Here is a 138,933-nt window from a genome sequence, read left to right on the forward strand (position 1 = left end):
CCATTAGAAAGCACCCTGTGTTGGACTTCCTGAGCAACTCTCCCTTACATATATTTTGAGTTCTGGTAGCAGTTTCCACTTGGTTCCACCTCTGGGGAAGTCATGTGTCTTGCTTTACAGACACGTTCTATTTATGGGGATTCCTCTCTTTGAAGATACTTCCAGTCCAGGTCTAGTTTAAAAATGAAAAACTCTTCTAAGAAGGGGAGAGCAAAAGCCTGGTTGGCTGCTGTGGGAGTAGATGGGCCTTTGCCCTGATTCAACGGGCTCATTTTATGTTCTCATGCATAAAAACAGACATTTGCACATTTCCTGTAAATCTCTGCCCTCTTTTGTCCTCTTTTCGGGTGATGTCTAAGTGGCCCACCTAGCATCATTTAGCTGTTACATCAGGTTGTGGGGCTCCACTAAGGATTAAGCCCAGGAATACATGAGAGCCAGTGTGGTGTAGTGGTTAAGAGCAGTGGACTCGTAATCTGGTGAACCAGGTTCGATTCCCCGCTCCTCCACATGCAGCTGCTGGGTGACCTTGGGCTAGTCACACTTCTCTGAAGTCTTTCAGCCTCACTCACCTCACAGAGTGTTTGTTGTGGGGGAGGAAGGGAAAAGGAGATTGTTAGCCACTTTGAGACTCCTTAGGGTAATGATAAAGTGGGATATCAAATCCAAACTCTTTTTCTTCTTCTTCTTCTTCTCTGGTGGGTTCCATTACTAGAGCCACATTCATGTAAGGCACCATGATGCCACTTCAAACAGCTTCAAAGAATCCTGAAAAGTGTAATTTGTTAAGGCCGATGAGTGTTATTAGGAGCCGTCATGGAACTACAATTCCCAGAGTTCCCTGAGAAAAGGGACTGACTGTTAAACCGCCCTGTGGATTGTGGCTCTGTAGGGGAACGTGGACCTCCTTACAACTCTTAGCACCCTAAACAAACTACATTTCCCAGGGTTCTTTGGGGGAAGTCATGACTTTTTAAAATGGCATCATAGTGATTTAAATGTATGGTGTGAATGTGGCCTCAGTGTCCTAGGATAGAGGTGTTCCTCTTAGTTTGCCTAGTGGTACAAACCTTACTGTAGTTACCGCATTGTTAAGTCCCATTACTGGCACAATTGAACTTCTTACTTATTTCATTTATTAATCGCTTATCCTGAAGGGATTTAACAATAAAAACAGCAACAATAAACACATGTAAAAAATACCATTTCAATCCGAGGCAGATAAAAACTGTGAACAAAATCCCACTTGAAAGGCTTGCTGTTAAAGGCTTAGCATTTTAAACACTGGAAGGAGATGGCAAAGTCTTCTCCGGTGCAACTTTAAATGAAATGTAGCTTGCAGTGCTGCCACGAGTTATTTAAAGGTGGAGTCGCTCCCATTGGGTTTATGCATGAGTAGATAGGCACAGCATTGCAGCCTTGGCATTCAAAAATTGCATTACACATCTTTAAACTCCATGTCCCTGGTTGTTACTGAAGCTCTGCTCTTGCTGAATGGATGGGTGCGAAGGAGGACACGTTCTTTCAAGATTACTCAGCGCCAAGATGTCTGAGCTTGTAGAACAAGTTCCCTCTCAGTGATGGGAAAGTGGCAATATGTGGTGGAGCTTATGCTCTCCTTAGGAGAATTCACCGTCTGCTGCAAGCTGCGTATTATACAAATAAGGTCAGTGGGACTGGGTCGCATTCAAGACCTCCTCGTTCTCCACCACCATGCCCAAATAATAGAGATTTTATGCCACACTTTTCCACCAGCAAACCAACACTAATGAAACAGAAGCCGCTCTCCAAAAATGAACCAATCAGATTTGTGATTTGAGGACTCAGTAAATGATCGGACTGCTCCTCCCATTTCATCCAATCTTACTGGAATAACTGAACATCCTGTGTTAGGGATGATTCTCATTTCCTTTTTTAAAAAAAAATAATAATAATTGTTAGCAGCCATTGTTAACCTCTGCATTATGAGGCTGAGATATTTTAAACCCATGCTATTCTGAATGGCAGAAGTACAGTATATCCCACCTTTCTTTCAAGTAGTTTAAGGTGGCATACAAGGTAGCTTTCTTCCTCCTCATTTTATCCACACAACAACCCTGTGAGGTGGATTAGGCTGAGAGACAGTGACTGGCCCAAGGTCACCCAGTGAGTTTTCAGGGCTGAGCAAGGATTTGAAGCTTGGTCTCCCAGGTATCAATTAATGTCGTCACCTATAATTTGAACTTATATAACACATACATGGCACATTCCACAGGGGTAGCTATATTAGTCTGTTACAACCATCTTTTGTCACTTTATCCTCTTGCACAATGGGTCTTGCTAGATAAGCCAAAAGGAACACCCACAGACTAACGCCTCAGCCACTGAATCACTGTGGCATCCTGAGTAATTGGTTTTGAAGTTGACTCAGTTTAACCCTCTGTAAAATGGGTGTTATTTTTGACTATGACTATGATTATTTAAAAGTATATACAGTGCTTAGAGAAAAAGGTGCCGGAACTAACCACTAACACCTTCCTTGTTCTCTTATACAGTGGTACCTCAGGTTAAGTACTTAATTCGTTCCAGAGGTCCGTTCTTAACCTGAAATTGTTCTTAACCTGAAGCACCACTTTAGCTAATGGGGCCTCCTGCTGCCACCACGCCGCTGGAACACGATTTCTGTTCTCATCCTGAAGCAAAGTTCTTAACCTGAAGCACTATTTCTGGGTTAGCGGAGTCTGTAACCTGAAGCGTATGTAACCTGAGGTACCACTGTAATGGCAATGGTGCCCATCTGGGAGGTGCCAGAATTGAGTTTGTGCAAGTTCCAGCTGAAAAAAAAGCCCTGAGTATATTCCTCCTCCCAAGAGAGCCCAGGTTGGCAAACACACAGAAAAGAAGACAATGAAATATTGTTAAAGCAATTCCAATACAGATTCAGATTGGGAATGATCTCTAGTTAAAAGATTTGTTGGAGGAGGGAGGTCTTCAGTGGGCATCTAAAAGACAACAGAGGTGGTGTCTGTCTAATGCAGGGGTCAGCAACCTTTTTCAGCCATGGGCCGGTCCACTGTACCTCAGACCATGTGGTGGGCCGGACTATATTGTGGGGAGGGGTGAACGAATTCCTATGCCCCACAAATAACCCAGAGATGCATTTTATATAAAAGGACACATTCTACTCATGTAAACACATGCTGATTCCTGGACCGTCCGTGGGCCGGATTGAGAAGGCGATTGGGCTGCATCCGGCCCACAGGCCTTAGGTTGCCTACCCCGGTCTAATATTTAAGGAAAAGGTAGATGTCCTGTTTTCTAAATTCTGCAGCACTGACTTCCCGATAAGATGGTATCTGCAGAAAGCCCTCACCTGCAGAGCACAGTGATTGGCAGCGTTTACAATGGGTAAGATACTCTTGGCATCCGTCTGTCTCGGAAAACAATAAAGAAGTGTGTCAAAGTGTCGGAGAGTTGCAGTGCCTGCTGTGGCTATAGAGACCGATACAGGAGTGACATGTTTTGCTGTAGGTGAGGCAGATTAAAGCATCGGGTTTTGTTACTGCAGATGCACCATGGAGTTTCTTCTCTCTGCGCTCGCCCCCCCCCCCCAGTGCTCATTCCTCCTCTGGTCACTGCTGTGGAACCACGACTTGATGTCTGGTACCCAGGCATTGCGGTGGACTGCAAGGATGGGCAAGCATTTTGGTGAGGCAGCGATGGCTTGCCTCTCCCAAAGGGTATGGGAGAATGTGATGCTAAGATATCACAAAGAAAGTGATGGCTAACTTACCCGATTTCCCCCAGGAAAGTTCAATCCAGATATTAAAACATTGATGGTGGTGGTTGGGGCTGCGGGCTGCCATTAGGGTGCCAACATTGTCATGCGAGGTTACAGGGAACCAGGCAGAGGGCCCTCCCACCAAATATCAAGGAAAGAAACAACTATCTGACTTTTAGAAGACATCTGAAGGCAGCCCTGTTTAGGGAAGTTGTTAATGTTTGATGTTTTATCGTGCTTTCAATATTCTGTTGGGAGCCGCCCTGAGTGGCTGGGGCCAGATGGATGGGGTATAAATAATAAATTAATAATAATTATTGTTATTAGTAGTGGTAATAGTACCCAAAACATGCATTCAGGAGGAGTACCAATCTCACAATAAACACCCATCTGGAAGCACCTTAAATTACAATGTAATGCACACACATGCTAGGTTGCCTCTTGATCAATTGACATCTATTCCATTCTCTGCCTACACATTTAAAGCACCTTTACCCCCTCCCCCAGATAATCTTGGGAGCTTTAGTTTGTTAAGGTTGCTGGGAATTGTAGCTCTGTGAAGGGTGGGGTAAACTATACTTCCCAGGATTCTTTTGAGGGTTAATGTGGTTTAAATGAATGGTATGTATGCAGGGAGCCATTCCTTTTCTTTTTTTAGAAGCATCAAAGAGCTCCTCTTTTTTAAAAAAATGGCAAGAAAGATTCTAGACATACTATTGCTCTCTTACACACACTTATCATAATTCAAGTGGCAATTTCCAGTGCTAAAGGGCTAGCAACTCAGGAAGTCTATACCCCCCCATTTTCTTCATTTAACCTTCTTTTGGTATGATTATGTCATCTATAAATTATGCAATCTGAATTGGTGCTGAAGACAAGCCAAAAATTCCTGTAATACAGAGCTCACAGTGAAACTGCTTATGAGATAAATTAGTCATAATGTACATTTCAGATAAGGCGGCATATTCGCGAACGTATGAGTAACTGCCAATGCAAACATACTATTGTCTGATTATGAAGACCGTATACTTCCTCTGTAGACCTTTAAAAATAAAAATCTAATCCTAGCTATTCCTCTATCAGAGTGATATAGATTGTCCTGTCCTTCTGCAAACATATAAAAAGTAAAATAAAAAGTAAAAACGCAGGGGCCTAGAGCAGCATGGAGTCGGCTGCAAACTTTTTGTTTATTTTTAAGAGGCATTTTGTTTCTGACTATTTCTCTGTACCCATAGAGCAATGACAAACCTAGACAGCATCTTTAAAAGCAGAGACATCACCTTGCCAACAAAGGTCCGTATAGTAAAAGCTATGGTTTTCCCAGTAGTGATGTATGGAAGTGAGAGCTGGACCATAAAGAAGGCTGATCGCCGAAGAATTGATGCTTTTGAATTATGGTACTGGAGGAGACTCTTGAGAGTCCCATGGACTGCAAGAAGATCAAACCTCTCCATTCTTAAGGAAATCAGCCCTGAGTGCTCACTGGAAGGACAGATCCTGAAGCTGAGGCTCCAATACTTTGGCCACCTCATGAGAAGAGGAGACTCCCTGGAAAAGACCCTGATGTTGGGAAAGATGGAGGGCACAAGGAGAAGGGGTCGACATAGGACGAGATGGTTGGACAGAATACATCCAGAATTTCCTGGACATAGCCAGGATTCATCCTTCAAGAATGGTGACCAGGCGGAATTTCTGTAAAGCGGCAAAAATGTCTGGGAAAACCCAGGAATATGGCAGCCAGCTCATATCGGAATTGTGGATATTTGGGTAAAAAAAGCTTGTCAGCTTTTGTGTTCAAATTTTCACTTTTTGAAATATAGCCGTACCTTGGATCTCAAACGCCTTGGTTCCCGAACAAATCGGCTCCTAAACGATCAAAACCTGGAAGTGAGTGTTCTGGTTTTCAAACGATTTTGGGAAGCCAAATGTCCGGTGTGGCATCCGCGGCATCCAATTGGCTACAGGAGCTTCCTGCAGCCAATCAGAAGCCGCGCTTTGGTTTCCAAACGTTTTGGAAGTCAAATGGACTTCCGGAACTGATTCTGTTCGACTTCCAAGGTATGACTATATGGCAACCCTACTGTAGCTTATGCAAGCCAGCCTGGCCAGGCTAGTGATGAGCAAAGGTGTTAATATGACAAAAGGGGTTAATGACCCATCTAAGAGGAATCCTTGGGCCTGGACAGACAGAGGTTGCCAAGGTGATGGAGTTTGTGTGAGAGGTGACAAGAAAAGAGTGGTTTTTGAGCAACATGTGCTGGGAAGAAAAAAAAAAAACCATAGAGATCCATCTTGGGCAGGCTGGCTGAAGGCAGCCTGGAAGTGATGCATTGGACCCCAGTGCTGCACTGCTGTGGGGAACAAGCCACTTTTGAGATGACCATGCTGTAAGATCTGGACTCTCTTGATCTAAATTCAGGTGTAAATATGTGAATAAATCACATTTCTGAAAGCTAAGACACATCTTCAGTTCTCCAAAGGAGCAGAGACCCTGGTTGAAGGCCAAGACCCCTGGAATCCCATGTGGCAGAGACTGGGGTGGTCTGTAACAATATAGTCTGATCCCAAAGTAAATTCCTGCAGGAGGCAGTGGAAGACAGGAGTGCCTGGCGTGCTGTGGTCCATGGGGTCAAGAAGAGTCGGACACGACTAAACAACAACAAAATAATTCTAATGAGTTTTAAAATGGATTTACACACAAGTAAATGTGCATTTGACCAAAGTTTTAAACATCCATTTCAGTGGAAGTGTCAAGTATGTGCTTTTCAATCCCATTTGAGTAAACAGCAGAATCTGAAATAGCAAAAGCTCCCTCTCCTTACCTGTTTTGTACCTCTAGAGCCAACACAGCAACAAGCGTCAGTACCAAACAGATCATTTAAAATATTCTGTGTATTTAGCTACGCATGAAGAAGTCATATGGCGTTCTTTCTGATTCAATGGCTGGCTGAATCACTAGGAAAATAACGTTCTCTTATCTGCTCCTTGCGTGTACGCTGAGATTTGTATTTGCTTTTCCTGACTTAAGATACACGGCAGGAGGAGGGGTTACTTCCCTTCTACACCCTTTGTCACCACACACAATAGAAAGCAAGCAGGATTTCTTGCAACCTGCAGTATTAAAGGGGGCAGTTAACTCTAGTCCTGCTGTGTAGATGCATTGTTATGACTTACAAGTCCTGAGCAAACAGCGAGAGAAAATACACAAGGCCCTCCTATTATGGAGGAAGCAGTGGCGAAGACCAATTTGGCCTGTTATAAAAGGTGGCTGATATATAAACAGAAACACTATGTGGCTGGTTTCTAACATGGCTGTTTAAGAAAGGTTGTGTGTGCTACGTAGTAACTCACATTTCTGAAAAGGCAAAATGGAAATTGTGGGTTCATGTGACCACTCAGATACTGTACACACACACACACACACACACACACACACCGCTCTTGCAACATTTCTAAGAGTTTCTCCTCTGCACCTTACAATTTTTCACACTTCAGCTGCCTCTCTGCACTTCTAAACCCATTTAACTCAATGGGACTTCAAAGGGAAAAACACATAGGGTCATCCTGTTTATTACGTATAAAACCACGCTCATTACATTTCCCAACGTGGAACTTCCAGAGCACCTGAACTACGGTACATACAGTGGAACTACATACCTCTACTTACAGACATAATTTGTTCCAGAAGTCCGTCCGCTGGTCGAAACAGGACGCTAGAAGAGGCATTTTGTGTGTTTGCACATTTGGCAGTAGCATGCTTCTGCGCATGTGCAGATGGCAGAAGCTGCTTCCGCGCATGTGCGAATTGCGGCAAACCCGGTGTTTACTTCCGGGTTTGCAGCGGACGCAACTTGGAACATCTGTGAGACGAGGCGTATGTAAGTCGAAGTTCCACTGTATTACATTTTAATGTAGGGGCACTTCCTGTCTGTTCCCCAAGAAAACAGCTACCATTGCTTTATGTTAATTGGTATGGTTTTATACCAGTGCATTGCAGGGAGCAAATAAAAGTTCATGGCATCAAGCCCTGCAAAGAGAAGGCTCATGAAACCAGAGGTCATCTCCTGCAACTCACACTCGCTTTCAGAGACTGGGCTTCCCACCCACCAGTTCTCTACAGATTGGCCTCCGCAACTGAAACTGCAGCATGTGCCAAAAGCTGAGTAAACATGCAGAAGGACTTGAGACTTGAAAGAAGCGAATCATTCCAAGTTATTCAGACAAGAGAGTCATATATTTCCCTACAATCTGATTCCATTCTCCCAGAGGCTCTGAATATAGGGGCAGCCAGACCATCAATTGGACAGTACTAATGAGTAATGAGAGGAGGTACAGATTATTAGGCAACAGATATGGAGAAGGGGGGTGGAGCCATGGCTGAGATGCTAGAGCTGTGTGATCCATTGGGCAGGAATGGGAGGATAGGATCCAGTTAGTGGGCTTTTCTCTTTTCCACGCCACGTGGGCTGTGGGAGGGGCTTCCCAATGGCTTCAAGTTACAAGAAAGGAGATTCCGACTAAACATCTGGAAGAACTTTCTGACAGACTTTCCCAAAAAGCGGTTGACTCTCCTCCCTTGGAGGTTTCTAAGCTGAGGTTGGGTGGCCGTCTGTCATGGATCCTTTACTTGAGATTCCTGCATTGGAGGAGGTTAGACTAGATGACCCTTGGTATCCCTTCTATGATTCTTTTCCAATTCTTTACTTTCTTCCCTGCCAAAATGAATTTGCTGTCTGTTGCAACCAGTAGGGCTGCCCAGCTGCCCTACAGCCCTGATCTTTGGCCCCTGGATTAGGCCCTTTCTCTCTGTGCTGTCCCAGGGGCTGCGCACCCCACCCCAGATGTTCTCAGGCTTTTTCAGTGGTGTTCCAAACATATATGATTTAAATGTGGGGTGCCTCGGAATGTGATCCCCGTGTAAACAGGGAGTTGCATGTATACAATATATGTACAGATTGAACAGAATAGTAGTAACCCAGAAAAGGGCATTCTCGGTGGAAGCCCCTAAATTTTGGGGCTTCCCAACTCAAAGAGGTGTGTCTGACACCTTCATTATATTATTTTGGTTGCATGCTGTAGACACACCTCTTTGTTGCTGTAATTGGCTTCAAACTGGTGGGAATGTAGAGAAATAAAATTTTTTGGGGAAATTATATATAATAAATTGAAGAAAATATTTTAAATGACATTTGTAAAAAAAAAACCCAGAAGCATTTCTGTTAGGGATAATAGGACAAGACCTGCAAAGGAAAACAAAGAATTTATTTATGTATGCTACAACACTGGCAAGAGTCTTGATAGCACAAGGATGAGGAAACCCCAAGAAAAGAACAGTGGCAAGAGAAATTGATGAACTATGCAGAACTGGCTAAACTGACATACAAACTGTGGGATGAGGACAACTGTGACTTCAAAGAAGAATGGGAACTTTTTTACAAATTACTTAAAAAGACAACAAAATGAATTGGACTCCTTGGCAGGTTTTGAATAAACATACACAAATTTGTTGATTGTTAACACAGTAGACAGACAATATAAGGATTTGTACAATTTCACAGTTTCCAGAGAATAATATGTCTTGAGAAATCAGAGAGAGGAGCTGAGGGAAGTATCGGGGGGAGGGTTCAGTGGGGAGTTGGGGGGAAGGGGGGAAATAACGAAGATGATATGTTTTGAAATTTTGTTATGCTGAAATTCTTAATTTAAAATATTTTCACAAACAAACTGCTTTCAATCCTAGTGGTGTAGTGATAAAACCACTAGCACATTCGCAAAGTTAAGCAGGGTCTGGTATGGTTTCGAATTGGATGGGGAACCACACGTTAAGATACCTACATTACGGGGCTTGGACTGGATGACCCTTGGGGTCACTTCTGAGTCTATGAGAAAACAGCAACTGGTTCCCAAGAGGGAGAGCAAAAATATAGCTGGAGGGCATGGAATTGGCATTCCCTGTTGCCCCCACTTGCCTTCTGCCACATATGGTGGCTAGTCTTGTTCTGATACAAGCGGCTGGAAGTCATAATGGTACATGCCTTTCATGAGTTTGACACCGCATTTTGATTTCCTTCCTCCTCCGGCCCCTTCCCCTGTTTAACACTTCTGTTTCCTGCCTGCATTGCTGTCGCACTTACGACTTCCTTTCGAGGAGGTTTGAATGCATTTCCTCCTCTAGGTTTCAGTTTGTCTGAAGTTGATTTTACATGCTTATCAGTCAGAAAACTAGGTTAAAGATTGTATTAGGTGTATAATGGAAGAAGAAAAATAGGGGATGATTTAGTTGGGGGTGGGCAGCTGGCATGTAAAAGTGAAGCCGAACCTCCTCTCAGTTTTCCCTTCTTCCTACTTCATGAAGACATCATCCAGCAGCTGCTGTTCATTAAAAGATACCTTCTTGTTGGCATTTTACAAAACAACAACATGGATAACATGAAAATACAGAGTTGGTTTATGTTGATGCAATCCAAGTCTTCTTGCCTATTTATGGCAGCGTAACTGCACTGTCTAGTTAAGTGTGGTGTATGGTGATGGATGGCAGGAAACTGGAAACCCGTAAATGATGATACAGTAGAAGCTCAGAGATGCAAACTGACCAGTCAGTCATAGCCTCATTTCCTCAGAGGACTGAAAGCAAAGGAAGCCATGAGGAGTCATTCTTCAGCTGGTCTGTTCAGAGCTTGTCTCCTGGGGATAGGAAATAAAGGACTGTGTGGGTAATACGGCTCGGGAAACATGAGAGGGAAACCAAGAATTTCTGATCCACAAACAACAGTTGCCGTTGCTAAAACATTTGAGGCTGCAATGTTGGGCTGAAAACAAAATCAGTGCTGGATCCAAGATTTGGGGACATCTAAATTCAGAATTCCAGTAGGAGGAATCTGTCCTTCTTGGGTACTCTAGGCCAGGAATATTTGACCTTTGCAGACCCAGGACCCACTTTTAACCCAAGCATGCATTTGGGGAACTATTCTTTCTTTTACCATAGATCTGCATGGCGGCAGTGCTCCTGTTGCAACCCATTAGTAGGTCTCTTGAAGACCAGTGCTCTAGGCAAACTGGAAATGATAGCATGGTTACTGCAGTGGGCTCTTTGCTGGTCTTGGGCCCTGGAAAATGCCCAGCCAAACCACCCTCTGGAAACAGTCCCAGTGGACCTGATGTCAACACATTCAGTGTTTGCTGCCACTTGGGTCCCCAGCTGCCAGTCACCCCTCTCACCACTCACTTATGTGTAGGCTTACCCAGCAGTGGCCTGTCATGGGCTGGGAGCCTACAGAACCTAAATCAGCACATGCAAATTATTTGCAAATCTATGGGAAACATAACTATGCATGAATGCAAGTTAATGCATGAAGGGGTTAAGACCACAGAGCTGTGTTCCTAGACTCGATTAGGTCACAACCCTCACTTCCAGTGCTATGTAGCCAACCAGGTAGGAGGTGTCTGAGCTTGCTCCAAGCAGTCAAGCTCAGACTGCATGTGTGAAACTACAGTTTGTATTTTGTACTCAATAGTATTGTACCTGTGCTCTCCTTAATAAACTACAGCTCCCAGAACTATAATGTTGCAATCCACTGAATGAAATGGGAATTGCTTCTGAGTAGCACCATACTTCCTTGGGAGTAAATAAGCCCTACTGAAGTCAGCAAGATTTGCTTCTAAGCCAGCATGGATAAGATCAGGCTGCACATTGTGTCCTCAGCATGTGTTGGCAAACTTAAAAGAATAGGGATTGTTTTAAGGGGCCCAAAATGAAAGAGGATTTAGGGCAGCGAGGAAAGAATTACTAGTGCATGATGCCCCTAGCACAATATTTATAGAGGTCAGGGCAAATTATTCAGCCTCACAGTCTGAGGCAAGGGTCTCCATTTCCACATCTTCCGCCACCTGGGAAGACTTGGAAACATTTCCAAAGAAAATTGGTGCTTTTAAGTTCCAGCTCCCAAGTCCTGTTTCTCTGGTAAAGAGTCTGGATAGCAATCACTGCACACTTGTCTAATCCCCCTTGCAGCCTCCGTTATAACAGAATTTAATAAAAACGGCAGGAAGCTGAGTGCTTCATGCTGGCTGGATTGTGTCGGGGTGCTTCCATGAGGGCTTAATTTGTAAATGGGTCATGGAGATACCACAAGTGGGATGTTGGCAAAAGGATTCTGGGTTGCTGGTTGTTGTTTTTTTCAGTACAATATTTTATTGGTTTTTTCCATATTACATCACAATATAAATAAACCAAAGCCATCACCACATCCTCCCCATCCCCCCCATATATCTATCAATCAAACCTAATATTATTTTGTCCCTCCCCCTGTTTCCCTCCTCCTCCACTCGATTTCCTCTATAATCATAGAATCATAGAATAGAATCATAGAATCATAGAGTTGGAAGAGACCACAAGGGCCATCGAGTCCAACCCCCTGCCAAGCAGGAAACACCATCAGAGCACTCCTGACATATGGTTGTCAAGCCTCTGCTTAAAGACCTCCAAAGAAGGAGACTCCACCACACTCCTTGGCAGCAAATTCCACTGTCGAACAGCTCTTACTGTCAGGAAGTTCTTCCTAATGTTTAGGTGGAATCTTCTTTCTTGTAGTTTGGATCCATTGTTCTGTGTCTGCTTCTCTGGAGCAGCAGAAAACAACCTTTCTCCCTCCTCTATGTGACATCCTTTTATATATTTGAACATGGCTATCATATCACCCCTTAACCTCCTCTTCTCCAGGCTAAACATGCCCAGCTCCCTTAGCCGTTCCTCATAAGGCATCGTTTCCAGGCCTTTGACCATTTTGGCTATTTGACCATTTTGGCCTTTGACCTATATTCTGAGATTACATTAATCTTTGCATTTTACAATCTTCTCAAATCTTCTATATATTCTTATTATCTTTCCTTACTAATTTACGGTACTTTCCCTCAGATAATTTACATTTTAATCTAGGCATATTAGCATATCTTTTTTTAAGCAGTATTCTACCATATATTCATCAAAACATTTCCACTCCTTTTTTAATTTTTGATTCAATTGGTTTCTTACAATAGCTGTTAGTTTTGCCAGAGTTGAGTATTCATTTAGTTTACAAATCCATTCCTCCCTTAAGGGTAGAGTTTGTGACTTCCACTTAGCAGCAATCACTACTCTAGCTGCTGTACTTGCATATAAGAAGATTCTTGCCTCCCTCATGGTATCTCTTTCCCTATCAATCCAAGGAGATATATCTCTGGTTTTTTTATTATTGATATTTTCAACATCTTCTTTAATTCTTCATGTATTACTGTCCAGAATTTCTTAATTTCCTCACACCTCCACCACATATGTATTGTTGTTCCTATTACTTTACCACATCTCCAACAAAGGCTGGGTTTCAATTTATATATCTTTGACAGGGTTGCTGTTGTTTTAAACCTCCTGGTTTTCCGCTAGAAGGAATAAATCTGGCTTAAATGGTGGGGAAACATGGGCTCTGGCATTTTGATGCCAAAAATGTCAGGTAGATGTAATTTTCCATTGAAGAGACTTTCTTGCATTCAGGAGCATTATTTTTTTAATGACATCATTCATCTGCAATATTAATGTTATTATTGATCATCATCTTTGTCAAGCTGATGGTGAGGCCGAACTCCACGTAGCCTAAGCACAAGTGAGTTGCACAAGCTGTTTTCCGAAGCGCTTCTTAAATTAATTTTTTAAAATAAAATAAAATAGGAAGTTTGGAGGTTTGAAACAGAAGAGAAGTAGCAGGAAAATGAGCAAAGGTGCTGAGAAATGAGTAATGGAAAGTACCATGGCTGGTGTTATAACTGCAAAGGACTTCCCACCGCCCTCGCTCTCAACTCTAGAAACTTGCCAGTGACACAAGCATTGGCTACAGCTGCCGCTCCTAGCTTCTTGGGGTATCTGCCAGTGCTCTGATGCCATTTGTTCAGCTAAAGCCTGGGGGGATTAGACAGGCCCATTTGCAGGTCTGGGACAGGGTGTTCGTTTTCCAGGTCAAATTCAGGCATCATGACAATACTGCAGGATCCGCCTCTGGGACACAGCAAAGGAAAGAATCCTACTGCCTGTGCATCTGCTACTGCAGCTGCCTTGCGTAGCTAGGCAGCCATGCATAGGCTGTCACATCTGAACGAGACCAACATTCTTGAGCCTTCAGTTTGCTCGTAGTTGCTACAACTTGATATTTCTGATCTGTAATCCACATGCTGCCCTGACCCCGCTGTTTCCACCCCTCCCATCACGTTATCGTTGGATAGAAAGGAGAAGAACATGTTATGTGTGGTCATACAAGCTAAAATGGCTAGGTGTACTGTTTTGCTTGAACAACATTGTGCCAGACCATTCTGTTTCAACTTAGGAAGACATACTGTACAGTGGTACCTCGGGTTAAGTACTTAATTCGTTCTGGAGGTCCATACTTAACCTGAAACTGTTCTTAACCTGAAGCACCACTTTAGCTAATGGGGCCTCCTGCTGCTGCCGCGCCGCCGGAGCACAATTCCTGTTCTCATCCTGAAGCAAAGTTCTTAACCCGAGGTAATATTTCTGAGTTAGCGGAGTCTGTAACCTGAAGCGTATGTAACCTGAAGTGTATGTAACCCGAGGTACCACTGTACAAGGAATTGCTGATGACGCTGCAATTCCTTCTTTTATGTGGGCACTTACGCCTCTGCACTATAAAGTGGTATATCTGCACTATATCTGCACTATAAAGTGGTATAATAGTGGTTTACATGTAAACAGTCATGGCTTCCCCCAAAGAATCATGGGAACTGTAGTTTGCTGAGGGCACACTGTTAAGAGTTGGTGGAGACCCCTATTCCCCTCATAGAGCTATAGTCACCTGAGTGGATTAATAATCAATCCATCTTCCCAGAGAACTCTGAGGGTTGTAGCACTGTGAGGGGAAGAGAGGTCTCCCAATGACTCTCAGCACCCTTAACAAACTACAGCTCCCAGGATTCTCTGGGAGAAGCAGTGGCTGTTAAAACGGTATGATACTGCTTTAAATGTACAGTGTAGATGGAGCTTCAGCCAAGTGATGAATGAATTTAACAGCATATGTGGCAAGACTGGGTTACTGTATCCAGGAGATAAGATGATGACTTATGACTTCCTCAGACCATATATTTCACTGCTGCTGACTACTACACTATAGAAAATATACAAATTCCACACCCTGTCTTGGTGGCAACCTTTGGGGTGGAAGCAAAAGATCAAGAGCAAATTGTTCACCACGCCAAGGCCTCATATTCATGAGTGGTTACAGCTCCTATTGGTATAGTACCGGTACTAATGCATAGTTAACTCGCTAGAGAGTAAGCCTAACTCCCCAGTCATATTATCAGCAGTAGCTGCAACTGCTGTGATGCAGGCTGAGCCTTTTGTATCAGTCGTGCTGAAGAGATAATGCCACACGCATCATCAAATATTACTTGCGTTATACTGTCTCTGGTTTTAATGACCTGGCAGGCAACTGGGGGTGGAGAAGATATGCACCAATGTTATCTGAGTGTTGTAACACTTTGCCAAACACCCTGGAATGGACATGGAATCCAGGCTGATTCCATGCAGGTTTATTTAGATGCACTTATAATATTAGGGAAGGGACGTGGGTGGCGCTGTGGGTTAAACCACAGAGCCTAGGACCTGCCGATCAGAAAGTCGGCGGTTTGAATCCCCGCGATGGGGTGAGCTCCCATTGCTCGGTCCCTGCTCCTGCCAACCTAGCAGTTCGAAAGCACATCAAAGTGCAAGTAGATAAATAGGTACCACTCCGGCGGGAAGGTAAACGGTGCTCTGGTTCGCCAGAAGTGGCTTAGTCATGCTGGCCACATGACCCGGAAGCTGTACACCGGCTCCCTCGGCCAATAAAGCGAGATGAGCGCTGCAACCCCAGTTGGCCACGACTGGACTTAATGGTCAGGGGTCCCTTTACCTTTATAATATTAGGGAGCTGCCTTATACCTAGACCGGGCAACTGGTCTATTTAGTTCAGTGCAATCTTTGTTCTGGCAGTGACTGAGTTTCAGACAGAAATCTTCCCTGGCCCTGTTTGGAGTTGGCAGGGAGTGAACCTGGGTCATTTGCATACAGATCATGTGCTGTACCACTGAGCTATGGCACTTCCTTAAAATTGGTTCTCTCCCAAATACCTGTCCATAACATTTTAGCCTGAAGTAAACAAAACTCCTATCTACTAACCATCCCTCTGCTTATCAACAGTGATGCTTATTTTGCAGTTGCCCAGGAATCTCTTACATACTTTCCATCTGTGTCCCTGCTAAATCATGTTCTCTGTTTTGCCTTTTGGGAAATCCTTAAAAAAAATAATGTTAAGGTAAACTTGCTTCCATTTCACAGTGCTAGTGAACTGACCGTGTCATGTTTTAACACATCTGTTTCCAAAAAAAAAAAAGGTGCAGGACAGGCTTTTGCAGGGGTTACCCCCTTGTTGTTGGACTACAAGTCCCATCTGCCCCAGCAAGCATGACTCATGGTCTAGCATGATGGGAATTGTAGTTCAGAAAAATCTGGAGGTTACCATGTTCGCTTCCCCAGGGCTATAGCAGAGCATATGATTGTCAGCTTTTCAGCATCTACTTACAGTTGTGCCTTTAAAGAGCTGATTGAGCTTGAGCAGGTGATAACGTCTATTTCACTATGCCTTGCAAAGTGTTTATTGGCTGCAGATCAAGCTGCTCCTGAAAGTAATAGTAGCAAAGGCTTGGTTGAACAGCTGGCAGCCCTAGAGTCTTCTTCAGACATTTGTAATAAGTGCTATGAGGTTGGGGGTGGGGAGGCTGTATGTCTGAACCACCTTCTAATTCTTGGATCCAGCATGGATTCAGTTCCTGGAATAGTCAGGCCAGCTTCCTGGTGAGGTAATGGTCCTCTATGTATGGGCCACTAAGGTAACAAAGGAAGTGACTCTGTGCCAGACTAAAAATGGGTGAGGGCCCCTCCCTCAACTCACTGGTAGTTAGAAAGACAAAGGCCAGAGTGGAGAGTTATGTGAGTGAGAAGGTAAAGCAAAAGCTGCAGTCTGGGAAGGCAGAGATACAGAGCCTTGCCTGATGAATCCAAGGCTGTGGCAAGACCTTGTGAATGCCAAATGATCACTGGGTGGGGTTAAGAAGACAGGCAATGCAAGCTCAATTTACTTGCATTTCTGTGCCCTCTACCTAATCTTCCAGCATCCCTTGTAAAAGAAAGCAGAAAGAAACTGTTTCTGTTTTGATCTCCTCACTGCGTCATCTTGTATCCCTGAGCTTCCTCATCTCTGATTTTTCCTAACCTTGTTATTCAGAGTCTTCTCTGTGTTTGACTGCTCCTTCCTTATCCTGTATTCCCTAGCCAAGCCAAGCCAAGCCAAAAATAATCCCACATCCCCTGATTCCAGTGGTGTAGCGTGGGGGGTGCAGGGGGGGCCGGCCGCACCGGGCGCAACATCTGGGGGTTAAGGTTAGGGGGCGCAAATTACTTGCCTTGCCCCGGGTGCTGACAACCCACGCTACGCCACTGCCTGATTCATCTATGATGCTAACCATCTGAAAGCATTTGAGCAATCAGTTATATATCCCCACAGGTTTGCTAGATCCTGCCTAGATCTTTAAAAGTTCTGAGCAACAGTAGGGGCTGCAGCTGTAGCTTTTCCTGTTCTGTATCTTTAAAAAAGTAGTCTCTCACCCCAATTCCCCACATTGTCTATGGTGAGGACCGAGGGCTGCAGTTTTGCTACAAAGAAGATAGGAAAGAGCACATGCGCTGGTGGAGACCCAGAACATATTCAGAGCAGAAGTGATGACATCATTGGCTGGAGCAGCAGAATAATTGACAGGCTCTCCTCTCTCGGGTGAGTGAACGAAGTAATAAAGAGCCTTTCAAGTTTGTTTGAGGCTGATTAGCATAGAGGAAGTCAGAAAAGAATTGAGCAGAAACTGGATACTTTTCTCATTTTCTTTGATAGGGTTTCCCTGCTTCGTTTTTTTATTGCAGTTTGAATGGTAGCACTTCTTTGCGAGATGGTCGGCGTTTCTAATTTAAAAGCCTCAGGTTGTGTTTCAGAAGGCTGGAGATCCTTTGTTAAAGCTCAGTGCGTTTTGCAAGTTTGAAACTATGCAGTCGGAAGTGGGCGCCACCACTGAATTCAATGGAGCTTACTCCCAGAAAAACTATGCATGGGATTGCAATCTTGCTAATCCTGATGAATTGCGTATTATCTTATGTACTGCATGTGTATGAAAAGGATCAACCCAATGGTCTGGATCTTTGGAATCTCCTTGTGGATGCAGCCATGGACTCTCTTTGTGGGTGTGGCTATGGGGGCTGTGATGCTAAGCTTTTGCACTTCAAAATTTATATAGGAAACAGGCCTTTAGTGCTGTGGCTCCTACCCTTTGGAATTCAGCTCCCTAAATATTAGACAGGCGCCATCTCTGTTGTCTTTTTGGTGCCTGCTAAAGTCCTTCCTCTTCCAACAAGCCTTGTATGCTGAGATCTTTTCCAGTCTGCATATGTATTGGAATTGTTTTAGAATACTTTAAAGACATTTTAAATAGTTCTATCGCTTGTTTGCCACTCTGGTCTTCTTTGAGAAGAAGGGTAGAATATTAATTTAATAAATAAACAACATTCACCACTATCATCATCATCATTATCTGTTATTTATATTCCGCCCATCTGGCTGGGTTTCCCCAGCCACTGTGGGCAGCTCCCAACAGAATATTATTAATAAAAAAGTGATAAAACATCAAATATTAAATACTTCCCTAAAGAGGGATGCCTTCATATGTCTTCTAAAAGTCAGATAGTTGTTTATTTCCTTGACATCTTATGGGAAGGGGTTCCACAGAGTGGGTGCCACTACCAAGAAGGCACTGAAAACAGCCGTATCCTCTTCCTCTACCTATGCCCAAGATTTCTGGGCATCCAGAACACAGCAACACAGTCTCCCCCCCAAAAAAACTTATTCCCTTAGAAGGTGCATGCCTGAGTACTGCATTCTGTGGTGCATATGGGCTTCAAGAAAGAAAGCACACTCCCAGTTTCCTCGCAGACGAAATCCCATGGGTAAGGAATTTGTTTTGAAATCTAGAATACTCCTGAAATAATTCTCTCTTCAATCTTACGAAATTCTCCATTTCACCCAGAACCAAACTGAGACACTTCCAGTCGAGCATGAGAGTTTCCACTGCTTATCTCTGCATTCTTACAAGCGTTAAATTCTTCAGTGTGCTGCACCCTCGTTCAGATAATAGTAACCTTGACCAGATACCTCTCTCAAATCAGATGTCCCGGCTCAGTTTTCCTAACATTGTTAGGCTGCCATGGAAACATGAATACACACTTTCTCAAGTTTGCATCGCACTTCACTGAGATGAGCAGCACTTGCAGACTGAGGGTTAAGTCTTAATATTCCCTTTCTTAATGTCTTACGGCTGAAAGTAAGCAGATTCCATAGACCTCCTGAATAGATTGCCTCCTCCTAAACTTCCATTTCGAATGGCATTCAGCCCCACATTTAGACTCCCAGTTGTGAGAAAGGATGGAGAGCTGAAGATGCAATGCAACATAAATTGAAAGGCAGCTGTAAAATCATCCCTTGGACCTGAGGTGGAAGCCACAGAATTGACTGGAATAGATGTTGACTATTCACTGAGCCAGTATTATGCAATGATTAGAGCAGGCTTCCCCAACCTCCAGATGTTTTGAGACTACAATTCCCATCATCCCTGACCACTGGTCCTGCTAGCTAAGGATCATGGGAGTTGTAGGCTAAAAACATCTGGAGGGCCGAGGTTGAGGAAGTCTGGATTAGAGCAAGGATGTAGAAACTGTGGCTCCTCATATCTTGTTGGACTCCATCTCCTATAAGCCCTGGCTAACACAGATAGTGGTCAGGGATGGTGGAAGCTGTAGTCCAGCGGTTCTCAACCTGTGGGTCCCCAGATGTTGTTGGACTACAACTCCCATCATCCCAGAGCTCTGGCCTTGGAGCTCTAGCTAGGGGTGATGGGAGTTGTAGTCCAAGAACATCTGGGGACCCGCAGGTTGAGAAAGGCTGCTGCAGTCTAACAAGACTGGCCATGTTTGCTGGGAGTTGTAGTTCAACAACGTCTTGGAAGGCAAAAAGTTATCCAACCCCTGTTCTAATCTGTACTCAGCTATGATGCTTTCATTGAGATTCCTGCATTTCAGGGAGTTGGAGTAGATTGCTCTTGGGGTCCCTTCCAACTCTACAATTCTATGAAGCTCACTGAGTGTCCTCGGGTCAATTGCTGCCTCTCAGCCAAAGCTACTCCACAGAGCTGCTCTCAGGATAAAATGAAGTAGGACTATCTGTAGGAAGGGGAAGATAAAAAATGGCTTTTTATAGACATAAAATACCCTATGGTTTCTACATTCAGGAGGCTGGGGAAGCTAAGCTGAGCAACTTCTCTCCTCCATTCCAGACAAGCACAATTCTATATAATTTTTTAATTAAATGTTAATTTACATTTCAAAATATTCATTTAAACAACCTTAAATCAATGACTTCACTTCTTCTCTTTCTGTGGTTCAACTTGCATACCAAACATCCCTGCACATCTTACATGAACTAAACCATTCAGTAAACCATTGTTACATTCACCAAAACTTATTTACACTGTTGAACTTATCTTAATGCTACCAGTGTTTTTAAGTGAACACAATTTTCACCCATATATTCAGTAAACATTTTCCAGTCTTCTTTAAACATGTTGGGTTGAAATAAACATAGGAAATATTTACATAATTAGAGCAGTTAAAATTATCCTTGCCCATTTTCACACAGTTGGTTTTTGTGCAATTGACCATACAGGCGCAAGTGACATTAAAAGAAGCCACGTATGGGGTCAACAAATCAATGGCAAGATGCACGTATTCCATCCTGACAAGCACAATTCTCATTGTCATTGGCTTATCCTGCAGCCCCTCTATGCATGTTCACACTGAAGTAAGTCCCAAGGAGCTCAGGAGAGTTTACTCCCACTTAAATGTGCGTAGGGTTGCAGCTTTAGTTGATTTGCTAACCATTGTTTTATTTTGCTACATTTAATAATCCTTGACTGCTCTAACATCACTGGCTACAACAGTATGCAAATCATAGAATCATTGAGTTGCAGAGTTCTAAGGGACCCCATTAGGGGCGCAGGTGGCACTGTGGTCTAAACCGCTGAGTCTAGGGCTTGCAGATCAGAAGGTCAGCGGTTTGAATCCCCGTGACAGGGGTGAGCTCCCGTTGCTCAGTCCCTGCTCCTGCCAACCTAGCAGTTCGAAAGCATGTCAACGTGCAAGTAGATAAATAGGTACCGCTTCGGCGGAAAGGTAAACGGCATTTCCGTGCGCTGCTCTGATTTGCCAGAAGCAGCTTAGTCATGCTGGCCACATGACCTGGAAGCTGTATGCCGGCTGCCTCGGCCAATAAAGTGAGATGAGCGCCGCAACCCCAGAGTCATCCGTGACTGGGCCTAACAGTCAGGGGTCCCTTTATCTTTACCTAAGGGACCCCATTATGGCTAAAATTCCTATGCACATTTAACGGGAAGTAAGCCCCATTGAACGGTGCTTCAACATGCATAGGATTTGGTCTTCATCGTGTGACATTCCTGGGGGTTCCAACAACTCCTCTTAATCTGACATCGTCTCAGGTGGGCAGTAGGTAAGAGAAATTAAATGGGTATCTAAATGTTCCAGTTCTGCCCTTGGGGCTAAACCTAGAGGAAACGATATCCCAATGAATTACTAACTGCCGCTGCCACCACTTACTGAATTAAGAAAGCAGTTGGATTCTAAAGTGATGAGGAAAGAAAGTTCTAAATGGGGTACCAGATGACCAGTTCCCAAACTCTGGTTTCCCAGTTTTCATAAAGGTTTAGCATATACCTATTCATTACCTTGGCTAATAAGACCATGGAATGAGCTATCCTTTTATAAGCATGCAGAATGTGGTTGTTTTTGTGTGTGCACCATGTATATGAATATATACACTATACTCAAATGGAATTACACTTTTGTTGACTGTAGAAATTGTTGGTTGATTTTGTTTGACATAATTAACTCAATTTCCTCTCCAGTTAATGAACGAAGGTGGTTTGTTTTTTTAAGTTTCACTGAAATCATAGCCATCAAAGTTGAAGTATATGTATGCTTAAGCAGATAGGAAAATACTGCACCCACAGAAACACCCATGAACACAGAACAATAAATGTCATCACATTTGTAAAATTTATTGTTCTGCAAAAATAAATAACTAATGGGATCGGATACGGGTGGCTGGCATTGGTATCCCGTGGTTTATATAGTGAGTTTCAGAGTTGGATGTGTGAAAAAAAGAGAGATGAAGTTTCTTAAGAAGAGGGATTACACTTGTATACTGCAAGAAAAATATACTTTAAGAAAAAGACAGGAAAGTGAAGGGAACATATTATTTGCTGAATAATGTACAGTAAGTGGGAAGTGGACCGTATGCAAGCTAAACAGTGATGTGTATGAGATAGCAGCCATAGAACTGTCAGAGCTGTACGTAAACCTGTTATAAATATGCTCTCCCACACACACCTTTATTTATTTAAGCTCTCATTCTTTGCTCCTGAATGCATCCTTATCAACAAACAGGGAGGAAGGAAAGACACTGTGTGTGAACGAAAAAAAAGTGAAAGAGAAGTGTAGTAAAAGCCTACCTTTGAACCTGAAAGTCAGATACATTGAGAACAATGTGCAATGCAAGTCCACTGATGCTTCAGGGCCTCTTTTTCAATGAAGGCATCAGCTCCTGGGTGGCCTGGAAATATCACTGCTCTAAAACACGTGCTTGAGGAAAGAAAGCCTTCTATAATTTTTGTATCTTAGATATGTGTGGTGGGTCAAATGAGTGTCCAAATGGCCTCCTCAAGCCTGTCCATTCTCCGTTTTTTGCATGGCCTGAAGGCAAACGAGGCCATCACCTAGCTGAAGGTTAGCAGGTCTGGGTGGGTGGCTGCCTGTGAACCATGTTTATGTCCCCTTTGGTTCCATGATGGAAGACGGGCAGGGTATAAATGCAAGAAAATAAATAACATTAAAATGCTGGACCATCAATGTGATTTTCCAATGCATTGCAAGTAGTGCGAGGACCAAAGTTTTCTTACCATGGTAGAAGTTTCCACCTGGAAGCTGAACTGAAGAACTGGTATTGCAAGACAGAACACTAATGTGTTGGTAATTAATATGTGTAAGCTGAAGTAGATACTGGCATTTGCTATCAAATGAGAGCAACTGCTGTATATGAGATTATCCAGATTAAGGGCCTGAGCCAACCTGCAAATAATTGAAAAATTGTAGGCCCAGTTAAAAGGTTGCGCTGACCCGCAAAGCTCTTGCGCCTCTCCTCTCTTGTGCATGGAGTCTGGTTTCAGGCCTGGATTTGGCACTGAAACAGCCTTGATTGCCATGACTGATTACCGTTATCAGAAGAAGACAGGAGTGTGAATGTGTGTGTGACCCTCTTGGTTCTCCTTGACCTCTCATTGGCTTTTGACACTATTGACTATGGTGGTTCTTCAGAACAGCTCAAGGAGATGGGCATGGGACCTATTGTACTACGGTGGTTTTGTTCCTACCTGCAGGGTCATCACCAGAAAGAAATACCAGGACAGGGGTCAGCAAACTTTTTCAGCAGGGGGCCAGTCCACTGTCCCTCAGGCTATATTTTTTTGGGGGGGGAGAACAAATTCCTACAAGGAGGCAGTTGCTCAGCCCCATGGCTTTTGAATAGTCCCACAAGGGTCTATTCAGTGTCCTAGGCTGTTCAACATCTGTATGAAGCCATTGGGAGCTGTCTTCTGGGGATTTGGAGCTCAGTTGGTTAGAGTGTGGCACTGATAATGCCAAGGTCGCAGGTTTGATCCCTGTAAAGGATAGCTGCATATTCCTGCATTGAAGGGGTTCAACTATGATGCTCCAGGTCCCTTCCAATTCTATGATTCTGTGGTATGCTGATGACACAATTTAGGAGAGACTGTTAAGATATTGGAACAGTATCTGGAAGCAGCGATAGATGGGGGCTAATAAACTAAGACTGCATCCTGGTCATATGGAAGTGCTGTGGGTGGGCATTTTCCAGGTCTGGGAATCAGAGGGGTTAAACTTCCACTGAACACGGGTTGGCGGGTGTGGCGCTGACGCGGGTGGCACTGTGGGTTAAACCACAGAGCCTAGGACTTGCCGATCAGAAGGTCGGCAGTTTGAATCCCCACGACGGGGTGAGCTCCTGTTGTTTGGTCCCAGCTCCTGCCAACCTAGCAGTTTGAAAGCATGTCAAAGTGCAAGTAGGTAAATAGGTACCACTCTAGCGGGAAGGTAAACAGCATTTCCGTGCACTGCTGTGGTTCCCCAGAAGCGGCTTAGTCATGCTGGCCGCATGACCCTGAAGCTGTACGCTGGCTCCCTCAGCCAATAAAGCAAGATGAGCGCCGCAACCCCAGAGTCGGTCACAACTGGACCTAATGGTCAGGGGTCCTGTTACCTTTACTTCCACTGAAGGATCAGATTCATAGTCTGGGAATACTCCTGGATTCCAGCTTCTCACTGGAGTCTCTAGTGACACCTGTACCTGGAGGTGCTTGTGCACATCTTAGGCTAGTTTGCCAGCTATTCCTGGATCAGGGTAACCTGACCACAGTTGTCCATGCTCTGGTGGTGACCTCCTGCCTAGACTACTGCAATGTGTTTAAGTCCATTGATTTCAATAGGCATCCTCTGAGCATGACTAACTTTGGATAACTCGTTATAAAATTGACCCATGAAAAAAATAATGCTGATCAGGGAAAGCTAGTATTTACAAAGAGGGTGGATGAAAAGAGCATTTTCTTTTTCTAAGAATCGTGGATGATAAAAATCCTTTCGCAAATCAGGGACAGCCTTCATAACGAGTATATTTTTTTGCCGTAATACAGGTTCTTGCAAAGTCTAGCAGAAATAATTGGATTTTCTCAGCTCTTGCCAACACTAAAATAGTTACATGAGATGAAATTGCTGCTGGTTTGTATCTGAGATATCTGAAAATATTCCTAATGCTCTTTTAACTTGGGCTAAATTTAACTTGATCCGGGAGTCTATTTGATCAGAAGACTGGAATGCTGAATATGCTCTAAGCTAAAATAGGTATGAATCTCAAGGAATAAGAAGGGGGGGGGGGATCCCATAAACTTAATAGTGCTTCAGAACTCCGTTCTTCTCCTGCTTCCTTTGGAAAGAGGTTTGTCTTAACAGGGGTTTCTGCATCATGGCAAAGGCCTTCAACAACAACAACAGGAGCAGGTTGCCTATTTTATCACATCTGAAAAGCCACAAGAAAGAGGACCATTCTCACCACATCATCCTCAAACATATCCTTCTCATATGCTATCATAAATGTTTGACTTAGCATGTGGTTAGGCCAATTTTTTTAGCATGAAAAAGGAATCTGGAGAGGAAGAATTGTCTCCCATTCCAGGCAGTTTTTCATAAAAGTACTAGAAAATGCTGATGGGCTGATAAAGGCTTGTTAAGCTTTATAATGGGTTCCTTTCCTTTCCACCTCCCTTTAATAGCTTCATGGCGTCTTGAAAACCCAGAGTTCAGCTCCGAAACCAATATGAATGCGCAGCTTCAGTGCTAAAACATGCAAAACGGTAATAATTAAGAGGGTGCCTCTGAGCATGCGTAGAAAGCTTTTCCCTCTCTCATTTGGGTTGCCAACTTTCTCCAGCAAGGCTCTTGTAAATTTAGGAGCTAGTTTGGACATTATTCAGCAAGTTCAAAAGCTGAGAGAACAGCAGCAGGACAAACCAATGTGGGAAGAACATTTTGAAAGGATAGGATATTTTCATATGCAAAGAGTTTCAGTGACTCTATTTTTTTTTAAAGAATATTTATTGGATTTTCCAATTTTTTAAACAAACAAACAAAAACAGAACAAACAAAAACATTAAAAAAGACAAGTTCATAAATCATACTTTTAAATAACAAATTTCTCAGACCTCCTCATACTTCTCCTTGTATCCCAATTAAGATTATTTGTTCAGCAAATCTTTCATTTAAAGCATTACAGCTTATAACATTACCTTATTTTTCAAACCCTTATTTTCCCATCTATGTTCCTTTATATCATTACAGCTAAAAACCACTCAATTTCGATCCAACACCATTTAACTTTCCTTAATTTTACAGTATTTCTGTAAATAGTCCTTAAATTTTTTCCAATCTTCTTCAGCTGACTCTTCTCCCTGGTCACGGATTCTGCTCGTCAATTCTGCCAGTCCCATACAGTCAATCAGTTTCATCTGCCATTCTTCCAGAGTGGGTAGATCTTGCGTCTTCCAATACTTTGCGATAAGTATTCTTGCTGCTGTTGTAGCGTACATAAAAAAAGTTCTGTCCTTCTTTGGCACCACTTGGCCAGACATACCCAAGAGAAAGGCCTCTGGTTTCTTCAAGAAAGTATATTTAAATACCCTTTTCAATTCATTATATATCATTTCCCAGAAAGCCTTAATCCTGGGGCACGTCCACCAAAGGTGAAAGAATGTACCTTCATTTTCCTTACATTTCCAACATTTGTTGTCGGGCAAATGATAGATTTTTGCAAGCTTGACTGGGGTCATGTACCAGAGTTTCAGTGACTCTAAGCCAAAAAATGTATAGGGATCTTGCATTGTTTTATTCTTTGTTTTAATTTTTCTGCTACCCTTCAGCCAAAGAAGGTTCCCAGAGCAGCTCACAAAAGAAGGTCTGTGCCCTCATACTTGATCAAAACATGTTTGTTTATCTCTTTGAATTCACTTGGAGATGATAACTAATCCAAATGACATATGACTGAATTTTTCTTCCCCCTCAGACTAGCTATGCATGCGCTAGCAGCTCAAAACACATTGAGGTCATCCCCCACCCGCTGCATTTGAAGTTGCCTTCTTGCATTGCTGTACACACCAGAGAGGAGGTCAGGGAGGTTGCCAACTTATGTGCATGGCTTGATTTGTTTCGCCATGCTGAATTCCAGTACACTGAAGCTGTCATTGGCGCATGTGCTGTCATATGTGGCTGTGCAATGCCCTTTCCTTCGCTTCAGCTTAACCATGGCTTACGTTTTCTAGTTGGATGGGAGCTACCGTATTTTTTGCTCTATAGGACACACCGGACCACAAGACACACCTAGTTTTTAGAGGGGGAAATCAAGGGAAAAAAATATTATGTGTGCAGCCTGTCCACTTCTCCCAGAGCTTCTCGGGGCTGCCGTGGGAAGCCCAGGTTCCCCCCCCCCCAGCCCCAAAGAGCAAAGAAGCCAAAACAGCAAGCGCGATCCATCCCGCTCGCTGTCTTGGCTTCCTCTTTAGCCACGTGCAACCTCTCCAGCTGGGAGAGGCTGCACGCAGCTAAAGAAGCCAAGACAGACAGTGTCAGTCCCTTCTCCCTCCTGGGGAAAAGCCCGCAAGAGCCGCGCGGAGCTTGTGTGCAGCTCTTGGGGGCTTTTCCTGCCTGCCTCCCCCCTGCATTTGCTCCATAAGATGCACACACATTTCCCCTTACTTTTTAGGAGGGAAAAAGTGCGTCTTATGGAGCGAAAAATACGGTAGTTTGAGGGAAACTGTGTCAAACAGGAGCATTTCTCAAGAGCCTACTGGATACAGATGGGCTGCAGCTAGCATCCCACGTTGTTGTTGTTGTTGTTGTTTAGTCATTTAGTCGTGTCCGACTCTTCGTGACCACATGGACGCCAGGCACTCCTGTCTTCTTGTCTTCCCACGTACATGGCAGCAAACACCAACATTAGGAGCATGCTGGAACTGCAGTAAGCTGTAGTACAGGGGTCAGCAAACTTTTTCAGCAGGGGGCCGGTCCACTGTCCCTCAGACCTTGTGGGGGGCCGGACTATATTTTTTTGGGGGGGGGGAATGAACAAATTCCTATGCCCCACAAATAACCCAGAGATGCATTTTAAATCAAAGCACTCATTCTACTCATATAAAAACACACTGATTCCTGGAGCGTCTACGGGCTGGATTTAGAAGACGATTGGGCCAGATTCGGCCCCTGGGCCGTAGTTTGCCTACCCACCTGTGATTTGCAGGCTGTCTTGGTGGTTTCCCTTAAGGAATTAACTCCTGTCCAAGTGCAAATTGCCTGCTTAACATGAACACCCCAGAAATCCAAACCAACTGGCCTCTTCCAATTTTTCTTAAGTGCCGAGAAGCCAACTGCACTAGTTGTGGACAACCTGTTTATTAAGCATTCATCCTTATTGGTTTACAGCAAAGGTTTTAAACATTTTTGGGTTCGTGGCTCCCTTGACCCAACTACATTATTTCTGCGGCACCCCCGTGGGACTTAGGAGCCCAGTTATGTCACCCCTTTCCTGCAGAGCTGGCAACCCCTCACCCCTTTTCGAACACCCTCCCTTGTGGCGTGTTCCCTTAGCCTCTGCTCTTCTCCCCTATCCTTGGGAGTCCTCTGGCAGCTGCAGCTGCCGCCCTTGTCTCTGAGCTGCCCCCCCCCCGGCCCAAAGAGAGATGCCTCCACACACTGTCCCACAGGGGCCTGGGAAGCACCCCCTGGCCAGCCCCCAGACACACCATTCTCCTGGGGAGCTTGTAGCCAGGGCTGCTGCAACAAACAGCTGTGCAAGCCTTTGGAAGGCAGAGACGAGAGGGTATTACAGGAGGGAGGTAAGGAAAGAGAGACAGAGGCCAGTGTTACACCCCTGACCATCATTCAAGGCACCCCAGGGTGCCACGGCACACTAGTTGAAAGGGGAGATTAGATGGTGCTGGCTATTTAATGAGGATTTATTCTGATTTCATGAGGTTAGATGAAGTATCAAAGCAGGTTTTATCCCACACTCAACCGTGCAATTTCCCTTTCCTTATCACTGTAAAGGTAAAGAGACCCCTCACCATTAGGTCCAGTCGTGGCCGACTCTGGGGTTGCGGTGCTCATCTCACTTTATTGGCTGAGGGAGCTGGCGTACAGCTTCTGGGTCATGTGACCAGCATGGCTAAGCCGCTTCTGGTGAACCAGAGCAGTGCACAGAAACACCGTTTACCTTCCTGCCGGAGCGGTACCTATTTTCTACTTGCACTTTGACGTGCTTTCGAACTGCTAGGTTGGCAGGAGCAGGGACCGAGCAATCCCCATTGCGGGGATTTGAACCGCTGACCTTCTGATCGGCAAGTCCTAGGCTCTGTGGTTTAACCCACAGCGCAACCCGCGTCCCTCCTTATCACTGTAGCTTACCTCTGTTCCAAACTCAGTTCCAGAGAGGGGCTATTGCCAGTGGAACCAGACCCAGCCTGTCATAGGGAAGGCAAGCTTTAAAACACTGGTTGTTGATTTTTTGGCCACTGTGACTTTCACTGGGTTACTAGGTCACAATACTGAGCTAGATCAAATTTGGAACAGGTGTAGGTCCCCCCCCCCCCGCTCCATCCCACACTCACCATGCCCTTTGCGTAGCCGCAGAATGCCCCTTTCCCCAGATTTAGCCTGGCCTTGCCTGAGCCGGCTTCAGCTCAGCCCTGACTGAGCCAGGATAGAGGGCCTACCCTTGTGTATCTGTGGCTGAACCAGAGACCTGCTTATTCCAAACCCCTCCTCATCCCAGCGGATTTTGGGAATGGGAGGACTCCTATTGCATGACCGAACCCTTGTCTGTTGATCGTTATTGTGTAAACTGAAGTAGATGGTAATATTCGCTTCCTAATGAAAGCAACTGTGAATGAGATCAGCCGGGCAAGGGGCTCAGCCAATTTAAGAAATGATTTTTTAAAAAACAGTTGCCCCAATTAAACAGCTGCTCTGACCTTTAAAGGTCTTGCACTTTTCTCAACACGTAAAATCACACCTCAAACAGACTAGTAAGGCTGCAATTCTAACCCTGCTTTGCTTGGAAGTAAGCCCTGCTGAATTCAAGAGGACGTGCCGGGTAGCCATGGTTAGAATTCAACCATTAGAGATAAATCCCAAATGTTTGTTATGCCTTTTGTTTTATTTCTCAGCCTTGAGGGTGTTCTTCACCTTCCCAGGTCCATTATTTTTTGTATTTATAATTCAGATTGAGAAACAGTTCTTCGTGTAATGTGCAGAACGGCATGGTAATCAGTCTTTCCCAAGCTTCCCATTTATGGAGACTAACAAGCAGAATTCTGAAAGTACAAAACATTGCCAGGGCTTTTCAGTCTTGTACATATACATATTTTTCCCTTCTCGAGGTAAAAATAGTTTGATTGTGATTGTTTGCTTTACCTTTTGAATAAACTGACTCTAAGGAAGGGCATTTGCTAGAATACCAAACAATGACATGGAGCTGAATTCATTTTGTTTAATCTCAACTTTTCTATGAATGCTTTTGCAGTTGGTTGGTTAGTTTGCTTGTTGCATTTATATGCCACCGTTTCCTCCAAGGAGCCCATGGCTCTCCCCTTCCTCATTTAATTCACACAACACTCTATGAACGACTGGCCCAAGGTCACCCAGTGAGCTTTGTGGCCGAGTGAGAATTTGAACCCTGGTGAATTTGAACCCTGGTCACCCAGGTCCTAGTCGAACACACTGGCTCACATTCATTGTCAAAGACAAAATCCAGGTTCATGATGAATTTGGCATATTGGTTCACCTATTTGGTTGGCAGTGAATGAACAGATGAATGAGAAAGCTCAGTTAACCTTTGATAAATATGTTTCTGAAAACTACCTTTTCCTAACTAGTTAAGGAACCTTCTAGTTAAGGTTCTTTAACCGTCCTGAGACCTCCAGGTATAGGGCAGTATATTAATAATAATAAAAAAATAAAAAATATGAATTTTCATAGAATTGTAGAGTTGCAAGGGACCCCAAGGGTCATCTAGTCCAACCCCTTGCAATGCAATTCTAATGTATGCAATGTCAATCTAAACATGAAAAAAATAAGTTAATATTTATAATGAGTAATAATTGTGGTAGTGGACAAACATAATACTTTTGAATCACATGCCAGCCAATGTTGTCCCCGACAGAGCCAAGTTACCAGTCTAGTATGAATCAGGCAAACCATTTCCTGTTGTCTACGGTACACAAAGGCACCTCAAAACTTCCTTTGACTTACCTTACTCACAGCAGAATCCAAGGCTTGTTTACTCTGAAGTAAGACACACCAAGTCTGTGCACACTATACCTTTAAAGCACATTCAAAGCACATTTCCCCCCTCAAAGAATTCTGGGTACTGTAGTCTGTTAAGGGTTGCTGGGAATTTTAACTATATGAGGAGTAAACTGCAGTGCCCACAATTCTTTGAGGCAGGGAAATGTGCTTTAAAGGCCTATTGCACCCTACTTTTCACCACATATAGGTCTCAAAGCGGCTTACAAAAACGAGAAACAAAGGTAAATGAGGCTTACTCCCAAATGAGTGGGTACCCTTAATTAAAATTGGATGGGCTACTGGCAGCCATCCAATGAATGCATAGCCTTTACGATGAAACATTATGCCATCATTCATTGTGCACCACATATCTGGATTCATATGCTGAAAGTAATAATTATTTCACTAATAATAGTAAATAAAGATTAGCATAACAGAAGAACTGATTGGCCCGAGAATAGGCTTGTTCCCACTTTCTGACAGGGCTACTGTACCTCTGACATCCGCGACAGAAACAAATTAATTGCTAGCTTTTTCTGATATTGAGGTGTGGGGCTGCTTTGTAGCATTTATGCCTGTCACGCACACTGCAGATTTGATACTGAGGCTATGTACACATTACTCTAGCTCCAGTGTGCTCCCATGGCGGGTATTTGAAGCCAGGAACATGCGACACTACCCACAATCCAAATCTGTTCTATAGTTTCTTCAGAGAGATACTGCTGGTCTGATGTATTTCTTCTCAAACCAGCTTCCACCCAATCGAAAACATAAACTGCAGTTAAGCTGAGGTGTGTCCATTTAGGAAAGCTATTGCACATGTGCAGATCACAGGACATGTTCAGAGGATGGCTTCATTGGCATTTGGGAGGTGGTCACAGGCACAGGGAACAGTAGTAGTAGTAGTAGTAGTAGTAGTAATTAATTAATTAACAATAATAATTTTTATTTGTACCCCGCCCTCCCTGGCCAGAGCCGGGCTCAGGGCAGCTAACATCATATAAATAACACAGTATACATAAAAACAGGCATCAATTAATTAAAATACATCTTAAAATTAATTCAGACAAATTAAAATCACTGGTCATATAAGGACCTATGAATAGGCTGGGAGGCCTCCTTCATGCTTGTTCTTATACAAAGGAAAATAGGTCAGACTGCACCCTGGCCAAAGGCCAGGCAGAGCAGCTCCGTCTTGCAGGCCCTGTGGAAAGATGTCAAATCCTGCAGGGCCCTAGTCTCTTGTGGGAGAGCGTTCCACCAGGGCGGGGCCACAGCTGAAAAGGCCCTGGCTCTGGTCGAGGCCAAACAATTAATGTGCTTCTGGTAAAGACATTCTCCCCCACTCTGGTGTGTACAGCAATATGCAAATGCCACGTGAAACACAGCGTGGGGGAGGGGGGGGACAACCTTGCTCAGGTTTTAAGTTGCTAATGTGATGTTGGGCTGCTTTGTAGCAAATCTGCTATATCAGAAACAATGTATTTTTAAAAAATTAATTAAAAGCTGTGCGCTCATAGATAAAGAAAAACCTGCATGCTTACCCACAACAAACTTCAGTTTCCTGGCTTGGAGTGAAACAGGCATTTGTTAAAAATTCTTTTTGACTGCCCTTATGTGCAAAACTTACTTTTTAAAAAATAAAAAAATTAAAGATACATGCTCAAATAAACAAATACCTGTGCGCATGCTGACAACAAACCACAGGTTTCTGGAACTTATGGTGAACAGGGAAGTACTAATTGAGGAAAGGGAACAACACACAGTATTAGTACATCGCAGCAAGCACTGGCCACTACAGTGGTACCTCTGGATGCAAACGAGATCTGTTCCGGAGCCCCGTTCGCATCCTGAGCAGAACGCAACCCATGTCTGCACGTGTGCAGGTCGCAATTTGCAGCATCTGCACATTCGTGTGACGTCATTCTGAGCATCTGCGCATGTGCGAGCGGTGAAACCCAGAAGTAACCCGTTCCATTACTTCTGGGTCGCCGCAGGACACAACCTGAAAACGTTCAACCTTAAGCGACTTTAACCCGAGGTATGACTGTATTGTGATGGGGGGACATCAAGATGGATTACAGAGGTATAAAACTGAAAGCGTTCCTGCGCATAGGTAACCACTTCAATAGTTACTCTCAGTTTTAGGAAAGAGGTGTTAAACGTTAAATCTTAATGGCTCAAAATATGAGGCAGCGTATATAAAGGGTATACAAAGTTTGGCAAACTGGGACTGTGTTGAGGAATTCTTTAAAAAAGAGATAGGGAACTTGCGTCCTCCAGATGTTATCTGCGCTGGGTGGCCCAGGCAATGCTCAGGGATGCTGAGAGTTTGGGTTGCATCCAGTTAGGTTTTGCTCAGAATAAACCCACGAAAATTAATTAGCCTAAGTTAGCCATAGCTATCAATTTCGGTGGGTCTGCTCAATCCAGTGTTGGATACAATCCTTGGAATCCAATAATGTCTTGAGAGACACCCCTGTTTTAAGAACACTGGTCCATCATAGTTAGCCAAATGTGAGCTGTCTTACCTGGGATTTTCTGCTCACTAAACAGCAGTAGTTGTCCAGGCCAAGAACAAAAAGGAATACATGCATGCTTGACACTGAATAACAGTACCGGCAGGCTTGTTTCCAGCATACCAGAGCATAATTCAACAATAGCTGTCTAACTTTTCAAAAATATTATCCCTGTCATCCTGCCAAGGCCATTGTATGGGTTATTTGTGAACCTTTCAGCCAACTTACCCAGGGGCTGTAACTACATAGATATTTGACTTTTCACAAACCTTTCCGTTTTGCTAATGAATCAGTGCGTCTTGTTCATTCTGGTTCTTCGCCTTCCCTACCACTCTCTGCCCACCCCCTCCATTCTTCCATCTCTTGTCAAGTTCCATTCCCCCTTCCTTGGGTCACGCCAGATTTCAGCCAAATAATCCATGTTGATGAACACTCATTAACTATAGCCTGCTTGAAAAGGGCCTCATTACAGGGCTGTTTCAAGTTACACCAAAATCCTTGTGCAAACAATGCTCTTGAATGGAGCATTTAGTGCTTAACTCTTTCAAGCTAGGATTTGGAATGTCCTAATATTAAGTGTCAAATGACAATGCATTTTGCACAATGCCAATGTGGGGTGTTGGATGAGGATGTTTTGCATTGTGGACCGGTGAGTATAAAAGGATGATGGGAATACTTTAGGCAGGATTTTGTGTCACAACTAGTGTCCCTCCAGAAGTGATTGGTTCAGTATATAATTCCTGGAGACTTAGTCCGAAATATTTATGAATGGTACAGGAGCAGATTGATTTCTTCCAGTCTAAACACACATACTGTATATTGGGATATGTGACTACTAACATGTTTGGTGTTGAGAAACAGCTTATAGGACCAAGGGAGGGCTTAACTGGGAATCAGGTCCCTGGTTCCAAAACAAAGAGACATACAATGGTTTGGCCCTGGATCAGTTTATTATCTGTACTCTGGACAAGACAAGTGTCCTGACCTGACCACAGAGTAGCAGAAATTTCCAGCCCAAGAGGTTTGGCTCCATTATAACCAGGAGCTAAGGTACAACTTTAATATTGATAACTCACAACTCACACCTTTAACTTGTGCACATCCAGTTTTACATGCTTGGCAATAAATAAATCAATAGGGGGCAGAAAGAGGACAGGTGTCTGGGGGGGGGGGAGACTTTGGCGATCTCATCCACCACTGACCCCAATGTGTTTGACTATGTACTGTATATGTGATTTTTTTGCTTTATACACTAGCCCCAGAAAGTAACCCCAGCGTAAGTTGAGAGTCGCCTGTATAGTTTTGTTTGCACAAAGGAATCTTGATAATTACTTATACATGCACGCAAAGAACAAAACCTTGGCTGCAGTTACTTCCTGAATTATCATCCTGTGAGTCTGGGTGTTGTGCCATTGAGATTCCCAGAGGACCATGTTTAATGAAATGCTTACATTGCTTGTTGAACTGAGAGCTTTCTTTGATGGTTTCTTCCTGGGAGGAAACATCCTCGGAGATCCTAGTGGCCATTAAGGCCAATTGAGGAAGGTGAGTCATAGCAGCAGTCTTCAGGACGTAGCTGTTTATCCAATCTGAGGTGGACTATGAGGTTCAGGTAAGAGGCCTAGGCCAACATGTTGAAGACAAGTAAACCAGCAGGTCCATCTGTCCTGCCAACTTGCCATGTCTATGCCTGCCCTGGTTTTCCGATTCTTAGTGCCTTGAGATAAGCAATTTGGGATTTACTTACATTTTCTGAGCTACAAAGCAGAAAACGCAAATACAATGTTACCTTTTATTTTCATGAGCACCATGGGTATGCAAACTAAGGCCCAGGGGCCGCATCCGGCCCAATCGCCTTCTAAATCTGGCCTGCAGACGGTCCGGGAATCAGCGTGTTTTTACATGAGTAGAATGTGTCCTTTTATTTCAAATACATCTCTGGGTTATTTGAGGGGCCTGCCTGGTGTTTTTACATGAGTAGAATGTGTCCTTTTATTTCAAATGCATCTCTGGGTTATTTGAGGGCCTGCCTGGTGTTTTTACATGAGTAGAATGTGTGCTTTTATTTAAAATGCATGTCTGGATTATTTGTGGGGCATAGGAATTCGTTCCACCCCCCAAAAAAATATATATAGTCAGGCCCCCCCACAAGGTCTGAGGGACAGTGGACCGGCCCCCTGCTGAAAAAGTTTGCTGACTCCTGAACATAGCTGTCAACTTTTCACTTTTCTTGCGAGGAATCCTATTCGGAATAAGGGAATTTCCCTTAAAAAAAGGGAAACGTTGACAGCTATGCCCCTGAAGCACTTTAGTTAAATGTTGGTTTTCCTTTTCAATGTGGACAGTGGGAAGATTCAAATACTTAAAACCATGCAAACTATTCAAACCAAGTATAAACAGAATGCACTTTGTTGATGCAAATATTGCTTGTGGATGTAAATATATCTATTTTCATTTAATGAGGGATGTATACAGCATGTAACATTTTCTCTTGCAATGTGTTTTCTCCATGGGTCCCTGATATATGAATTTCTATTGCTGCCTAATAACCTCCAGTGACTATAAGACTTGTTCACACTTCCACTTGTTACATGCTTAGAAAACATGGGTCCAAGGGGCTTTCCAACGGTGCTTTCTAGACACAGTTTTCTAGCACTTTCCCCCTTGCCCTGCTCCTTTCAAGGAGGAAATCTCCCTCTTTAAGTGCTAAATCGGAGCAGACGTCAATCCAGAGAAAACCGAATTGTTGTTTCTGCTAATTGAAATCAATAGATTAAAATATATGGATGACCAGCCTTAGATATTACCCATGTTCCAGTGGTGGGCTAATATAAACCTGTTGACATTTCACCTTTTCAACGTAAGTCATGTCTTGTATTAGACTTTGCAATCTTAATGTGCATTCTCATGAAACTCAAGAGACATAGAAGTTTGTATTTCTAACTCAGTCTGCAAGCTTTGTGAGCTACACAAAATAGTTGAGACTTACTTAGCTTGTTGGCTATAACACAGTCAACTGGGATTTGCCATACCCACTTGTTTTATGGAGAAAAATGCAATTGTGCTGATTCATTAGAGGGGGGAACTCAGAAGCCACAAAAGAGTAATATAATTTATTGCAGGGCTGGAAGAACCAGTTGTTGTCCAGATGTTTCTGCCAACAACTCCCATCATCCCTAACAATGGACCAATTCTGCTGGGGCTGCTGCTATCAGATTGAATCAAAAAAACATCTGAAGGGTTGAGGTTCCACACCTTGTGTTTATTAGGACCAACAGTAACACCACAAAGTAGTGAGGAAGCTTTTGAATTCATGGCTTTTATCTTTTCAAAGGACGAGTGGTCACTCCTTCTCTGTCCCAGTAGGCTAGCCAAGAAAAGAAAAGAAACTGCTTTGCATCTAAAGTGGTTTAACAGAATGTGCAGGACCAATCTTCCACATGTCCATGCAGGAGTATTTGTGTCCAGTGGGAGGCCTTACTCACTTAGGTGTGTTTAGGATTGCAGCTTTACCTGCCTAACTCTTCCCACATTCCAGCTTGTTGCCAACTTCAAAGGTTTCACTTTGCCATCATGCCTTGAAGCCTCTTTTGCTCTCCATCTCCCTTTGCTGTTTTCACTGAGCGTTGTAGTACAAAGCATTACAGGAGCTGAAAAGCTTGCTGCTTACTCTTGTGATGTTTTAGTTGGTCCTATAACTTTGACTGGTGCTGTTCATATACAAAATTAGTAAAAGTAGTGCAACGCTTTTTAGAATTTTCTTGCACGTGTGAGCAAAGGCTGTTACCTTCGGGCAATTTTTTTTTTAGTGGTGCGAGGGTCCTGTGATGCTGAGGTGTTTCTCTCCCTGGGCTCCCCATGAGGCGGAGGAGTTACCCTGACAACACTTTTAATTGCTCTTTTGTGCTCACAGGCAGCATGGTTGAAGTGTTGTAAAAGACACACCCACACTCTCCATGCCTGTTTATGGGCAAGTGCCATTTAAAACCAGTTTCGTTAGAGGGCCTCAATCAGCTGGACCTTGTACAGCTTCAGCTAACCCAGTGTTATTAAAAAGTTGAATACATTAAGGGCCACTCTGGGGGTGCTCGAACCTAGGTGTAAAAACAGCATCAAGCTCCTTCGGTAGGGGCATGCCATACTTTCAAGCAAAAACGCACAGGAGGATTTGGGATGCAAGTTGTTCATTTGGACATCAAATCAGCTGTATTTTATGCGTGGCCAGCGCCAGTCCACGGGACTACTCACTTCTGAGGCGTGTTTTAGTGCACCGCTTTAATACTGTCGACAAGTTTTTGTAGGAAACGAAGCGACCTTAATCCGAATCTTGTGGCGACCGTGTGCAAAATGAACTAGTCGTGAATTCGGATTAAAGGCGGCGAAACGCAACGGCGTGGCCTTTCTGTAGGGGCGGGGCAAAGGGAGGAGGGGCGAAGCCCTTCAGAAAACCCTTCAGGGACCAAAAGGTTTCTAGTAATAGGGCGCGTCGTGCCTCTCAGCGTAAAATATATATATATAAAAATATAAAAATAATCCTGTTCCTGTCATTGGCACATTGACGTTCTCGTAACGCGAAAGGTACGGCAGCCGCCGTTGAGCCTCCCTTTTTCGGCCTCGCACGGAGAAAGACTGAGCAAAGTACCACCTCAGCCTCCTCGCCAAAATGGAGCGAGTTGAGGCGGGGGGAGGATGTCACGCCGCCATTCCCTCTCCCACCCTCTCCTTCGACGGAAGGTACCAAGCCCGCAGTGAAGAAAGAGGAGGAGGGGGGCTGCTACGGGGCGAGTGGAACATTCCAAACGGTTGAAATGACGATCTCAGGGGGGAGGGGTTTTTTCTTTTCCCCTCGGCGGTGACCCCGCCCCTTTCCTCTCCTCGGCCGCCTGGTCTCCTCCGCCCGCCCCCTTTCCGTGGCCAGGACAGAACCTCTTCATCCTGGGGGAGGGCGGGGGGAAGGATGGGAGGCGCGCCCGGGCGGCGGTGACGTCAGCGCGCCTGTGCGTAAGAGGCGGTCCCCCCGTGTCGGCTGCCGCAGTAGCAGCGGCTTAAGCTCCAGTTCCCAGGTTGCCTCGCGGCTCCATTTGAGCCCCATCTTGAGCGAGGGGAGTGAGCAGTTTGAATTTCAGCTCCTTCGGCACAGCGCTGGAGAGCGCAGCGCGCACGGACTTTAAAGAAGGGGGAGGGGGGAGAGAAAGAAGAGAGTGTGAGGCGGAGGGAAAAGGGCCCGGCCGGCTCCTCCGTCGTCGGCGCAGACAGAGCCGAGGGAGCCGCGTCTAGGAGGCCCGCCCGCCTGAGGGGGCCGCTGTGAGCCGGGCTGGTTCCTCCCCCCTTTTCATTCCCTCCTCCCGAGAAGATGCGTCTGGTGCTGATCTCCAGGTAGACAGCGGAGGCAGGGCGGCCTGCGCCTCACTTGCCGGCTGCCGCCGCCGCCGCCGCCGCCGCCGCCGCCCCTCTTCCCCGAGACCCGACGGACGGACAGCGGACGGACTAGCGGCCTTGGGCCCGCCTCGGGGACCGCGGGTCTCGCCGGAAACCCCCGCGGAGAGCGCCACCCCGGCGCTGGGAGCCCACAGCCGGCTGTGTGAAGAGAGCCGCGGCTGCGAAAGGGGGACGGCGGGGCGCTGCTGAGGGAAGAAGGAGAAGAAGAGGAGGAGGAGGTGGTGGCGCCGCCCGCCCGCCGAGGGGCCCGCAGCCTTACTCGGGGGGAGGAAGAGGAGGAGCTCGGCCGCCGCCCCCCTTCCATTCTCCTCTGCCTCGCTCTCCCTTTCCCCCCATCGCCAACCCCAGGCCTGGTGGTGGCCGCCTGCTGAGCCGGGGCTGCGTCGCGAGGGCCGGAGGAATGTGCGATACCGCCGGCGACTGCGCTGTAGACAGAACGTGATCCTCCCCTCCGCTGCGCCAGGGCCGGCTCGGACTTCTGCCTTCTCCGCCGAGCCTTTTCATTTTTTGGCTCTCTGCTTTTCTCTTCTCCTCCGGCGAGGGCAGGTGGGCGGAACCCCCCATCCTCATCCCCCCCCCGACGACGACTTATCCTCTTTTATTCTCCCGGGGGAAGCACCATGTCCAAGATGCCGGCCAAGAAGAAGAGCTGCTTCCAGATCACCAGCGTGACGACGGCCCAGGTGGCCAGCAGCATCACCGAGGACACCGAGAGCCTGGACGACCCGGATGAATCCCGCACCGAGGACGTTTCCTCCGAGATCTTCGACGTGTCTCGCGCCACCGACTACGGACCCGAAGATGTCTGCGAGCGCAGCTCCTCCGAGGAGACCCTCAACAACGTGGGCGACGCGGAGACCCCGGGGACAGTCTCTCCCAACCTGCTCCTGGATGGGCAAGTGGCTGCTGCCGCCGTCGCCGCCGCGGCCTCCGGAGGGATCCAGCCGCCGCCGCCTTCCCCTGCTGTGCCGACCGCCAACGGAGGAGCTGTTCCCAGGAGCTCCGCGGTGCTCCCAGCGGCTGCCGCCCCGGCCTCTTCAGCGGCAGCAGGAGGCAGCACTGCGCAGGCAGCTGCTGGCTCTGGAGCCATGCCTCTAACGGCTGCCGCCGCATGCAGTTCCCGCTTCAGGGTGATTAAGCTGGACCACGGTACAGGAGAGCCCTATAGACGGGGGCGATGGACGTGTATGGAATACTATGACCGGGACTCCGAGGGCGGGGCCGTTTTAGCCAGGACTGGGGATTGCATTAGACACAACAGTACTTTTGAACAAGCTGTTCAAGATAGGGATAGTGGCCTAGGTGCTACTGGTGGCTCTTTGATAGTTTCGGGGGTTGCAACTTCGGCACATGGCCCCGACTCCCTGGCTGACAGCTCTCTTGCTGCTGTGTCACAGCTACTCCAGCCAGAGAAAATAAACCAACCCTCTCCACAGCAACCCAATTTTGTCATTGGGCAGCAGCCCATAGGCGGGGCTGTGCCTCACAGTAATGCTCAGCCAATCTATTCAGGGGCTACAGCAGCGAGCCAGCAAATGATGGGGCCTCCGCTGCAGACCCAGGCACAGGTAAATGCACAGAACATGGGACAGGCTGGACCTAATGGGAAAGGCATGCCACCTTCGAATGTAGCAATAGCCCAGACAGGTTTGCCTATGCCACAACAGCAGGTACAGCAAGCTAATGTACCTGTGGCTCAGACTCAGCAATTTGCTTATTCTCAGTCGCAGATTCCACCAGTACATCTGGTGCCAGCCCAAACTCCTGCCCAGCCGGAATACATTCAACATATGACAGTAATGCAGTCTCAAGGAGCTACTCAACAGGCCATCTCAGGTTCTGTCCCGAGCACTGGAGCGTCCAGTCTTCCAGCAGCACAAATAGCTGGTCCAAATCCCTCACCCATAGCACCAGTGATGGGAGTTTCTTCGCAAACTGGTGAAACTGTAGGACAGGTATCTGGGCTATTGCAGGGTGGCCTGACAACTCCAATTCAGACTGTCATTCCTCAGCCAGGAGGTGTGGTGCAGCAAGGCATTGGCCATGCGGGGGTTGTGCAACAGAAATCTATGACTCAGCAGCAAATGGGTGGAAGCAGTCAAGTGGCTGGTGCTCCTCACAGTATAGTTTCTGGAGTTCAGAATGTGCCTGCAGCTGTACCGGGTACTAGTGTGCCCAGTGTGTCTACAACTTCTGTTACTATGCCAAATGCCCCTGTTACTTTAGTCCAGTCCCAGCTGACCAGCCATACATCTGTCAGTAGGAGCTCGAGTGTTGTCCAGCAACATGTTGGCCTTCCACTAATGCAAGGCACAACCAATGTACCTGCAAATCTGCCACAATCTAACATTGGACAATTTCCAAATCAACCTTTAGGCCAGATTGATGATACTAGAAGAAAATCTGAACCCCTACCTCAACCACCACTTTCTCTTGCTGAAAATAAACTTCTTGTGAAGCCACCTATTCCGGACACTTTAGCAAACCCTCTTAATTTACCTGCAACTACTCCTATGAACAGTCTTGCCAGCTCTGTCTTTGGCATATCTATTCCTGTTGATGGTGATGAAGACAGGTATTTATCTTCTATCTTTTTTTTATGCAGGTGTCTAGTTGCACACACTCTTACAGCATTTATTTATCAAGTTTAAGTGTCTTAATCTCTTCCAAAGATGTGACATACGATGTGACAAAGGGGATTCACTACTAAACTACTTGTGTAGCAAAAATGTGTAAACCACCGTAAGGAAGAACTTAAGGAAATGAGACTATGAATATTAAGCTGAATACAAAAGCAAATCACTGTTTCCGTAGTCTTGAAAAAACAGTTACAAGGACTTTCAAGCCCATCACAATTGATAACTTGAAGTAAGGTTACTCTCTTCCATTGTTTAAAACACAAGTTGGATATATAGTTAGTCTTTATGCTATACACTTGTTTAACTTGAGCTATGTTAGCTGAATAAATCCAGACCTTTCTCTGTTAATGTTGAATACATATACATGACAGCAATGGAAACATAGTTATCAATGGGTGTGTATAATTCAGTGGGCAGATCTGTAACATGTTTTCTTCAGCAGTTTCAGTGTAATGGCTGCAAAAGCTTACTAACAAAATGTGCTTCATAGGAAAAAGTAAGCAAGTTAACCATAGCATCACATTACTTGTTTTTAAATAGAACCCTTGCTTTATCATTGTTAGGTGTGTGGTTATTATAAAGGGAACAAGCTCTGAGAGATTGGTGAATAACAGTATTAACTTGGGATATTTGTTCAGAGACAAGTCCCATAAAATCAGTGAGGCTTGTTTCATGATGTGTATTTAGGATTGTAGCTTTAGCATGCTTAAACTGAAAAGAAGCGAGTTATAAAGCAACTTGTTTGGGTGTAAGTTGCAAGTTTGCATGTATAGAATTGCATCGTAAAGGGCTTCAGGATTTTCAAGGAAAGTTCAGCTGTTCCACAATTCTTGTTAACAACTGCTGCTGTGGACAGAAGGAAAGACAGGGCTTTTCCTCTCTTTAGGGAAAGTTGTGTGGGTAACACACTTCATATGGGCTCTGTTTCTTTGGGTAAAGTACCAAATTTGGAAATGTAGCCCTTAAATATTCTATAAATAATTGGTAACCCTTTTTTAAAAAAAATCACTTCATTAAGAATCTTACTCTATGTGAAAATGTTTATTTGTACAAGCACAGTAGAAGAAAATAAGCAAAACAGTACTGTAGCACAATGAGAGGGGCTGAAGATGCAAACACTTTCCTTGGGAAATGACTGAATTTCCTTTGTAGAAGTGAGAGGACTGTCCTATTAACCTCTGGCCTAGCTCTGTAAGAGTTCCTCTTTGTAAATTTAGTAGCATAGGGATGGAAATCCTTAGTCATCTCTTGCCACAATCTTATTATACCTGTTTATCTGAGACTATGCTCCAATTAAGGGTTAATTCTGAGTAGATGTGTATAGGATTGCACTGTTGGTGCTAATTTAAAGTGTAGAGTAACTTTCCCTAAAATGTGCTTATTTCTTGAAGTCTTTCAAATAGCATATGAAATTGCCTTGTGCATCAGAGTATTCCATTACATTTGAGTTGTTAGCATCAAGTAGAAATTCTCTACTTGAGGAAATTGTAACCTAGTATAGGTATGATCTCTACTTGTCAACAAATCTACTTATGATTAAATACAGAAGAGAACAGGCACCTGCCGCTTTGCAGAAATTGATAGCATAGCATTAGCAATTGGGTATTACCGTACATCTAACTTGATTTTGCTATGGTTTACTGAAGTTGAAACCACCACTAATGGAGGTATATATCGTATTTTGTCTTATTAAATAAACATCCTCGCTTCAACTTCAAGATAAAGGAAATGGACTTGGTAGGGGGGAAAGGGATAGCTTTGGTATTAAGCCTGATGCTAATATCGAGTTGTAGTGCGAGTGAAAAGGGACTTGTGCAATTCATCTTTCTCTTCTCCCCCTCCCCCTGAGAAACCTCTGGAGAGTTGCCTCTCAGACAGTGGATCTGTGTTGCATACTATGCAGTGTGAGGAGGAACTAGCCTGAAATTGTGCAGAGGCATCTGGGGAGTTGCTCTGGTGCACAGTTCTTCCTGATTTTAGGCAATACTCTCTGTTGCACCGCTGCCCCATACAACAGAGTTCCCTCTGAACAGGGATTTTGGAGAGTACAAGAGTTGCAGGGGCGAGGAAGGGAAGCGAGAGAGTGCTTGCATGGTCTGCCTTCCACTTGTGCAACCATTGAATGCAACCCACTGACATAATATTTTTTAAGTGGGTGTGCTAATTTGGTTGGATCTGATGTATTGATAAGAAATTTTAATGTATGTATAGTGCAATCCTAATCACATTTATTGAGAATATTTTTAGTCTTAGTATGCTTGCTTCAAATTGTAGGTTTTGTTCTTCAGTTGGTGGTACTGATTAAAGGCTGTATGCAAGTTATGTTTATTATGGTATTGTGGAATAATGTGTGTAAATAATATTACTTGAACCAAAACTTTTTTGAGCTGACACACATACATGGATTATTTTGTCAATGACCAGTACAGCATAGCAGAATACCTTGGGCTACACCGAATGCAAATAAACTAGTTCTGTGGGACATTGTGTACAACTAGAAATGTCTGTCGGACACTTCAGCTGTCTTATGACAGGCCTCTTCCAAGAAACAACAGTATGCTTAAGAGGGTGTTCACATACTGTTCAAATATTTCCCCCTTTTATTTCTTCAGCAACAGAAGAGTGGCTTGCTGGGCCCCTTCGGCCAGCTTCTTGTGTGTTGATAATTGAGATAAAATATACAGGAGAATTGTTAGGCAGAAACATTTTGCAGAAAGTTATAAAAAGGGGAAGTTGGCTTGTGTTTGGATTTCAAATTACTTACTGTATGGGTTCCAGAGATTAACTCTGGATTTGGCCTCCACGAGGATTCTATCAACATGGAATGTGCAAGAGAAACCCATTATCTCAATGTGAGGCCTCTTTTATTGATGTTCTTGTAGTCATATTAAATTACTTAGCTGTCAGTTCAGTTAACCTCTGTATGAGTCATAAAAGGTGTTACATTGAAGTAGCGCTTGTAATGACAATACAGAACATATCAGCAGCTTAATATTGGTGAAGACAGTATCAAGTTTTCAAACTGTGCTCTTAATGCATAGTGGAGGCTCTTGCTTGTATTAATACTTTTTTGTCCAGGAGAACAGATTGTTTCCTTGCTCCAGCACCAGTTCAAGAACTGCTTCTAGGTACTTCTATATAGTAAGCTAATGTATATTGGGATGGATCAGGAATGTAGTGCAGCTAGGACCTTCAAAAAGAGAATAGTAGTCTTTAACTTGGGAATTGGTATGAAACAGCCCAAGGCCTTGGTCCTGCTGGAAATATTGCTAGATTATGTGACTTGGTAAGTGTTATTGGATGTTCTCTTTAAATTATTTGTTTCTAGCCAGTCTCCAATCAAAGTTTTCAAAAGCTACATTTGGAGATGCTGTAATTTGGTGCCTCTGTATTTTAGTTCTCCTTTTTATTCCAGAAATAATTCAAAATTAGTTGGTGCCTGTGTAGTATATAAGTTGCTGGGACAGAGCAACTGGAGCTCACCACCATCATGCTGATTCGAACCACCGACTTCACGATTGGCAAGGCCAAGAGGCCCAGTGGTTTAGACCACAGCACCACCTGCATCCCTGTGACTCAGCCCTTGCCAACCTAGCAGTTCAAAAGCACACCAGTGCAAGTATATAAATAGGTACCACTGCAGCGGGGAGGTAAATGGCATTTCCGTGCGTTCTGGTTTCCGTCACGGTGTCCTGTTGCACCAGAAGCAATTAAGTCATGCTGGCCACATGACCTGGAAAGCTGTCCGTGGACAAACGCCGGCTCCCTCTGCCTGAAGTCGCCTTTGACTGGACTTAACCGTCCAGGGGGTCCTTTACTGTATCTAGTATAAAAGTAAGAGTTCCAAATTGCTAATATACAAAATATTCTGGCAATATTGTACATCCAGAAAACCAGACTGTTTTTTAAGCTGTAGAGCTGTCACAATATATAGAATCTGTTCTCCATGTTGGGCTCAGAAACTAATAAGCAATGAATGTGAACTGCTAGATGATGCCATATTAATAGAATATATACTGTAGTTACCATTTTGAGTTTATTTTAGTAAATACTTAATGCATTTCAGATGACAAAATCCTCAGATGTGTTTTAATAACTGGCATAAATTAAACTGGTAAAAATGAAACCTTAGATCTTTTAATCCTGTTAAATCCAAACATTCACTAGACTTCTAAAAACATAACTAGCTGATTACTATACTTTTGGCTCTTGAGAAATATGTTGCCACTCTTGAAAGAATACATCACTGGGAAAGCTTGTTTAAGCCTCCTACATGTTTGGCAGATACCCGGTGCAAATATTACCAGACTGGTTAGAAATGGGATAGATAACTGACCAGTGTGAACTGTGCAGGCTGTAGTCCAGCACTCTAATGAATAGCTGCAATTGTGAAGTCTCCACAGCAGCCGCTGGATTGTTGAAAACCTGATTGTAAGGATTTCTTCATAGAGTATCTCTCTCTGTTCTATGAAAAAGCTGACTTGTATAGCGTGCTAATTGTTGCTGATAAAGTATTATAAATGGTAAAACTGAGCTCTTGAAGCCTCTTTCATAATAGAACAAAACCTTGCATTAGCATCAACATTGATAAGGGTCTCTTTATGCATTGCTCTTATATGCTTTACTTGAAGGGAGGGGGAATAAAAGGATTATGCAAATTGAAAACAGTAGGTACTGCTCATATCCTGCTGTTACTGAATTTCATCCTTTAAAGTTGTGTTCTTGAGCATGCTCAGAACAGCTACAGGCTTTCATAATTTCAGCCTCTAAAATAGCAGTTTGCCATGTTGAAGTGATTTGTGGATGTGGACCAGAAACAAATGCAAGTGGGAATCCTGCATAGGCCCGAAGCATTCCCACAAGATGCAGTGCTGCTTCATTCTTCTTTCACATCTAAAAGTATAGATGTAAAATAGAAACAAAGGTAATAAAATCTGTAGTGGATGACAAATTCTTAATTTTACTATGTAAATTCAGCTCTATAGCAGTTAATGACTGCTTCCTTTAAAATCACCTTCTGATCCGTGAGTGCAGTTATTATGAATGCACACTGTGAGCAATGCAATCACTATTAAAATGGGTGGTCTGAAATATTAGTATCAGAGGTTCTAGTTCTCAGTTCTGGGGCTTATGTGGAGGGAGTGATTGAAGGGAGTGCAATGGAATCAAATAGAAGGGTGCAGAATGCTTGCAAGCGTTGAAGTAATCTGGTATAAAATAAAAGTTTAAATTATTATATTCTTTCTAGAAGCTTTTTCCCTTTTCTACTTCACAGACTTTAGTGGGCTAATTCTGCACTGAAATGAAAACTGCAAGCAGCAAAACAAGGGAAGTCTTGTAGTATTATGGTTCCTTTGCTAAAGCTGTGTCAGATTTCTTTTTGGCAGGGAGAAATATTATCTTCAGGTTATTAGAATAACATCATCTTGTGCAGCTCAGATGCACACATTGAGCCTTTTATTTTAAGAACATCTAATAACATTTAGTACCAGTGCCACAACTATGTAGCTATTTTCTCCTAGCCATCTATGTCCTAACATAAAGACATAACTAGTGTTTCAATATCAGACAATAGTTAAGACTGTTCTCAGGTTTTTTTTTGAGCAAGGGAATATTGCTGTATATTTCAAATACTTTATTTGACTTGGCAGACCAATTTTTCTATCTATATTCATTTTAAAAATGGATCTTGGGTGTCAACATGCATACTTTAAATGAAGGAGGATCTCTTGAAGCAGCATTTTAAAAACTAGTTTCAGGGAAAGCTTTTCTGTTAACTGCTGAGAGCCTACTGCATGTTTGCTATGAAACCAGAGTACATTGTAAAAAAATAATCTGGGGCATATTTCACAGCTCCTAGTTGGTTTTTGTGAGGCATGAGGCAGGCCTTGTTATGCCTTGTTGCTGCCCCACTTGAGTTGAGCGTGACCTAGTAAGGAGGCAGCAGTCTGGCAGCTGCACATTGCAGTGGAAGGTTAGCAATATTGATGGGCCATTATATTATAGCTGTATTTCAAAGCTACTGCTGCTCTTGAAGCATTTTTGAAAAGCTTCCGAGCCAACTCCAGGGTCCCCCCAAAACAGTTTGAGTATCAGTGGCTTAGTGCTGACCAACATGAGAGCTGTTGTACTTGTGACTAGGAGTGTTATTCACACACTAAGGTGTTGTGTATGCCTTCCGGAGTGGAACATTTGGAAAACCAGTCTAGTTTATGAAAGGCAAGCTAGAACGCAAAAGTGTTTGCAGAAAATGCAGGGCCATATAAACAGCTGAAGGAGGAAATGAAACAGTAACAGCAGCAAAAAGAAATAGGCCTCCTTTCAGACCTTATTCTGTGTGATTAGTTAGCAGCAAAAAAGGTCCCCAAGACACCCAGGTTTGCTGAATAAATGCTTTGTGGGTGGGTTTGAGCCTGTATGCCTTGGCAAGTAGGCAGTTTGTGTGGATTGCATTTATAACCATTCTGTTGTTGATGTGAATAAATCAAAATACTGGGGCATGCTTAACATGGGGCAGGTCCCATTAGATGCCATGGGATTTTGCTATACAGGAGGTTAAAGAGCTGTATAGCAGAATGGCTTCAACCCTTTACTAGAACCCTTCCCTCAAATTGCTGTTGTATGCTTTTCATGTGTCTCTTTGATTTATGCCAAAGAGCATCATCACCAAATAGATACAAGTGAGACTTGCAACAAAAGATTGCAATGATTCATTACTTCACAATAGGAGTCTGCAGTGTCTGTCTCCGGCAGGCCTTTAAGACATGTCCTAAGCTTGTGAGGATATTGTACTTAGGAGCAAGTCACAAGTAAAGACTAATTTCACATTTTCTAGGCCTCCTGTCCCCCTAGTACTATTAACAAACTAGTAATTGGTATTTTACTTTACCCTCTCTTGATCCTTTGACCTTTTCCTTAAGAGATGGGTACCACTTATACATGTATGTTCTAGAATGTTAGTACAGCCAGTAGCCTGCAGTGTGTCCTGTCTCTTTGGGAGTTGGCAGCAATTCTACAATATTCTGTACTGGCCAATTCTTGGGGGGCACACTACATCTGTGGGGTTGTAGGAAAGGCCTGAGGCCATGCCATGTGCTCGTATCAGTCATGTGTGAAATCAGTTTTAGAGGAGCCAGTAGTATTTTAAAATCTGTGTGACTGGTAGCTGATTTCAAGGTTTTGGCCTACACGTCTTTATGTTTCACTGATTTCAGATGAAGTGCTTCTTAAAGTTCCATCTGTAAGTGTGTTAAGTATCCACAAAGGAGAGGGCCTTCTTGGTGGTGACACCCTGGCTTTGGTTGGCTTTGGGATATAAGACCAACATTAATAGCTTTCCAGTGCCAGGTTAAGACTGTTTATTTTACCAGATTTGTAATATTTATTGCATTGTTTTAGTAGCTGGTTGAATGACTATTATTTTATATTCCACTAGGTTTTAATTTTTATTGTTTTTAACATTGTATTAATACTTATATTTTGTGTACACCACCTTGAAATCTATGTGTAGTTGAAGTTATGGTTAGACTTTGTAAAAACCAAATAATTCTGCAAATTCAGGTTCCCCTAAACATGCTGATACCCTCCCTATTATTTCTCTGTGGCCAATTCAGCGGGTGCTCACCACCTGAGTTTGCTATTAAAGGGAGCAATATGTGTTCTCTCCCACCCACCCCACTGGGAAGGGGAAAAAAGGTCAGACCTGAAAAGTCTCCTCCAGTCTAACAAAACAGCTATTGCAGCAGACATGTAGAAAAAGGTGATTGTATTTCTGTTTGGTTTAGATATTATTTTTACCTAAGCCACCCTGAGGGCTCATGTCAGGTAACTAGTTCCTTTTTGAAAGCCTCAAGACCAAATGTTTACTTTTGCCACCCTTCTGCAGGTTTAGCTCCTGCTACCACAATACAGCCCAAAGAAGGGAGATCCAGGCCCTGGTTTTCCCAAGTCTTATAGGTACAGAAATTTCATAACTTGAGGCAGCAACCAATTAGGATTTCCATGCCCTCCCCTCAGTTGGAGAGAAATAATTAGGACCTCTTCAGGAGTTCTATTACCAAATTATTTATGACTTCAAAAGTCAAAACCAGGACCTTGGGTTCTGTGCCATAAACGTTCTTACCATGTGAACTTAATGTTCAGGCACATTATAGCTTACTGAGGGACTCTTACATTATTAGGCCTTCTAAACCAGTAGCTCACTGTCCTTCTTATTCTATGAAACACAGCTTAGACAACAACAGTATCAGGCAATGGAAAATATTTTGGCATGGAAATTTAAAAAGTAAAATAAAACAAAAACTGGTGTGTTGGTGAGATTGATGAGGGAACACTTAATTTAGTGTAGTAATACCATCTCGACTTGAAGTGTTCTGCTGACTGCTTACGGAAGGAATATGCATAGGTTTTTGTTCCTCTGATAAATATTGGGTGTGAAACCAAAAGCACAAATAGAATACAAATATGAATAGCCCTTTTCATTTTAAATTGAGAATGCATACTGAAACACCATTTTAAGTTTCTATGAAAAAGCAGTGAGATACAGGTTATCTGGATAGAAACTAAACTTAGTTTGTACTCATACTCGGTTTAGCCATTTCCCATGAATCCCGTGATTTTTCTGCTGGAAGGTTAAATGGTCTCTTCCTCTGCTATTTTGGTGAGTAGTTCCCCAGCATTTTCAGTAATCACTGTTAGTAGAATTATTTATGGGGTAAATCCCCCTCCCCAAATCAAGAGATGACAACTATGAACATCTGGCTTCTTGAGTTATGCTTTCATAAAAACAATAGAACAGTCAGCCAGCTGGAAAAGAGACTGCTTTTCCAGATTACAGACACTGGTTGCAGGAAATGAGACATGGACAGAGTACTCACTATCCACCCATAATTAGACTGTAGGATGCTTTGAGCATTTTTTGAAAGAATAAAGGCATAGAATTCAGAGTGTCAGTGGAAAAACAGATGGATATGGATGTCTTTGTTCAGATGTAACACTAAACTATGGTTTAGCACAGCAGTGTGGAGTTTCTTGCCCAAAGGCCTAGTTTGGCCTGGTAGGAGCCCTAGCTTGGGTCTATGAAGCCTCCCCCCCCCAGCTATGCCATCAGCTGTGGGGCTGTAAGGGAACAATCAGGAACCTTAAAATTTTTCTTTGCCAAGTGGGACATGTAGTCAGTGCCTATTGAACTAGGTGACGGTTGCAAGCCCTGCTGGGATCTTTCTTCACTCAGGAGCTCCCAGCCGGACCCAGTCCCTGCCAAAACGGTGCTTGAAGTTAGTGCAGATTGGGGCTTGAACCCCTTCCTGGGATCTTCCTTTGCATCATGGCTTGAACTCAAGGTGCTTGATGGAAACATGAGGTTGATTAACTTGCATTTTTTCAGCTATGTGCATAGACATTCAATTAGTATTTATACATAATGAGTACCAACAGAATTTAAAGATAATACTGCTATTACAGTGTCAGGAAAAAACCATTAGAAAGGCATAATTGAAAATCTGGTTTTGTATTATAATGTTAACCAAGGGTTTTGTGTTGATGTTGATTGACTCTGATTTTCTGTAAGCTTTAATAGTCACCCAGGAGGTTTGGAACATAAGGCATCCAACTTTCAAGTATGTTATTTTATGGAAAATGCTATAATATTGCCCTCTTTTCCAAACACAGATGGCCTGTATTTGGAAATATACATTATAGAGTATAGTGAGCTGTTCATATACAGTGGACCCTCTGGATACGGATTTAATTCATTCTGGGGGGTCCATGCGCATCCCAAAAAATCTGTAACCAGAGGCGCAGCTTCTGTACACACACAGAGTGCAATAGAACGCTTCCGTGCATGCGCACAAAGCGCTTCTGCGCATGTGCAAGTGGTGAAACCCGGGAAAATACTTCCAGGTTTGCCGCTTTCACAATCCAAAGATTACATATCCAGAGAGGTACGTAACCCGAGGGTCCATTGTACTGCCTTTCTGCCAAGGCACCCCAAAATGTGTTTTAGAAGTTAAAACTCTAGATCAAAATAAGGTATGATAAAAAGAGCAAAACAATAACCTTATTAGTAAAACTAAGTCATTTAAAAAAGTCAAATAATAAATAAAATCAGCAATAAGCTAAGCACAGTAAACATACTACATATCTGGGTAGGCATTGTATGCGAAAAAGATGGCAACCAACAAGTCTCATGTGTTGTTAAAACCTCCACAGTAGCTAAGGTTTTTTCTCTCCCAAACTTAGCATACTGAAAGCATACTTTTGTCCTGAACGTAAGTTTCCAGGTATGTTGCTAATTCAGCTATCTAATGAAGGAGTCAAAGAATTGCTTTGTATTCTCTCCAACCAGCAGTTCAATATATCCACAGCTTACCCACATGTATGATCTAAAAAATAATTATATGTAGAACAGATAATATTTAAACAGTACCTGGAGTACTTTCCTTGAGTGCTTGGTGAACACATTAACCCCACTCCCACTGTTTCTAATCTCTTCTCAACTTGCTCTTCAGTTCATTATAGTTCATTAATAGAAAAATGTGAATGAACACCAGTGGTATTGCTTACTTTCAGAATTTGGATTCAAAGAAACTGTAGTCATATTTAAGGTAGAATGTCACATCAACCAGTAGTCATATCAATATGATGCCTTAATTACCATCTCCACAAATGGCTATTTGCTTTATGCATGACACTTTGTAGTTCAGCATGGGCTGAACCTATCACATAAGAAGGCAGCAGCCAGTGTTTTGACTGACAGAGACGGATAATCCTTCTTTGAATACCATCTGCATCACAGGGGAAACTTACATGTACAAGGGAGAGGTCTTTCCCCATTGTGGTACCCAAGCTATGTGATTCCCTTCCCAAGGAGGTGTATGCCTGTTTGCTATCTTTTAGACGCCAAGCAAAATCCTTTTTTTATTTACCCAGGCATTTTGAAATGTTGTTGAAACAACTAAATTAATTTAAAACTTTAAAAATCTTGACTATTATCCATTGCTTTCTTTGTATTGTTTTTCTTGTTTTTAATTTAAAACCCCTTTAAATCATAGGTACAAAGTGTTTATATTAAATGTGATCTATCCAGAGAGGTAGCGATAGATCGAAAGTGCTAGCCACTCAAGGCATTCAGAGGAAAATGAAAAGAGAAAAAGCACAGAGGTGGGGAGGAGACGTATAAAACAAGGAAATGGTGTGAAAAGAGGAGACTGAAGCAGGTAAGTTGGTCCAAAGATGGGGGAGGCAAGAAGAAAGGGAAAACAAAGCTGGCTTTAGTCCCAACCGGTTGAACATTGACAGTATTGTTTTCTTTTTTTAAAGGATTGTCAGTAGCAGGTAGCCAGCTATTCAGGGGCATACTTGCAGTGCTTTCTGGCTTGTATTCTGAATAAGTTTTTACTAAAACTGTCTTAGGAACATGGTATGCTACACCTGTTTTCTAGAATACTTTAAAAAGTAAATATGCTAGTTGACCCAGGCCCTTCCTTTAGCTTAATTGCTAGTGCGATATACTTCAGCTGCCTCTTTCATATTCTAAAACTGCCAGCCTTGAAGCACTGAATACTGTATCTCGTTAAAAATGCAGGCCTCACAGTTTGAAAAGATAATATTAGGATCCAGGGTCAAAATATTATTAAAAATGTATAACTACTTGAGTGGGATACAATGGAGGAAATGGTTAAACCTTCAATGATAAATTGGGCCAGGGACGTGGGACGCAATATTGATTTTGCACTATGGGAGCAGCTGGGCAAAGTAAATATAAAGTTTACAGCATGCTAAACTCTTAAGAGAAACATTTATTAAGATGCTGCATAGGTGGTACTTGAAACCAAATAGAGTAGTAAAAATGTCAAAATCAACAAAGGGCAATTGCTGGAAATGTAAGACAGTAAAGGGATCCTTTTACCATATGTGGTGGATGTGTAGTATAATTAAAAACTACTGGGAAATGATCCATAATGAACTAAAAAAATGTTTTAAAAATCCTCTGAAAACCTAGAAGTATTGACAAAAAAAGAGAGAAACTTGTTCCTCTATGCAACAACAGCTGCACCATAATATGTTTTTGCATATTTTAATCAAAGTGATCCAAAATGCTACCTGAGCTATATTCAAGGTTTGGGCATGCAGTGGCGTTTCCAACTTAAATATGGAGCAACCTGTGGTTTGGGTTTAAATTTTTTCCACTTCTAGAAATGCATCTGTCCAGAAAAAAATTTAATATCAAAATGAATGAACATTGTGCAACATAAAATTGGACAAATGACATAATACTAAGCAAATCTTAAAGTCATATTTTTTTCAAGTGACTATCCCTATGATTTTTTCACACAGCTTTTCAGTAGTGCCAAAGTTTTCAGTGCTTTTATATTTTGTCTTACTCCTAAATTAAGTTTAGATTCCAAAATGAGGTGTATGCTATTAAGGCTCCATTCCTTAAAATCTGTATAAGTTGTTTTTTAAAAGAAAAAGCAAGTAAACATTTTTTGAATGTGATGTTTAAACTGCTTTATCAATCTTCTCCCTGAAAAATTTCTATTCAACTATTTCTGGAAAAACTCATTTATGCTGCACATAAAATTTGCATGGCATTCTTTGCCTTTTACAAGTGTAAGTCAAACACGTTGATCTTTGTGGCAGTAGAAAAAGTTCCCTTTCAGAATTTTCTGGAGCAACCAAATAATTGCATAAATCTGTGCCATATTGCAAACTGTTTTTGTAAGTTTATTTCGGCTCCAAAAGCAGTTTACTACATTTCTTGGAGAGCTCCTGTCCAAAAGTTTCATGTCAGGAGGGCTTTGGGCTTGTACAGCTGCTTGTACATTTCTCTGAGTTGCAGCCATTCTGAAATGCTCTTTAGAGAAAACCCTAATTTAGTTTCTGTGGTTAATATTTTGTTTTTGGATTACTTCATTAGGATAACAGCCCTTCACCTTTCATACATAATAAAAATAATCACATATGCGTAGCTGAAGAAAAATTGGCAGTTGTAGCTGGTATCGAGAAAACAAAAGTTTTATTTTCTGCTTCTGCTGTTAGTTGGCAGGAATTTTGGAATGAATCTGAATGTGGATAGTGGACTAGCTGAATTATTAGTAACATGAAAACAATTGTCAATTTTGTAGACTAAGAGTCAAAAGTTCAATGACTGATAATTAATGTTGAGTAATTATTGATATACATTTAGACATTTCTGCACACTATTGTGCTAACTGAACATTGTACACTCTCTCTTATCCCCAACTCTGCATACCATCCCTTCCGCACCCAAGCCTCATAAAATATTGAGGAAAGTGGTTAACAACTATTTTGTTACAAGCTAATTCTTCCTGAGAAAACGTCAGTCTTGTTACAGACATGACACAAAAGAGTATTTTTGCTTTATTTCAGGAGCTATATGTTTGCTTTCTGTTTTGGATTTGCCTTGTAGCGTGATTACATTGAAGCTTTAACCTTGTGTATGTGTGAATTCCGTAGTTGATTATCTCTCAAGCTATTGCTAAGTCGTTGCATTAGTGGAAGCAAGCACATCAAGCCCTGCTAGCATAAGCCCCCCAAGATCTGCTTTTTTGAGGGGGGGCTGAAGAATCCCCCCCAAACAGCATTCAGGGGGAGGAGAGGGGAGATTGTGCCACCTGGCAAGCTGATGTAACAGTCACCTTTGTATGATATTTAATCCCACTTCTAATGTTCAATTTTGAGATAACAACTGCATTTTTATATACACCATGATTTAGTCTCAATGGACTTGCATGCACCCTTCCCTCTCCTCTCTCAATATGGCTGCAAGAAAAGGAGCTCAGTGCTATCATTTTAGTTTAATTACTGTACAGTGGTACCTCGGGATGCGAACGGGATCCGTTCCGGAGCCCCGTTCGCATCCCGAAGCGAACGTAACCCGTGTCTGTGCCGCGGAGCAACCCGAATTTGCCTAACCCGAAGCGTATTCATCCCGAGGTATGACTGTATACTGTGTCACCCAATGCCTACCGTGGTTGATATTAACTGTGGCTAGTGGAAACAAGCTAGCTTCATAAAATCTGGTGTGAAATTGACTCGCTTCCTCTAACCATAGTTACAGTGAGCATCTGTTTGTGCTGACACTGTAGTTAATTTTAAACAGAAGCAAGTGCTTTTGAACTTTCACAGTCACTTGTTCTCATAATGCTATTACAGTTGCCTCCCCACTTATGCAGGGGTTATGTTTCCGAGTACCACTTGTATAGGTGAAATCACATACAGTGGGGAACACAAAATAGAAAAGCCAGACTCTGCCACAAATCCGCAAAACTCCACATTTGCTCCCTCCAAACCTCCTTTCTCCAACTCTCCACAGGCCTCAAAAGGTTGGTGCAAAGGACCCTGAGATTGCTGGCCATTTCCCCACTTTTGGGGGCCATTTTTGCCCTTTTAATGCCTTTTTGCAGTTTAAATCAGTTTATTTAATTATTTCCTCGTGCTGCTCAAATATGCAGTCGCACTTAAGTTGAACGTGTGTTAAGTGGGGAGACGTTTGTAAATGACTTTGTCTGGAACAGCCCACTGAAAATTGGGATATGGCGAAAAGGTTGCCTTGTTGAATTCAGGTGTATCAAAAGTTATGAGTATTTTGTAGGCTTTATGTCAAGATTAGAGAGGTTCTTTATGGAACACTGAAACTCAAATGAAGAATTTCTTGGCTTGACTCTTTTAGAAAGATGGTTACACAGTATACCTGACTTCTAGGGTCTCCTTTCTCTTGCTATTTTGTGAAATGACTTGTGAAATGTGCAAGTGTGTCTTTGCCGTTTATAAATATTCTTGGTCAAAAATATTTGACCAATGTGACAAACTTGTTTGTATCCAAATGAGCAAATATGAATCCTTCAGTTTATGGTTTCGTATTTCACTGCTTGAATTTCCATTGTGTATGTCATCTTAACCTTATAAATTAAAAGTTGTAAAAAGACACGCATATATATAAGAAAACATATTAGGAGGAAAGCCTGCTGTTTGTGAGCTAGAGTATGTTATATGTGAAAGCTAGAAGGAAGTCACCATGTATGGAGGTTGTACTGTATCTTCTTAAACATTAGATGCTAGATAAAAACAGGAAATGCTATCACTGTGTCCTGCTTGTGAGTGCCCACAGGCACCTAGCTAGCCACATTTGGAAATGGGCTTGCTGGCTGATCCAGCAAGACAGTTCTTTTCCTATCTATGGAACTTATATTTTTACACACTTTCTGCTACATGTGTTAGTGAACTCTCTATTTTGTACTACTCTATACTCTACAAGCTGTTGCAGATCTTTGTGTGGGGAGCTCTACATGTTGAAACCTAAAAAACTTAATATTTTCCTTCAAGCAAATTGTTATCTGTTCTCAATCTTGTTTCATTTCCTGGCTTTCATAGGAATCCTTCAGCTACTTTCTACCAAGTGTTCCATTCGAACAAGTTACGGGAATCAAAGAACCTCTGGGATAGGTATGAATACTTAAGTATGGAAAAAAAAGCATACATGCTGAAGTATGCATGAATGGCTTTGCACTGTGCAGGTTTCTCGTCATCAAGTAGTATGTTCACTTCAACATACCTATTCTGCCTATGTCCTTCACTTAGCTGCTGTGACTTGACTAGAGCAGCCATAGTATTCAAAAATGTCAGTCAAATGGTTATTCGCTTCTGGGCCATGTGGATTCTGGCCCTGTTCCATGCACCACATTCTTTTTCTTCTGTAGTTGGCAGAATAGTCGTAGTAATTGATTTGTTTGTTATATTTTTATGCCACCCAGTAAAAAGAATGGCATACAATAAATAAGTATAAAAATTATTTAACTGCAAGATAAAACATAAAAGCAAAAGTAGCTTAAAACACATTTTGAAAATAGAACTTGCTGCAACCCCAAAGTTAAAATGCAGATTTAAAATTTGAAAGGACCAGTATGAATAGAAGACCAGGATGAATAGAAAAGTCTTTACCCAGCACCAAAAAGCCTAAGAAATGTTGTTGATCAGCAGCACCAACCTGGCTTTTGAAGACTATCAGTGGAAAGTATTTTTGGAAACTGGTCACTTAAATTGCAGAATGAAAACGCAGCACATGTGGGGAATACTTTGATAGAAAACCATTACAATTGTGCAGCTATAAATTGGAATATAGATAGGGAAAACCTTTGTAAGGATTTGGGCAAAGCTAGACATGTGGCGAGAAACTGCAACAAATTCCAACTTGGAGGACATCACTTGTAAAAGTTGCATTACTAATTCAACATCTGCAGTTTGGCGTTCTCACAATATTAATATTATAGATAGAAAGCTTGGTGGCTTTTCTGGCTTACAGCAAGTTTTCTACTGCTATAGCTTTCTATAGTGTGTTCAGACATTTGTATTTGAACATGAAACACCATCATTTGTTTGCATTTGCCTTACTGAAGCAAAGAAAACATAATGGCTTCTCTAAAGCTTGCTTTTTCACATGCTTGCTCACTTCAGAAGGAATGCATTCTAGTTTGAAGAATTACAGGATTTAAAATCACAATAGTAGTCTGAAATGCTGTCATCTTCTGAATTAAGAATAGAAGATCTCTTAACATTTAAGGGTTTAAGTGCTGTATCGAAACATGCCACTTAAAGAGGGGATGCAGGAACAGCAAGAGTTCATTTCTGTATATCATTTCTATAACATATCTAGAGTTATGGAGTTTGGTTCAGTGGGGCGGGGGAGTTTGGACAGGGGAACCCACAATGTGTAGTGTGCTGTTGTTGGGGGATTGAAATGAAGATGAGTGAAAATAGCCTTTTCTAGCAGGAGCCTCTGCTGAAATTCCACAAATAGAAAGAGCCTCTCTGTTTGTAAAAGAGCAGCTTTGAATTCAGCCTGTAGACTTTTGGTTAAGTTTACCAGTTTAACTAGAAAATGTTTGGTATTTCAGTAGTATTGGAGTTTCAAATATATGAATATTTTATGTTAAGGAATATTTAAAAGAACACCCTGCATTTAATTCAATGTAGCCATGATCCCAACATTTCCAACGTTCAGGTGTGAGTGATGCTGCTTATTTATCCAAAATGGCACCACCCATGCCCACCCAAGAGAGAGAGAGAGAGAGATCAGCAGGCTCAGGAAAACACAAGGTTTGCAGAAGTACAAAAAAAGTCTGGTGAGGGAAAAAATAAAGTGAGAGAGTCCTCAAAACAGGCTAGTAAGGACTGACCCCCTCCTTAGTAGCCATAGGGTGCTGATGGGACAGGGAATGTAAAGGAATATCCTGCAGGAGGGAATGACTGGCCTAACTGGAACAGTAAATCTGTGACACTTTGGCAGTATTATTTTCAATACCTTTAGATACCTGTTGACCAACATTTATAAGGGACACTGGAGAGGGCTTTGCCTTGGAAGCAGAGTTTAGGTATTTTCATGCCAAAGCTATCTGTAGAATCAAGTACACTTTTATGAGTTTCTGCACATTATTGGCAATTAAGAGCATATTCTACAGTTATAAAGAAAAACAGGTTGCATCCTATGTTCATTTCTAGCCATTCAGTAACTTTTGCAGTATAGGTAGATTCCAGTCTTGTATCTTTTGCACTAAGATGTTATCATGTATTAAAGCTGCCCGATTGGCCAAATCTGTTCTTAGAGCAGTATTGAGCAGAGCTCGGGAACGTGAAAACAGGATGATGTGTTTTGATTGTTCACTTTACTGCCTTGCATGACTTGGAAAGCAATAACTGAATGCATGGCAGAACTGAGTGGTGTATAAGCCTCATAATACTGAAGTTGAATGACTGCAACCTGCCAAGGTTCTCAGTTGATCTCTTATTTTGTTTCAGTCATCCAGTTTGATCTCTTCTGGAATAAATGGATAACTTTTCTATATAAGTTTAAATGTTAAGAGTGACCTATATATTTGGGATATATTCAAACAAGTTTCTATTTCACAATAACAGCAGGGGACTATTCATATAACAGAAAGCTTCTTACCTTGTAACTTCAACTGAAAAGAGGTCACTAGCAGTAGTTCGTAAATTAAAACAGGCTACTGCTAGACAATGCGCCCTGTTAAATCACTAATGAAGGCAAGTTGCCACCGGAGGCAGGACCTGGAACACAATATTCTACAATACAATTTGTTCCCAGTTTGAGGCAAGCTAATTCTTAATTCATCTCTGGTGGGCTAAATGGGAGTTGCCCTAAAAACTTGCAGCTTGCCTTGAGGATCTGTTTGGTTATAAGGTTGTTTCACTCCAGATTGGCCCCTGGACAATAAGAGATGCCTGCAGGAAAACAGTTTCATCACATGCAAAAATTCCCTGAATTTTAGGAGGAAGGGTATGATGTTTGCTTTTCCACTCTTTAACAGTTCCTTCGCTGCTTGCCAGAAGTTTTGTAGCTGAAACATTATCACTACTTTCCTGAAGCTGTGGTGGTGTGCAGGGGCTAGAGTTGTCCAATTCTTACAACTATTCTGACATTATAGCATGATTGTATTCTAGAATCTCCCAATTTCCACTATTTTTATGGATGTCGAAAGCCACACAGCATAGGGAACAGTAGAAACAGGCCATCTTTGGTTTGGTAGATTAGGTGGTAACTTTCACAATCTGGTCTCTGCCTAATCGCAGACCTCTATAATAGAACTTTTTCTTTTAGCCTTCCTTTTGAAAAGAGATTTACTGCGGTTGTATTGATGGTTTCCATGAGGGTGTCATTTGAAACTGCTGCTAGAGCTATTTTTCAGGTCTTACAGGTCAGTGGAGTAGTACTGAACTTCTTTAAACATGCAAAGTACATTTTCAGTAAAAATGATTGTGCTGCAGTGCAAAGCTTGACGTGTTTATACTTTTAGATGGTCGGAGTCACAAAGCAAACTGCCTTGCAGCTACACTTACTCAATGGATAAGGTCTATTCTCTTGTGTCTGGCAATTTTCTGGGGAGTGTTTTGAAACCCACAAAATTACGAATAGTTATTTGCAAGAGACTGAAACACCATGTAGCAGAATGAGCATTTTTGAAGAAACCTGTGTTTTCTTTAGACTTTTTATATTAATATTTGCAAGAATACCTTTGTTAGCTACATAGTTCAAATCTTTTTAAAATTGAAGATGATGACTACCGAGGCGTCCTTTGGGAAGCCTCCATGTTTTCTCCGGCTCGCCACTTGAACGCTTGTTGCTAGGTGCATTAGTCTCAGGAGGCTTCCCCGTCTTAAATAACTCAAAATAGATCGGGGAGGGGCATAGAGTAGGTGATTTGAAAGCAGACTTCTTGAACAGTATTTTTTTCAAGTTGTATTAAAACCAAGTTTTTAATTTGGTTACTGGCACTAAAAATCATGGAGGCTACTAGTGCAATGAGGCAGCAGCTTTGGGCCATTGACAGCCCTATATAGAGGCCAAAAATAAGTTTAGCTAATTAAAAAATTGAAAATTAATCACCACATTGATATTAGTTAGATTTTATTAATAATTTGTCAGAATCTTTGCCAAACTGCTTTTACAAATGTAGTTTGGAAGACCAACTTAAAGTAGTTTGGAAGACCAACTTAAAGCAGCTCTCTGAAGACAGCTTTCTGATTTTAGTTTGTCCCCATATTAAATAAGGACGTTGCTGCCGTTCTTAGTTCCTGCAGGAACTTTCAACTACAAAAAGAATGCGCAGCAAACGGTGCTACTGAAGCATCTGGAATAGTTACAAAAGGTACAGACTGAAGCCTTATAGGTACTGCGTGACTTAAAATTGTTTTTGGTTTAAGAAATCCCTACATCAATTACAAGCCTTGCATTTGAGATACCTACATGTAACTGAAATGCATTTGGGCTCATTAGCATTGCTTTGTATGAAAAATTACACTTGCATTCAGCTATCGAATTTCAATCTATTTTGTTTCATGAATGGGTGCAACTCTTTTGTTAACACATTCTTAATTAGATCAAACATTGAGAAAACAGTTGACTTAAATTGTCAGCACACTGCATACTTGCATGTTGAAAACTCAGTTTTGTGAGTTGCCTAAGATACCTGTCACTAAAGTAGCTTACTCTAGTGACTGTAGAGTGTCTTATTAGGCAATTAGTATGGAATTTAGTACACTTTTCCCAAAGTGATATTTTGTGATACTTAATGCATTTTTATGCCACCCCTTTAACAAAGTGATTTACATGCAGTAGGGAAAACATTACTATTATAAACTGCAGTTAAAACATTTTCAGTGGTGAATGAGAATATGAACTGCCCATTCTTGTTTTCCACTTCTTGTGCTTTTTCATTGCTCTTGATTATTGCAGTATATTCAGAAACCTTTCAGAGTTATTCACAAAATGTAACTTTCAAGTTGGGGGCAGTAAACTGATATGAAGAATAAAATCTTAAATAGTGATTCATATCATCATTTATCTTCCCAGAAATTGGAGTGCATTGGTGTGGGCACTCAGGTCTAAGAGAAGTGTTTCTGGTAGCTGATCAAAGCGGAAGGTGGCTAATCTTTACTAGGCCAGCATAAAGCAAAGTCCTCATACTTCCTACAGATAACGTCACAAATGTTAAAACAAATGTGTGCATTTTGGTGCGTGTGTGCAGAGTAAGCTGACTAGGTATTGTAGGAGAACGGCAGCTGCTTGGGGTCAAGGAGGAGCACAACTGGAGCCCTCTTAATCTCCCCCAGAGCCTGGGGTGAAAGGCAAAGCCTGTTCTCGCTGTGTTTTCTGCATCCAGGTACAACTGGCTTGGGACTCTTAACTTCCAGCAGCTGCTGCAGCAGAAGAAAACTAGTGGGCAACAAATGGCTTCCTTCCCCCAGAGCTCATGGACAAGGCTCTGTTTTCTGCACTGAAAAATACATTATGCACTTAGGCATAAGAAAAGCATTATTCCTCTGAATTTGCATAATTCTGACATTTTTGGTGTTTTGCGTAATGTATTCCACCTTTACCAGTCATGGTGGAGAAATAATCCTGCAGTCCTGCTCCCAGCGCTGTTTTTTTTAAGGCATTTCTTCTTATTTATTCAATTTAAAAAGAAAGATAATACAATAAATTGCTTAAAAATGAAACACACAAAAGATACAATTTTGGGCTTCTGCCTTCACAATCCCTGGGAACAATGAGCATTGTTTATTGGAAGGTAATAACATGTCCACCTTTTTGTTGATAAAAATCAGGATATTGTCCTCTGCATCTTATGATATTTTCACATGAAGCTGAAAAGTTACTAAGTATTCCAAATAGTAGCATATTTCACAGGGGGCATTTGAAAATCGTTTTCATCATTTATATATAAAATAAACTTTTGCGAGGTAGCTAAAAATGAATCGTTTTGTTTTGTTTTGTTTTTTTGTTTTGTTTATCCCCCAGTATACCTTAATTTTCCAGCAATAGTTATAGACCAGATTTGACTGTAACCACAAATCCTTATTTAACTCTTCTAAATATTTCCATTGTCTTAAAATAGCCATCCTCACAGCTAACAAAAATATAATTTCAATTCTTTATCAGATTCTTTATCAAAATCATCTTGATCTGGCATATTCTAGATCCCCAATAATGCCAGTGAGGGAGTTGGTGTCATTTTTTATTTTGTTGTCAAATTAATTTCTAAGAATACCAGCTTCTCCAAAGCTGCCACTGAATGACACTCCCACCATAAGTGGAAATAGTCAGTGCTCTGGTTTGTAGGATTTCAGGAGACAGTAAACACACACACTTTCAAGAATATATTCACTTGGTAAAGCTAAATACTTGCTTTGGAAAGCTGTGGGAGGAGAGAGCTGAATTCAGTTCCTGCTATCACTTTCTGCAGAATTATGACGCATGCAGCCCTCCTCATGACCTTCCTGTCACATCAACTCGATAACACATTAGAGTAGCATAGTAGTATAAAGGTGTAGTATAAATGATGATAAATAATATTTGAAAAAGAGGCTCATGGTGCTATAAAATTGGTACCAGCCCTGAGTATAATTTTTGAGCTTTACGGTTGGCACTGTGGGTTAAACCACAGAGCCTAGGACTTGCCGATCAGAAGGTCAGCGGTTCGAATCCCCGTGACGGGGTGAGCTCCCATTGCTCGGTCCCTGCTTCTGCCAACCTAGCAGTTCAAAAGCACGTCAAAGTGCAAGTAGATAAATAGGTACTGCTCCGGTGGGAAGGTAAATGGTGTTTCCGTGCGCTGCTCTGGTTCGCCAGAAGCAGCTTAGTCATGCTGGCCACATGACCCAGAAGCTGTACGCCGGCTCCCTCGGCCAATAAAGCGAGATGAGCACCGCAATCCCAGAGCCGGTCACGACCGGACCTAATGGTCAGGGGTCCCTTTACTTTGCCTTCACCTTTATCTGATCCTATATCTTATGGAATGGTGGAGCAGGGTACAACTTCAGCATCACAAGTTTACTTGTTAACTTACTTGTTATTTAGGTTCAGATTTTCCTCCCAAGACCTGGAAACGGTTTGAAATACATTTGTCCAATTTAGTATTGCTTTGGCTTCTACGAAAATTAATTCCGTATAGGGCACTCCATCCCGTTCCTCAACCAAACAATTTTTCCGTTCCCCCTGCCAGCAGGTAGCCACAATATGTGACCATTGAGCATTGGACTGTTTTGGATTCATTGCTTGAGATTCCCCCCCCCCTTTGTATTTCCTCCCTTTTTTGTATTTCTGCAAATATTCAGGTTCTACTGAAGTTGCTGGTGCCTATATCTTGTACATAGATGGTTTTATGTCAGCTGGTCTATATGCTTGTTGACAATCTCAAAGAACAAAGTTTAGAGAGGCAAGGCTTATCCTTGCAGAAGCCATGCTTGTGCTGCTTCAGCAGGGTTTGTTGTTCTACATGCCTGGTTATTTTATCTTAAACAAAACTTTTCACCTGTTTTCCTTGGACAGCTGTTAAGCTAACTAGCCTGTAATTTCCAGGATCCTCCCAGGTCTTTCTTTAAAAAATAGGTGTTAACATTGGGCACTTGCAGTCTTCAAATACAGGGACTGTTCTAAGGGACAAGTTAAATGTGTTTTATTTTTGTTTGTTTTTTAATCTCCAGTTTCATATTTGAGTACTTTGAAAACTCTTGGTGAATGCCATTTGGACCCTGTAATTTGTCTTTTTATTCTATTAGGTCTGGAACTTCATTTCTCATTGCCACTGTTTGCCTCAGTTTCTCACATTCTTTTCCTAGTCAAGTTAGTTCAGGCAGGAAGATGTAAATAATTCATTTAGTTTCTCTGAAATCTGCTCCTGCTTTACCACACCTCTGAGCCCTTTGTCATTCAGGGTTCAACCACCACTGCTACTAATGTTGTCTTTTAATGTTGATGGTTTTTATGTTTTTAGCAACGTACCCCTCAAATTCTTTTCTAAAGCATCCCTTATTGTCAGCTTGCATTTCTTTTGCCAAAGTTTGCATTCCTCTTTTGTTCTTTTTTGAAGGAAGTTCTTGTTTCTAATTGCATCATTGACTCTGCTAATTAACCACGCTGGCATCTTCTTCATCTCTGTGGTACCTTTCCTGATCTCCATTAGGGCTGGGCGATAACTGGTTTTCAATATCACGATATATCGCCAGCTAAACATCATGATATATCAATATATCACGATATGCAGAGGTGGCCTGCAAGGCCTCGCTGGAACAGGCTGCCATAGCTTCTACCACTGCCTCCCACTACCGCAAGGGGCACTTGCAGGCCACAGCCACTTCTTGCCACCATAGCAAGGCCTTATAAGTCTCATTTATTGTGTCGCCACAAGGCCTCACAGGCTGCCACTACTATTGCCATCTCCCGTCGCTAGTGCAAGGCCTCACAGGATGCCGCTACTCCTGCCATCACCTTCTGTCGGTGACGCGAGTCCCCGCAGGCCACCACTGCTTCTGCTGCCAAATCCTGGCACCACTGTGAGGCATCTCAGGCCAATGCTGTTACTGTTGCCACTTCCCATCGCCACTGTGAGGCCTCGCAGTCCACTGCCACTTCGTGTCACTGCCGTGAGGCCTTGCAGGCTGCCACCACTACTGCCTCCACCTGCCGTCATTGCGTGGTCTCGCAGGCTGCTGCTGCTATTGCTGCTGCGAGTCCTCGCAGGCTGCCACCGCCCCTCGGTCATCACTCACAGACCACCACTGTTTGTGCCACTGCTACTGCTGCCCCCTCCAGTTGCCACCACAAGGATGCGCAGGCCACCACTGATTGTGCTGCCACCGCCAGGCTGTCGCCGCTACTGCCAACATGTATCGTGGTCGTGGCAAGCTGTTTCTGCCACTGCTGCTTCTGCCTCCTAGCAGGCCATTTTGACTTGCCTGCTGATGAAACTGAGTGTGTGGTGATTGATAAGATTGTCATTTATCCATTTTAGACCCCTAAGTAGTAGCAGTTGCCAGGATGTTGTCCTGTTTGCATATGTATAATTCCATCCTTATTTTAGTCATTGTGGTAGATTGCAATGTTTCGCTGGTGATATTGTGATGTTTAGTTGGTGATGTGAGGTTTAGCTGCTGATAACACTTGCAATGTTTAGCTGGTGAGTTACCGCGATGTTGAAACCCAGATATCGCTTAGCCCTTACACACATTGTGATTTGTGATATATTGCCAGCTCAAATATTATGAATCAGTTATCACGATGTGTACTTCAAACCGGTGTTGGACGATATATTGATATATCGCCCAGCCCTAATCTCCATATGCGCTCCAGTTGAGCTTCTAATGCTGTGTTTCTGAATGACTCCCAAGCAATTTGGAAAGATTCAATCTTCTTGACTTTGCCTTAGAATCATAGAATCATAGAGTTGGAAGAGACCACAAGGGCCATCGAGTCTAACCCCCTGCCAAGCAGGAAACACCATCAGAGCACTCCTGACATGGTTGTCAAGCCTCTGCTTGAAGACCTCCAAAGAAGGAGACTCCACCACACTCCTTGGCAGCAAATTCCACTGTCGAACAGCTCTTACTGTCAGGAAGTTCTTCCTAATGTTTAGGTGGAATCTTCTTTCTTGTAGTTTGGATCCATTGCTCCGTGTCCGCTTCTCTGGAGCAGCAGAAAACAACCTTTCTCCCTCCTCTATGTGACATCCTTTTATATATTTGAACATGGCTATCATATCACCCCTTAACCTCCTCTTCTCCAGGCTAAACATGCCCAGCTCCCTTAGCCGTTCCTCATAAGGCATCGTTTCCAGGCCTTTGACCATTTTGGTTGCCCTCCTCTGGACACGTTCCAGTTTGTCAGTGTCCTTCTTGAACTGTGGTGCCCAGAACTGGACACAGTACTCCAGGTGAGGTCTGACCAGAGCAGAATACAGTGGCACTATTACTTCCCTTGATCTAGATGCTATACTCCTATTGATGCAGCCCAGAATTGCATTGGCTTTTTTAGCTGCCGCGTCACACTGTTGGCTCATGTCAAGTTTGTGGTCAACCAAGACTCCTAGATCCTTTTCACATGTAGTGCTCTCAAGCCAGGTGTCACCCATCTTGTATTTGTGCCTCTCATTTTTTTTGCCCAAGTGCAATACTTTACATTTCTCCCTGTTAAAATTCATCTTGTTTGTTTTGGCCCAGTTCTCTAATCTGTCAAGGTCGTTTTGAAGTGTGATCCTGTCCTCTGGGGTGTTAGCCACCCCTCCCAGTTTGGTGTCAATTGCAAATTTGATCAGGATGCCCTTGTGTCCATCATCCAAGTCGTTGATAAAGATGTTGACTAAGACCGGGCCCAAGACAGAACCCTGTGGCATCCCACTAGTCACTCTTCTCCAGGATGAAGAGGAACCATTGATGAGCACCCTTTGGGTTCGGTCAGTCAGCCAGTTACAAATCCACTGAGTGGTAGCATAGTCAAGACCGCATTTTACCAGCTTCTTTACAAGAATATCATGGGGCACCTTCCTTTTTACCAATCGCTTATTTTGGGGAGGTTTCCTTTTTTGAAATGTGACCATGTTGGATTTTGGGGACAATTAGCTGTTTACATGTGTATTTAATTTAATGGCAATATGGTCACTTATTCCCAGCTAATTCAATAACACTTATATTTCATACCAGGTTCTGGGCACCACCTAAGTCAAGGGTCACCATCCTTTTGGTCAGTTCCTTGACCAACTGTTCTAAGGCACATTCATTTGGAATATCTAGATCTACTTATTTATTTAGGTTGTTGTTATTATTATTAATTATTATAAATTTATTACCTACTCTTCACCCTAAGGTCTCAGGTTGCTTTATACTTGTTTCTAAACTGGACTCTCCTTCCTTGGAGGTTTCTAAGCAGAGGTTGGATGGCTACCTGTCATTGATGCTTTAAGCATGGGGTTGGACTAGATGACCCTTTCAAATCTACAATTCTATGTTCATATGTTTAAGTCTCTTTGAGTTTCATTTAAAAATAATAGAATAGAAATTTTATGCTTATGCCTTTTTTTGTAATTGGAACACGTGTAGTCAGTCTGTCTGAGGATAGTTGAAGTCGGCCATTAGTACAATTCCTCTTTTGGGTGCTTCCTTGATTTCATTCTTCATTGCAATGTCTTCATGAACATTTTGATCAGGGAGCTGTTAGCATGCCTGCAGAACTAATCACCACCTATAGCAATTATGTGGAGGGATCTGCCCTTTTGAGAGTTCTTTTTCTTGAACTCAGTGCCCTCTTCAACGTGAAGAGCAACACCATCTCCGCTGAGTCCCCTCCTGTCCTTCCTATAGGGTCCATATCCAGTGATAACAGGGTCCCACTGGTTATCCATTGCACCAGCTGTATTAACACTGTCCTCTAAGACCAGGCATTCCAGTGTGCCCACCTAGGCTCAGAGGCTTCCAGCACTAGTGTGTAAACACTTACAGTTTCCCTTGTCAAGGGTGTGCAGGACTCTGGAAGAATAAAACACATTTTCAGTATTAAAGCTCCCATTTCTTACAGTACCTATTAAGTGTGCCAACTATTTTTAAAACAAAAAACAAACAAAAAACAAGAATGTAAGGGCCATAGAAGATCTGAGGAATGTTCTCTTGATACGCAAGGTGTATGAAGACTATTTGAAAATGTAAACATGCAAAATATTAAAAGGCTGCTTTTTTAATAGGGTATGAAACCTCTCAAACATAAAAGCCAATTTCCTTTCTTGTCTGCTTTTGAAGGAGGTAAAACTTAGTTTTGCTTCCAAATTCAAATTAGCCCCCTAAATCAGCCTCCTAAATATAGAAGTCCATATTTGAACATGGATATTTAAACAGTATGCTCTTCAGCAATATTTGAGTGTTTATATTACTGAAAAGTTTATTTTAGACATGTTCAGAATAATTGTACCAACTCAAAGGGAAGGATATAGTTATTGGTTCTTCAAGAATCACATCTTTTGTGATGAAAACATAGGACTTTAAAGTAAAACTATTCCATCCACTGAAATGGGTCATTTGTTTCCTATATGCACTTTGCATATCTGTGAACACTGCTCCATGACAACAACAACAACAACAACAACAACAACAACAACAACAACAACTTATTATTTATACCCTGCCCATCTGGCTGGGCTTCCCCAGCCTACTCTGGGCGGCTTCCAAAAAAAATATTAAAATACTGTACTACATCAATCATTAAAAGCCTCCCTAAACAGGGCTGCCTTCAGATGTCTTCTAAAAGTCTGGTAGTTGTTGTTCTCTTTGACATTTGGTGGGAGGGCATTCCACATCTGGTGGGAGGGCACCACTACCTAGAAGGCCCTCTGCCTGGTTCCCTGTAACTTGGCTTCTCGCAGTGAGAGAACCGCCAGAAGGCCCTCAGTGCTGGACCTCAGTGTCCGGGTAGAACGATGGGGGTGGAGACGCTCCTTCAGATATACTCAATACAGAATTGATTTTTGTTTTGTCTTTCAACATGAGTAAAAATTGCACATTAATTCTAAAATCATACAGGTGATCTTTTAAATTGGCTCATTTTTGAATATCCAAGGAAGACTAATTTCAGTGTTTCTCTCATTTATTCGTATAAACATTTAAATGTTTCAGGAAAACATTACATAGAAAAGGTGAAATTAATTTCTGCTGTACACTTATTTTTCACTTTTGAGGTAAGTTGGAACAAGGAAACCAGCTATTCATATACTGTAATTGTGTTTCACCTTGAAAGGTTGGCCAGGATCAAAGAACCACTCAACTAGTTATTTGTGTTTCAGACTTGCGTGTCTTGTACGCTGTTCTGTCCCAGTGCAAAAGGCAGACTACTTTTGAAATAGTTGGGAATGTTAAGAGCAGCTTTTTGAGATGGCACTCTTATTGGAAATGTGCATTTCTTTGGTTTGCTATCAAGTTAAGCTCTCAAATAGTACAAAATGGCTGGTATCAGTTCCTACATTCACTGAAAACCATTTACTGCTAGCTAACGCTGGCATTTCTAGTTGGAATAACCACTTTTAATAGGCTTCGCTTAATCTTTAAGAATGGCCAAACTGGGGGAAAAACTATTTTCAAACGATAGAGCTTGATTGGAGTGCTGTGACTGGAAGACAGATAGGTTTAGAATAGTTCTTATGTTGCTTCTTGTAAGGGCTAGTCCAAAGGGTAGAGGCTTTGAGCATAGTCAAACTTTTCTCAAACAGTATTCTAGCATAAGGGGTGAAATAGCCCTGCATGAATAGCAGGTGTGTCTCCATGTAGAAGTGCATTTTTTAGATTAGGCCATAGAACACACATAAACCTTTAAATCTTACAGAGTCCTTGCTTCTTTTCTCAGAGTTGGACTCTAGTTATCCCTGTTTAATTACTTCCTTTTAAATATTTTATGAAGGTTGTTTAGTAATACTTTGTGAGTAGCAACCTATCTTGTCTTGTTGCTCCCCCCCCCTTTATTTGAAATACATTAAGTGTACACTAATAAAATGGTCAAGAAACTGGCGTTAGAAGTTTGTGGTACAATACAAATCAATATATTAAGTAGTCATTACTTAAATGTAGTAAACTTGCTCTTCTTGCAATACACAAAATGAGTATTTCTACATAACATAGTAAATATGTTCTGAACTAAGCAATATTGCGCATTTGAGGCTGACCTCTGGTGCTGCAGCGGCATCATTTGAAAGGAGAAACAAGTTCTCAATGTTGGGGCAGGGTTTGTAATAACATATAATCCAATTATGAGCATTTAAATTTGTCTTCTGCTTGAATGCTGGATTATGAAAAAGGAGTAATCACATGTAAACTTTTTCAGCAGGGAAAAGTAGGGTGGATGTCAGAAATGACAAGCAGATAAAACTTGTTTGAGTTGTCTGCTGCTGAATACAAAATGCCACATTTTAAAATATGGCAAAATGAATTTCTCTCCATGGTAAACCTGAGCTTTAAAATTGGCAGTTATTGAATTGCAAATCTCCTTACTGAACTCTTAAGATAAAAATTTATTAGTTGGCAAGTAGAAACACTTCTCCTTTTGCAAGAAAGGCACCCAGTTTCACTGATCTCCCCATCCAATCTTCACTGGTCTTTCATGGCAGCCCTCTGCACCACATCCCATAATGCTCAGGAGGACCCTCCTGCCCCTAGGAGCAGCTGGGCGGGGGACTTCAGAGGTCAGGGGAAATCCGTGATACCTAGCAGTTCTTCCACTTGCCTAATGTATACATGTAGCCTACTTTATTTATGTAGCATTTAGAAAGTATAAATACTAATTTAAAATAGTAAGTTGCAAATTCTCTTCTAATTACAGAAATGTGCTTTCATTTGTTTTGATTATTAAGATACAGGATGATGTGCCTCTAATTTAACGCTTGTAGACTTAGTCACAATGTTATAAGCCATTTTGTTTGGTCTTTGTCCAGAGCAGTGGCATAGAATTATTTATTTTTAAAACTTAAAAAAATATATATGTGAGCACAGGGTCTCTGACCAATTAAATTCATGTTGTGCTGTTGTTGGTATGACATCTCCTGCTTACAAAACTAGGCCACATTGGGCTTTTGAAGAAAGCTCCTCATCGGGCCAACACACTGAGCATCTTGAAATGGATTCAAGAGTCCTCTATTCAAGATGATCTCTAATCTCTTGGGAACTACATGTTTTTAAGTTTTATCACATGCTCCAGGGCAACAGTTGTGCCCCATTCGGTGTTATACTGAAAAAAGTTGAAATGCAAACATCCAGTAGCTTTTTTTAAAAAAAAAAAAGCCCAACAAAATTGGTCTCATTTTTCTGTGTACCACATGTTGGAGGTGTCCAAATTACAGTACATCCTGCTTATAGTATCGTTTGAATTGAGACATAAATGTTGGCTTTCCGTCATACTGGATAATATCTAGGTATATACTGTATATACTGGCTGTCACAGTAGACAAAACAAACTTGCATCGAAATGCCACTTTAACATACACAAAAGCACCAAAGCGGTTGACTTGGTTATAATTGTGAACTATTAAGTTACACAAAAAGGGTGCTCAGGGTACCAAACCATGACAACCAATAGGACAATGACATCACTATCTCATTGTACTCTCTTGAGAGGCCTGTTCACTGCTTAAACAAGGGCCACAGTTTGCGTAGATACACCTTGGGCCCATTCTGGCAAGAACTAGCCATGTCTAAGTCCCATTGAAAGCACTTAAATGCTTAACACCCATTGATTTTGATGGGACTTAAATATGTCTAACTTTCTCTGGAATTGAATCTTTATGATCTGAGGATATAATTCTTTTCCATCTTGTTCCTGAGTATATGGAGATCCGACTGACCATCCTTAAAGGTTTGTAATTATTGCTGAGATACATAAGAAGCAGTTTGAGCACTGAAAAGCATTATATATAAATGCTGCATTTTTGTTGTTGTGGGAAACCATAATAAAATACACAAGGAGCAATTTGCCTTTCATTCAGTTTTGCTGAACAACATTCCAGAGGTCACTGGAGTTCATGTACATGTGTTTTGTCTTTTCTTTTAAACAGTGCATCTGGTGCGAGTGTTGTAGCCATTGACAACAAAATAGAACAGGCGATGGTAAGTAGAGAACTGAACTGTTTAATTCTTAAAGAGCGCTGGGTTTGTAGCCTGCTGTCGTCATTTTTGCATAACCTACATTGATGGATTGTAAGGACACAACAGGAAGAGATGTTAAAGGTAGAAAATCATAAAGCAGACACAAGCAATTGTTTGTCTCTTGAGGACTCCGTATAGGTGGAAAAGAGCAGTTTACATGGTAATAATATGGTATCATGTATAGCATGAACATGTTAGGCTTCAACCTGCTGCTTGCCTTCACTGTGCCCTTGTGCCATGCCATTTATGCAATTCTATTATGAGCAAAGAAGCACCAATTGTAAAGTCATCTTGGAAGTTCATGTAGTGCCATTCCAAATGTGTTCAGGCACTTTCAGGGGGTGGGTGGGAGAATCCATGTGTAAACCGATATATTACTACAGTGAAGTTAATGTACAGTGGTACCTTGGGTTACATATGCTTCAGGTTACAGACTCCGCTAACCCAGAAATAATATGTCGGGTTAAGAACTTTGCTTCAGGATGAGAACAGAAATCGCACGGCGGTGGCAGCAGCAGGAGGCCCCGTTAGCTAAAGTGGTGCTTCAGGTTAAGAACAGTTTCAGGTTAAGAACAGACCTCCAGAACGAATTAAGTACGTAACCAGAGGTACCACTGTACATCATACCCAGGTCCAAAAGTTTTAGCTTACACCAAGACAATGCTAATTCTCTAGTAGGACTGCCTTTACTTTAGCACATCATTATTTGGTATGATCAAAAGCATTGCTTTGCTATCCAAAATCTTTGACATGTTGGCCATTGCTTCAGTACCAAGCCTGTGTAGACCTTGTCTCAGGCCCAGGAGTTTTGTTAGAATAAAGTTTTATGCTCAGACAAAAAGGCAGCTGGCTCCTGGCCGGGCTCCCTGACTGGATTAGCCCTCTGAGGCCCGGGGCAAGTGTACTTGGCTGCCACTCTCCCCTTCCTGTTCAGTACTGCATCCAGACATTTTAAAAAATAGCACGTGTAAGGATTTTAGTTTACAAAAGGCTTGGGAGCTAGAGGAAGAGCTGTTACATCTTCATGCTTTCCAGCCATCCAGTTTTGGAGGAAAAAAATGAAGGGAGAACAAATTCTACTGAAAAAAATAGTAGGGCAAACCATGGACAGAAAACAGTGTTTCTTTCTGCCCTGAGTCTAAGCGAATATTGATCCGAATGCATTATTCTATTCCATGAAATGCCAAAGTCAGTAGTCTACTTCAATGTTCCAAACTAATGTACTGTTTCCTGTTGTGTTGGCTCCCACCAGTTATGCGAAGATACTTTTGGGCTCCGGAAACAGCTTCATTTCCAAGTTGCTTGAAATTATTTATTGAAAACATTTTATAACCTGCCTTCCCTCATAAATGTACATCAGATCACTATAGGAATGGTAAAACTGGTTTGTTTTTACTAGCTTAGTCATAATGAAAAAGTAAAAAAGCAGCTGCTGCAAAAAGCCCAGGAAATGGAGTGCCTTCCTCTAATATGTGAAAGGCAGAAAAATAGATGCTAAGTGGTCTGCTCTCAGGAGAGTGTTGCAAAGACTGAGCCCTGCCAGTGAAAAATGCCCTGTGATCAGTTGCCACCTACTTAATCTCTAAAGGCAGGAACAGGCTCTCTGGAGATAGAGCTGAATGGTCAGGTCCATCCAGGGGAATGTGATCCTCCAGTCTTTCCATGGGTTTTCTGATAAGAAAAGTGTTGCCACTCAAAACGCGTCAGTTCAAGTTGGGCAAGGCTAGCAAGCCCCATATTTTTAATCAGTATTTATGGTCATATGATGGAGAGCTGGTGGGGATCCCTGTGGTGCAAGTGGATTAGTTTCCAGAGTACCAGCTCTGTTAGCCTCAGTGTCACTGCTGCAAACAAGAGTAGACAAAGATTTTGTTTGTACGTAATCATAAAGAATGTACAGAATTCAAAGCTAAGCAATATGGCAAAATTGGGGGTTACTTCAGAAGCACACAAAATCAATCTAATCATACATACAATATAGGTTCTGTAAAATTAACTTGCCTGTGGTTGTGATCCTCAGATTTAAAAGAGCAGAACTTCTTAAAATTAGCCAAAATAGGAAGCTTTGGTCACAGCGTTTGTTTTCTTACATTTGCCCATGAGAAAAGAGACCATTTTCATCCAGTTTACAACAGTTTACTTGTCACAGACAAGTTCTGTCCCTGTTTAGCCAGGATGCTGACTTGATGGGCAATAGCAACTATGATTTACTTCATAGGGGTGTTGAAGCTTAAATATAATTATCTGAGCTCCTTGAGGTGTGAGATATTAATGTAGAGCCTAGGGCTTGCTGATCAGAAGGTCAGCGGTTCAAATCCCTGCGACGGGGTGAGCTCCCGTTGCTCAGTCCCAGCTCCAGTTCAAAAGCACGTCAAAGTGCAAGTAGATAAATAGGTACCACTCTGGCAGGAAGGTAAACAGCGTTTCCATGTGCTCCTCTGGTTGGCCAGAAGCGGCTTAGTCAGGCTGCCCACATGACCCGGAAGCTGTCTGCATACAAATGCCTATAGAGCGAGATGAGCGCTCAACCCCCGAGTCGTCTGTGACTAGACCTAATGGTCAGGGGTACCTTTACCTTTTTAATGTTTATGGGTTTTCAGCCACCATTTTGGAGAGCTCTCTGAACTAGAGCATTGCTTATTATCTATTTCTGTCAACAAAAATATTATGAAGCTTTTTGAGAGTAAGAAATCCCTGTATTTAGGTTACCTTCCTGAAAGCAACATATAGACATCTAGCATTGGTGTTTTTTGAGTGCTTTGGAAGTTGGCCATAATACAGCAAGTGAATTCAATGCTGGGGAGTTAATCCTGTGTATTTTGATTTCTAGATATTTCTATTTAACTTTTGGTGCTAGGATCCAAATTTAACTGTTAATGAAGTTACGCCCAAGAATTTGGTGCAAAGTAAAAGTCTGTTTATAGAAATTAAATCTAACAATTAATTTGCCGTTTGCAGGATCTGGTGAAAAGCCATTTGATGTACGCAGTCAGAGAAGAAGTGGAAGTACTGAAGGAACAAATAAAAGAATTAGTCGAAAGAAACTCTTTACTTGAACGGGAAAATGCACTGTTAAAATCTCTCTCAAACAACGATCAGTTATCCCAGCTCTCAACCCAACAGGCCAACCCCAGTAGCACTTCTCAACAGCAAACAGTGATAGTACAGCCAACGCAACCTCCGCAGCAGCCGAATGTCTCCTCAGCATAAAGCTTTCTTGCCTCATTAAGAAACTGAAAGCAATCTGTCCTTGTGTGCCACTGGTGTTCTTTCCACTTTATATGAAAGCGAGTAGCCATGCTTCAGTTGTGTGTTTGGGCCTTTTCAGTATTAGACAATCATTCTACAAGAGCTTTCCCTCACTGAGATGTCATGCAGCACAGTTGGTGTTCAATTATGCCATCAGTGCAAAAGGGAAATGATAGAAGGAGTTATAATGCAAAAGTCTGCATTTATTTGGTGCACATGAGTGGGGTCTTTAAGAGCTTTGGTGAGGCTCTTCAAGGTTTCCATTACTCATGGATTACTTTGAGCCTTGCTTTTTCACATAGCAACAAACTCATCTTTAGAGCCACTGTTCTTTCAATTATAAGTAACATTTGCCTACATTAGTTTCATTTATTTGTGTTTTTATTTATTACAGGGCTGCTATTCATAATGTACATGAACAATGTCACAGAACTTTTAATTTTTTTAAAAAAATAAATGTAAGTATCAGTAAAAATTGATATAGGCAGGATTGAGTTTAATAGATAAAATGTTTAGGCAATAATTGAACAAAAGAATCCTGGCATATTTCTAACACTAATGGCAATTTACCTTTTGGTATTTATTTTCAGTAGTTAAGACCCAGCTTGAATGTAAATTTTTGTATATTGTAAGTATGAAGACCATAGTGCGTCTGTACAGGTAGTCGCCAGTCATTGTGAGATAATTGATGGGCTATTTTGATGAAGAAAACTTTGCTCATTTCTGTTTCTACTTTCTAATAGAGAAATTGCCATGATTCCTCTGCTTTTTGACATTTCGTATGATTATTATTATTTTTTGGGTGGGAATAAAAAGCTGTGAAATTGTTCAACCTACTTTGTAACCAAAGAAGCAAAGCTGTGTAATTGAGTTTTTATTTTATAATGCACATTCTTTATGTATTTTTATTTAGTGTTCTCATTCACATTTTTCTTTGCTGTCTAGCATGATCTGCATGACCTATAATCTTTGAACCACTTTCGTACCTCATGTTTTATCCAGCACTCTTATTGTGATATGTAATAGTCTGTGAACAATGTCAAATAAAAAAAAGAAAGAACAGCTAGTGTTGGTGGAGCTGAGCTGGTGTGTTACGCACTAGTTTAAAAAATGAAGTGAGCCATCTTTTGTTCATTTAAAATGGTGTTTTGAATTTCGTATGCAGAAAACGTTTTGTTACATTGCAGATTTTAATGTATTTAATAAATGCAACATGCAGATTAAGTGCAGTGTATACTGAGTATTTAAATTAAAATGTACATTTCATAAATACAGTTTCAAGAGACCATTTGTGTATACTAACGTAGTATGTCAGAAGTTGATGTACAGTATATTTTAACACTTTCTGAAATTAAACTGCAGTTTTGTTGAAAGATTTGCCTCTGCATGTGTTCAGAATGTGATGAGGGTTTAGGCCAGTGATTAGAGTTAGCTTGAAAAGAGCAAATGAAGAACACCAAGGCTGCGATCCTAGACATGCTTACATGGGAGTAAATCCCTTGAATGTAGTGGATTTATTTCTGAATGAACACACATAGGATTGTGCTGCCTGTTTTCTTAGCCCTTTTGGCTGAGGACCAACTTTTCCTCAGCAAAGTAACTGGAATTAGTGTTTCAACTTTATCCTTCATAGTGTATGATTTTATGCCTGGTTCACACAAGCTGAAACCTCATTTTAGAGAGAAAGTATGCAATGGATAACCATCACCCACACCTTTTCCCCAATGTGGTCCTAAATTCTTCCCCTGCTAAAATGCAGGATATCAAAGTGAGTTTAGGAACATACAAAGCGTCACTTAAACCAAAGCCAATTACCACTGCACGATTCTGAAACATTATAGAGCGGGTGGTTTGAAGTTTAGTGTGAATCTAGTCATAAGCTAAATTTTTATTTTAAGGGATATAGAAGAGAGTCACATATACAGCCACATAGGCTTTTAAGGTAATTAGTGTAGAATGGGTGGAATCCAATGAGTGTCTCCACTGACAGAAGGCAGCTGTCAACAGAATGGAAGGGGAGGCAATTTTTGGCAACCTCTCCCCAGAGCAGATTTTTATTTGGTGGGTGGGCAGCTGCAGGGGGCAGAAGGAATTTTCAAAAGTTGCCTCCCTGTCCCATTGCAGATGCCTTCTGTCAGTGGAATGATACTTGCTGGATTCCACCCAACTTCACACTCTTTTTAGTTTTCATGCAAGAACAAGGTTTCGTTCTGCAAAGTAAACCAAGACTGCTTTGCAACTTAACATCGTCTTTCACTTTACTAGCTCTTGGGGGTATAAAATGGAATCTTTGTTATGCATTTTACACCACCATGCTGTTGCAAATGCTCCCGTTAAAAGTGTTTGGATGTGGATCATAACCAGCAAACGTCCCGATGCACTTCTGTGGTACAACATTGCCCTTGTTTATAATACCAAAGACCACCCAAGCACACTCTGGCTTTAGTAGGACACAGACGTCTCATAAAATAGCACCAATAAACTCCCTGTAGTCTGGTGCATTTCATAGGGAAAAGAATATGACAATTATGTGTCTCTTGCAGTGTATTACTTAAATTGGCCTTGCAGAACTGGCAAGCGTTATTCCCAGTTGACCACAACACAAAGTGATGATGTTGCACTGTGTTGCCACCCGGTGATCTATGTGACCAAGCCCTGGAGAATGTACTATTTTCCCCCTCTTAAACGTTATTTCGGGCACCATTTCAGTAAACAGATATACTTAAAATGTATTGGTGAAAGAGGAAGTCTCTTGAAAAGCCCACACTTCATTCCTGTAAGCAACAGTGGCGATTATAATGTTTTAACAAGCCAACTAAGCCCACGGCCTAGAAAATATATCACTATGACTTTGCTTAATCCTTCAGTGGTCTATTCCCCTAACAAGGGCCCATAGCTGTGGTAGTATATAGAGTGGTATATATAGAGCCTTAGGATCTGAACTATAATGGCTTCTGCCATTCTGGACAGCATCAAATGACCACACTGAAGCAACTTTATAATTTTATGTGTGAGTTACATAGTTCTGGATAGGCAACAAGACACATGGCCAAGTCTGCCTTGCCAAAGGATTTTGTGTGTGTGTGTCAGAAATTACAATTCTTGTGAATTCAGGGACAAATTACAGGAAGCCTCAATGGCTTAACTATATTCGGTCTGTGTGCTATGTATTGCCAGCTGACATTCATATCAAAGCCATCATAGTAGAAGACTTTTGCCTCAGTCTTCTCCGATAAAGAAAACAATGCCCGACCTGAAGAATTTGGAGCAAATGATTCAGCAGAGGAAACACAGCCCAGAATAACTAAGGAGATAGTACAAGAATACTTGGCTAGTCTAGATGTATTCAAGTCTCCAGGGCCAGATGAACTGCATCCAAAAGTATTAAAAGAACTGGCAGATGTGATTTCAGAACCACTGGCAGTCATCTTTGAGAATTCCTGGAGAACAGGCGAAGTCCCGGCAGACTGGAGGAGGGCAAATGTTGTCCCTATTTTCAAAAAGGGGAAAAGAGAGGACCCAAATAATTACCGCCCAGTCAGTCTGACATCAATACCAGGGAAGATTCTGGAGCAGATCATTAAGCAAACAGTCTGTGAGCACCTAGAAAGGAATGCTGTGATCACCAATAGTCAGCATGGATTTCTGAAAAATAAGTCATGTCAGACTAACCTGATCTCGTTTTTTGACAGAATTACAAGCCTGGTAGATGAAGGGAACGCAGTGGATGTAGCCTACCTTGATTTCAGCAAGGCATTTGACAAGGTGCCCCATGATATTCTTGTAAAGAAGCTGGTAAAATGCGGTCTTGACTATGCTACCACTCAGTGGATTTGTAACTGGCTGACTGACCGAACCCAAAGGGTGCTCATCAATGGTTCCTCTTCATCCTGGAGAAGAGTGACTAGTGGGGTGCCACAGGGTTCTGTCTTGGGCCCGGTCTTATTCAACATCTTTATCAACGACTTGGATGATGGACTCAAGGGCATCCTGATCAAATTTGCAGATGACACCAAACTGGGAGGGGTGGCTAACACCCCAGAGGACAGGAACACACTTCAAAACGACCTTGACAGATTAGAGAACTGGGCCAAAACAAACAAGATGAATTTTAACAGGGAGAAATGTAAAGTATTGCACTTGGGCAAAAAAAATGAGAGGCACAAATACAAGATGGGTGACACCTGGCTTGAGAGCACTACATGTGAAAAGGATCTAGGAGTCTTGGTTGACCACAAACTTGACATGAGCCAACAGTGTGACGCGGCAGCTAAAAAAGCCAATGCAATTCTGGGCTGCATCAATAGGAGTATCGCATCTAGATCAAGGGAAGTAATAGTGCCACTGTATTCTGCTCTGGTCAGACCTCACCTGGAGTACTGTGTCCAGTTCTGGGCACCACAGTTCAAGAAGGACACTGACAAACTGGAACGTGTCCAGAGGAGGGCAACCAAAATGGTCAAAGGCCTGGAAACGATGCCTTATGAGGAACGGCTAAGGGAGCTGGGCATGTTTAGCCTGGAGAAGAGGAGGTTAAGGGGTGATATGATAGCCATGTTCAAATATATAAAAGGATGTCACATAGAGGAGGGAGAAAGGTTGTTTTCTGCTGCTCCAGAGAAGCGGACACGGAGCAATGGATCCAAACTACAAGAAAGAAGATTCCACCTAAACATTAGGAAGAACTTCCTGACAGTAAGAGCTGTTCGACAGTGGAATTTGCTGCCAAGGAGTGTGGTGGAGTCTCCTTCTTTGGAGGTCTTTAAGCAGAGGCTTGACAACCATATGTCAGGAGTGCTCTGATGGTGTTTCCTGCTTGGCAGGGGGTTGGACTCGATGGCCCTTGTGGTCTCTTCCAACTCTATGATTCTATGATTCTATGATTCTATGATAGTAGCGATTGACAACCTTAACCTCTATGAATAATTATGGCGATCTGGAGTGTTTGATAGGGTTAAACCTGCTGGACAGCTTAGTGTATGAAGAATTGGTGTACCTATCCCTGGGTGAGAATACTGTGGAGGGGAAGGACTTTAGGGGTAAGTATATGGGAAGGTTAAGCCATGTTGAGGAATTCGAGTTATTGGCAAGGCTCCTCTCCTCTCCTGCCTATTGCTAAGAGCACATTGAACAAAAAAGAACTGAAATCCTGGAAAATCAAACAGCAATACATAGTAGTATTTCTTCCTGGTGGAACTTTTGAAAGGTAACTCATCTTTATAGTGTTTAATTCATTATTATTTAGTGGATTTAAAAAAACCAAATCCTCAAAAGTTCGTTTTAGATTATAGATGACCTCCCAAGTTTCACAGAAAACTTCCTGCACATTAGAATTGCTAACGTGTCTTGTATATTGCATAGCAGATTTTAATAGCAGGAAGAATGTGTGTGTGTGTGTGTGTGTGTGTGTGTGTGGACATAACCCATTTTAGGGATAATCATTTTAGCCCATCTGTATAATGGAAGATTCAGAAAGGAAATGAGGATAGCAGAACAGCTTCTGTAGGTTAAAGGCATTGCTGAGATCACCCAGGAAAAGGAACATATTGAAAACAAGCATGATGGCATGAAATGGCAGATGATAACATTTAAAATACTCCCGTCACTTTATTTTCACAGTTTGGTGAAAGTCTTTGACAGATCTGGCAAGTAGTTTAGCTTGTCATACTGCAATATGACAATTAGCTGGAATTGCCAGTTTTCTCCTGCCAAAACCCAAGGGTTGCATCCAGCTAGGTTCTACTCGGAGCACGACTAATTTAGATCCATTCATTTCAATGGGTCTACTCTGAGTAGAACTATCATTGGCTACAACTCAAAGTGGGCAACATGTGACTGATTTAGTGAGACTCCAAAGATGTTTAGGCAAATTGATCATAAAAATTGAAAATACAGGTTATGATTATTTAATCATTGGTCTGTACCGTGCACTTCCTCCTCAAGTTCTTCAGGTTGCCACAAACATTTATTCCATAGTGTTTAGGAATCTAGGAAGTTGCCTTATACCGAATCAGAATTGGTCGGTCTTGGCCAGTTTTGTTGACACTGCAGCATCTCTTCAGGGGCTTCGTATGGGACATTCCCAGCCTGAAGATTCCTAGGGTTGAACCTGGAATTTTTTGAAAACATTGCAGGTACTCTACAACTGAGCTACAGTCTTCCCCCAAACGTAGCCTTTCCATTGTTTTGCTCTGTTTCTTAGGCAGCTCGTAAAGCCATTTATTATAGCAAGTGACTGAAGAATAGGGCTTGGTCCATCAAAACGAGGCGTTCAAGCTGGGTTTGGATTGTGGAACATTCACATTTCACGGCCAACCGATTATGATGGCCAACTTAATCCCTCCAGATGTTGTGCATTTGAGTCCCACTTGTTCTCAGGCCAGCTGTTGCCTTTTCATCCAGCAGCAGATAGAAGATAGGTGTTTCCAATAAGTTTGAAGAACTTAGGCAGCTGGTGACATCAGCGGCTCAAGACTACAGACACTGGGGCTTCTGAATCTGGAATTGTATCTTAAAACCCTCCCCTGTGCTCTTGCATCATCGGATGGGACTGTGGTCCAAGAGTGCTGCAACCATCTGAGATCCAGCTGGTGGCAACAAAGAGAAGCACATTTTCCGTTTTGGCACTCATTCTGGAATGCCTTCCTTTCTAGAGGCCTGCATGGTCCACGTTCTGTAAGCGTTTTTGAAAGCTGCAGTGCCTCTTTTGTGTGTGTGTGTGAGTGCTGCAGGGGTCCATTTTGTGGCTGAACGGCTGATGGAAATACAATGAAGTTGTCACTGAGTTGCCAGGACTTTGTAGGAATTGCCTGTGTCCGTCCCCCCCCCCCCCGCCCTTGCTCTTTTTCTGTTCTCATTTTTTAAAAAAATGTTTGAAGGGTTTGTTTCTTCCATGCTACTGCAACTCCTTAAGATCAGGCCAAAATTGCTTCTGAGTCCTTGTCGTCAACCCAGCGAAAGGGGAGTTGGGAGACAGGAATAAGAGAAATTAAAAAAATTGAAGATTTACATTGCAGGCCGGGAATGTTTGCAAAGTTTCTTTGCTTGGGTCTGTCGGTGAGAGTGGAGTCAGGGGACGGGGGCCAAACACACCATTGTTTGTTTATATGTGCTGTTGCTAGTCTTTACAGGCTATATCAGCCAGCAGCTCCCTATCCTATCCTGCAAAGCCTCCTCTTTGTTTTCTGTGTGACAGCACCAGCTTAGTCAATCAACTGCTGCAGTCCGTGTTTGCATCACATGATAGCAGCTAACAAAGAAAACAAAACCTTTTGAACATGGGGGTGGAGGAGGGTTTTCAACGCTATGAATGCTTGCAGAGGAGCCATGCCAGCTGCTCCCTGCTTATTGGGTCTGCCTGCCAGTTGGGTCTTTTTTTAGCACTATTCAGCAATACCACATAGGTGCCTGTGCATGCAAGAAAGGAGCCAAACCAAACCAAAAGGGAGGAGAGAGAGAGAGAGAGAGAGAGGGAGAGAGCACTAGGATTAGGCAGATAGGCCCCATGCCAGGCAAATGCATGAAGAAAAGTATTAGGGGGTTCTGTTTTACTGCTATTTCCCTGCTTCTTCCTGAATTTTTGCCCCAATTCAAATTTTGATGATTCTTCAAAAGCTCACAGGTGGGGGAGCCTAGGATCCTCCACTGGAATTGAATGGCCAAGCATTTAATAAAGGCAAAAGTGCTTTGAATCAACGGCATCCCCACTGCAGAAACTTTTTAGACATGGGGGAAGGATAAATTAAACTTGCTTCTCAAGTTAATGTACCATGTAGGCCTTTAAAAGCCCCCTTCAGTATTGTGTTAGAATCTGAACGAATCTCACTGCTTACACATCACATGTATGTTGTCCCACCTTGAGCTCAGAGCATCAATTTAGTCTCCTATACGGAGTAAGGTAGGGACGTGGGTGGCACTGTGGTCTAAACCACTGAGCCTAGGGCTGGCCGATTAGAAGGTTGGCGGTTCGAATCCCCGCAACGGGGTGAGATCCCGTTGCTTGGTCCCAGCTCCTGCCCACCTAGCAGTTCAAAAGCATGCCAGTGCAAGTAGATAAATAGGTACCACTCCGGTGGAAAGGTAAACAGTGTTTCTGTGCGCTGCTCTGGTTTCATCAGAAAGCAGCTTAGTCATGCTGGCCACATGACCCAGAATCTGTCTGCGGACAAACGTCGGCTCCCTCGGCCAATAAAGCCAGATGAGTGCCGCAACCCCAGAGTCGTCCGCAACTGGACCTAACGGTCAGGGGTCCCTTTACCTTTACTTTTAAGGAGTAAGGTGTGTGGAGAGTGACTTGCTTTTTCACGGTCAAACAGGAATTTGAACTTGAGTTTCCCCCACATCCGCTGCTATAATACATTTAATTCACCCAGCTCACCAAAACAGTGGAAAAGTTCAGCAGCCTTGTAAAAAAATCAATATGAAAATAGAAGAATAGTTTATTAAACATACTGATGAACGTTTGCAATTGTCAACAATGAAACCCGTTTTTCCACCAATGTCAACAGATGAAGCCCTAGCATAATAAAACTGATAAATCAACAGATGCCATGATTGCCCCAGGGAGTGGAGAATGCTGCTGGAATAGTGTTTAGGCCCACGTAGTCCAGGGATGGGGAAACCAGTGATCAGAGATGTTCAGAGTCTTGACAAAATCTAGAAGAACACAGCTCCCCTTTCCCAATTTAGTTCATCCTGTTTTTCAGCGACCCACCAGATGCTTCTGGGACGCCTACAAACAGGACAGAGAGTCAATAGTCCTTTCCTCCTCCTGCTTCCCAGCAACTGTGATTTAGTAGCATAAATGCCTTTGGACACAGCATTTCCATATAGCCATCATGGCTAATAGCCATTAACAGCCCCGCAACACCCCAGTTGTTAAGTACAGCAGTGATTTCCAGAACTTAGAGATCTGAGTCATATAGATGTTGTTGCCGTTTCCTATAGACTATTTTTTTTTTTTAATGGTACGAAATGCACAAATCTAATTCTGGAGCCTTGCAGCATACCCGGTAATGGGTTCTTGTGAAACTTTTCCTTTCTGAGAATGATTAACTTGGGAACGCTGCCTTGTGCTGTATCTCCACCTGCCGGCCAGAAGGCATTAAAACAAGCAGTTTTTTTAACACGTCATTATGGCATCTATTACCTTCGCCTTGAATGTTGAGCAGGATAAAACTGTTGGGCTAGGATGAGAGTGTTGCAAAGTCAAATCCCCACTATGTCATGGATCTTACTGGCTGGGTTTGAAAAAGCCACTATCTTCTTAATGCATAGAGGAGCTGCATGTTAAAAATGAGATAGGGCAATGTCCAAAGTTCCTTCAAAGGAAGTGCAAAGTACAAGGGCAGTACCCAACAAAGTAAGTGCTTTAATGCAAGTATTTGCAGTTGCACAATAGTACTGTCATCGCCTCCCATGTCGTCTCCAAATTTGCTATGGAGAGTTGGGGGAAACCCCTGAACAGATTTAGGGGCTATGGGGACACAGCCCAAATTTCTTATGCTAACAGAACAACTTTGTGGGATATTTCTCGATGGGATTAACCAAATGCTTGCCCTAAACCTAGAACAACCTTTTAACATGTAAGACAGGCAGGCCTGCTCCATTCTTTTCCCCTGTTCTCTCTGTTCAGAACACAAGTGAAAAGGAGAAAGCTGGTACGTCTCCTCACGAGTTTGTTGAACTGGATCCGCCTCATTAGGAAAAAGTAGCAAATGCTCTTTACTTCCATGCCATTCAAAAAAAACCTTGAATGATCTTCATCAGATGTTGCCTTTCACGCCTGCGGGTTCTTGCATCAATTTTCTGAGAAACTGCATTTGCACTTCCTCTGTACTTCCCCACACTCTTAATTTAAATATAGCTGCAAAAGGATCTAGTAATGCGCAGGTTTGTTGGGTTAAGATGATTCTTGTGTAATCAGTCCTCCTCCTCCTCCTCTCTCAGTGCCAAGATCTTCAGTTACTTGGTCAGAGCTGCTGGTTGAGAGAAACCTGGTGAAAAGCAGGCTCTAAAGCGATGCATTGGGTCATGTTCTGTACTCACAGAACGAGCGCCTGCAAATATCTACTTAACTGGAGGGGTTGTGTCCCAGCCTCCCGTCTCCCAGTCTCAAATTCCCTCTCCTAGAATTTACCTCTGTGACATCTCCCCTCTCCCTGCCTCAATTTCCTTCCCAAGACCACATGTTCCAGCTTCCTCAGCTTCCAAAAGGGTAACAATATCTCCTCCCTCCCTCCCCTGACAGAAAAAGACTCCCTTGGTGTCAGGGTGAAAGAAAAAAAGGGAGGAGAGTTTCTCTCCTGCAAGTCATGGTGGTGCCTCCCACTTCTGAGATGACTCATTCAGGCTCTGGGCTATGTTTCTGGCCCAGTCTGTGTGCCTCTTGCACCTCCTAGTGGCTCAGACTGTCATGACGGTTTGCCAGCGGACCAGTATAAATATTAGAGAGAGAGAGAATGAGGGCACTTTCTCGATTACTTAATAAATAAATAAAAACAATTCTCTATAACCAGACCTTTGGCTGATTAACATCCTAGGGCCTTTTAAATGTCTTTGAGGGAGCAGAGTTATTGGCTTGTTTTTGTTTTATTCTGTATTTTGTGTTTTTATGTTGTGATCTTCGGAGGAAAGGCAGTACAGTGGTACCTCGGGTTACATACGCTTCAGGTTACATACGCTTCAGGTTACACACTCCGCTAACCCAGAAATAGTGCTTCAAGTTAAGAACTTTGCTTCAGGATAAGAACAGAAATCGGGCTCCGGCGGTGCGGCAGCAGCAGGAGGCCCTCCGGAATGAATTAAGTACTTAACCTGAGGTACCACTGTATACCAACTGAAATAAATAAACAAAATGAGTTTTAAGTCAACTAACCAACTGATTAACTGAACACCGCACTGCTCACCGGTACCTATTTTTGAGGTGCCCTTCTTGGTGCTTTCAAAACTTGGAAGAAGAATGCAAACTAGCCTGATCTACTTACTATTGGGCAGAGGCACATGATGTGACCGAAGTGTCAAGTGTTTCATCTCTGCCCAGTGAATTGTCAGTGCAGTGCAATAAGTGCATAGAGTTCCCTAGGGAAAGAGATTCAGGTCTTATTTAAGCTCAAATGCTACACACACACACCACTCCAAAGGGAACAGTGACGGACATGGGCACTACGGCACCCTATGCCAGGCCAAAATTTGGTGCTCCTCTCCCAGCCTTCCCCAAGGCAGGTAGGGAGGCGCCTGGCTTTGGGAAGGAGAGGCAAGGGCTCTGGTGGAATTGTAAAACTCTCCTAAAGGTAAAGGGACCCCAGACCATTAGGTCCAGTCATGACCAACTCTGGGGTTGCGGCGCTCATCTCGCTTTATTGGCCGAGGGAGCCGGCGTACAGCTTCTGGGTCATGTGGCCAGCATGACTAAGCTGCTTCCGGCGAACCAGAGCAGCGCACGGAAACACCATTTACCTTCCCACTGGAGCGGTACCTATTTATCTACTTGCACTTTGATGTGCTTCCGAACTGCTAGGTTGGCAGGAGCAGGGACCGAGCAACGGGAGCTCACACTGTTGCGGGGATTCGAACCACCGACCTTCTGATAGGCAAGTCCTAGGCTCTGTGGTTTAACCCACAGCGCCACCCGCGTCCCACCTACCTCCTTCCAAAAGCTGGGAAAGCACTCACTAGGCTATGTGATACAGGCAGGACTCCAGGACCTCATCAGAGCCCAGCACCTCACTTACTGGGTTTTGAGATGGCGCCCCCTTGTGTGCACCATCCCCACAGCCCCAAATCCACCCCAAGGGATACATTCCATGGGTAGGCTCTGTGTTACACAGCAGCAATGCAGCTGCAATTCTATGACGTCAAACTTAAACACAAGCATTATTTTGATTGTCTGAAATTTTAGCTGTTCTAGTTGCTGCTTTGCCAGAGCTTGACGGTAACAATATTTATCTACCTGTTTCCACTCCCCAAGCACCAGAGGCAAATCTGTAAGCATCAGTTGTGCAAAGAGCTGAAAATGTTGCAGCAGTTAAGATTTGTTCAGCCTAGGATATTTATTCTCCCGATTATGCTGCATGATGATTTGTGTCCCCATTATGTAGCTGATCTAGCCAGCAGGGGGCACTGTTGGTCAACATCAATTTTGTTCAGAGTCTGCGTTACTGTGGATCCTACATCGAGTTTGAGATTTTGTTGTACAGCTCCCAGACTGCACCCTGGTGGATGTTAAAAACGATTAAACACTAGTCCCTATCAGGATTTCAGTGTGATTTTAGGGGCTCGTATCAACGGAGTCACGAGTCTTTATCCGAGTCTAATAATTAGGTTCAAGTGGATGTGAGGGTGATTTGACTGTAACATCTGCCACCCCACTGATCACCAGGGTAGATTCAGCTGATCTGACTGGCTAGGCAGGTGCCACCCGTCCCTCCCAAACCTGCACGCTCAGTGGAAGAGGCCGATCATCCCAGATAGAAGGACTGTACCGTTCTTCAGTCAAGATAGCTGCACTCCTGATAGAACCACAAACAAGCTCAAGGTCCATAATTAGGTTCAAGTTGTGAATCAGAATCCACCATGATGGGAGTGCCCAAGCTGGTCCACAATCTTCATTCAGGTGGTCCACCATATGCCTGTGGGTTTCTCATTGATTTTTGATTGCATTTTCATTGCTTCTTTTATTTCTTATATTGTATTTTACTCCATTGCATTGCCATTTGAATTCTATGGGACCATAACCAGTTGATTATACACGTGTCTACACATAAGTAAACCTCACCAAGTTCAATGGGGCTTACTCTCAGGTAAATGCTTTAAAAAGCTCCTGTAAACTTTTCCGCTCCCCAATTGGTTATGCACATGCTTCAGGAAAAACATCTTATTCAAACCAAGCCTTGGTTCTTGCTTTGTTGTTTAGCAAGTGTGTGTGTGTGTGTGTGTGTGTGTGTGTGTGAGAGAGAGAGAGAGAGAGAGAGAGAGAGAGAATAACCTGTCTGAATGATGTCTCCTTGCGCTGATAAGCATTTATAGGAGAAGTTAGAAAAGCAAACAACCAGGAACACACACACACCCCTGTCTCCCTTTGTGGCAAAATTTAATTTAAATAATTTAAATAAACATGCACATGGGGAAAACAGAATAAGAGAGGGATAGAATTAAGGGCATCAGATTCTCTTTGACTGACTTGCCACTGTCCTCACTCCCAAAGTAAACAAGGGTAGAATACACCCATTTCTTCTCAGTTACTATTTCTTCTCCCTCTGCCATCCTGCTGGTCTCGTTTCTTATCCTGATCCTGCTGGAGGGAAGAAACCACCCACAGCTTCCTCCTCTCACTGCCAAAGGCAGGCACTGCCTGAGGTTTTTTTCAAGAAGCAGGAGCCACTAGCAGGGAAAATTCTAGTGAGCAGGCTTGGGCGTCGAATGCGAATGGGAAGCATTTGGCTGTTATGTGCTGTGGCCATTTCCACTCACAAATTACCTAACATGCTATGCCCAGAGAGGACACTGAATGCTGAATAATTGGATGGTAAAGATAAAGGTAAAGGGACCCCTGACCATTAGGTCCAGTTGTGGCCGACTCTGGGGTTGCGGTGCTCATCTCGCTTTATTGGCCGAGGGAGCCGGCGTACAGCTTCCAGGTCATGTGGCCAGCATGACTAAGCCGCTTCTGGTGAACCAGAGCAGTGCATGGAAATGCCGTTTACCTTCCCGCCGGAGCGGTACCTATTTATCTACTTGCACTTTGACGTGCTTTCGAACTGCTAGGTTGGCAGGAGCTGGGACCGAGCAACAGGAGCTCACCCCGTCGTGAGGATTCAAACTGCCGACCTTCTGATCGGCAAGCCCTAGGCTCTGTGGTTTAACCTACAGTGCCACCCGCATCCCTTAATTGGATGGTGGTCAGGCCCAAATATGAGAGCTGGAAAGTGCAGTAACTACCGGGGTCGGGGAGGGCTTGTTCCATTGTCTTCAAGTGCCCACAACCTGCTTTTAGTCTCCCTCATCCCAGATGCCAGCAGGAGCGAAGTAGGGGTCTAAGGCACTCTGTCAAATGTCCATTATACTAGAAATCAGGAGCATTCAATGAAGATTCGGACAAAGAAAGTACTCCTTCACATTAGGGCTGGGCAATATATTGATATACCATCCAAAACCAGTTTGAAGTCCATATCATGATATCAGTTTCATAGTTTTTCACCCGGCAATATATTGCAAATCATGATGTGTGCGTGCGCATCCTATGCAAAAATCACAATGTGGGAAATATTGTGAAGCCAGCCAATGCCTCTACATAGATCCATGCTTATTTTAGACATTGTGACATATCAGTATATCACAGTGTTTAGCTCAGGGGTCAGCAAACTTACCACGCCTTGGGCAGGTGTCTCCAGAGCCGATCGCGCAGTGGGCTGGAGAGCGTGTGCCCATACGCGTGCGCCACACACTATTTCCAGCGCACTTCTGGGTCTGAGGAGCTCTGGAAATAGCTTGTGCGCATGTGCACGGGCCTCCTCCGACCCGGATGTGCACCGGAAACGCTTGCGCATGTGCACAAGCTATTTCCAGTGCTCCTCCGACCTGGAAGTGGGCAGCCGCGCAGCGCAGGTAAGAGCGGGCGGCGGCAGCAGTGGGGGGGTCACTGCGGGCCGGATAAACGAGTCCCTTGGGCCTTATCCGACCCGCGGGCCTTAGTTTGGGGACCCCTGGTTTAGCTAGTGATATATCACAGTGTTGGAAACCAGGTATTTCCCAGCCCTACTTCACACAGCCAAACTACGGAATCTGCACCCACAAGAAGCAGTGATGGCCAACAACCTTGATGACTATAAATGAAAACTCAACAGCTCCATGGAGAATAAGGCGCCCAATGGTTCCTAACCCAGCTGGCTCATGTCAAGGTAGTATGCTTCTGAATACCAGTTACTGGAAACCATATGAGAATCACACTAATTCATTACAAAGCATTCAATGGCATTTTTGACTTTGAAACTTAACAGGTGCATACGTGCAAAGCTGTTTGCATCTTTTCAGGATAGATTGTACTTTGCTTCACTGCTTATTGGTTTATTTAGTTAGTTATGATTGAGGCTTTTAAATGGTATTAGGAATTTCCACCTGAAGGCAAGGTCATGTACTTGCCAGGCTACCTAATAAACGTAAAAATCAATATTGGGCATGAAATTTAACGGCTACCCTCAATAAATTTAGGATTTTAAAAATACTAGTTCTATATTGATGTGAAAAGAGTTTAATATTTCCAACAGAAGTAAACGGCAAAAATTTATATAGTGCGGGACATATTTCTGCCAATTCAGTATTGAACAACAATATAAAATGCTCTGTTTTATCAAAATATGGTTCTGATTTATTAACCATCAGGGTATACCTTGGTATTAACTGATGCATTAAGTTACTATCCCTTAATACTTGCATGTCATGCATTTGATACTCACAATGTTTGACCTTGTATGGAACAGAAATTTAACCGTGCCTTCTCAGTTGAGAAGGAATGCTGGAGAAGTTTGCTTAAAATATTTCATCTCACTTGGAGAGGGCAAGTTTCAACAAATATTACTTTAAATGTTTAGAGGGGGTGACATTGTCCAATCAAAATAACTATTCTAGCTCAACTGGTTTGCTTATCAGGTTGGAGCCATTGCTGGCTAGCATAACTGCATGTTTTTTCCTAAATAATACTTTGTTTGCTGGGGTGTAGGAGAATATGATTGAGGTTATTTTTAAAAATTGATTACTGGGATGTAGAAAAAAAACAGAATATGATTTACACTTGAACCCTCTTCCTTCAAGGAGTTCAGAGTAGCTTAAATAGTCTCTTGTTCAAGGCTCATAAAACCTGTATCTGATCATATACAGTCGTACCTTGGTTTTCGAACGCCTTGCAACTCAAATGTTTTGGCTCCTGAACGGCGCAAACCCTGGAGTGTTTCAGTTTGCGAGCATTTTGGAAGCTGAATGTCCGACACGGCTTCCGATTGAGTGCAGGAAGCTCCTGCAGCCAATCAGAAGCTGCACCTTGGTTTTTGAGTGCTTTCGGAAGTCGAATGGATTCCGTTCGAATACCAAGGTACGACTATACTTTCAAGACTATTCATTGACTGTGGGCAATCTCAATAACAAAATTCCCCGTATCATTCAACAGACATAGCAGAAAAATAAAATAGCACTTTATCTTAAGTGAACCCACTTTACTGAGATCAGACATAAAACCAACAGACCCTTCGGTTTCTGGTTTTAATTTCTTCTCCGTCTGTGTTTGAATATGGTCCAAGATCACAATGCCAATACTCCTGAAGACAGATGAGGCACTCACTCTTAGGATTTCACAAGCCTTAATGCTCACTTTTGTTATATGCTGAAGGCATGCAATAAATCTTTTGGGACAAGGTGCTTATTACACCCCAGCATGTTACTAAGCACAATTCAAAGTATTGCTGCTAACCTTTAAAGCCCTAAATGGCACCATTGTTCAGCCCAGGTACCGAGGTCCAGCTCTGAGGGCCTTCTGGTGGTTTCCTCATTGCAAGATGTGACGTTACAGGGAACCAGGCAAAGGGCCTTCTCGGTTGTGGCGCCTGTCCTGTGAGACGTCGTCCCAACTATCTGACCTTCTGTAGACATCTGAAGATAGCCCTGTATCAGGAAGTTTTTAATATCTGATGTTTCACTGTTTTTTTATGAGCTGCTCAGAGTGGCTGGGGCAACCTAGCCACATGGGTGGAGTACCAGTAATAAAAATTTCCAGAGACACAGTTGATGGAATCTTTCGAGGAGCTGGAGATGGCGTTTATAAATGGTCCATGTTTCATAAGCATACAGTAAGGTTGGTAGTACAATAGCTTTGTAAACAAGCATTTTGGTTTCCCTGCGAATATCCCAGCCCTCAAACACTCTGCACTTCAATCAGGAGAAAGCCGCACTTGCAGAGCTCAGGCGATGCTGGATTTCAGCATCAGTGTTGGCACTTGTGGAAGGATAACTGCCCATACTGGAAGAAGCAAAGACCACCAGTGTCAGAGCAATGATTCTTCAACATCAACTTTGTTGAACTGGTCACGTTGTGCGGATGTCTGATTATCGTCTTCCAAAGCAACTACTCTATTCCGAACTTAAAAATGGAAGGCATAATGCTGGTGGTCAACAAAAGAGGTTTAAAGACTCTTTCGAGGCAAATCTGAAAAAATGTAGTATAAACACTAACAACTGGAAAACACTGGCCTGCGAGAAAGGTTGGAGAACAGACTTTACCCAAAGGTGTCATGGGCTTTGAAGACACTCGAACTCAGGACGAAAAGGAAAAATGTGCTAAGAGGAAGGCATGCTTCGCACCGTGATAAACTCCCTCCTGGAAACCTATGTCCCCAATGTGGAAGGATGTGTGGATCCAGAATTGGTCTCCACAGTCACTTACGGACTCACTGCCAAAACAGTGTTCATGGAAGACAATCTTACTCTGCTATTATTATTATTATTATTATTATTATTATTATTATTATTATTACTATGCCATAGGCACATTGATACAATGGCACATTTCCATGTATTTATTGGCAAAACTATGTGATTTATTTTGCAGTTGCACCAGATCCAGTGGAACTTATTTCCAAGTAACTGAACAGAACTGCAGGGTAACATAGCACTCCTGTGACCCTAGCTACACCAGTATAATTTAGTCAGGATCCCATATGTACTTCCAGCACCAGTCTGGAGGAGGGGGAAGAGTTAGAACTATAAAAACCATAGGTACAATGCTACCCATTCCCCCAGCATCCAAGGCAACACCACGGACACAAACCAATCACAGAGTAGCATGCAAACAATGCCCCGATAACCATGCACAGACTGACCCATTCCTCACACAGCAATAGGGAAACATCTCCAAGACCTCACCCCCCAGCCATACACAACAGGCAACCCACCAATCACTACTGAAAGAGCCCCTAGGGCAAGCAGCAATTCAGCAATAAGGAACGTCTGGAAATCTCTCTACAAACAGGTGTTCAAATTCAACTGTATCACACAATCATTGCTAATACAGTCGTACCTTGGAAGTTGAACGGAATCTGTTCCGGAAGTCCGTTCGACTTCCAAAACGTTTGAAAACCAAAGTGCAGCTTCCGATTGGCTGCAGGAAGCTCCTGCAGCCAATTGGAAGCCACGGAAGCCCCGTCAGACATTTGGCTTCCAAAAATAGTTTGCAAACCAGAACAGTCACTTCTGGGTTTGCAACGTTTGGGAGCCAAAACATTCAGGAACTAAGCTGCTCGACTTCCAAGGTATGACTGTAACCAAGCTTTTGACTGCACAACAAGGAAACGTCTCAAATAGGGACACATCGGTGGGGTGTCAGAGAAGTAGTAGCGCAGTGAGACTGCCAGCTCACAGGATACATGCTCCTTTGATTATTGCCCCAAAATTTGTCATCTGTTCTCCCTCCCTCCCTCAACTACTAAATGCTTCGTTCAGCAACAACTCAGAAGCACCTGCCAGCTTACCAGAGGATAGAGTTACCCTAAGTTATGGCAGGTTAAGACCCCATCCCTTCCAGAGTCATATCTCAAGGTAAGAGAAGGCAAGAACGAACTTTGGTGGATAGAAGTGATCTCTCTCTGCTGATCCTTACTAACAAAGTGGACAGCGGTTACTGGACAGCATTGTTTTAGCGGGTTCTCAAAGACACGTGGCGTAAGAGTTGTCAACATTCTTAGCTTAGGATTCCTGTGATCTTGAAAGTTCCACGGCAGCTTAGATGTCATTTACCCCATTGTGCCATCTCCACACTGCATTCGCAACTGCCGAGCAAGCAACTTGCAAAGATACATGAGCCCGCTAGAATATCAAGTTGGCAACGTCACAGAGGAACAGCTGGAATCATACTGTACGCAACAGGAATAAGAGCTATGTTGCTTGTTGCACCTGCCTGAAAGCTGCCCAAGAAGAGGCCAAAAGGCAGCAAAGATCAATGGTCAGCAGTTGACAGGAAGGTCTTGGACCTAGATGTCCAGTATGCATTTGTGAGAGTGCTGCCACCTAACTGCTCCTCAGAGGAACACTCTTCTCTCAGATAGGGAAGTGTGATATGTAGTGACTGACTGACCTCCACGTGGCCGGGCTGCAATTCTGCAGAGTGAAGGGTGTTATGATAGCTTAGTCCAGGGGTCTGCAACCTTTAAGACAAAAAGAGCCACTTGGACCCGTTTCCGAAGAAAAAAAAACTGGGAGCCGCAAAACTCGTCATTATAAAAATAACTTTTTTGTCACTTTTTATTATTTCTTTGTTTGACCCCTCAGAATTACTCCTCCTCATAGAAATAAACGTTAAATTAACAAGTTACCTTTTTTTGGTGTGTGTTCTTCTCTCTCCTTCAAAACAGTGACCAGCGTACATGCCCCCTTTCAATGCAGTGACCAGCGCACATGTCCCTTACAATGTAGCGGGCGGGCGGGTGGGAAGGTGACGTTGGGGCGGTGCGTGCATTAGTCACATGTGACGTCACAGCCAGTACAGCGCCCACCACAGTGGGGTGTGTCGGGGCGCACAATGCGCCTCCTCCCCTCACTAGTATCCACCCCAGAGCCGTGGCAAAGGTGTAAAAGAGCCATATGCGGCTCCGGAGCCACGGGTTGCAGACCCCTGGCTTAGTCAATAGTAAGGATGGTTTGAGAGGAGTGCCCTTCAATCACTAGAGAGCTTACCTGAATTTGATGGTTCACAGGCCCCAATGCCCCTCCTCTACACAGTGCCTTCTAACCATGTGATGGTGTCACCGGCTGTTGAGGATTAGCCAATACACCGCTGAACACTGAAATGGACAGAGAGTGGAAAGTGGGAGAGAGACATGGGAGATATCTGTAGCAGCCATACTTTAAAGCTTGAGTCAAGCTCCCCCCATCTACTTACCTGCGGAGTGGTACAAAAGTTCTTGCTGGGTGTCCTGAGGGTCTTCACAAGTTTTATTCTTATGTATTTCTCCACAGTTCTCAACATCAACATTCCCTTTGCTGTGCAGGGCTTAAGACCAGAGATAAGAGCTGCATGTGCTGGCATCTGAGAAATGGACTCCATGTTAAGGGTTTCTGCACTATTCTATGCGTGCTGTGATTGGCCAGTCTGAATCCTATGCTTCATTGCAGTGATGTGAGTAGAGTGGCAGGAAGACTTTTCTGACTCTCCACTAATAGGAATGTTTTAATTTACACAATCTCTTTTGTTGGTGTAACTTAACTCGTTGGTACTCAAGAGTAGAATCTGAGGGACCTGTTTGATTCACACTAAGCCTGCTCTTCCCCCAGTGACACTCACCTTTGACAGCTGTGCCAACAATGTTGAGTCAAAACCTTGATGCTGACATTATATCACTAGCATGGGCTATGCAGAAAATCCTAGAGGACTCAAAAGTTGCCATAAATTGAGCACGGTGCTATGCACTTAATATAACCATTTCCCCGTAAGAATCGCAGGGTTATTATTACCTGAATAAAGACTTATGTTAAGGACTTAAAGAAATTAACGCACCTCAGATTTTAAAGTAATTTATTGGAAATAGTTCTTAGATTACAAACAAGCATTTCTCATTTACAGAATGTGCTGACAGCTAATGGTAAGAAATGTAGCCTTCCAGTCACCTGCCCATCAGCAATGCAACCCTGCAAAATTGCAGAGTAATTTACCTAGTTAACTTTCCCCTCACGTAGCCCTTTAAGTAGTTTATTTGTGGTCCAATTACCTGTTTGTGAAGGCATTCCCTGGAAGAATGCCTAACCTCATATTTACCTCACTATGTTCTGCAACAAGATGGATACTTCAGTTGTGTCTACTAGTCTGTGAAAATAGAACCCACTTACTCTTACATTGTTTTGATTTCTATGAAATTAAAATGCTGTAGGATTTAAAAGAAGATTTAAGTCACAGCAATATAAAACTCTGGATTGGTTAACTTATTCAGCTGAACTGGGGAACTATTCAGGATGCAGGCATGTTAGTGCTCTTTGGGTGGGCTATCAAGAACGTTATAGTATCGTGGAACAAGTCACCATGTGATGTTTTACACTTAAGTTTCAGTTGCTCCCAAGAGGATTAACCACCCCAAAGAAAGGAATGATGACATGAGAAACATTGACACTCAAGTACAGCATAACAACAATTAAGCATTTTGTAAAACTTCTGGTGCTTTTTAAGACTGAAGAGGTTTGTTCATTTATGTATATGGTCAATTAAACCATTGGTTTTAACTACATTGTTTTATTAAAACAATATTCCAAGAAGCATAGGGTAAGGTCTTCTATCAGAACAATTTGAGACTTATTAAGTTGCCACATGCTAAGGTCAAACTAAGCTACCACATACAGATGTTCTTTTTAGATAAGCAAAAACCACAGCACACATCCATTGACCAAGTTGCTTGAGTGTGTTTTGAACTAGTCATACAATCACTGTTTGATAAGCTTAACTTCTCCATTTTAAATAAAACAACTTCCATTTATACAGAACATAAGAAAGATCGGTGTTTACATATAATGCAGTCACTAAGTATCTACACTGCTTACACTTTAATATACTAACATAAAGCATGGGTTTGATTCACAGAATAAGTAGGTCCACGATTGTAAGTTAACAATAACTCTTTATTGCTTTATACATGTGGTGCTTTTTCAAGGCACTGTGGCATGGACTAAAAAACTTGGAATGACTTGTGAAGGAACCTGGAATGACATATGGTCAACATGGAAAGTTCTTCAGAAGCAAGACGACAGCTAATTTAAATTCCAAGTTATCAAACATCAGGAATGAGAGTTCATAGTTCACAGGAGATAATATAACAATCTTGTTTAAGGATCAGCTCCTTCACATGCCCATTCTGATACTCTGAATAATCTGGAAGATAGCTGCAAAAGGAAATAGGTTCAGATGTTGCTATGTTAGAATATATCAAATGAGTTTTAAAGAGTTATGTACATTGGCATTGTTATATACACCGAGTAAACCAGATTTCAGAAAACCTTTGAACAAGTTCCATTTGATTTTACTAAGCTGTGTAAGACAGAACATTTTACTACTCCCAATTTTATATAAATATCTTCCAAGAAAGCCACATTAGAAAGACCAAGTGAAGTGTGAAACTATACCATATGGCACAAAATTTTGTCCATTTTCTCAGCTGAAATCAACCTATTTTAATTAGCAGTTTTGATTTCAGCAATATGACTTCCCACTCAATCCTACACATGATAACTCAGAAGTGAACTGATCCATGTACAGTAGAACATACTCTCAGGTAAGTGTGGATAGGAAGGCTGTTTTAAAAGAAAGCAATGGCTGCCAATGTAAATCTTCCTGTTTTCAGCATAGTGTGTAAAATTGCTATTGACAGCACACTTGTAACCTATTAGTTTAGATCACTGCTTGCTACGTCAACAACTAAGTAGCCACAATAAGGGGTATAAGCATAACATTTAAAAACAGCTATGAACCCACAATAAGATACCAGTCTCCTCCATTTGTGAAGTAGGCAAACTTCATGTGAATAAAGCCCCTCATTTAAGTAATAATAACTATTACTCTCCTTATCTTATTTGTAACCATCAACACAACTCCTAAGGATATAAAAACTGGAGCCGATAAGCTTATAGAACTAGGTGAACCATCACATATTATTAACAGTGTTCCCTGACGGTATTCAGGAAATCTGTTTTGCATACCCTTTCTTTCTTTCTTTTTGTTAAGCTCTGTCCTGAGCCACCTGGAGTACTGGAAAAATTACCTTACTTGCAATTTGGCTATTTAAATGGGTAAGTCTCAAATACCAACTTCCAAAAGGCCAGCTATATTAGTCTGCTGTGCAAACCTGAACACAGGTATATTAGACAGACAATACCACTGGGATTTGTGGGTCACTTCTGGGAAAACAAACTTAAAAGACAGCATTGAGAAACTAAAATTCTAAGGATGCCTTTATCTTTTGCAAGTCCTCATTGCTACAGTTGTACATAAAGATCAGCGGGGGTTATTCAGAAAAAGTGGGCAAATATCACTAGCCCAATGAAGTCAGGCAACATGTGTGTATTATGTGTAGAGAGATTCCAATATATTGTCTAGTAATTTTAAGTAGGTTTTTAAAAAAAACAAACCAGCACAGCTATGATGAAAAAGTACCAATGTGAGAACCTAAGGGCTAAATTGGTAACTCCCGGTAACTGAATAAGGTCCAATGGTAGTTGCCCATATGGCACTCAACGCCAGCAGCAGCCCTAGGGGTCCACCTTGCCCAGCAAATCCACTACACTTCTCCAGATGTTTCTGAACACCTGCTCCCCATCCCACCACTTGCGAGAAGCAGCGCTGCCCCCCTTTTAGGCAAAAACACCTTCCACCACTCAAAAAGAAAAAGAAAATGCCTCTTCTAAGAGGAGAACCGCCTCCTTCTCCCTGATCACATCTTGCCAAATATAACCAACAATTTGAGGACCACAAACTACGGGACACCAGAGAAGCGCAGGGGAACATCTGTGGGACGCAAACAAGTGTCGCTGCCAACCAAAAAAACTTATTGGGATGAACGCAGCTTGTTTACCTTTGCTAGCCCAAGACCTTTGGGGCTGGAAGGGGTTCCCCACCTGAAAACCACGCCCCACCCAAAAAAATCAAATTCTCTTGATGGAGATGTTGGACAAGGGACCCAATCCCGCCCAGCTGCCAGCGCTTACCCGATCCGCACACCACGAAGATGAACAAGGCCAGCAGCCAGGGCCCCACCGACGCCTTCTCCTCGGGGGCGTTTCTCTGTGGGAAGAGCCAGCGTGTCAGGACGGCTCGGGTGAGGAAGAAGAAGAGGAGGAAGAAGAAAAGGAAGAGGAGGGGGGTTTCTTTCGGGGGTAGCCGCCCTTCAGCGGCCGGGCGGGGGGGGGAGGCAACGATCCCCGCAGTCCCCCCCCATCCTCCTCTTCCTCCTCAGCCCCTCAGGAACCGGTTAAAGGCAAAGCCCCCCCTCCCACACAGCCTCCCATCTTCCTCGCGCGTTTCCCCCTTCAGAGGCTGCTTCCCGCGCGAGGAGCAAACCGGCAGGGGGAGGCGGGCCCCCGCCCTCCCCGGTCGCAGGAGGGCGCTGAGGGGAAAGGGGAGAAGAGGTTTCCGAGGCCTCCTCCGCGAAGGAGCCCCTACCGAGGTCTTGGCCACGTTCCCGCGCTGCGTGATGTTCTTGCTGTGCTTCTCGTTGGCCATCCGGATCCGCTGCTTCGCCACCATCTTGGCCGCCGCCGCCGCTGCCGCCGCCTGACAGACAGACCCCGCGACTGAGCTGTGGCCGCGCTGCTTGTGTGAGGAGGAGGATGAAGCGCGCGAGGGGAGGGCAGCGTGAAGGGAAGGGAGGGGGGAAAAGCTGAACTGCCTGACGCGCTCCCTCCGGCCGAGCCGCCGCGTAAGCAGCAAACTGCCCCTCGCGCAGGCCCCGCCCTCCGGAAGCGGGGAGGCGGAGCCGCCGCCAACCCGGAAGCGACAGCCTCTCCCCTCAGGTTTTTTTCTTCTTCTTCTCGCCGTCTAGCGCTAAAGGTGGCCGGGAGAAATGGGCGGAGGCCGCGTGACGTGGGAAAATCCCCGCCCCTCTCGAGAGGTTGCTACACGTCACCCCGGAAAGAGGCGTCCGCTCTTGAGCTGGCGGAGGAGAGACGTGTACTGTCCTGAGCCGTGACCCCCGCGACCCGGAAGGAGAAAAGGTTGGGCCTGGCTCAAGATGGCGCCACCCACGCCGCTTCTGGCAGGTGGGTTGAGGCGGGCGAATCCATAAGTTGCCTGTTATTTAAAAAAAATAATTTTTATTTTTCGATGTAGCGCCGCGTGCATTATGGCGGCTGCTCTGGGGCGCTGCGTGTTGTCCCCGTTTCCGTTTCGGCTGCATCCTTGTGCCGGAGTTGCGCGAGTGAAGTCCTGCGCGTAGCGCAGGGCGATCCTAAAGGTCTCCCGGGGAAGCGCTGTTCCTCAGTAGCGGAGCGCATTCATACTCAAGCGGGCGGCGACTGCTCCTTATGGAATAGGCAGGCGGGGCAAGACTTAGGGGCCTTCCTAAGCTAAGCAGAAAGCGCGCAAACCTCCCAAGGCGACAGTTAAGCACGACAAGTTGTCAGCTAAAGGAATTTCTGTGTCTCCCCCTCGCCCCCCTAAAATCGTTGTCCAGAACCGCGAGAGTCCCTGACTTCATCACTGAAGACAGTAACTGAGCTTGATGGACTAATGGCATGGCTTGGTCTAAAGCAGATTCTTATTAATTTACTTAGATGCAAAAACCTAAAGAGCTTATTGGGGCTTCTTCAAATGCAAGCGTGTATGAGTGTATCACCTTACTCATAAGTAAAGGGCAAGGCACCCAGTGTGGCTTCCTCCTATTCAGCATTCCTAGGATCAGGCTCTTAGATGTTTTACCTGGGACTGAGGGCCATTGAGTTTCATAGGGCTTCTCTACCAACGAGTAAAGCTGCAGTCCTATCCATTTAGTCTGTGGAGCAAATCCTAAGCAATTTTTCTAATGAGGAAATATGCATAGGATCAGGCTTTACAGCAATGATATGGACAGTTGCACATGCTTTTGTGCATGCACATGCAAAATACACACACTCATCTTCCTTTTGAATCTGATCTGTGGATGTCAGTTTCAGATTGTATTGCACCTCCTAAGTTAGAAGAGCCATAGCTCAGTGATTGAGCAACTGCATTGCATGCAGAAAGTCCCATGTTCAGTCACTGGCATTTGCATGAAGGACTAGGAGAGACTCCTACCTGAAACCCTAGAGAGCTGCCATTTAAGTACAGTACTGAGTTAGATGGACCAATAGCTGACTCGGCAAAAGGTAGTTTCTTATGTTTCTATGTAGAAGTGGGTTCAACAATGCAGTAATTACACTATTGGGATTCAGTATTTGATGTAAAAATTCCCAGTAGATAACTTATTTTTAAGTCATTAATGTGACCTGATCTCAAAATCATTATATTTAAGCCTAGAGTATCTGAAAGCAACATAGGACAGAGTTCCTATACTTTTTATAATTTTAATGATTTTGGAGGGTAATGTATGTCATGCCATAAGCCTGCAAGAGGTGAGAAACTTTGTGCCTTTTTAAACTACAAAATTAAAGGTGCGGGAGCCCTATGTGTCATACTGTGGTTGCCAGGTTACAACTGGGACAGGTTTTGAAAGTTAGGCTGAAGGAGATAGTGCCATCTTTGCAATTTTTTTCTGCCCCAATTTTCTATTGAGTTCTTTATTTGCAATTTCCCCTTCTTTTTTATAGCAAGCAGAACTCATAAGTTTTAAAGGAAAATGTAGGTGCTCTGGTGATAGGGTTCAGCTTGTATTATATAGGGTAGTACTCCTTTTGAAAAATCAGGCATGTAGTCTTGGGGTACTCCTGGACCCAGCTTTGTTCATGTCTAGACAGGCGGTGGCAGCTGTGGGGGGTGGGGGTGCTTTTTACCAAGCTTACATTGGTGTGGCAAGTGCACGCATTTCTAGGAAGCTCAGACCTGCTTTAGTTATGTATATAATGAGTAGCTACAGCAAAGTCAATGGGCTAGTTTGCACATAACACTAAACTATGGTTCATTAAACCATAGGTTAGTGTTATATATGGACCCTGCTCAGCAGCTTAACTATGCCTTGATTGCGGACAACAAATCATAATTTGAAGCCATGCTTCGCTGTTGGCTTACAAATCTTGGTTTGTTTTAACTATGGCTTGGAGATGTGTATTTGTTTGATGACCTACCCCGGTTGCTCACCCAAAGAACCAGTAGCAAATGAGACAAGAGCAGCATGAAACAATTTTTGGAGAAATTTTTATTTGTATGATCATCTGTGTGAGAACTTGTGGTTAACCTGCAGTTTGTTAAATAAAACATGGCTTGGTATTGTGTCAACCAGGCTTATGTGAGACTGCCTCTGAAAAATCTCTGGAAACTTCATCTGGTCCAGAATGCAACAGTAAGGTTATTGATAGGTACCCATCCCAGTGAATGTGTGACTGCTATTTATTTATATTCAATCAACAATTCTAATTCTCAGTATAAACTTGGCCATTCCCCTGCAAATATACAAGTATTCAAGCCTCAAACTTTGACTGTATTCAGACAGTCATTTTTCTGCTTAATAGGCCTAGATATGTGTGAAACACTTCCCTATGCTCACAGCGACTTCACTTATTCCTTTCTAGCATGAATAATCAAATCAGGAAGCCTCTTATTTCACCATCATTTCCCTTTTGTCCAAACTAGGAAACTGGCTACCAACTTCAGAAAAAGCACAGTTTGAAGTTGAGTTTATGACTGTTGCTTGTTCTGAAGCTGCCAAACTATAAAGTTGATTCAGATGAAGTGGGAAATTGTTATTTGAAGGCTTGAGGAGCAAAGGGGCACCTACTAATATTAATATTTCAGCTTATTAATGTGAGGTATGATCATTAAAATAGGCTTTTGTTATGTAAACATTAAGTGCTAATTCTATTAGTGTGAAATAAATGCTATTTTTTTTGCTAGTGCGAGGATCTGAAGGACTCTATATGGTGAATGGGCCTCCTCTTTTCACAGAGAATATAGCATTTCAAAGGTACTTCACTTTTCTCTATTGTTAAGTGCTATTTTTAATTGGAATTTTATTTATTTATTGAAAGCATTTCTAAAACATTGTAAGCAAAAGCATAACACAAAGACAATAAAACAGTGTCATAAAAACAAAGATACAACATAGAAAACAGTGAAACAGTATAAAAACAAAAAATCAGTAATAATAGGATCCAATGTTATGAGTCAAGGACAGCCTGGTCAAGGAGATCTCTTTACGAGGTGGTGGCAACTGATGGATAATGCTTCACATAAATGATCAAAACTATATCTAATTGATTAAATTCAGGTGTTAATCAATAACAAGTAAGAATTGGTATACTTATATACTGCTAGGGATATTTATCGAACACAGTCTATTAATATTTTTCTATGCATTTTGTGTCATATACTTTAATTGTGATAGAAATGTATTTGTTTTTCCAGGGAGTCTGGGAAAAACAGCAAAGTTTTTGCTTTCAGCAAGGATGGTTCCCTTTTTGCTTGGTGCAATGGAGAACAGTCAGTATAACTCCTTCTTTTTTAAACATTTGTTAAGAAGTTTGGGGGCCTATATTAAATTGTGCAAAGTGTGTTTAAAAAATTGCTTGAGGAAGGAAAATTGCTACAAATACATGTATTTGTAGGTATGTTGATTCAAAACCAACCTCAGTCAGTTCTCAATTGAACTTCCAGGAAGAGTGGACAGGATTAAAGCTTTACCAACACATACAATTCTGTCCAATTTACACATTGCTTTCCAGATGGTAGGACTAGATTGGTAGGATTGACAGCCTAAAATGCTTGAATCATGGATGCAGTTGGGCAGGCTTAGCTTACTGAAATGCATTGACCTAAGCATGTGTAGGATTGTAGTTTCTGAAACTGAATATCCTCCCCTTTCCATTTTGAATTAGTACATTTCCAGAGATGTTAGTTCTGTTTTGTCGTTCTTAGAGTATTGTATTGCACATGTGTGCCATTCTCAGCAGTTTAGATATCACTTAACATATAGCAGATGGGACTGTTACTGTTTAACCTGAGGCCAGCTCCGCAATCTTACTTTGTGCTAATTGGGACGAAGTAGTGTGTGAATAGGCCAAAAATAGAAAGGTTCTCTTATCACAGTCATTTGCAATGTGACTCTTGCATGACTTCAGTCTCAAGGGCATTGTAGTGAAACGTGTGCACATGAGTCTTTGAAGGTTTGGAGTTTGGTGGTTACACACTGAGGAAACTTAAGCAGTGGGCAGCCTGTAGCCCTCAGCCTAATATGTGAATGTCTGGGAGGGTACAAAATGGTGGAAAGAGGTGGCAGAGAGAGAAGGGTTTCCCTATCTACCTTTGGCCTTATATCTGCCTATTGCTGCCATACTATTGCTAGGTCACCCCCCCCAAAGGAATGCAACCTTGATAGAAAAAAAATATTATATTAGTGAAATATTGAACAGTATGGTAAATGGAAAAATAGTTCTATATTCTATTAGGTGGTTCAAAAGAAAGCAAATTTGGCACTGAACAAATAAGGCCTACTATTAATTAACCACCCTAATCAAGCTTTGTTGAAGTTACCTCTTTTGGTTCCAGAGTAAACATCGTGAATGTCACCAGCCATGAGGTGCTGCGTTCTTTTGATCAGCCGAAGACAGTTTGCCTTGAATTCTCTCCAAAGAGCAATGTCCTGGTAACATGGCAGCCCTACACAAGTGAGTACTTCAGGTGTCTGCTCCAGCTTCCTTCAGTGTAAACAGGGCTGCAGTCATGCATGTTGTAAACATTGGAAGGTTCATAAATACGGCAACCTTTTGTATGCTAGGTATTGTAAGAATACAGAAGAGAAATCAAAAGCTTCCTTCTGAAGTGCCATAGTAATACGTTGTGTATGCTACCCTTGCCTTTCCTTTTTCTAATTTCCCATTGCTATGCCCTTCAAATATAGACTGCAAGCTCTTCAGGAGAGGGACTTGCATTTCTTCCTTAGTATTCCCCCCCCCCACCGCTTATTCTCTGTTGTCAGTGTCAGCCAGCCTTCCCCAATCTCGTGCCCATCAGATGTTTTTGACTCCAGCTCCCATTAGTTGTAGCCAGCATGGCCAATGAGGGCTTATATATTTGTAAAATTTATTACCTGCTTTTCACCAGCGGCGGGTTGCAACAAGTGGAAAGTACAGTTGTAAAATAGATAAGAATCACTACAATTTAAAAAATGCAATTTTAAAATAGATAAAAATCACTTCAATTTTGAAACACATAAAACCATTATGCACGGTGATGGGAGCTGTAGCCTAGAGCAGCAGGTTGGGGAAGGCTATAGTAAGTTAATAATAATAAAGGAAAGAATCATACTGATGTAAGGCACCAAAAAGTCATTATGTCTGATTCATCCAACACAGTTCAAGGCCTTCCAGACATCATGCCCCCAACTATAACCAGCCCATACTCAATTAGATGTGATGCTATTTTCTTTCTCTAAAGGCAGGAGTGTGTGTGTGTGTGTGTGTGTGTGTGTGTGTGTGTTGTATGTGTCTGGGGAGGGAGTTAGGGGTTTAGATGAGAGCCATAGCATAGGGAATGGATTAACACACACCCTGCAGTTTTCCCCGCTTAAATTGTTCCCCTAAAACTGCTGTTAGCTGTGAGGTAGGGGGAGAGAGATCTTGCTTGTCTACCCACCCCAAACAGTGGTTGCTAGTGACAGCGGTTCGGGTGGGCAGAGACCAAGCATCTAAACCAGGGAACGGGTTAAAAAAATTCATCCAGCCCTGCAGCAGCCCTGATTCCATTTCCCCTGTGGCTGCTCTTAGGTAAAAGGAAATGACATTGGCAGATCTGCAGTTGAATCTCCCATGTCACATCTCGTTTGGCCCGCAAATGGAGAGTAAATGTATTACTGTTTAGCACAACTAGTTCCTGATGAACTCAAGCAAAGAATAGAGTGACTCTTGCCAAAAAAATGCATCTACAAAGGATTTTGACATCAGAGGGTAAATTTATCTGATAGGATAAGCCCAGGCTTTTACTGACCCTCTAAGATCAGACCCTATTTTATGTGATTGAATCTTCTGAATATCTGCTGTAATCACTTTTTACATACTTTTATGTGTTTCTATATTGCTGTTTTACTGGTTTTCGATTGTCTTTTTGTTTTAAAATTTTAACTACATTTTTTTTAGACTGCACACTACTTTTGAACCATTTATGAACTATTAAGAGGTTTATAAAGGCTTTTAAATAAACTTACGTATTGCATCTCTAAAGAGTGGCAGGGACTGAGAATTTTTATTTTGGGGAAAAACTGTTGTGTCTAGGTTTGTTTAGGAAGGAAAATATTTTTTCACACTTACAGATACGGGATCCGTGAAAGCAAATGCTAAAGAAAACATCCTGTTTTCTTGTCCTTGTGTGCTAGCCTCTAGTATAGCATTCCCTATAAGGCATTAACAAAACGCATCAACAGAACCCATGGTCAGGATGTTGTAGATTAGGGAAGGAGATCCAGTGCTTATTTTGAAGGCCACCACTGCAATATATGTTGTTTGTTGTAGCTTCTAAAGATGGAGGAGCAGGAGTGCCCAACCTTCAACTTTTTGATGTGAATACTGGAAAGTTCTTAAAATCGTTCATCCAGAAAAAGATGCAGAACTGGTAAGTAGCATTCAGGATAATTCATGAAAGCGACTTGAAAACTTTTGTACTTGAAGTTGCAGTATCTGATTTTGTTCTGCAGTTCATAACATGGTACTGTATATTTCATTTCAAGCAACCCTGTAGATGGTGAACAATATTTGACATCACGGAAGAAAACTTCTACTCATGCAGTAGGACTTCCCCAACACAAATCTGCTCCAAAAGGTCCCCTAAACTCCCAGAGCAGATTTTTGGGGCATGTAGGGGGTTGCAGAGTAAAGAGAGGAAGTATGTGTTTCACTGCACAAGGGAAATCTGTTCTGTTGGTGAGGCGATGTCATTGGATGTCAGCCTGTCTTAGCAGACCAGGATGAAAGCAGTGGGATAATTGAAAAATAGCACCAGTAACCATTTCCTAATTTAATAATTCTTAAACATTTTCAAACCACGTTTCTAAATCACTTGCCCCCCTCTCTAACCATTAGGTGTCCTTGCTGGTCAGATGATGAAAGCATATGCGCCAGGAGTGTTAACAATGAACTGCACTTCTTTGAAAACAACAACTTCAGTATGCAAGCCCTTTCTTGTTCTCTAGATAAGCTTTCCCTTTTAGTTTGCCTTTATTTCTCTTGTGTTTTGAGCGCCTGCATTTATCACAGTTGACCGATTCTGGGGAACCATAGCGTTTATTGAGGGCCTTGATACAGTTTTGAAGCTCCCTTCTATAGTACAAAATCCACATTGGCTTAATACCTAAGAAATACTTGAATGGATGAAAATCAGAAATAGTTCTGAAAAACGTTTTTAGAGAGTGGTCCTTACAGAGGGGGCAGCAATGCCAGGTAGGTCTGTGAATTAATTGCTCCTGTGGTTCAGCCAGAGATGCATGGAAGATAATGAGAGACAAACTCTTAAGAGAGCAACCTTGTGTAAGTTCACTCGGAAGTAAGTCCCACTGTGGTCAATGGAACTTTCTCCAAGGCAAGTGAAAATGGTTGCAACTTGAATGTGGTGATGGAAGCAGATATGAGGTTGAGTAGCCATATGCAATATGTGATGCAACAACATCACACTGGCAGTGCAGACACACCCATTCACATTGAGGGCAAATGAGTCCTGGTAAGCCGCAGCCAAACCTGGGCTCCAGGTAGACAGTCTGGCACAAGTAACTTTGCTGAACCTGTTGCAGATGCTCTAACTAATCATGAGCAGTGCCGTACGCTTGGAATTTGCCAAGGCATCAGCAGTAGGGACTCATGCCCAATGTCTAGTTTAAGTATTAAGGGAGGAAGCTGCTTGCCCTTTGGGAAATGTAATGGTGTTTGGAGGCAGACTCTCAGATATATAAAAGAGATAGGCGCACTTGATTCAACAGTGTGAAGACAGCCTGAAGCAAAGTAGCTAACTTACTCAAGAAAAGCCCAAGGACCAAGCTCTCTCAAGGGGGAACCTTTTGCAGGGATGCATACCAGAGATGGGCAAGGGCCAGAGGCAAAAAGTGTGTGATACTTTTGTACAGGCTGCATTCCAGCCATGCAAAAGTCAGAAGTTTCTACTCGCACCCACACATTGCTGCATCCTCCATACAGGCAAGCAGGAGATTATTACACATTTCATGGTTTTTTACTTCAATACAAGGATGGTGCAGAGTAGGTCTGGTGAGGGGTATGGTGTTGGGGGATTTCTGAGAGCCTGGCAGAGGCCTGGAGGGCCATATGCAACTCTTAGGGCTAAGGTTCCTCAACTCTACTCAAGAACATAGCTAAGAGAAGAGGGTGGACCACACTTAAGCTGAGGAGCTGCTTTGAGCTGTGCCTGAATGCATGTACAAACTTACTTTTTGAACGCACCCCCTAAAATATAGACAGTTTAGCTGAAAAAGCTTTAAGAGTTGTAGAAAATGTGGTTTGTTGCTCCAATATAGATAGATGATAGATAGATAGATGTGATACACTTGCATCATGCTGTGAGAATATATGGTTTTAGTGTAAACCGATTTTGAAGAGGTTATACTCTATGTCAAGAAGGCCTTTACCATTATGTGTGTGTTTGCTTTTTACTTGCCACTAGCATAGGCGCATAAGCAGCACAATCTAACAATTATTTAGGTAACTTTTATTAACCTGAGTAAAATTATGATTTTGCAGGTACAATTGCAAATAAACTTCATTTGCAAAAAGTCACCGATTTTGTGATATCGCCAGGGGATCAGCCAACTAAGGTGCCTCCTTTTGATTTTTATTTCTTCGACCATTTTAATTTCGTAGGAATCCTGAAAAGGTTTATGAATTATTCCACTTCTATCTTTTGTGCTGCTCTTAAGAATTGTATTACCAAGCTGATTAAATGTTATTGACACAGGTTGCTGTCTATGTTCCTGGAAGCAAAGGAGCTCCATCTTTCGTAAGGCTCTATCTGTACCCAAACTTTGGAGGCCCGCAATCTGCATTGGCCAACAAGAGTTTCTTTAAAGCTGATAAGGTGACGATGCTGTGGAATAGTAAAGGTATAAGAAATTTCAAATTTCCTCTGTCTTTATCAAGAAGTGAATGTATTGATTCTCTGTGTTCTTCTGTGTAGGTAACTGGTGCAAGTGTTTTGTAATTCTAAGTGCTAATTGCAATTTGCTTCTATGGCATTTAAACTATACTTGCAGCTATTCTTCCAGACCAGTCCCATTCCCTGTAACTCCCAGCATGCAGCAGTCATAGGCACGCTTCATTGGGAGTGCAATCAGACTTGCTTTTGAGTAACAGGCACTACTCAAAAGCCATTGAGACTGACTAAACTGACAAACAACATGAATTGTGCAAATCTTCCATTCATTCTAAATGGAGCTTCTGCTATACAGGTTCCAAATGTATTGCCTATCTTTAAAAATGTCTCAAGGGATACTGTAATAAATGGATGTTTGTAATTCTTTGACCGGTAATGCAGTCTTCGAAGCTTTGCCAAGAAAATACAACTTCATGGCACGTTTTATAGTTCTCCAACAGTATCACATTAATGTGCAGAGTGCCTTTTGCACATGCAAAGGAATCTTTTGCTTTGTTTCTGTGAGTTAACTCCAGTCCTTGCACGCTAGGGTTGCTGGTATTCCAGTGAGTTGTATATAGTACAATTTTACCTCGGGTTACATACGCTTCAGGTTACAGACTCCGCTAACCCAGAAATAGTACCTCGGGTTAAGAACTTCAGCTTCAGGATAAGAACAGAAATCGTGCAGCAGCGGCAGCAGGAGGCCCCATTAGCTAAAGTGGTGCTTCAGATTAAGAACAGTTTCAAGTTAAGAACAGACCTCCGAAACAAATTAAGTACTTAACCCAAGGTACCACTGTATACTGGTCAGGAAGCAAACACGTTGGGTGGAGGTGGGTTGTGGCATTACTATAGCAAGCACAGTGGCCATAAACGGTCTTTGGGATGTGTCAGGGAACTGACATCAGAGCGAGAGGCGAAGGGGAGGCTCCCAGATTCTGCTGGCGAAGGACCCAGCACCAGGAGGAGAAGCAGCTCAGTAGAGGGGGAAGGAAATCAGCGCAACACCAGGGATAAAGGGGGGCAGATGGGGGAAGCGGAGAGAGAGCTCCGGGACTCTTCACTGGACATCAGTGAGGAGAGCACAGGTCCTCCACTACCCACGCCCTCCCTGCGCAGAAGACTCCCGCACAGTGAGAGGAGGAGGAGACTGGGAGTCAAACAGCTTCTATGCTGGAAGAGGTTTAAGAAACTCCCACAGACAGATTCTGCTAGCGACCGAGACAGCCACGCGGAGATGGGCTGTGCAGTCAGAACGGTTTAACAAGGCAATTTAGCCTAGAGAGGCGGCAGTTTACGCACGAGTAACTCATACCCATTACAGGATGTTTATATAAACTCGGTGCGAATACAACTCTGATGGCTGATCTGTGCACCATGGCACATGAGCTCTATTTCAAAAACAAAGTAGGCAGATTTGTAGGTTGGATTTATCTTGCTAAATGATGATTCTTCTATTGAACCCTAAATTAATATCATTGGGTAGTTTGCTTTCTGAAAACATTTAATTACTGTTGTTTTTATATCCAAATAGCTACTGCTGTGCTTGTAATCGCTAGTACAGAAGTTGATAAAACGGGAGCTTCGTATTACGGGGAACAAAATCTGCATTACATCGCAACGAATGGGGAAAGTGCTGTCGTACAACTACGTAAGTGACTCTCCTAGTAATTGTATAATGAACTGAAAAATCGTCCTCCATATATGCTAAAAGATCTGTAATGTTCTTTGGGAATAAACTTCAGTCTCCTGTGTTTGCTCTAATGACCAACCTTGTACAGATTAAATTCCTTTGGAATGTTTTTGTTTTGATTTTTGCTATCTGAAGTTCTATTAATTCAGAAGAAGTGAGGTAGTATAAGAGTTGAGCTCGAAAGTGCGGACTATAGACAGGAGATGGGGACACGATGGAGCACCTAATTCTGTTAAGGAGCCCCTGATTCTTGAATTGGGAAAAGAAAGTCGTTAAAATTAGGACTCCAAATCAGTTTTAAAGACCCAACCCCCAATTGTTGAATTGCTTTTAATCAGTCGCACTTATTATAATTCAACAAATGTATATATTACAAAGCTTAAACAGATCATCCATCTTGAGCACGTGATAGTTGGGGTGTGACAACTTAAGTAAGAAAAGGGTATCTGTTCGTTTTAAGAAAGTAAAGCCCTCTTAACAGTGTCTGGACCAATTGCAGTACTTTCAAATGCCCCGATATCCAGAGTGTTTACTACTAATGAGACTACGCTTTAAATCTGTAAAACATGTAGACCGTTTTAACCGATTAAGGTTTTTAATTGCAATGAATTAACTAAACAAAGAAAAATGTGCGGCCCTTGTGGAATAGCCTTTCAGGGCTAATCCTGCTGAAAGAAACTTGGGCAGTGTTCTGGCCACTGAATAAGGAGGTGTTTCTCTCATCACGTGGCCAGGCTACTCGCTGGCTGCTGCTCCTCAGTAGTGCCAGGAGAAATGAGGTTATCCGGCTGTGGTAGAATAATGACAGTCTAATGTAGGCCTGAGTAACTTATGTACTTCCAAGCCTACTGTAGCACAGCAGGCATACAGTGTGGTGTCTAGATGCTTGACAATCCACACACAAATACACACCTTCAGTGTGTGTGTGCACTCAGACATGCAATCCGAAAGAGGCAGCAAAAAAAAGATTATTGAATCACTCTGCTAAGGAACAATAAGGCTGTTTTCAGCTTCACAGGTTACAAGTTGTGGTGGCCTGTTCTAATATCTTGCAGTTTTAAGGAGGCTAACGTTAGACCTATGCTTGTTAAGAGAAACTAACATGACTTGTAACTGTTCTTCAAAATCAATTCCTTCTTCAGGCACATGTAGATAACAGTTTAAAAAAAATTCAACTGTTTCCTTTTTTTCTAGCAAAAAATGGTCCTATTTATGATGCAACCTGGAGCCCCAATTCCACAGAGTTTTGTGTCGTCTATGGTTTTATGCCTGCCAAGGCTACAATCTTCAATCTGAAATGCGACCCCGTGTTTGACTTTGGAACCGGCCCACACAATGCTGCCTACTACAGCCCTCAAGGACACATCTTAGTCTTAGCTGGATTTGGGAATCTCAATGGGCAACTGGACGTGTGGGACGTTAAAAACTACAAACTCATTTCCAAACCACAGGCCTCGGATTCCACGTACTTTGCCTGGTGCCCTGATGGGGAACATATTGTAACAGCTACATGTTCTCCAAGGCTACGGGTTGGGAATGGGTACAAGATCTGGCATTACACAGGCCCTGTCCTATACAAGTATGAAGTCCAGCAGAACGCAGAACTTTGGCAAGTTGCCTGGCAACCCTTTTCGGATGGCGTCTTTCCAGCGAAGGCGGTAACATATGCTGTTCCGAGCAAAGCACTGAACGACGAGCCCAAGGCTGCCCAAGCTTACAGGCCCCCAGCTCTGAGAAACAAACCTGTGACGAGCTCTAAACTTGTAAGTAACTGCTGCCTCTGTTGTAAAATGTCTTGCTGAAAAATGTCTTCCCAGCTCTGGGAAAGGGTAGGGGGCACGATATTAAATCCAGTCCTTTGTTCTTCTGCTTCAACTGGTAATTAGCACTATTGAAGGCCATTTAACTAGGACTTTGCAAATGCCAAGATTGGATTCCCCTACCCACTTGCCCCACCTAACTATAATCATGTATTGTTTATAAAAGCCGCTGAGGTACACATAATATAGGAAAGGTATATGTAAGCACTGGTTTGCACAAGTGTTTTTCTGCTGTCAGATCAGTACATGGTTGTTTTTTTCAGTCAGTGGGAGTAAAGGCAGGCGAATCTTAAATACTCATTTCTTTTCAAACAGGCTGTGCAATAGAAGTACAGTAACTTCTTCCCCCAACTTTATTTTTAATATAAAGGCCTTCAGTCACCTAAAAAAGTGGCACGTTAAGCCGTTATAATTTTAACATAGTTCATATTTCCAAAACAAATAAATGTATTTCTGTGAAAGTGCTCCTGTTTTTAAATCAATTTTGGCTCTTTCGGGCAAAGCAAGCTGTAAACCTTCATAAAGTAAACCAACTACTATTGTAGGAGGCCTTGCTGGCACATCACCAGGATAGACACTTGGTATAGCTCAACAATGGCAGAGAAGTTTCAAACCATGTAGCCTTTTTATTTTTAAAAGAATGAATATGGTTGAGATTTAATCCCACAAATTCATTACCAGATGCTTTGAATTTGTTGGTACATTATCTGCAGCACTTCCTCTGACTTCTTCTTTACCAGTTCCTCATCCCTGTAATCATAGAATTGTAAGAGTTGGAAGGGACCTCAAAGGTCATCTAGTTGAATCCCCTGCAATATAGGAATCTCAGCTAACGCATCCCTGACAGATGGCCATCCAAGCTCTGCTTAAAAACCTGCAATGAAGCAGAGCCCACAATCTCCTGAGGGAGTCCCTTCCATTGTCGACCAGCTCTTACCATCAGAAAGTTCTTCCTGATGTTTGGTCAGAATTTCTTTTCTTGTAACTTGAATCCATTGGTTCGTGTCCTACCCTCCAGAGCAAAAGAAAACAAGCTTGCTCCATCATTTGTCCTCCCTACTGCTGCATCATGGGAGCCTGTTCCATGATCAAGTAGTATCCCTGTTGTGTCGCAGGGAAAGAGGGGCTCACAGGAGATGCCATTTGCACAAGGAGATTCTGGTAATTGGCCTCTCTTTCCCATGAGGATTAAACAGTTATGACCATATCCCTGATGGGTTCTGACACTAATGGGGGTTTATTAAGCAAGCATCCCGTGGATTGCTCACATCTCAATAGTGGAGAAGGGGAAAGCACCTCCCAACAACATTTTAAAGACTTGAGATGACAGAGCGAAAGGAAAGTTAAAGAAAAGTGGCTTTTCCTGCCCAGGCATTACAGGTTTTTCCCTCCTACATTTATTTGCACAAATCATAGAATCATAGAGTTGGAAGAGACCACAAGGGCCATCGAGTCCAACCCCCTGCCAAGCAGGAAACACCATCAGAGCACTCCTGACATATGGTTGTCAAGCCTCTGCTTAAAGACCTCCAAAGAAGGAGACTCCACCACACTCCTTGGCAGCAAATTCCACTGTCGAACAGCTCTTACTGCCAGGAAGTTCTTCCTAATGTTTAGGTGGAATCTTCTTTCTTGTAGTTTGGATCCATTGCTCCGTGTCCGCTTCTCTGGAGCAGCAGAAAACAACCTTTCTCCCTCCTCTATGTGACATCCTTTTATATATTTGAACATGGCTATCATATCACCCCTTAACCTCCTCTTCTCCAGGCTAAACATGCCCAGCTCCCTTAGCCGTTCCTCATAAGGCATCGTTTCCAGGCCTTTGACCATTTTGGTTGCCCTCCTCTGTACACGTTGGGTATTTTTTTCCTTATTTTTCGTGTGAGGTGCCAATGCATTCCTTAACCACAGTTCAGATAGGAGAGGAGAATTTGTTCCAGGAAGGTAGTCCCATAGTTCTTCGTCTCCTAGCTATAATGAATGGGAAACCTATATTAATCTGCATTTGCCTTTTATGTAGAGAGTCATTAATCTATTTTCCTTTTTCAGTATTCAAAAACAGGTTTGAGAACATAGCTCTTTACTTCCTCTTTCTTATTTTCTTTTTGAAAGAGCGTAACCTGAGACTACCAGCACTGAAAGGAGTGTTGGTTTCTCCCACACTGCTGGTCATTGCAAGTGACTTATTTCTTACTAACTCCATAAGCACAGTTAATAAGAGGTTTGTTACGAAAGAAGGCTGATGTAATCCTAATCGCATGTGATAGAGGAACAAAACTGGTCATTGAGAAACATATTAAGCTTCTTTGAATTTTTTAAGGCGTGTAGTGGGTTAAAGTTGCTCATAGCACAGTCTAATACAGGCATGTCCAACAGGTAGATCGTGATCTACTGGTAGATCGTGGGGTCTTCCTGGTAGATCCCGGTAGATCTCTGGCCCCTCAGTGATCCCCTTCTCCCCCTTCCCAATGACAATGGGTAGATCACTGCCAGTTTTTTTATACTGTGAGTAGATTGCAGTACATTGGGAATTGGACGTCCCTGGTAATACATGTCCACTCAGAATTAAGTTCATTGGGGCTCTTCCCATAGTTAAGTGGGTGTTACTTAGGGGACTGCAGGCTAGGAATCAAGTAACATTAGGGGATTTAACCTACATGATATATTAAAAAATTAAGCTGCACAATGAAGAGGGGGAAAGCTCTTGTCTTTATTATTTTATGAAGGTTTAAAGGTGTACCTGAAATGCCTGTAGTGCAGTCTTTAATCCCTCACTTGGTTACCACAGGCAAGTCTGGAATTCCCTCTAGGTGAGCAAGCAGGCTTGTGAAGGAGAAACCGAGCCCTCTCTTTCGCTTTTGCCAGCCGCTTGGATTCTGTACTGGTTGTGGAAGTAACGAAGCCCTTTCCTCGAAGGGCAGCGTGGAAACAGCAGGCTGGTGAAGAAGAGACTTGGCTCCCTTTTCCTCCTTCCTGAAATTACTGCACTTACTGACTGCAGATTTTTATACCAGTTTTTTTTTTTACTCGTAAGATGGTCATCTCTTGCAAGCCAAAGATGACTGGTAAAAATGTTTGGATGGTTAGTAATAAGGCTGCAGCAGTGGAAATGAAACAAGCATCCCCTGAAACACAAAAGCAAAATAGAAGAAGAGAACTGTTCCTCCCCTCCCCTGCCGGCTGTCTTTATTGAAATGGATGCTTCAAAAGTTTTCACTTCCCATGCACAGAAGCAACACTTGTGCAATAAATTCTGTGGAATCCTTGTGCATAATATAGATTGAGAATGAGCAGCTGGTTGTCTATAGGCCATGGGTGGCCCATAAAAGGATTGATCTGTCCCTTGGCAAGTCGACCAACTTTTTAATCAAGATGGAATTTTTAAAAACTGGACATATAAGGAATAATTGCTTTCAAAATATGTGTGTGTGAGAGAGGGGGGGGACAGATAGAATGACAGACATTTCACATTTCAGTGTTGTCTCTCTCTATAACATGTCATTCTCATCCACAAAAGTTGCTTTCTGTGACATAAGCTCACCTCCAGCCCCTTAACAGCTTTATAGTGGATAGAATTATCCTGGGAGTACCCAGGATACTTTGTGAACCCTGAAACAGATAATCATAATTGAGTAATGCACACGCACACACACTAATAAGTGACAATCTACATGGGTTTCACACAATTTCTTAACATGGAAGTAAGTCCTCCTTTGTAGGGCTGAGATGGAGAACGTGACCCTCCAGATGTTGGACTACAACTCCCATAATAATTGGTGCCGTTGGCTATGGCTGATGGGAGTTGGAGCTTGACCACATCTGGTAGGGCCACAGGTTTCCCATCCGTAGTGTAGGGGTTGTGTACTTGTGGCATTGCTATAAGACATGTGGCGTAAGTGAACATAAAAAACAACAACACAAACCCCTCTTATCAGGCAACAGATAATTACGTGTGGGTTTTCTTATGGTAATTTTGTCATTCCCCCCCCCCCCTTTGCTTTCTCTTAGCATGAGGATGAACCACCGCAGAACATGAGATCAAAAAATGGCGATAAACCTTTATCTAAAACAGCACTCAAAAATCAAAGGAAGCACGAGGCAAAGAAAGTTGCCAAACAGGTATAGCTGCTGCTTCAGTTCTCTTGAGCAAACGATTGCATTCACATTTTCTAAACCTGCTTACCTATACCCTGAACAGACCCAAAACATGCTGAATTCCACCATTCTGGGGAGCTTAACATGTATACCATTCGTGTAAATGTCCCACGGGGTTGTATACGAAAGACATGGTTCCAGATGTTGATTTAATTTGTTTTTTTTTTACAGGAGGCCAGAGCTGAAGGGAGCCAGGAAGTTACTCCGGCCTCACCAGTACAGAATGCGGCTCCCTCCATAACATCAGGAGATCCTGAGGTTGATAAGAAGATAAAGAACCTGAAGAAGGTGGGGAGCTTTTCTAATGAAGAAGCTTGTCTGTTCTGGCAAAAGGTCTTCTCTCCAACCCCACACCCTAATACCTGACAGCTGTCACTTCTCTCACCTTCTAGTTTTATTATTATTATTATTATGTTAGTATAATGCATAGGTGCACAATAAGGGCTATTAGGTACAGAGCCAATGTTCCCCAAGGCAGCCAAAGTCCTCCAGTCTCTTTCCTATTGTATCAGAAATAGCGTGGCAGCTGCTAGACAGGCTAGATGAGAAGTCCTGTGAGTGCCAAAAGTAGGGGAAATGTAGCAGACACATATGCAAGTTTTTTTGTGTTTTTTTTAAGGATGGGAACCTGTAAAATAGAGAACAGTGGTGCAGAGGGGTGATCAGCTCTTTCTTGCTGTCCCCCCCTCCAAAAAAAAAATGGTCTGCCAGCTCCTCTTCTTTCTGGAGCAGAAAAGTTATAGGATGGGAAACATCTGGAAGAGCAATTTTAAGTGGGGATAGGCACAATGTTCTTATCTAGATATGCTCTCTGATCTTGCAATAAACCAGGACTGACCACTACTAAACCAGGCAATAAACATCTCTGACCATTGGTCCTGTTAGCTAGGGATGATGGGAGGTTGCAGTCCCAAAACATCTGGAGGGCCGAGTTTGCCTATGCCTGCAATAAACTAATGTGGCACAAAATCCTTTACATTCAGCAGCCACCACTCCAGGGTGCAGAGCAGCTATCTATATGATGGCTGTTGTTCTCAACAGAGTGCTTGAACCTACCATATCTCCTTTAGGAAAACAAGAAATCAGTGTGCATTTTAATCACACAGCTGCCCGCTTGCCGATCTGTGGTTTGGGCTGCACAGCTCAGGCTCTCTCTGTGCTGTTTACACTTTTCCACAGGGAAAAATATATTTCAAAGGAGCGTGGAGGCATCCATGACCTTGAGGATAATGCTTAGGGAACAGTAAAGGGTACTTCCTCTCTCCCCCACACCCCCCCAAAAATTCCTACAGCATAAATATTCAAATGTTGTCTTAAAACGTGTGTTTTTTCCCACCACCGCAGAAACTAAAAGCAATTGAACAGCTGAAGGATCAGGCTGCTACAGGCAAACAGCTAGAGAAAAACCAGGTATGCGTATTCATATATTATTATGTTATTAGGGATGGCTTGTACAGCACGTTAAAAGTACTAAAATGTACTATTAGTATATTGTAAATGTAAAAAAGCACTATTCTGTTTTCTTCTGAAAATATTGCCAGAACCGAGATTCAATAAGTTCTGTTTTTTCTTGCAATCAAAACAAAGGCTCTGAACTTATTTGAATGTGCTCCTATTAAAGTTGCAATGTGGGACTAGAGACAGAAGGGACTCTCCTTTCCAGACATGGCAGGTAGATGTCTTGAAATGAATAGTGTTTGTAAGCACATCAGATGAGCTCTGCTGCATTGGACCAAAGCTCCATCTAGCCCGTGTATGGGAACCCTCAGGCTCTCCAGATGTTACTGAACTACAACTTGAGACCACCACCGAAGGGGAGAAACCAAAGGGGGCCATCCCTTTAGGGGTGGAACGGAGGGGTGGGCCAGCCCCCTTGTGCTATAATTACTGTTCTAACGGGGATGGGGTTTTTAACTTGAGTGGGTGCTGTTTATTTGGTTGGGTGGGGTGGTTTAAAATTGTTTTTAAATGTTATATGTTAATTTGTATTTTGCATTTGTGGGCTGGGGTATTGTTTAGGGGCCTTTGTTGGGGAGTGCATTTTTTTCTTAGCTTGTATGAATTAGTATACTTGATTGTTTAAATTATTTTCATTACGTATTTTGTTATTTTTGTGTTGTAACTTTATGTTGTGATCTGCCCTGAGACCTATGGGTATAGGGCGGTATACAAATTTAATAAATAGCATCAACAACAACTCCCATCAGCCTCAGCAATCATAGGCAGGGGCCAAGGATGATGTCCGTTGTGGTTCAGCAACATCTAGAGGGCCCAAGAGTCCCCACCCCTGTTCTAACCCAACAGCCTGTTTTTAATTACAGTGGTACCTCGGGTTACATATGCCTCAGGTTACATACTCTTCAGGTTACAGACTCCGCTAACCCAGAAATAGTACCTTAGGTTAAGAACTTTGCTTCAGGATGAGAACAGAAATTGTGCAGCGGCGGTGGCACAGCAGCAGCAGGAGGCCCCATTAGCCAAAGTGGTGCTTCAGGTTAAGAACAGTTTCAGGTTAAGAACGGACCTCCGGAACGAATTAAGTACCCAACCAGAGGTACCACTGTAGTGGCCAGAGAGATACTTCCAGGAAGCCCATTGGCAGGCCATGAAAATAAATTTTCTGACCCAGTTCCTGTGGAGTCCTAAAGCATCTAAACATGGACGTTCCGTTTGGCTGCTGCGACTGAGAGCCATTGATACCCACCAAGAATCTCCCATCTGGATTTAAGTTAAGAAATGGTTTTCAGAAGTAGATAGCTTTTGTCGGATATGACTGTTCTGTGTATTCAAGTTTAATTTTTCCTTTGCCTATGCTAAGTAGTATCTGATGGTGTCTTCTGTGTATGTGTCCTAGCTGGAGAAAATTCAGAAAGAGGCTGCCCTCCTAAAGGAGCTGGAAGAGTTGGAGCTGGGTGTTTAGAAAGAAGACAGATGAAACTCACGGGTTCGTTCTATAGAATCATTTAATAATAAAAGACTGGAAATGCTCATTTAAAAACACTATACACAGCTACATTTTTATTTCCTTGTCCCTAATATATGGATACATGTAAAAATTTTGAGCAGTAGTATTGTAAATCAAAATGAGGCAAATAATTTGCTGTGATTCCAAAATGGTATTACTGAACTAAATAAAGTACAGTGGGTCCCTCTATTTACTCTTTGGCCAGATACAATAGAAGTGACCCTTATGCAATAAGAAGACTGTAGAATATAATAAAAAGCATTTTCCATTTAATAAAGATTTTGGTGTTTTCTTTATAGGTCTTGCATGTTTCTAACCTGCTATATTTCTGTTTCAGTGTGACTTTTTGTGGATTTTCGTAGATACTGGGATTTCGATTTCTCTGTGTGTGTGTGTGTACAAGAATGTCACAACTGAGAAAAGGGATTGAGTATAAAGGAAAAAGGGCACGTCCCTCCTCTGAAATGGAGACAGGAGGGATTCATGAACTCCCTGATGAAAAGGGAGTAAGTTTTGCCTTGCTAGAAACCCCAGTTCCAAATCAATTGGAAGTAAATGTCTGAACCTATTCGTGTTTTCATGGTGTGCTAGAAGTGAAAGGAGGAATATTAGGTAACTGGTCAATATTCAGAAGGGGATCTATCCGTTACACACTTACCTGGTGTCTAAATTAGGAAGTGTCATAGTGTAGATTAAATGGGGTGTGTGGGGAATGATATGTAAAATAGCCTTTTCAGAAAGCTCCTTCCCTGCCCATATGACTGCATTCCGGGGATTGGACTAGATAACCCTTGAGAGTGCCTTCCAACAGTACAATTCTATGATTCTGTGTTGTTATTAAATCAACATATTCTCCCATTCTTCCACGATGGAAACTAAAGATGGCAGGCAACATCAGAAACACCAATAAAATCACAGTGAGTGAACTGTTAAAAAGTGGCTGGCTCCTTCTACCTCAACTCCCTTTCTGTGTGGTCCATGATGCATTCATTTTAAATGCAGCTGAAAGAAACTTCCGAAGTAACCAAGTCGACCTAGAGCTAGAAAAAACCCTTATGTACTTATGTCACATGGTATTTTCTTCCTAGGTCAGGACACAAGAGTGTCCAAATGAATGCCTGAGATGCCCTCTAGTGGAATAGCCATGCAATGTCTGCATCGTTTCAAAAGAAATTGATGTCAAAGTGAACAAAGCAGAAATGGTTGGCCCGTGACCTTCCAAATGTCGTTGAGATCCCCCATCAGCCTTAGCCAGCATGGAATATGGGCAACGATTGCGTGAGCTGTAATCATCAACATCTGGAGGGGCCACAGGTCAGCCCTCCGTGTTTTAAAGTGTCCAAACTGGAATTGCACTTTCCATTTGCCAAAGTGGAGTGGAAGACATTCAGTGAATAAGATTACTCCTTGCACTGGACTGGGCAGGCAGGGTCTTCCAAGTCTTTTGCCTCCTTTTCCGGGGAAAAGAGCCATCCCGCCCTGCCTCTGGTCAGGTGGGCAGTTTCCTTTTTTCACGGTGAGGAAAAATGTTTCTTACTCTACCACTGCCCACTGCAATTCTGTTGCTCACTCCTGAAACTCTGGGTTTTTTGTGTTTGCTAACTATCCCTCACCTCAGGAGAGGCTTTCCTCATTTGCTGTTGGCCCACAGTGTCTCTGTTAATGCCTTTCTAATGGGTCATCGCCCATTTCTTTGTGGTCTTTTAATGGTCCATCTCTCAAGGCAATTGCTTCATCAGGAAGCCAGCCCATCTCTGTTTTTTTAACATGGCTTATATTTTAGCATGCTAATTTCAATTAGAACAGGAGTCAAGGTATCCCACACAAAAAATAACAGTATATTAGTTTCTAGGGTGGCGGGTGGGGGAAACCTACACCCACCATTATGTTTTTAGTTATTTCATATAATTTATACACTGTTTGATTGGTTTTTTAAAAAAACAAAACCCCCACATCATAGCAGTTTACAAAAAGGTAAGACTGTAAAATCTTGGAAAAAATCACATCCCCGCATACAAAAGTTAAAATACTAAAACAGATTAAAATTACCTCAACTTCCTTTCATTTTTTGATATAATTTTTATTCGATTTCACAAGTATAAAGATATAACAATACAACCATACACATTTAAAGATTCCTTTGAATCTCTGGACTTCCCACCTTCTCCTCCATGGGTCCTATTGTTAACCTTTTCTACTGCGTATTTTTCAATAGTCCGTATTTTATATCACTCAATTTTCTCCATAATATTTGCTACATTACAAGTGTTATTGCAATCATGCTAATTTCATCTGCTCACAGTGGTCTCCAAGATAAATTATATTTTTTCCCCATTCTTTGTTAAAGTTTTGGTCTTCTTGATTCCTGAGCTTTCCGGCCAGTTTTGCCATTATGGCATAGTCCAACAGTTTAATTTGCCATTCTTCTCTGGTAGGGACTTCATCTTCTTTCCATCTCTGGGCTAGTAGCATCCATTTGGCTGTCGCCTCGTACCTAAGAAGTCTTTTCTGCTCCCTTGGAATATCAGCACTAAAATTACCTCAACTTTCTAAGCACCTGAGTGGCTTGTCTAAACAAGAATGTTTTCAGCAGGCGCTTTTCTGCAGCGAAGGGGCTTGCTTGATCTCACAGGTAAGGAGTTCTAAAGTGCAGGTGCTGCCAGACTAAACGATCGCATTCTTACAAATCCAGAACAGATATTAAAGGTTCCCCTGTAGATAGTAAAAGGACCCCTGACCATTAGGTCCAGTCGTGGACGACTCTGGGGTTGCAGTGCTCATCTCGCTTTATTGGCCGAGGGAGCTGGCGTACAGCTTCCGGGTCATGTGGCCAGCATGACTAAGCCGCTTCTGGCGAACCAGAGCAGTGCACAGAAACGCCTTTTACCTTCCCGCCAGAAGGTATCTGGCAAGGTATCTACTTGCACTTTGTTTTTTTTAATTAAATATTTATTAGCATTTTCAAATAACACACAACAAACAAAAACCAAAAAATAAACAAAACAAAAAACACAAAAATACGTAACATTCAAAACTAAACCAAAAAGAAAAAATAGAAAAAACACATAAAGTTTCTAATACTTATTATTCTTAACCTTATTTCTCAGACTTCCTCACACCTCCCCTTCTTGTATTCCAATTTAAATTGTCAGTTCAGCAAGTCCTTAACTTATTTCTTTACCTTAGCTTAAACATTTGTTCTAACATACTATTGCTTTACTTTACTTCTTTTTTCCATTTCTTCAATTTATTTTTAACAGCCTTATTTTCAATTAATTTAAAAAGAGAAGAAACCAATTTTACCTTATTAAAATTACACATCAATACTTATACCTCATTGATTATTCTTTAACCTTTTTCCTAAAGTCGACCAATTTTCCTTCCACGATTTACCCAATTTCCTTACCGCTAACAAAAAATATAAAAAACAAATTATCCTTATGTACCCTTTGGATTCCCAACCTCCACCCACCCTTTTCCCGGTTCCAGTCCCCAACCAATATCCATCAGTCTTTATATTATTTATTTAGCCTGGAGATCTCACATCCGAGGCCCTTATATCTCTCTCAGTTCCTTTCTGCCGGTCTCTTTGATAGTCCTTGATGTTAAACCCCAAGTCTCGGAGGGGCTCCGGCCCAACAGAATCCATGTCGCTTCCAGCCAGTCCTCCATACTTAAAGGCAAAGCCTATGGGGTGCTCCAACTCTTGTTTCAAATTTCTTTCAAATCCAGATGTCCCCAAAGCTCCAGCTTTCACCAACAAATTTGTAATCCTCAGGTCTTCAGATATCCTCCAAAAGGGATCTCTCCATTTTCCAGACTCCCATTCAGACCAGGCTTTCCACATCCACTTTTTATTATCCTTTTTTATCATCATGTCAGGCCTCATATTGTAACTCTCCTTTGACTCCTGCAAATCTCCTGCTCCTCCTTCATTTTCTTCAAAAACAACATATTGCTCCATCGTATCTACACTTTCAGTTTCATTTATTTGTTCAGTTGGATGGGCTTCCTGTTTCAAGTCCTGATCAGGCTCAAAACTGTTGTTTACTGTCCAGTGTAGTAATGATACCTTTGTAGACAAAGCATTGTACTCATCTTGCAAGTTTCCCAAGAGAACGAGTGCTCTGTCCAATTCTGCTTGGATTTTGCATACTCCAGCCATTTTTGTGATGTAATGTCCCTATTACCTCTCTAGGGGGATTTTAGTTCCTTGTTGTTTCTTTCAGCTCAAAACCAAAAGTCCAGTTATTTTGTATCAGCCCTCCTTATTTTCAACAAGTTATACCAAGTAAACCAGCAAAAACAGCAGAAACAATGTTCTCTTTTTCCAGCTGACAACTAGCTGACTAGCAGCTCACTTGACAGCTGTCAAAATCTTCAATGCAACAGGCTTTCTCATAGGACGTTCCCGGGTCTCGGGGGGGGGTGAAATTTCAGCTCCCAAAATTCTTTTTATCCTCCAGTAAATCTTCTTATAGTATCAAAACCGTGAAGTCAGGATCTTTCATTAAAAAACAAAAGCAGATTCTCTCGACCTTAGCTGCCCAGTCCTTTGCTTTAGATTGTTTACAAAGAGGGGGGGGTGAACTTCCTTTTTAGCCCCTTCCCGCTCGTTCCAAATCCAAAATTAAAAATTTTTAAAGTTCCAATCTCCGTATTACTCACGGGTTTATATTTTAGAGTCCAATCGGTCTTGGAAGAAGTTGGCGCTCTCTGTCAATGGCTTGCGGCTTCACTCCGTAGGCGAGGGAGTACTCTCAGCACCACGCCTCACCCTGCCTCCGTTCCGAAGCCTTTAAAAAGGCTCCGTCGCGGATTGGGGGGGCGCAAATGGTGCCCGCCGAGTCTCTGTGTTCACAGGCATCCGCGCCTGTGATTTTAAGGGTCCCCGCTTCGCCGCAGCGGCCAGACCCAGACGCTACGGAGCCGATTCCCTCCGGAGCTCGGAGGGAATCCGCCATTAAACAATGGCGCCAACCCGGAAGTCTATCTACTTGCACTTTGATGTGCTTTCAAACTGCTAGGTTGGCAGAAGCAGGGACCAAGCAACAGGAGCTCACCCCATCCCATCGCGGATTTGAACCGCTGACCTGATCGGCAAGTCCTAGGCTCTCTGGTTTAACCCACAGCGCCACCCGCGTCCCTCAGATGTTGTTGTTGTTGTTTAGTCATTTAGTCGTGTCCAACTCTTCGTGACCCCATGGACCAGAGCACGCCAGGCAGTTCTGTCTTCCACTGCCTCCCACAGTTTGGTCAAACTCATGCTGGTAGCTTCAAGAACACTATCCAACCATCTTGTCCTCTGTCGTCCCCTTCTTGTGTCCTCCATCTTACCCAACATCAGGGTCTTTTCCAGGGAGTCTTCTCTTCTCATGAGGTGGCCAAAGTATTGGAGCCTCAGCTTCACAATCTGTCCTTCCAGTGAGCACTCAGGGCTGACTTCCTTCAGAATGGATAGGTTTGTTCTTCTTGCAGTCCATGGGACTCTCAAGAGTCTCCTCCAGCACCATAATTCAAAAGCATCAATTCTTCGGCAATCAGCCTTCTTTATGGTCCAGCTCTCACTTCCATACATCACTACTGGGAAAACCATAGCTTTTACTATACGGACCTTTGTTGGCAAGGTGATGTATCTACTTTTTAAGATGCTGTCTAGGTTTGTCATTGCTTTTCTCCCTCAGATATTACCTGTCAGCAATTATGCCACAGCATTCTGCACTAACTGCTGTTTCTGGATCAAACACAAGGGAAGCCCCACCCTTGTGTGTTGCAGTAATCCAGTCATGAAGTAACCAGCGTATTAACTACTGTGGAAAGGCTTTCTGGGTCTAGGAACGGTTGTAGCAGTCGAACTAGCTGCAGTTGGCAAACACTGCTTCTAGCCGCTGAGGTTACCTGAGCCTTCAGGGACAGAGCTGGATCTAGAAGCACCCCAAAGCTGTGAACCTGATGGGGCAGCACAACCCCATCCAGACTAGGCAGCTGAGCAATTTCTCAGAAACAAGGAGCTACTCACCCACGGTGCCTCTCTCTTGCCAGGATTCAAGCTCAGTTTGTTTTTCCTCATCCATTTTACAACTGTACCCAGGCAATGCCCCAGGGGACTGGACAGCCTCTCCTGATTCAGAGATGATGGAGAAATAGAGTTGAGTATCATCAACCTATTGATAGCACCTCGCCCGGAAACGCCTAATGACCGCTCCCAGCAGTTTCATGTAGATATTAAATCGTGCTGGAGATAAGGTAGCTGCCATAGCATAGCTGCCAAGTGGCCAGAAGGCACTCCTCTCTAGACACGGTCCTGAAGGTCGGATTGGAACCACTGTAATAAAGTGCCCCCAATCCCCATTCCTCAGAGCTGGTCCAGGAGGACACCATGGTCAATGGTTTCAAATGCCAATGAGAGAGATCAAGAAGCAGGCACAAGGTCATACTCCCCCATCCTGCTCTCTACAAGGATCAACTGAGCCTGACTCCATCCCATGGCCAGGCCTAAATCCAGATCAGAATGGATCTAAATGAATTGTGTCCTCCAAGAATGCCTGCAGGGGCCCCACCAAAGTCCTTTCCGCCACCTTCCCTAAAAAGGCTTGGTGTTTTTTCTTGTAACTGGCCAGTTGCTGTTCAAATCCAAGTGATCCAGAGCAGATTTCTTTAAGAGAGGTCGCACCACTGTTTCTTTCAATGCAGCAAGGACCACCCCCTCACACAGTAAAGCATTAACCACAATCTGGACCCAACCAGTCAGTCCCCATCAGATGCATTGCTGCCAGCACCTTGTCCACATCAGCTGATTGCAGAAGGTGACATTCATCCCACAAAACATTCTCAGTAGCTTCAGTCCTGAATTGGTTGTGCTATCATCAGCATGAAAAGGTGAATAATCATGCCGTTTCTGATGGGTCAATGTCCTTCCCAGCAGAAGAGTCCCCCCCCCATTCAGTTTCTATTCTGGTTAGTTGCTATTTACTCCCAAGAGCTTAGGGGGTCTCCCCTATTCTAACATGGCCTGCTCTGATGGGGGACATCTGTGTGCAAGGACTCATCTCTATGGCCTTTTACAGTGTGTCGAATTTCACACAAAACAGCCACAGGTGCCACACACTCCTAACTTCTCAGGCATCATTTTCATTGCTATTTCTTTTGGGCCATCCACACCTGGGGTGGGGTGGGGGAGCTTGACAGGAAGTATTCAGGCGGCGTTTTTTTCCTGTCTCAACCCCTGCACTAAATATTTCACCACCAACCCTCCCTCAAAAAATGATAACCTTTCTGAAAGTTTTTCCTCAACCGTGAGGACATAACATTTTCAGCTGTTGGTTGGGTGACTTCCATTGGCTTTAATTGAGTTTTCGGTTACTAAAGTGAATAAAGTTGTTGCTCTGAGGTACATAATCATTACTGCATAGTTTTGCTGATCTATAGCCAAGGGCAACCCTTCCCCTATAAGCTGTGCTATTATGGCGCATCAATATTTTTTGTGAGCTGTCCTTTTGGACTTTAGCAGCAATTCCGTATGTGATTAGGCTGATTAAATGTCATTGACTTCTGTGAGAGGGAAGTATTCAAACACAGGTTGGACGGCCATCTGTCAGGGATTCCTTAGCTTAGATTCCTGCAATGCAACAGGTTGGACTCTGAGACCCTGTGGATCCCTTCCAACTCTACAGTCCTATGATTCTAAGTAGATTAACTTTCCACACATTTGCAGACATTGTCTTTGATCTTCATAGTGCTCAGGATCTTTAAAACCACCACCATTACCACCATGCATAAATGCCATTTCTGGAGAAAACATGCATATGTAGAATGTGGCTGCATCTGCAAATTACTGGAAAATTTAATCTTTCATTATTACAAAAGAGCATGGTGAAGAAGCTAAACCAAGTGAGAGTTGCCAATGGGTCTCAAACTGCTGTACCACAAAAATGTATCTAAGTGGTTTACAATAGTGCCTGAGTCTGAAGGCTTGATCTCAACTGCCAAGAGAGTTCCAAAATGCAGGTGCTGCCACACTAACCGTCGGGTTCATGCAAAAGCAGAACAGGTTTTATGTGGAACCTGGAGTAGTGTCAAATTCCGCCAACTAAAGTGGTTGGGTATGCACATGTGGGGGCGTAAGGTGATCTCGTAAGTAAACTGCTCCCAGGTTATTAAGCGCTTTGTATACTAATAGCAACCAGTGCTGTTCTCTGGCAAGAGCTCAGACCTGTCAGGAATCATGCTGCAGCATTCTGCACTGACTTCAGATCAAGCCAATAAATGAATTTCAATAGGGACAAATGTTAGGTTCCGCACTTAAGAAGGAAGAACCAGCTGCACAAATATAAGATGGGGGACATCTGGCTTACCAATAGTCCATGTGAAAAGGATCTTGGGGCCTTAGTAGACCACAAGCTTTAACGTGAGTCAGCAGTGTGATGCAGCATCAAAAAAAGCCAATGCTGTTCCAGAAGTATAGTGTCCCAATCAGGGGAAGTAATATTCCTGCTCTGTTCTGCCTTGGTCAGACCACACCTGGAACAACCGTGTCCAGTTCTGGGCAGCACAATTTAGAAAGGATATTGACAAGCTGGAACGTGTGCAGAGATGAAGATGTTCAAGAGACTGGAAACAAAGCATTATGAAGACTGGTTGAAGAAGCTGAGTATGTTTAGCCTGGAAAAGAGGAGATTGAGAGGAGATAGGATAACCATGTTCCAATATCTAAAGGGCTGTCACATGGAGGAGGGAGCAAGCTTGTTTACGCCTGCTCTGGAGGCTAGGACTCAAGGCAATGGCTTCAAGTTACAAGAAAGGAGCTTCCGACTAAACACCAGGAAAAACTTTATGGTGGTAAGAGCTACTTGACAGTGGAACGGTCTCCCTCGGGAGATTGTGGACTCGGTTTTTAAGTAGAGGTTGGATGCCCTCTGTCATGGATGCTTTAGTGGAGATTCCCGTATTGCAGGGGGTTGGACTAGATGACCCGCAAGGTCCCTTGCCAACAACTCCAAAACTTTATGACCCTGAGCACCCTTAATAAATCTTGCTTTATTATTATCAGTGCTTTTTTCTGAGGGGACGCGTACCCCTACCTTGAGCACCCTTAATAAATCTTGCTTTATTATTATCAGTGCTTTTTTCTGAGGGGACGCGTACCCCTAAACATTTTGTGAATCTAAGTTTTGCCTCATTGAGAGAAAGTATTGCAATATGAGTAGGAAAATAAGAGTACCCCTAAACATTTTTTTAAAAAAACCCACTGATGATGATGATTTTATTAGAATGTAAGCCTGTAGGGAGAGACAGCTTTGTTTCAACTGCTTTTAATGCCGCACTTAAGCCACTCTGGGGAGGGTTAGGGTCTCCCATTTTGGCAGAGCAACGGAAGCCCCCCCTGCCATTCAGCCGGGCGCGAGTAGCCCGTATGTACAACACCCGTGAGGCAAACTCGTCGACTGGTGGGGGGTGGGTGGGCGCCATTCTTTCCGCGGCCGGGGATAGGTGGAACCTGGCGCAGGCGCGCTGCGGGCGCCCTCTCTCACGTGACCCTCGCCCGCCAGCGGCAGAGCGCGAGGCGGTGTGCGTGCGGAGGTGGGAGGGGGTAGAGGGAAACGGAGCCAGGAGCGTTTATAAAGCCGGCCGTGGTCGCGCGGAGGAGGAGAAGAAGACGAGATGAGGCCGGCGCTGGCGTTGCTGTTCCTGCTGGCTGCGGGGCTGGGCGGCTCTGGCGCTCAGCCGGACGGGTTGCCCCCCGGGAAGAAGCTGCGCATGGCCTACGCGACGGGGCCGCTGCTCAAGTTCCAGATCTGGTGAGCCCGGCGGGGGGGAGGCCTCCTGCTCCTTCCTTCTCCTCCTCAGACCTTCCTCCGGCGGGGGTGGGAGGGCGAAGCCCAGAACCGACAGCGCGCCGTCGCTCTGGCCTCCCTTCCCCGCCGAAGCCTCGCCCTGCGGAGGCCGGAAAGGGAAGGGAGGCGAAGGGCGAGCGAGGAGGGGGCGAAGGGAAGGGCTGACAACGCGAGGCATCGGGGGGGGGAGAGAATTAGGGGAGCCCCCGGGGAGGTGTTGGGGGGCGAAGGGCGGCAGGTCCGCACATGAAGGTGTGGAGAAGCCCCTTCACTCCACGGGGAAAGTAGAGGGCAGGCTACGTCGGAATTCAGATAAGAGTTGTTTTCCCAGGGCAGGAAACGTCTCTGTCTCTTACTTATTGAATTTATATACCGCCCTATACCCGGAGGTCTCAGGGCGGATCTTATCTATCTCTCTTCTCCCCCCCCCCCCCGATTTCAATCGCTTTAGCCTTTAGACTCACCTTTAACCTCAAATAAACATGCATCTGGGGATCCCATTTCTTATTATCATCTCTCTCCCCCTCCCCCCACATCTACCCCAAATATCTGTATGGCAGTAGTGCAGCTGTTTTGGCCCACCTCGGATCAGGCCATGGCCCACCAGTTGAAGACGACTGGCTGTGGCCCTTGATGGAAGACATTAGGGTTGCTACAATAATGTTGGCTTTCTGATAGGCAGGAGGCATGAAATGAGAGGAGGGAGGGTTGGGCAATGCTGTCCTTTCGGTGCCGAGCTCACCTTGAATATATATATTGTGAAATATGGGGCTTGAGGAGGATAGGTGTTCAATAGGATGGGGAAAGACCAGGAGGCCCTGAGCGATTAATAGATTGAGGACAAGTTGGTGTTGGCAAAAAGAGTTTGGGATTTGAGGATGAGAAGTGGTCTGAGTAGCAGGGCGGATTGGTGGAACTATGTTGACTAGTGGGGGGGGGAGTTGGGGGTGCCTGGTGATAAAAAAATGTGTTTATGTAAGGGCTTTCAGAAACGGTGCGGTGGTGCAAGAAGTCGAGGGGGCGGTATAGGAACTTGGACCCTGCAGGTGAGGCAGAGTTTGAAATTAGTCAGGTGCCAGGCACATTTTTTACCTGGCTTTTCTACCATTTGCAACCAAGGGAAGAGGCCTAGGCACCAGGATGGCACCTGACACCTCTATCATCTAGAAGTGCATGCCTTGGGATCATTGGATCTGGTCTGTTTTCATACATTAATACCCCATCCTGTAGAATTCTATCAGTTATATTTTATCTGTGCAATAGGAATGAATTTCTGGAACCAAAATGCTTTTTCTGTGCAGGCTGAGCAGGAGCAGTCGCCATTAAGAAAAAGAGGTTGGAACATGACAATATATGTGTCGACTGTCCCTGGATCAAGTGGCTTTTCTTCTTTAAGTTCTCAAAGCTCTTAACCCAACTCAAGGTTGTCATCTGAACTAGCCAGATGTTTAACTGAGAATCAATCAGTCAGTCCATCATTGAATAGTAAGACTTTAGAGCCGTCTTGCCTCACAATGGCAACTAGACATTGTTTTGGCGACTGTAAACCTGGTTTAAGGAGCCATTTGGTGCCTAGCTTGTATATCTCAGTTTCTAACGCTGGGAGGACATGGTTTGTCCACACGCCAGTATGTGTGAGGATTCTATACTGAGGGAAGCAGTTTATAACATGAAAGGAACCTTAGTTCTTGTTTAGGACCTAAAGGTATACATAATGTGTTGACCTGTCAAAAGTGGAGTTGCCAAATGGTACTTGTCTAAATAGTGCTCTTTTCCTTTGGATACTCATGTCTGTCATAAGGTTTGTGATCCATTAAGGGGAATAGTCTGTACTTTTGTATTTATATTGATGAAAGCCAAATACATGCAGCACAATTGCTGTGCATGTTTACCCAAAAGTCAGTCCCACCATGTTCATTGAACTGAAGTCCTAGATCTGTGTACATTGGATTGATGCTTTGGGTTCCAATCCAGAGTAAGCTTATACTGGATAAAAGACTATCCTAATGAAGTTGCTGAGGCTCATATCTGAGCAAACATGCTTAGAATTGCACAACGTTTTATATAAAGGAACTTCTAAACAGCAAGTTGTAGTTAGTGATGGGGTTCAGTAAGGCATTTTTTATCTAAAGTTGGAAAATAACAAGTCACAAACAACATTTTACAGTATTAACAAAGTTGCTAATAATATATTTATATGCAAACTGCTATTTGGATATGAGACTTCAGTCTGAATATGAATAATGGATTTGGAATTAGCAAAAATAGGAAAGTCAATTAAAGTGTGGAACAAAAATGTTAGTACTTTTCTCTAAAAATAACTATTTAATGGAGTAATGGTTATAATTCTGAATTTCAAGCAGTTTTTCAGCATTTGCCCATATCTAGCAATCCAGTTTTCTTTCTGTAACATGCTCTTTCTTCAGGCTTTCTTTATCAGCTTCAGCACTGTTCATTCTTGTGTTGGAAACATTCTTCATTTTTAAAGTTTCACCATCTATTTATTGCAATTTTTTCAGGCATTGTTACTCCTTGTGTTAGCAGTGTTACATCAGCATAGCAACGCATCACAGTTGGGACCAAAGGGAAAGAAAAGCAGAGTCATTTAAAAAACATTTCACATTAGTTTTCTATGTTCCCAGTTCTATTACTGAATGTTTTGAGTAATATTTGTGAATTGTGTGGATTCCTCAGTAGCTATTTAGCTTTTTTTTTAATCAAGAAGCCCTGTTATAAATGTGAAAATCCCAATTTTCTTTTTCTTTAAAAAACAAACAAACCTAAAATAAATCTCCCTTGTCTTTGAAGAGGACAACCATAAGGCAGAACTGTGGCTCTCAAAATAAAACTCAGAAGAGAATCAAACTGGGAGGCAAGTAAAGGAAACTCAAGGCTAGAATCATAAACATCTGGAAATTTTGTTCTTCTGGTGTACAGTATCCCTATGACCTGATCACCATTATGCATAAATTTCATGGAAGGAAATTGTGGATTATTTGTGCTAGTGTTCGAAATATTTTAGAGACTAGTTTGCTTCAAAACAGTTTTCTTAAAAACTCCTCCTAACAACAAATGGACACAGCAAGGGGATGGAATCCACAATATACAAAACACTGCTCCAAAATCCCACAAACCCCCTCAACATAGGCAAAAAACAATGAGAGGATAACATAGTCTATGAGGTTAACCCCACACAATGGACTAGAATGTGGTCTAAACTTCCCTTTAAATCAATGTTGGTTAAAAGAAAAGAACTCACCCTGAAACACACAGATTGTACCTAACACCATGGAAACTAGTGCTGATATGCCCAGGAGCCTCACCAAAATTCTGGAGAAGCTGCACCTCCACGGGCACATACCTTCACATGTGGTGGGAATGCCTCAAAATCCAACTCTTCTGGACATCAGTCATACAAGAAATGCGCAAAATAACTAAGCAAGTATTAGATGTCACCCCAGAACTGGCCCTACCGAACATCTTCCAAGATAATAATGCCCACTAATATTATAAAGAGCTCATAACCCACCTACTCTTAGTAGCCAGAAACCTCAGCCAGACACTGGAGAGACCATTCAGGAGTAAACCTGGACCAGTGCTATTAAATAATATGGGAAACAGCCTTACTAGAAAAACTAACCAATCAGCTGAAACTGACACAGGGACAAATAGAAGAAGATGCCTTCACCTCAGTATGGTTCTCCTTTATCACATACATAGCTCAACAAGACAACAGCAAGAGTCCACTGATAGCCTACAAATCAATATGGCTAACCTGATCCAAAAATCCACATCCTCACACGCTCACGCACATAAACAAATCTCACTATAGCCAACCAAAAACCATCAACCACACCCTAGGCCACCCCCAACCTCTCTCATCACCAAGGAAATATAACAAGCGAATAGTAAGAGCCTATACAAGTGACGCTGACACAAAACCCCACATAAACACTCAAAAGAAGAATAGAAGCATCACCTCACAACCCCTCTCTATCTCCACCCCTCTTTTCTTCTCAACCTAATATTGCATGCAACACTAATGTCTCACAACAAATGAAACTGAGATGCAGAAAGGACAACTTGAAAAAAGAGACAATGCAAATCTTTTTGTAAACTAAGAAATCTTTAATTTAAAAAACCAGTTTTCTTTAGAGGGCCATTACTAGTGATTTTTGTAGTGATTGCTTAATGTAATAGTTTTTACTAAGGCATAGCTGTACAGTGAGCTACACAAGAGAAGTCAATTACTAAAGTCCTTGGGCTCTTTGGAAATATATGATGTGGAACAGAAGAGATAATACCCAGAGCTGTAGTGGGAACACCAAAAACGTAAAGAGTTTTGATACAACAATCAAGTTTCCAGGTGGTATTGTGACATGAGGAGAAAGTGTGTTTTAATTTTCTGTCATTTTCTTCTTGGAGAGTTCTCGGCTGTATTCCATTTTCTTACTGTTTTTTTTTGCGGATACTTTCAAGGAAAACAAACCGTTGACTCATTAAGTTTCAGCATTGGAATTAATTATTACCTACAGACATGTTTTGGAAGCTCTCATACAGTTCGGATTTCGCCTTCTAGCTGGCTTGGTTAATATTTTCATATCATACTGAAGGCTCTTGCTGCCATCCAAGCTATTGCATGACTTTAGATAAAATATTTAGTTGATTCCCCAGAACCAGAGGTAGGGGAAATGGAACACACACACTGAGATCAGTGTTAGAAACTCAGATATATAATCTAATCTACAAATGGCACCTTAAACCTAGGTTGCACTTGCCACAATGGGATATCTAGGCACCTTTTATGGTATTTATTATTATTATTTATTATTTCATTTCTGTACCACTTTATATTTTAAAGAACAAATCTCAAAGCAGTTTATAACACATTAAAATATCAAATAAAACAAATCCAAGCTTCAAGGAAAATATTTCAGATCCTTCTTTAAGTGACATTTTGCCTTCCCTAGTCTACAACCTGGCACCTAGAGATCTCCACCTGGCTGCAATTGAACCCATGCTAGTCAAAGTGAGAGCATTTGGGTAAAAATTAAGGGAGAGAAGAATAACAGTGACCTCATTGTGGGAGTTTACTATAGATCCCCAAGCCAAACGGAGGACATAGATGATGCCTTCCTGGAACAGATGGCCAAGCATGCAAAAGGAAGGGAGATAGTAGTAATGGGGGACTTCAATTACCCGGATATTTGTTGGATGTCAAACTCAGCCAAGAGCATAAGGTCAAACAGATTCCTCACTGGCCTTGCAGACAACTTCATTGTCCAGAAAGTGGGAGAAGCAACAAGAGGAACAGCCATTTTAGATCTGGTCCTAACCAATGTTGATGACCTGGTTAGTGGGGTAGAAGTGGAAGGATCATTATGCGCGAGTGATCATGCTCTTCTGAAGTTTACTATACAGCGGAAAGGAGCAGCCAAGCATACTAGGACTCAATTTCTCGACTTTAAGAAAGCTGACTTCATAAAACTTAGGGAAGTGCTGGGTGAGATCCCATGGACAGTAATACTAAAAGGAAAGGGAGTTCATGATGGCTGGGAGTTTGTTAAGAGGGAGATAGTAAAAGCACAACTTCAGGCAATACCAATGACACGGAAACATGGAAGGTGCCTAAAGAAGCCAGGGTGGCTATCTAAAGAACTTTTAACTGAGTTAAGATTAAAAAAGGATGTGTACAAAAAATGGAAAAGGGGGGAAACCACCAAAGAGGAATTCAAACAAATAGCCAGCACGTGTAGACACAAAGTCAGAAAAGCTAAAGCACAGAATGAACTCAGGCTTGCTAGAGAGGTTAAAAGCAACAAAAAAGGCTTTTATGGGTATGTTCGTAGCAAAAGGAAGAACAAAGAAACAGTGGGGTCACTCAGAGGAGAAGATGGTGAAATACAAACAGGGGACACAGAAAGGGCTGAACTCCTCAATGCCTTCTTTGCCTCAGTCTTCTCCGATAAAGAAAACAATGCCCAACCTGAAGAATTTGGAGCAAATGATTCAGCAGAGGAAACACAGCCCAGAATAACTAAGGAGATAGTACAAGAATACTTGGCTAGTTTAGATGTATTCAAGTCTCCAGGGCCAGATGAGCTGCATCCAAGAGTATTAAAAGAACTGGCAGATGTGATCTCAGAACCACTGGCAGTCATCTTTGAGAATTCCTGGAGAACAGGCGAAGTCCCGGCAGACTGGAGGAGGGCAAATGTTGTCCCTATTTTCAAAAAGGGGAAAAGAGAGGACCCAAATAATTACCGCCCAGTCAGTCTGACAGTCTGTGAGCACCTAGAAAGGAATGCTGTGATCACCAATAGTCAGCATGGATTTCTGAAAAATAAGTCATGTCAGACTAACCTGATCTCATTTTTTGACAGAATTACAAGCCTGGTAGATGAAGGGAATGCAGTGGATGTAGCCTACCTTGATTTCAGCAAGGCATTTGACAAGGTGCCCCATGATATTCTTGTAAAGAAGCTGGTAAAATGCGGTCTTGACTATGCTACCACTCAGTGGATTTGTAACTGGCTGGCTGACCGAACCCAAAGGGTGCTCATCAATGGTTCCTCTTCATCCTGGAGAAGAGTGACTAGTGGGGTGCCACAGGGTTCTGTCTTGGGCCCGGTCTTATTCAACATCTTTATCAACGACTTGGATGATGGACTCAAGGGCATCCTGATCAAATTTGCAGATGACACCAAACTGGGAAGGGTGGCTAACACCCCAGAGGACAGGATCACACTTCAAAACGACCTTGACAGATTAGAGAACTGGGCCAAAACAAACAAGATGAATTTTAACAGGGAGAAATGTAAAGTATTGCACTTGGGCAAAAAAATTGAGAGGCACAAATACAAGATGGGTGACACCTGGCTTGAGAGCACTACATGTGAAAAGGATCTAGGAGTCTTGGTTGACCACAAACTTGACATGAGCCAACAGTGTGACGCGGCAGCTAAGAAAGCCAATACAATTCTGGGCTGCATCAATAGGAGTATAGCATCTAGATCAAGGGAAGTAATAGTGCCACTGTATTCTGCTCTGGTCAGACCTCACCTGGAGTACTGTGTCCAGTTCTGGGCACCACAGTTCAGGAAGGACACTGACAAACTGGAACGTGTCCAGAGGAGGGCAACCAAAATGGTCATAGAATCATAGAGTTGGAAGAGACCACAAGGGCCATCGAGTCCAACCCCCTGCCAAGCAGGAAACACCATCAGAGCACTCCTGACATATGGTTGTCAAGCCTCTGCTTAAAGACCTCCAAAGAAGGAGACTCCACCACACTCCTTGGCAGCAAATTCCACTGTCGAACAGCTCTTACTGTCAGGAAGTTCTTCCTAATGTTTAGGTGGAATCTTCTTTCTTGTAGTTTGGAACCATTGCTCCGTGTCCGCTTCTCTGGAGCAGCAGAAAACAACCTTTCTCCCTCCTCTATGTGACATCCTTTTATATATTTGAACATGGCTATCATATCACCCCTTAACCTCCTCTTCTCCAGGCTAAACATGCCCAGCTCCCTTAGCCGTTCCTCATAAGGCATCGTTTCCAGGCCTTTGACCATTTTGGTTGCCCTCCTCTGGACACGTTCCAGTTTGTCAGTGTCCTTCTTGATGGTTATTTGAGGGGTAATCCAAAATGCCACATAAAAGAGTAGATTAAATATTAATTTACATGATACTTTTGCATTTACAGAATTGTGTTCAAAGTAATTTGCAGTGCGGGTGGCGCTGTGGGTAAAAGCCTCAGCGCCTAGGGCTTGCCGATCGAAAGGTCGGCGGTTCGAATCCCCACGGCGGGGTGCGCTCCCGTTGTTCGATCCCAGCGCCTGCCAACCTAGCAGTTCGAAAGCACTCCCGGGTGCAAGTAGATAAATAGGGACCGCTTACTAGCGGGAAGGTAAACGGCGTTTCCGTGTGCGGCTCTGGCTCGCCAGAGCAGCGATGTCACACTGGCCACGTGACCCGGAAGTGTCTCCGGACAGCGCTGGTCCCCGGCCTCTTGAGTGAGATGGGCGCACAACCCTAGAGTCTGTCAAGACTGGCCCGTACGGGCAGGGGTACCTTTACCTTAATTTGCAGTGCATTAAAATGTAGATTTTAAGGAAAGACTTTGGGGGGGGGGGGAGAGAGCTGTCACCACTGTTCAAAGTCAGTGGGAGTTATGATGGAGACCAAGAAACATTTGGGCAGATGAGGATGGTGAAGTTGAGGGAGTAAATTGTTTTTAGGGAAATCTGGAAGCACGCTAATTCCAATTGATTACCTACAAATATATAATCTTAGCAAAATGTTTATGCTTAACTACACACAAACTAATCATAATAAAATATTTCTTTTCAGTGTTTCCTGAGGATACAGACGGGTGTTTGAGGAGTACATGCAGGTTATTAGCCAGCGGTACCCAGACATCCGCATTGAAGGGGAAAATTATCTCCCTCAGCCTCTTTATAGGTAAGTTTATTATGAAATAAAATATGACAGAAACATGAGTTTAGACCTATTATTCCTCTTGTTTATCTAATTTGGTACCTATGGCACGAGTTCAGTTTCATGAGGCTAGCTAAACTAATCAACCCACACTTGCAAACTAGTAATGATAGATTGCTTTTGCTGTGGTTAGAATGTTTACACTAATGATGATGCAGAAGAGAGAGCATAAAGAAGTGGTGAGCTTTTTGCATTATGACAACCTGAAGAACTAAGATCTCAGCCCAGAATTGCATTCATTAACTGGAATACAGGCGACTCCCCAGTTACAAGGGAGCTTATGCTCCTGAGTACTGCATGTGTACTTGAAATCATATATAGTGGGGAACATGTATCTAAAAAGCCTGTAAACACCCTTTTAAACTTCTGGAAACCCTTGAAAAACCAGCACCACTTACCAGACTGCCACGAATGGTGGCAGTAGTGGCTCTCAGTCTTCCTCATCACTGCAGGATGATGTGGAAACAATGACAA

General features: G+C 42.9%; 4 protein-coding genes across 6 annotated transcripts in view; 3 read left to right on the forward strand and 1 right to left on the reverse strand.

Annotated features, from left to right (window-relative positions):
- Nucleotides 1-38,437: 38,437 nt before the first annotated feature.
- TSC22D2 (TSC22 domain family member 2) lies at nt 38,438-76,795 on the forward strand. Of its 3 annotated transcripts, XM_053390269.1 has the most exons (4): nt 38,442-41,438; nt 56,899-56,970; nt 72,396-72,447; nt 75,445-76,795. In XM_053390269.1, exons 1-4 carry the CDS (start codon nt 39,484-39,486, stop codon nt 75,694-75,696), a joined length of 2,331 nt encoding a protein of 776 aa, XP_053246244.1. In that variant the 5' UTR covers nt 38,442-39,483; the 3' UTR covers nt 75,697-76,795. The 3 variants fall into 3 exon arrangements, 2 of the variants coding, with proteins under 2 accessions (XP_053246244.1, XP_053246245.1); XR_008330703.1 differs by lacking the exons at nt 56,899-56,970; nt 75,445-76,795 and adding an exon at nt 52,554-52,718 and having other exon boundaries at nt 38,438-41,438; nt 72,396-72,428; XM_053390270.1 differs by lacking the exon at nt 56,899-56,970 and having other exon boundaries at nt 38,444-41,438.
- Nucleotides 76,796-96,269: 19,474 nt separating this feature from the next.
- On the reverse strand, nt 96,270-100,198 carry SERP1 (stress associated endoplasmic reticulum protein 1). The gene is made up of 3 exons (XM_053390272.1): nt 99,911-100,198; nt 99,457-99,532; nt 96,270-97,638 (listed from the first exon to the last, which is right to left on the reverse strand). Exons 1-3 carry the CDS (start codon nt 99,992-99,994, stop codon nt 97,598-97,600), a joined length of 201 nt encoding a protein of 66 aa, XP_053246247.1. The 5' UTR covers nt 99,995-100,198; the 3' UTR covers nt 96,270-97,597.
- A 60-nt stretch (nt 100,199-100,258) lies between these two features.
- EIF2A (eukaryotic translation initiation factor 2A) lies at nt 100,259-120,408 on the forward strand. Its single transcript, XM_053390271.1, has 14 exons — nt 100,259-100,506; nt 103,271-103,340; nt 103,781-103,855; nt 104,921-105,039; nt 106,879-106,978; nt 107,446-107,528; nt 109,108-109,181; nt 109,322-109,466; nt 111,033-111,149; nt 112,386-112,954; nt 117,020-117,130; nt 117,338-117,454; nt 118,511-118,576; nt 120,021-120,408. Exons 1-14 carry the CDS (start codon nt 100,479-100,481, stop codon nt 120,084-120,086), a joined length of 1,740 nt encoding a protein of 579 aa, XP_053246246.1. The 5' UTR covers nt 100,259-100,478; the 3' UTR covers nt 120,087-120,408.
- Nucleotides 120,409-129,673: 9,265 nt separating this feature from the next.
- SELENOT (selenoprotein T) overlaps nt 129,674-138,933 on the forward strand; it is a 13,251-nt gene continuing 3,991 nt past the window's right edge. The window contains exons 1-2 of the mRNA XM_053390273.1: nt 129,674-129,928; nt 138,313-138,423. Coding sequence (XP_053246248.1) covers nt 129,792-129,928; nt 138,313-138,423 — 248 coding nt within the window. The 5' untranslated portion in view covers nt 129,674-129,791. The remainder of the gene's footprint in view (nt 129,929-138,312; nt 138,424-138,933) is intronic.

The sequence above is a fragment of the Podarcis raffonei genome, chromosome 5, assembly GCF_027172205.1.
Source record: "Podarcis raffonei isolate rPodRaf1 chromosome 5, rPodRaf1.pri, whole genome shotgun sequence".
In the NCBI taxonomy this organism is placed as follows: domain Eukaryota; kingdom Metazoa; phylum Chordata; class Lepidosauria; order Squamata; family Lacertidae; genus Podarcis; species Podarcis raffonei.

Excerpts from the sequence above, each read along its gene's own strand:
- TSC22D2 (XM_053390269.1), top strand. The coding sequence starts at position 39,484 with ATGTCCAAGATGCCGGCCAAGAAGAAGAGCTGCTTCCAGATCACCAGC. Across the intron at positions 56,971-72,395 it reads TCAAAGAACCTCTGGGATAG|TGCATCTGGTGCGAGTGTTG; the intron begins GTATGAATACTT and ends TCTTTTAAACAG. Across the intron at positions 72,448-75,444 it reads ACAAAATAGAACAGGCGATG|GATCTGGTGAAAAGCCATTT; the intron begins GTAAGTAGAGAA and ends TGCCGTTTGCAG.
- SERP1 (XM_053390272.1), bottom strand. The coding sequence starts at position 99,994 with ATGGTGGCGAAGCAGCGGATCCGGATGGCCAACGAGAAGCACAGCAAG. Across the intron at positions 99,533-99,910 it reads GGAACGTGGCCAAGACCTCG|AGAAACGCCCCCGAGGAGAA; the intron begins GTAGGGGCTCCT and ends CTCTTCCCACAG. Across the intron at positions 97,639-99,456 it reads CTTCGTGGTGTGCGGATCGG|CTATCTTCCAGATTATTCAG; the intron begins GTAAGCGCTGGC and ends TTCCTTTTGCAG.
- EIF2A (XM_053390271.1), top strand. The coding sequence starts at position 100,479 with ATGGCGCCACCCACGCCGCTTCTGGCAG. Across the intron at positions 100,507-103,270 it reads ACCCACGCCGCTTCTGGCAG|TGCGAGGATCTGAAGGACTC; the intron begins GTGGGTTGAGGC and ends TTTTTTTGCTAG. Across the intron at positions 112,955-117,019 it reads CTGTGACGAGCTCTAAACTT|CATGAGGATGAACCACCGCA; the intron begins GTAAGTAACTGC and ends GCTTTCTCTTAG.